We start from the raw sequence: 101,064 nt of genomic DNA on the forward strand, positions 1-101,064 counted from the left end.
AATTTCTGCCATAAATTATAGAAAATTTGTCTGGTTGCAGGTGCCCCAACCCCGTTCATTAAGCCACACCCACTTATTTTAAAGAGCGTCAAAAAACGTGACAAATATTCTGAAATGATGGCGCAAATATGGCGTGCGCCATAATTTGCGACTTGTTAATGTCTGAAAACAGGCGTGAAGCCCTTAAGAAACGGGCAGCTTAAACTTGTCGCTGAATAAGTTTTCAGTGGTTGCCGGGCACTCTGGATCTCCACACTATGTTATACGAAGTGATATATAATGTGCCAAGATGACGCCAGTCCTAGCATTGGAATGAAAGTAAATCATTTTATAATGGGTGCAGTGTACCCCAATTGTGTGCCCAAAAGTCACCAACATTGTACAAATCCTAATAAGGGTGCAACAGTCACGTGACTTAAAAAATTGGCGCAACGACGATCAACAAAAGTCGCCATGTAGTCCAGGCGGCCATTCTCAGTACTACGTCACTTAAAAAAGTCAGGTGCAATAATAAAAACACTTAATTTAAAAACCCAAGAATCTCTAATTTACTATCTAATTATCACAGAACAGCCGGGACTTGTAGTTCCACAGCCTCCTCCATCACACAGCAGCTGCAGCAGGATGACTACATCCCACCACGTGACCTCAAGAGTGATCACCACGCCCACAACGTGGCTGACATGTGACTAGTAAGGTGGGACGAAACTAACCACGCCCCTAGTCTCTCGTTAGCGCCCAAGCCCCGCCTTTGAAAGTTGTCATAGCATCCGCACTGCCTAGCGGAAGTGACGTCAGAAGAAGCGAAGCACTTCCTGTGTAGGCAGTCGGTGAAGAGGCTGGCGGAGGTGGAGCGGTTGGGGGTGATTAGCGCCGCCTACCAACGGGATCTTGCGGCGTAGCTGGGTTTAGGACAGAGGTTCGTCCCGGTTAGGTGAGCTTGACAGTGGGATTTGATGCAAGTGACTGACAGGGATAAATAATGGGGGAGGGGTGGCTGGAGGAGGAGGGGACATAAATGTGTGGTAACTCCTGAGGGGCAGGGTGGGGATGGCTGAGGTCTATGGATGGCGTATGTGGGGGGTACAGGCGGGCAGGGGCTGCAGTGTGACCCCTGGGCAGGCGCCAGATAAGTGGCTGAGTAATAATAACATCGCTGTGAAGTCTATGGCACAAGTTCCCAGGGGGAGGCTGAGGGTTGCTGCATTGGCACAGCAGTGTAACCAGATCTTAGTATGTTATATGGGCACAAGCCGTGTCACGTGATCAACTTACAGGCGACTCCGTCATGTGACTCTTGGGAATTTTGCGCGGTGATGTCCATCTCTGTAAAGTTTCAGATGGCGCAGAAGTTGAAGCCAAGTCGTGACACCTCCCGCACCCCCAATGCGTATGATTCAGTGCGACCGTCACAATGGCTGCATCTCAATCCGGTGGACTCCATCTTTGACGCGTTACGACGCTGCTGCGCAATAGTTGCCCGGGGCATTGCTGCTGGGTGATTTAAAGGGAAACCGTCAGTAGGTTTGGAGCCACTCAACCACCGGTGTGTCGTTACGCAGCTGGCGTTTGGCGTTTATTGTCCTAAACCTGGCGACGTAAAAAAAATTATGTTCTGACAATAGTCACAACTTAGCGAGATTAGGCTGCGATCGTGCGCAGTGAGGTGTACGATCCTCGGCTCCACATTCGCACAGCGCATGCGCCCGATGACGATTCTCGATCTCATCGCGGGAAGTTGTTTTTCACTTTAATAACTGTTCCTGTAACGTCCGTTTTTGACATGCGCATTTTTGGAACAATAAACCACAGCTGCCTAACGGCATGCTGGTGTTTGGATCCAAACCTACTGACTGACCGTTTCCTTTTTAAAGGGGTATTTCAATAATTAATCATTCCGGGAACAGAAACGCTACTCGCCACGTTGGCATATTAATTAGATACACTGTAAATATCTGATCGGGGCTGCGCTAAGTCCAGCGGCCTCTTAGCGTACGTTCACATGGATTTTTTTGCAGGCAGAAAAATCTGCAATTTTTGAGGCAGATTTTGACCTGCCTGCACGTTCTTTGCTGTTTTTTTTTGTGGCGTTTTTTGCGCCGTGGGCAAAAAAAACAGCGAAAAACTTTCTCTGCCTCCCATTGATGGGAGATCAGAGACAGAACCGCGGGAAGAAAGAGCATGTTGCTTTTTTTTCCCACGAGATTTTGAAATCATTGGGAGGCGATTTTGGACATTTTTTGGCGCGGTTTCTGCATCAAAAACAGCGCCAAAAAACTCCCTAAACATCCATTTTTAGTTGAGTAGATCTGTTTGGGTAAATGACCCTTGAAGGTCCCAGTGGGAGTTGAGACTTTTAGGGCCCTTTATTTTAGGCATCTTTGTTCTAGCCTAAAGGAAGGGGGGGGGGGCGGCGGTTGTTTGTTTTGGAAATCTTTTTGTTAGACGGATCCCCTGATGATTAGCTGATCGCAGGTTGTCCTGCTGCTTAGACCCTCAGCGATCAGATGTATTCTGTGGAGAACCTGGCCGCAAGTGTTTACCTTCCCTGCAGCGCCACCACAGGAGAAATGAAGAATTACACAGCGTTCATAGAAATAAATGGCCTGTCCATGTAATTCACAGATGTCCTGGGTCCTCCAGAGAGAGAGATGCGGTTTGTAGCAACTCTCTGCTCAGGCTAATAGATGAGACCCCTCTATTAACTTCCCTCATAGGGTATTAAAAAATTGGTTTTCTAAACCAGACCACCCCTTTTTAAGCATTACTGTTTAATGACATCATCGTTTTACCCCATGTGAAATAAACAGGGGAGGGTGTAGCAGTCTTAGGCCTAGTTTAGGCTATGTTCACACGGGGTATTTTGCAGAGTTTTTTGACGCGGAAACCGCGTCGCAAAACTCGGCAGAAACGGCCCGAGAACGCCTCCCATTGATTTCAATGGGAGGCGTCGGCGTCTTTTTCCCGCGAGCAGTAAAACTGCCTCGCGGGAAAAAGAAGCGACATGCCCTATCTTCGGGCGCTTCCGCCTCTGACCTCACATTGACTTCAATGGGAGGCAGGAGAAAGCGTATATCTCGCTGTTTTATGCCCGCGGCGCTCAATGGCCGCGGGCAAAAAACGTCGCGATAATTGCCGCGAAAATCGGCGTGCAGGGAGAGGAATATCTGCCTCAAAGTTCCAAACGGAATTTTGAGGCAGATATTCCTCCCCCAAAATACTCCGTGTGAACATAGCCTTACACAGTTTTTTGGCATTGTTTTTGACGCGGCAACTGTCCCAAAAAAACGGCTCCTATGGGAGGTGGAGGCATTTTTTTCCACGAGTGGCTTTTTCCGTCATGCTCTTCAGGCGTTTCCGTCTCTGACCTCCCATTGACATCAATGGGAGGCAGAGAAAGCGGTTATTGCTGAGTTTTTTTTTGCCTGTGGCGCTCAATGGCTGCGGCCGAAAAACATGGCAAAGAGCGTGCAGGCAAGTTAAAATCTGCCTCAATATTCCTGAAGGAATTTTTAGGCAGATTTTTTCTGAAATTGGGGTCTCAAAGTCTGGCAGGGTCCCCTCTACTGGTCATGTGATCGATGAGTAACCCTGTGTATATGATTGGCTTAAAGCCTGCTCATGATCTATAGAGGGGGAGGTCTCACTGCCTGGGACTCCTGCAAACCGTATTCGCAGTGGAAACTATTTTGGAGGTCTGATGTCTCCTATACCCCTAACGTTGACGGGAGAAGCTGTACACCTGTGTTGGTGCTCGTACACATTGTGGTGTTTTTTTCTTTGTTTGCTGCAATTATTGCAAAATCCTGGAATCTTCTGAAACAGATGAATTTTTCCTTGGGATCATGTGTGGGCAGAGTTCTCTTCCCTAAGTTGGCGTGGTCTAAGACGTGGTTGATGTTCGACCGCCCCCTCGAACATTAAGGGGATGTTCATGCAGGGCAGATACTCTGCGTAAAAGCACACAGCGTCTCCGCCCTGTGCGCTGCAGGGAATTCCAAACGAAAAGCCGTGCCAAATTGTGGTGCAGTTTTTTCGGCCGGAATGTCTGCTGCGGAAAACTGCGCAGAAAAAAAATAAAATACTTACCTGCAGCCATGGCGACGCGTCCCTCTGACATCATCACGCTCTGCATCCTTGGGATAACGTTTCATCCCTTGTGATTGGCTGCAGCGGTCACGTGGGATGAAACGTCATCCCAGGAGGCCGGTCTGGAGGAAGAAACACAGACTTTTGGGTAAGTATAAGATTTTTTTATCTGAGTTGCGTTTCTTGCGATGGAATCGCTGGGATTCTCCCCCCCCCCCCCCCCCACAAAAAACGCAACATCTGTTATTTGTAACGTGTTTTACCTCGGGATTGAATTCAATGGGGAAATCCTGCAGAAATTAAGCAGCGATTACGCAAATACAATTGACATTTTGCAGATTAAAAAACATCTCAATAATTTGAGTGTTTTTTTTCCGCTCTGCATTTACGCAGCGCGTGGAGGAGGTTTGTTCAAATCTCATCCACTCTGCTGCTACTGTATTATGCTGCAAATTTTGCACAACAAAATCCGTTGCGGGAAAATCCGCAGTATTTACGCTACGTGTGAACTTTCCCTAAAACAAGACCGACGAGACATTAAATATGGACCTGGTACACAGTATAGTCAGTGGGATGAGGAGAAACTCTCCGGCACGCTGGGCGGTACAGTTGTTGCAGCCGTGCGATGCCCGAAATATATTGTGCACAGATCTGGCATGCAGTAGTCTCTCCGTGCCCGATATCCGGTCGGGTGGGAGATCACAAGTGGAGGTTTACTTTAGAGGCGTTGTAGGAGACTTGAAAACACTGCTTATTTGTTCCACAAACAGCGCCACGTTTGTCCGTGGGCCGTGTCTAATATTGCAGCTCAGCCTCATTCATGTGACTGGTGCCACGCTGCAATACCACACACAACCTGTGGACTGGAGTGTCGCTGTTTTTGGAAAAAATCAGCCATATTTGTCTAATCTGCAACCCTCTTGTTTTACCCTATTCAGAGGTTGTTGTTTTTTTTTTTATTCCATTGGTTCTACATTCTGACTTCTTAACCTGATTGAACATAAATTGTTGTTGTAGACATAGATCGGTCCTGATCTGTAATGTTTCATAGAGAATGGACACTTCGGACTCCCCTTGTGCTAGCAGAGGTCTTACCCTGTTGCGGGGGCACTTGCCTGTGTGTTGACCGCCACCCTTACTTATTCACACTGCTTGTGTTCAATCTAGTTTTGATCTAGACGTTGATAGTGGATGGATATTAGGATTCACCTATAATAAGGGTGAACCTCCAGAGCCCAGGGCAGGAAGTGTTGTCATGGGGACACAGGAACTGCAAGTTTGTCCTCCTCGGCCCCTTTCACTAAGTTTTCCCTGCACGTTTGACGTGTGTCCGGAAACCACCTAAACGTAGCCATAGACTCTCATAAGAGCGGTTTTTATGGCCTCTGTCGGACCGTATACGTCGTGTATACTGTGGTTTTTTTTGCTGGATAGAATAGGGTAGTCAAAGGCACCCAGTAAAATATAGGCTTAACGGATGCCATAATATCCTATAAGGGATGTTGGCGCTGTATGGCCTCCATTAAAAGTACCGTATACGTTGGCAGCTTTCTCAGTGTATGTGTCAGAATGGAGACCATAACGCAGTGTGAATGGGGTTAACTTCGAGCATTGATTATGGGGTAAAGAAGTAGACATCACCCCTGCTCTATGGCCGGTGGACGGCCCCTCTAAGTTACATGACTTCTATACCCTCCACCTATCTATGTAAGATGTATAGAAATCCTGCTCGATGCTGTATGAAAGCGTTGTCATGCTCCTCGTCGCAGTGTGCTGTCAGTTCGACGGTGTGGGCAGAGCTGGAATTGATTTATCGTTACATTGTGGGAGAAAAGAGCTGTTTCCATGATGACCGAAATCTTTAAATACCTGGAATAAAAGTTAATTATGGGAATTTTCGTTCGTATAGAGATGCGATTGACATACTACAGCCTATTCACAGGAGCCTTAAAGGGCCGCACGACTATGTGGCAGCTTATAATCGTGCAGCAGCGTTATAAGAGGAGCAGCTGACATCAGTCACACACACGTATCTGGCGGTTCTCCGCACCGGAGATAGGTGGGATAAAGTGGTGATCATGGGGGGGGGCGAGAATTTTTGTGCACTGCCTGACATGACATATAACTGGGAACAATAGCTTGCAATAGACGTTCGGTTTAGTGTCCCTTTAACTTGCTCTAGGTTATTGACAAGCCTGGTTTTTGTCTTGCGTCCTATAAGTGGTGGGCTACGTGATCCCAGGATATTACCGCGCTCGTCTTCTGGCGTGGACCCGGACCTCGGTGGTCATACTGAAAATCTGCTCGACGTCTGATTTATTCTATGTATGAGAAGTGGTTTGAAGTTTAGGTTCGCTGAGATATTTCCACGTGACCTTTAATATTGTCATTTGCTCCCTAGCAACAGACTACAAACTCTCGCTTTGATATTTAAAATTCTGTCGGTCGCTCCTTAGCAACAGACTACAAACTGACCGCGGTCATTGAGGGCTGAAAGAGCTCCATAATTCAAGCTGACGGAGTAACCTGTAGTTACGCTTCAAAGGGGGGGGGTGTGTGTGTGTGTGTGTTTGGTTTATTTTAACCCCTTAATGACCACTAATACGTCTTTTTGTGGCGTTAATTTAGGGACCTTCTACTGCACCTTAAACACACGGAGCTGTAGAATAAGTGTTGCATGGGAACCCCATACAGTGCGGGAGCTCGGCGGTCTGACAGCCTAGCTCCTGTTCTAACGGATGGGATCAGAGGAACCTTCAATCCCGGCAGCTTAACCACTTGATCGTCGCAGTCGAGAGTGACCGTGGTTCGATCAAAGGGGGACTTCCTCCTTTGATCGGGTCACCAGGCTTTCCGTTTATGCGATTGGAGACTATGGAACCCCTTTTGTAATCAGATATGGGGACCTAGAATGGGCTGTCTGTACGCCGCCTGCTGTCAGTGTTGTTGCACTAACAGCTGCCTGTGTCATAGTGACCAAGATCACTGGATTAGCGTAAAAAAAGTATGCTAATATATTATAAGCCTAAAACGAAGATGTCAAATTATAATTTCTTAATAGGCTAAAAGAAATAATAAAAAGTCTGCAAATCAATTACAAAATACTTTATTATAAAATAAATTGTATTGCTCATTCATAGAATAAAAATAAACCTACACTTATAAGGTATCTACACGACCATAATAACCTGTAAAATTAATATAACAGTTAATTTGTTTCCATAAGTCCCAAAGAACTGAATGGTTGTTACGGAAACAGCGGAACTCGCATGCTACACTGTTTTCGTAATTCATGGTCGGAAATCAGTCACAGCAGAGCGGTAGAACGGGGTTTAGGGGGCCCCGTTGTAGAGAGAGGTGCGGGTCCCAGAGGTGGGACCTGCATCTATCTGACATTTATGAGATATCCTATGGATAGGTCATAAATGTGTCTGATGGGAAAACCCCTTTAAGGGACAAATAGGCCTGAATATTAAGGGGTTAAAATACCTTGAGGAATTTTAGACTAATAAAGAAGGTCCTTTTAGGTCCGTTAATCAATTAGCTAAAGCGGAGAGCAGCTACAAAGAGTGTCTATCCCTCTGGAGGACCCATCACACGCAAGCCTTACTAGCACATTGACCTGAATGGACACTAAGGGTATGTGCACACGATAACGACCATTACGGCTGAAATTACTGAGCTGTTTTCAGGAGAAGACGTAATTGCTCGTACTCGCGTTTTGCGAGGCGTCTTTGACGGCCGTAATTTGGAGCTGTTCTTCATTGGATTCAATGAAAAACGGCTCAAATTACGTCCAAAGAAGTGTCCTGCACTTCTTTGACTAGGCTGTAATTTTACGCGTCGTCTTTTGACAGCGACGCGTAAAATAACGGGTCGTCGGCACAGTACGTCGGCAAACCCATTGAAATGAATGGGCAGATGTTTGCCGACGTATTGGAGCCGTATTTTCAGGCGTAAATAGAGGCATAATACGCCTCGTTTACACCTGAAAATAGGTCGTGTGAACCCAGCCTTATTCTTTATTTCCCCTTTGGTGGTGCTGCAAAGAAGTCAAACCCTTGCTGCCGGTTTCCCAGAAGATTATAGCGGAATACTGGGGGTCCTAGCAGTGGGAAACCCTGTGATCAACTTGGGGACACGACAAAAATGAATTGGTCAAAGCGGACAATCCCTTTAAAGAGAATAAATGAAAAAGAAAAAGACACGGCGCCACCTTGTGCAGATCAATTGGTAAAGGTGAGACAGTGCGGCAGGAAAATTGCTCACCTGGAGACAAAGTTTTTAAGGCATGTAAATATAAGCCACAGTGCTGCTGCCAGATCCGAGTCGGTGACCAGAAGGGACCGCTTGGGTATAGATAGTTGCAGGAGAAAAATGTGGATCATTCCAGGGGCGCTGCTGTGTGGTGGGAATAATGGGAGCGATATCCAGAGGTATTGGTAGGTTTCAATTTATTTGAACAGGTAGGCTACGCGTTTCAACGACGGACAGTCGTCTTCATCAGGCCATGTGTGAAGTTACATACAAAATGGCTTATATAGCATTTAGGCATGTGTCAAAAAACCGCCAAATCTGTAAAAGGTCAAGGTGCGATCGTGACGTCACACCCGGTTTTTTTTAAAAAAAACATAGCATAAAGTAACAGATACATTTAAAATTGGCAAACAGTCTAAAAGGTTAAATTTAAAATAGCAATTCGAACAGACGAACGGGCGAGAGTGAGAGACAGCAAAATACATACATAAATACATTGTTGGGTAAACTCAAAATCATATGTCATTAATAAACGAGTATAGAAACTTACAGTAGACGGTTAACATGGTGTGGTAGGATAAATGAGGTATGTGAATAAAATGGTGAGAATTGATTTGGCATGGGGCTACAGTGGGAATAAATGTATTTGTCGGGTTACAGAGCAAGAAGCCGGGACGCGGTTTCGTTGCCAAAGCAACCGAGCAGAGAGAGAAAGGACGGAACCAATGGAAGGGTCTGTGCTTGCTGCAGGTGAAAAATTAGGGCTTTGAAAAGTATATTGTAAGATTAAAGAAATATACATCGCTGGTGTATTAGTTTTAATCGAAATAAGGTGTTAAAAGGATAAATGGAAACTTACAGAGCTCTAAAAAGTGAATGGTTCAATTCCAAGTATTTCTATTCTAGTTGGAAATGTAGTTTAACCTCCAGTATGTAATTCTATTAGAGGAATATTCGGTTATGAACATTTAAAATTCTTTTAAAGACCGTTAAAAGCCGCAATTATATTAACAGGTTCTATTGTCGGGCAGCGGGACAAAGGGAACCCAAAACGGACGGGAACAAATGGAGCAAAACATGCTGAAGGTGAGTAGGTGATTATGAAAAATATTATTAATCTTCATGTTTTGGGAAGGTTAATTGGGCATTATTGTATATTTAATGTTCACAATGATGGAAGACACTGCATTAATGAATTCCTGTGGATAGTAAAGTAATAGGGGGAGAACATAGGTCTGTTAATGAATATTTTCATTTTAGTTTGAGAAAATGTTTGACTACAAGTGTTTAGTTTGCAGTTTAACCGATATTAAAAATGTGGGTTAATCTAACGTAGATTCAGATATATCGTTTAAGCCTCCTGGGTGTAATGTCTGTAATTTAAATATCCAATAGTTTTCCCTCTGTTTTAGTTTATTGAATCTATTGGGAATATCATGTTGTATGTTTTCAATGGGTGTGACTGTGATTTGATTAAATTGGGAATTATGTACATGGGTGAAATGGCGTGAAACACTATGTTTTAAAAAGCCTGTGTTCACATTAAATCTGTGTTTATTTATTCGGGCTCTCAGGCACTGTGTTGTCCTCCCTACATATTGGAGTTTGCATGTACACTCCATCAGATAGATTATATAGGTACTACTGCAGCAAAGGCATCGTGGGTGGCCACATTTGTATGATCCATTAGGTCTAGACCTAAACCAGCTTTTTACCTAGACCTAATGGATCATACAAATGTGGCCACCCACGATGCCTTTGCTGCAATACTATCAGTAATAAAAAAGACACCTACACATCAACAGTTACGAAAGAGTCTTTTACAATTAAGTCATACTTAAGCTGCAGTAGTACCTATATAATCTATCTGATGGAGTGTACATGCAAACTCCAATATGTAGGGAGGACAACACAGTGCCTGAGAGCCCGAATAAATAAACACAGATTTAATGTGAACACAGGCTTTTTAAAACATAGTGTTTCACGCCATTTCACCCATGTACATAATTCCCAATTTAATCAAATCACAGTCACACCCATTGAAAACATACAACATGATATTCCCAATAGATTCAATAAACTAAAACAGAGGGAAAACTATTGGATATTTAAATTACAGACATTACACCCAGGAGGCTTAAACGATATATCTGAATCTACGTTAGATTAACCCACATTTTTAATATCGGTTAAACTGCAAACTAAACACTTGTAGTCAAACATTTTCTCAAACTAAAATGAAAATATTCATTAACAGACCTATGTTCTCCCCCTATTACTTTACTATCCACAGGAATTCATTAATGCAGTGTCTTCCATCATTGTGAACATTAAATATACAATAATGCCCAATTAACCTTCCCAAAACATGAAGATTAATAATATTTTTCATAATCACCTACTCACCTTCAGCATGTTTTGCTCCATTTGTTCCCGTCCGTTTTGGGTTCCCTTTGTCCCGCTGCCCGACAATAGAACCTGTTAATATAATTGCGGCTTTTAACGGTCTTTAAAAGAATTTTAAATGTTCATAACCGAATATTCCTCTAATAGAATTACATACTGGAGGTTAAACTACATTTCCAACTAGAATAGAAATACTTGGAATTGAACCATTCACTTTTTAGAGCTCTGTAAGTTTCCATTTATCCTTTTAACACCTTATTTCGATTAAAACTAATACACCAGCGATGTATATTTCTTTAATCTTACAATATACTTTTCAAAGCCCTAATTTTTCACCTGCAGCAAGCACAGACCCTTCCATTGGTTCCGTCCTTTCTCTCTCTGCTCGGTTGCTTTGGCAACGAAACCGCGTCCCGGCTTCTTGCTCTGTAACCCGACAAATACATTTATTCCCACTGTAGCCCCATGCCAAATCAATTCTCACCATTTTATTCACATACCTCATTTATCCTACCACACCATGTTAACCGTCTACTGTAAGTTTCTATACTCGTTTATTAATGACATATGATTTTGAGTTTACCCAACAATGTATTTATGTATGTATTTTGCTGTCTCTCACTCTCGCCCGTTCGTCTGTTCGAATTGCTATTTTAAATTTAACCTTTTAGACTGTTTGCCAATTTTAAATGTATCTGTTACTTTATGCTATGTTTTTTTAAAAAAAAAAACCGGGTGTGACGTCACGATCGCACCTTGACCTTTTACAGATTTGGCGGTTTTTTGACACATGCCTAAATGCTATATAAGCCATTTTGTATGTAACTTCACACATGGCCTGATGAAGACGACTGTCCGTCGTTGAAACGCGTAGCCTACCTGTTCAAATAAATTGAAACCTACCAATACCTCTGGATATCGCTCCCATTATTCCCACCACACAGCAGCGCCCCTGGAATGATCCACATTTTTCTCCTGCAACTATCTAATCCCTTTAAAGAGGCTTTGTCACCAGATTATAAGTGGCCTGTCTCCTACATGATGTGATTGGCGCTGCAATGTAGAGAACAGTGGTTTTTATTTAAAAAATGATCATTTTTGAGCAAGTTATGAGCTAGTTTAGATTTATGCTAATGAGTTTCTCAATGGACAACTGGGCTCGTTTTTACTTTTTACCAACTGGGCGTTGTACAGAGGAGTGTATGAGGCTGACCAATCAGTGACCAATTAGTGTCCTACACTTCTCATTGTTCCAGCCCAGCTTCTTTCACTGCACAATCACACTGTAACAATCACACTGTGCTGTGGATCATGCTGGGCTGGAACAATGAGAAGTGTAGGTCACTGATTAGTCACTGATTGGTCAGCCTTTTGACAGCGGCGCGTAAAAAAAAATGACCGTGTGCACAGAACATCGTAAGACCCATTCTAATGAATGGGCAGATGTTTGCCAACGCTATCGAGGCGCATTTTTGGACGTAAAACGCCTGAATTACGTCCGTAAATAAGCCGTGTGAACATGCCCTAAAGGTGATATTACACAACCAGACCTGGGCCATGTAGACGAGCGCCGATCAACGAGACAGCTTGTTGATCGGCGCTCGTTTGCTCCTTTTACCAGGAGCTATGTATGGGATTGAGTACTCGTTACTCCAAACGCTCGTCCCCATACGTTTCTATCATGGCGGCCGCGCGTCTCCATGTTTACACTGAGATGTGCTGCCGACAACGATAATCGTTTCCGTATTTAAAACCATATGGTCAGCTGATAAACTAGCTTTTTCTGCTGATCGTTCCCCTGTCTACACGGCAATTATCAGGAATTCTGTGATTGCTCGTTTGCCCGATAATTGGCCGGTATAAAAGGGCCTCAAAGGGGTATCCACCAGATAGGTCATCAGTACATGATCTGTGGGGGTCCGACACCCGGACCCCACACCGTTAAGCCTCCGAGCACTGGACGTACATGCCGGAAGCAGATGGCTCCGGCCACTGAATAGCGACAGAGCTGCAGTACTGTATACAAATGAATAGGAGCAGAGCCGCAGTTCGGCAGCACGGCCGCTATGCAATGTATGGAGCCAACTGCTTGCGGCTCCGTACATAGCATAATGGGCCACAACATCCGGTGCCCGGAGATAGTCAAAGCGGCTTAACGGCGCGGGGTCCGGGTGTTGGACTCGCACCGCTGATATACTGATGACCTATCCGGTGGATGGGTCATCAGTTGTTCAATAGTGGACAACCCCTTTAAGTGTGGCACTTGCCCAGCTTGTTTAGTGGCTGCGCAAATTTGCATTCTGGGAAGTGTCCGGCTTACACTAGGTACTAATTGAAGCTGAACTTTTGTTTTTAGGGGTGTCTGACATCAATATTTTCAAGATCAAGCCGCTGAACTGTGAGTGCAGCTCTGGATGAACATTTCCAGTCGATCGGAACAATAAGGCCTTATTTACACGAGCGTGTGCGTTCTGCGCGCCTAAATAACGCAGCATTTTGCGTGCGTTGCAGTTCCGTGTTTGGTGCGTGTCTGCGTTATTTTTCAAGTTGTTTTGACGTATGCAAAATTTTATTAATGAGGTGGTTTTCTTTTTCTCATCATTTTTTGAGCAACTGTTGCGCGAATCACGCATAGCTCACGGATGTGCGTCCGTGTGATGTCCGTGATTTTCACGCACCCATTGACTTCAATGGGTCCTTAATGCGCAAAAAAACGCTCAAGTATAGGACATGAAGTGAGTTTCACGCAGCGGACAGTCCGCTGCATGAAAAACAAGGATTGACTTACATAGGTCCGTGCGACGCATGTGATTTTCACGCGCACGTCACGGACGTGAAATACACTAGTGTAAATAAGGCCTAAGGGTCCATTCACACGTTTTGGTGCGGTTAGAACCGCGTAGAAAAAAAACGCATCTGAAAACCGCATGTGTTTTTACCGTTATTTAGTGCGTCTTAACTTGTTGCGTTTTTTTTTTTTTACTGCAGCCGCATCGAAAAACGCATCGAATCGCAATAAAAACCCATGCAATTTTTGGATGTTTTTTTTTTCGATGCGTTTCTGACCGCGCCTCAACCGCAATGTGTGAATGGATCCTAATGGCCAAAAGGATCAGTGATGAAAATTGGTCGTTCATCATAATTATTGTTGCTGGTCTAATTGGTCCTTGTTCCCATCTTGGGATTGTAACGATTTTGTGCGCTGGCAATCGTTTGTCGATGGTTTCGGAAAAATTGGGACACGTCGATCCTTTAGAATAGGTGAGTAGTCTCCAGCTTGCAGCTGTCAGGGCATGCTGGGAGTTGTAGTTTAACAGCTGGAGAGCCACGGATTGCAGATCGCTAGTGTAGGTCAGGAGACTGACCGTATGATGTGTAGGTAACTATATAGTGATCGCCTTATGGCTTCATCCTGAGTTACTGACTCTTGTCCTTTCGCTTTTCCAGACTACTCCAACCCCAGATGGGTGCCAGACACCAGCCCTACATCCTGCTGTGAGGGGGTCATGCACAGGATTTTGTGGCTTGAATTTTGACCCCTCCCATCCCGATGGTAAAATGTCTGTAGATATGAACAGTCAAGGATCAGACAGCAATGACGACTACGACCCTAATTGCGAGGACGACGACGACGAAGAGGAAGACGACGACCCCGGAGACATAGAGGATTACTATGTGGGGGTTGCTAATGACGTGGAGCAGCAGGGGGCAGATTCTTTTGACCCTGAGGAATATCTGTTTACCTGCCTCACTTACAGGGAATCTGAGGGTGCCCTCAATGAGCAGATGGCCAGCCTGGCGTCCTTGTTAATGGTGAGCGCTCTACTTTATACATGGCCTTCCTACCCCTAGCATTGGAATATTGTTATGTCATGTCGGGATTTTTGACAGGTTTTATGTAAAAGAAGCTTAATTATTGTATAAGGAACATTTCTCACACTTTGTTTTTGAACTCTGTTTTCAAGATCTCTGCTTGCAGTCAGTGAATGGGAACATTCAGTAATCTAATTGTGTAGACACCTGGATATGTAAACAGTCGCCTATATTTGGCGTCTGCGTGACTTTGGACAACCACTTTCTGTTAAAGGGCATGTGTTGCCAGAAAAACATGTTGTTTTTTTTTTAATTAAGCATTTAGTGTTTAGGTGATTAAACATTGTTAAAATTTATTTTTTTTTTCACGAGTCAGGAAATATTATAAATTAGATTCTAATTTATAATATTTCCCATTGCTGGTCACTAGATGGAGCTATTCCCAAAATTGCAGCATTGCAAAATTGGGTAAAAAGCCCTCGCTCTAGTGAGCTCTCAGCATCCCCCCCTCCTTTATCCTGGCTAGTGCCGGGATAAACGAGGGGTTTGAACGGTGTATCCTCCTACACTGTGTGTCGCCATTTTTTGAGCTAACACACAGTGTAGTAGGTTTACATACAGTAGTAAACGTACACAAACACGAACATACATTGAAATCTCTTACCTGCTCCTGCCGCCGCGGCTCCCTCCGGCCCGTCCGCTCCGTCTGCTGCCGCTGGTCCAAGTGCACAAGTCCGGAAGCCGCGACCGGAAGTAGTAATCTTACTGTCCGGCCGCGACTTCCGGTCCACAGGAAAATGGCGCCGACGGCGCCAATTTCAAATTGGACTGTGTGGGAGTGGCGCATGCGCAGTTCCCACACAGACGGCGTACACAGAAGTGGATGGGACGGGAGCCGTTCGCAGTCCCTATGGGACTGTGGCTGCCGTATTCCATGTCTGTATGTGTCGTTAATCGACACATACAGAAATGGAACAAAAAATGGCAGCCCCCATAGGGAAGAAAAAGTGTAAAAATAAGAAAAAGTAAAACACAAACACACAAATAAATATAAACGTTTTTAATAAAGCACTAACATCTTTAACATATAAAAAAATAATTTGTGATGACACTGTTCCTTTAAACAGATCGCCTGGTGACCAGCACCCCGCATCCCTCCGTTACCTTATTATGCCCTATGGAATTCCTTATGATTCTATACATTATCACGTGGACACACGTATCGACTAAGGGCATTACTATCCATTTTCTAGACCCCCTTTTTTTTTCTTTTTTTATATACACTTTAGGCTCTGTTCACACTTTGAATGACGTTTACATACCCTAAATTTATCCATAGAGCACGATTTACGCAGTGTATTCTTTTGGCATACCCCGGGCTAGGCCGTAACTCTTATTTTGCTGCATGGAATAGAAGCGTAGACCATGATATTTTTCATGCAGGTGCATACAATAAGAAAACCTTTACTGCGCAGTATACGTGTTTTTTTTGTCTTTTTTAACCGCGTAATCACCGTATGCCCAGTGTGTGCCTATACTGTGGCTAACGTCACCGCCTTCTATCGGAGGTATACGTTCGGAATCCTTCTGATTTATGCCTTCTGCAGAAGTGTGGACACACCGTATTCTCTGCCTGGGCTTCGTCTCGTAAATGCCGAGTGTGAACGCTACTCATGAGGAGGCTTTATAGGTGGACATCAATTATCATTGCCACTCTATATGCAAATCTCTTCTGTGGGTCTGGTGTATGTGTTTATTGCGCGTGCCGCTTTATGAGGTTACGTAAATGCCCGTTAACCAGTCCACGAGCCCAGAGAGAGTCCTCTGCTGCCGCGCTGCGTCTCGTGTGTCCAAATATCATTGTGCATCGCTGCTTTCATGTAACAGGGACTGCACCTTCCGTTTTAGGTCACGCCGAGAATTGCTCTGCCGGGTAAGGGTTAACGCATCGTCTGCCTGTAGGGAAGCGGCTGCAGGTCTTGTGATCCGGTCTGTACGCTGACTCATCCGTGTCTGAGCCTAGACCTAGATTGACTCTTATACAACCCGAGAACAAGATCAACACCCTGTATTCATGGCGGCGCTGCCCAGGGGCCTTTCTCCGGATATATATATATATATTCCCTGGTTGCTATATGGCCGTGATAACCTCCGCATCGAGGTTGTGTGTTCTCCGTGTTTGGGGGGCATTTCCACTATGTCCCCCGCACCAAGCAATATACTGATGGCCCTAATATGGGGAATTGGGAGCCCTACAATTTCAGGGACTATTGTGAATAATATATTTGGTGTACAGCACTGCAGAATCCGTCAGTGCAATATAAGTGATGGGTAATGTATATAATAAGAACCGCACAAAATGTATAGTGTAATCTAGAATCCATGGAACGAGCCGGATTATCAGATATTCTGGATTATTGGCAGTCATAGAAATAGGATATAAAATGTATTTGTCAGAGGAGAGAGCTCTGAGGATGGACTGACAAAAATCTGAATTTTTTTTTTTTTTTTTAGAAAATCTTCCGCTATCGCTTTATTTAGGTTCTGCCGTTTTCCATTCTGGTGTTTTTGACGCCAATAATAAATTGGTTTTCCGCGCTATTCTTGTCAAAAACACCGGAACCCTGACAGAAACCTGATAGACCCACTTTATAAATCAATAGGATTCGTTGGGATCGGTTTTAAAACTGATCCATTGTACCGGCATCGCTCCATTAAAAACGGAAATCATGTCGGTAGTGGGAACAGGGTTATAATCCGGAGTCTCATTTCTTCTCTTTGCTCAAGTCTTCTGGTTCTCCTTGAAAAATGTCAGATTATCGTGTATTTCTGTGGAGCAAACAAGTTCTGGATTATCGGAATTTCTGGATTGGATGTTGGAATTTTACGGTTTAGTTTATTCTCTAACTTTTTAATTTTTTTTTTTTTCTGTTTTAGGTATCTCATTCTGTGGCGAAACTCATCTTGGTTCATTTTCATTGGCAGGTCTCAGAAATATTAGAGCGGTGAGTGTTTGTCACATTAAAAGGGGTCTCTTGACAATAAGCTGATCACGAAGTGTCCTTCCTGCTGGGACCCCCAGCGATCAGCTGTAATCTGTGGGAAAACCTGGCAGTATGTGTTCAATTTCCCTGCAGCGCCACCACAGGGGAAATGAAGTATTACACAGTGTCCATTCATTTCAATGTGTAATACAGGACAGGTCCTCCAGAGAGAGACACGCTGTATGTAACCGCTCTCCACTCTGACCAAGAGATGAGGACCCTGAACAGAGGAGCCCCCCCCCCCCTATTAACTTAGAGTTCCCTAATATGGTGTATGGAAATGGTTTTTCTAAAATGGACAACCCCTTTAGGCCCTGTTCACACTGAGTTTTTTTTGCAGGTGGAAATATCTGCCTCAAAATTCCTTCAGGAATTTTGAGGCAGCTTTTAACCTTGCCACGTTTTTCGGCCGCGGCCATTGAGCGTTGCGGGCAAAAAACGCTGGGAAAACCGCTTTCTCTGCCTCCCATTGATGTAAAAGAGACTGAAAGGTCATGACGCTGCTTCTTCCCACGAGCGTTTTTTTTCCCACTCCCAGGGAAAAAAACGCCTCTGCCTCCAATTTAAATCAAAGGGAGGCGTTTTCGGCCGGTTTTTGGTGCTGTTTCAGACACCGTTTCCGCGTGAAGCAGCTTAAAAAAAAACAACCTGTGTGAACAGGGCTTTAAGATTATCCCTGTTTTCTGCCTGCTGATGATTCAATACCCCCCCCCCCTCCTCCCTGTAAATATATCCTATACCTCATAATGACATTTCCCGAGCTCCCGGCACATTGATTTTTACCCGCAACGTTCCATTATACGATCATTTCGCACTGCAGGGTTTTCTCAGATCCCACTATTGGCGCTCGTGTTTAATGACCTAATAATACAGGCAACCTTTAGGAAACAGTCAGTCATCTGCTTCCATTGTTAACCTTGCGATTTGCCTGGAAAATCTACATGAAGACTTGATACATCCCAAAAAACTGATACCACGAGACCTATATGCAGCAAATTTTTGTACGTCTTTTTTTCCAATTTTGGGAGGTGTTCTTAGAGCACTGAGCTGCAACAGATGTAAACACTACATCTCCTGCAATGCAATACAGCAGACTGTACTTACAGACTTTAAACCATTAGCACAGGTAGATGTAAGGTCATTAAACCTGAACAATCACCGTATCCTGAATGCAGCTTTGGATGTGAGTGGAGAAGTCAAGATCAATACAAAATAAGTCAAGGAAGTCAAACTCTGGAAACCATTACAAGCCTAATAACCGGGGCAGGATAATTGGGGTTGTACTTGGAGAGGATTATCCGGTTACGAGAGATGTTGCCCCACCAGAGCAGATATGGAGGCTGGTTCTTGCGCAGGTCCGTGGCTTTGATGTCACGGTTTCTCGGGTGACTGCGTGCTCAGCTCTTCAGTCTGTAACCTGTTTCATGAATACGCTGTCCTGCAGATGAGGGAAAACTTTCAGCTCCTCTCATTGTAATTGATCAGCAGCGTTAGGCCTCATGCACACGACCGTAAAAACTCCCGTTATTACGGGTCGTAATTACGACCCCTAATAACGGGCTCATAGACTTCTATTGGCGACGGGTGCCTTCCCGTTTTCTCACGGGAAGGTGCCCGTGCCGTTGAAAAAGATAGAACATGTCCTATTTCAGGCCGTAATAACGGCACGGACAGTCCATAGAAGTCTATGGAGCTCTCGTAATGACGGGTGGCTACATGTGTGCACCCGTCATTACGGCAGCGTTGCTAAGCGACGTCAGTAAATAGTCACTGTCCAGGGAGCTGAAAGAGTTAACTGATCGGCAGTAACTCTTTCAGCACCCTGGACAGTGACTACCGATCAGAATAAACCTGTAAAAAATAAAAATAAAAGACGTTCATACTTACCGAGAACTTCCTGCTTCCTCCAGTCCGGTCTCCCGCCCGTTGCCTTGGTGACGCGTCTCTCTCGACATCCGGCCCGACGTCCTGGATGACGTTTCAGGCCATGTGACCGCTGCAGCCAATCACAGGTCAATCACAGGCTGCAGCGGTCACATGGACTGCCGCGTCATCCAGGGATGTCGGGCTGGATGTGAAGAGAGGGACGCGTCACCAAGACAACGGCCGGGTAAGTATGAATTTCTTTAACTTTTATTACAGAAAAGGCTGTCCCTTCTCTCTATCCTGCACTGATAGAGAGAAGGGCTGCCGATTAGTGCAGTGCTATTTTGCCGCCAAAAACGTGCTCGTAAATACGGGTGGAATACGGGTGACACCGGACCCATATTTACGAGCACGGGTTCGTAAATACTGGTGCAAAACGGGTGGAATACGTGTGACACCGGACCCGTATTTACGCCAGTATTTACGGGTGGGAAAAAATACGGTCGTGTGCATGAGGCCTTAGTGCTGCAAAGCTCCTGGTCTCCAATGTGGAAAAGTCAGAATTTTAGCTGCCTCTTCCTTCATTTAAGGGTAACTAAATGTTCAACAAACTTCTGACATGTCGTAGTGACGTGTCAGAAGTTTCAATCGGTGGGGGTCTAAGCACTGAGAGCCCCACCCATCGAAGTGGCAGAAGCGCTCGTGTGGCTGCGGCTCAATAAGATTATGGTGATGCCAAATTTATATAGGTTTTTTTTATAACGTGTTTTGTTAAGCCACATTCTGAGAGCCATAACTTTCTTTATTTTTCCATGGATTGATCAGTTTTTTGCGGGACGAGCTGTAGTTTTTATTGGTACCGTTTTTTGGTACATAACTTTTTGATCACTTTTTATTACATTTAAAGTGACAAAAAAACAGCGATTTTTGGTGTTTTTACATTATTTTATTTTTTACGGTATTCGCCGTGCCCATTTAAATAACGCTATATTGTAATAGTTCAGACTTTTACGGATGCAGCGATGACAATTTTTTTTATTTTTTACGTTACTTTAGAGGAAAAATGGCAAAAGGGGTGTTTTTTTTAAAACTACTGCTAGCTTTATTAAAAATTTTTACAGCATGTATTAGTCGTTAGATCCCTGGTGCAATATGCTGCAATACTAATGTATTGCAGTAGATCGTCATTTTCAGACTTCTGTTAAGCCGGGCCAGAGACACGGCCCAACAGAGGCAGACAAAAGGTAGCCCTGGGGGCCTTCATTAGGCCCCCCGGCTGTGATGACAACCACCGGCGCCCCCATGATCGCGGTGTTCGGGCGCCTATGAGCTGTCGGGGGGGCTCCCCCCCTCTCTCTAACGCCTCATACTGCGGTCGCGATTGACCGCAGCATCTGAGAGCTTAAACAGCCAGGAACAGCACGATCCCTGTTCCCGGCCATTAGTCTGGGCTGTCCGCTGTAAAACACAGCTGACACCTGCAGGGTATGGAGGGCGCTCAGCCCGTCCGCACCCTCCATACCTCCCCATGACACTTCACATACGTGTACGTGATAATGCGCAAGCGGTTAAATGGACGACCCCTTTTTAGAAGATATTGCAGACTTGCTGATTTTCTCTAAACCTTCCTCGTGCAGACCCTTCCTCACTATATACCCAATAATCTCCTTGTTTTTCTTCATTCCAGGCATAAACTGAATTCTGTACAGTTGTTAGTAGACGCCAGGGTTCAGCCTCTATCGTCTAAACATGTGAGTTCATTGTATACATTTCTTCATTTATTTTTTATTGTCGTAAATAAAACTGTGTCCAGATACTTCAGCTGCTCACGCAGAGTGGAGGCAGACGTGGTGGGAGCCGGCGGGTCATGTTATCCATGACTGAGGCCATACTGATATCGATCAGGCTGAGAGTCTGCGGCGGTATGTAAACAGTATGGCCGCAGTGACGTCCTGTTCAGTCTTACTGACTTCACTGGTTAATACTCCTATGGGCTCTCCGCACACACAGACCATGCTATGGTCTGCTACCTGGGACTACCTTGACATGATAAAACTGTAACTCCCAGCAAGTGCATTCTGAGAGTTGTAGTTTCATCACAGCTGGTGAGTCCTAGGTTGCAGACCTGACCTAGATCCATTTGTATTTTGAAGAGGACGACTGAGACCGTATGAGTCGCATAGTAAATATTCTATACGGCTCCGCAGTGAATATTCATGGTAATCCCAATATGTATACTTACTACGTGCAAGAATTCCCATCGTCATAAGTCCTCTGTCTCCCACCCAATAAGGGAACATTGAGGTCACATGACGGTCAGCGTAACCCGCGGTTTTACCGCAACCAAAAGTTGCTGCGGTACCGAATACCCTAAAAGTCTCCACGTTCCCACTTGTTGGATATGGAGAGGTGGTGATCTGCCGTCTGAGCTCTGTCTTTCCCCTGTTCTCAGGTTATGGCACATTCCTGCCATCACTGTGCCGTCTGCATGCAGTTTGTCCGTAAGGAGAACCTGCTGTCTCTCGCCTGTCAGCACCAGTTTTGCCGCAGCTGTTGGGAGCAGCACTGCACGGTCCTCGTGAAAGATGGAGTTGGCGTTGGTAAGATCATTACAAAAGACGTCTTACTCTTACTGCTTCTTTATTAGAACGTTGATCGGAGTCCTTTCTTTTTTTTTTTCCTCTCCCTTCCCAGGTATCTCCTGCATGGCCCAGGAATGCCTGCTCCGAATCCCAGAAGATTTCGTCTTTCCTTTACTGCCTAATGAGGAACTGAAGGACAAATACAAACGATACCTTTTCAGGGACTATGTAGAGGTAAGTCTCCGGATGACCACGAAACGTTAGTTCTATATTATTTACTTAAAGGGGTTGTCCACTACTATCACGCAATACTAATTTAAATATTTAAACTAAACTATTTTTTTTAAATAAACGTACCCTTTCAAAAGTTGCAGATGTCTTCTAATGCCGTCTAGTGTCACGTGACTCCGCCACCGTCAGAACTTTTCTCTTCTGCTGATGTCTCGTTCGGTCGTCTTCAATCTTGACTTCCGGTCTTCTTGCTGCTTCTCTTCCCCTTGCGCCTGTGCGTTCCGACCTAATTATAGTTTTCACGCATGCGCAGTAACCTACAATATTTAGCGCATGCGCATTGAAAGCAATTTCATTGTGCATGCGCATTAACCGTAAATTCATTGCGCCTGCGCTTTTAAATACTATTAATTGCGCCTGCGCAAAAATTATAATATTTGAGTTGTTTTGATTCCGCTTGACTTCGGCTATACACCCGGGTTCGAGGTCTGCGATTGGTTCAAAGCCTCCTCAATGCCCGTCCCGTTCTTTCTTTGATTACGCCTCAATGCGAGCACTATTTTCTTTTTGTTCATGTTCTCCCTCAGTGCCCGCGTGTTATTCCTCAGTAGCAATATCACTGTCGATCCCATCTCTGCGGGGCGCGCCGGCACTGAGGGATTCTATGAATGACAATAGAATAGGGCTGGCTGTGAGGTGTAATTGAAGAAAGAACGGGGTGGATATTGAGGCTTTAGACCAATAGGATGCCTCGAACACGGGTGCGTGGCAGAAGTGAAGTGGAATCTAAAAGGCTCAAACAATGTTTTAGTTCTTTTGCGCAGGCGCAATTAATTGTATTTAAAAGCGCAGGCGCAATGAACAGACTTTTAATGCGCATGCGCAATGAAATTGCTTATTTTGCGCATGCGCATTTTTTTTTAAACCAACATCTGGATATAAACAATACAGCGTAAAGCTGATTTTAAATATATAAAATTTTGAAAACGATAGCCAGGGGATAATAGTATAACAAGTCAGAAATATTGCAATGATTTTTTTTATTTAATTTTTGTTGTTTAAAGTAGTGGAAAACCCCTTTTAAGCGGGTCTTCTGTCACATCATTAGCTCAGGCTGCTATGCTGTTTCTCCCCCATGCTTTACACTGCAGTTCTATGCATTCGGATTGGTTGCTGTGTATAAGTAGAGCTCACAGGTAGCCCGTGAATGTTGAGATGGTTTCTCCTAAGGGTAGAATGAATATAAACTGGTAACCTTTCCTATTTGGTCCTTCCGCTTTCCAATAAATTGTGTGCTTTTATTACGCAATAGGGAGGGGAGAGGTAATTTTATTTTCTTTTTTTCCCCTCCCCAGAGCCACTATCAGCTACAGCTCTGCCCCGGTGCTGACTGTCCAATGGTCATACAGGTTCAGGAGCCAAAGGCTCGTCGTGTGCAGTGCAATAGGTGCAGCGAGGTCTTCTGGTAAGTGTTTCTGATCACCTTTCCTGATTTCTTCAATCCTAATTCTAGAATCAATGGACGCCTATAGCAAGAAGAGGGTGTTCAAAAATGAAATATTAGGGTACCAATTGTGTGCAGCTGCATCTTCTTCTTTTTTTTTTTTTTTTTTTTTTTTTAAATCAATTAGTTTTTATTGACACGTGTTTTCATAATCGACAAACAAGTAACACATGAGACAATAACATCCCATCCACTTGCAAAGAGCACAATGCACTATATTACTCTACTGGATCACATCGAGCCTCCCAACACTTCCCTACCTACGTGCCGTCCCCCACCAGATAGTAGTGAGTCTAATCCAACAGCCTGACAGATCATAAGAGAAGCTGACAGCAACCCTGGTGACATCAACCACTTTGTCCATGGACCCTCAAACTTTTTAAGCGCACCACGTTTGAGGTAAACCGCCCTCTCCAACTGTGTAATACCATTCATATGATTAACCAATTCACTATATGCAGGTGCAGATGAGTCCAACCACCTCATAGCTATCCGCTTACGAGCCTAATACAGAACTTTTTAGATCGCCAATTTTTGGAAATTAGTGACTTCAAGATCCTCCACATAACCCAGACAACCCACTAATGGTTCACGTGGCACCCGAAGACCAAATACCCTATCAATTCAAAAATATCTTCCCAGTACCTCTGCAAAACGGGACCCCCCCCCCCCCTACATCATATGAATGAGGTCTACCTGTTCCTCTGGACATCAGTCCGAAGACCTATTTCCTTTAAAGGGAATGTGTCGCTAGAAAAATATATATATTTTTTTTTAGTTAAACAGTATATACATGATTAGACATTGTTCTAATTTTTTCACAAGTCAGGAAATATTATAAATTAGATTCTAATTTATAAAATTTCCATGTGCTGGTCACTAGAAGGAGCAATTCCCAAAATTGCAGCATTTGCATGTGGTAAAGCAACCTCATTGCTTTATGCTGCAATATTGGAGAAGACACACTTGCGCTAGTGAGCAGGAGAAAGGAGGGGGTTGAATGTTCAAACCTCCTATACGGTGTCGCCATTTTTTTGAGCGAATGCAGAGTGTAGGAGGATTAAATACAGTGGTAAATACACAGTATAACACGAACATACACAAACATAACTTACCTCCTCCTGCCGCCGCCTCCGCTCCTAGTCCTTGCTTCTGAACATATGGACGGAAGCCGCGACCGGAAGTCGTCATCTTACTGTCCGGCCGCGGCTTCCAGTCCACATGAAAATGGCGCCGGATGTCGCTCGGCCGAAGACCTTCCTTTTGGACTGTGTGGGAGCGGCGCATGCGCTGTTCCCACACAGACAGCGTACACCATAGTGAATGGAACGGCTCCCGTTCGCATTCTCTATGGGGATGTATGTGCCGTATTCCATCTCTGTATGTGTCGTTAATCGACACATACAGAGATTAAAAAAAAAATGGCAGCCCCCATAGAGAGGTAAAAGAGAGAAAAAAGTTAAAACACAAAAACACAAATAAATAAAATTTATTTTAATAACATACTAAAAGCAAAAACATATTTTTTTTCGTGACACCTTCCCTTTAAGATCACCGGAATAGGATAAACTCTGAAGCTAAAATAACTGAGATCTGCGGTAGCCACATTAGGTGACCTCAACGGGACATCTGCCAGGATGCTTTTCCAAGCATCCTCAGATATATTTCCCACATCACGAGACCGTTTTCCTCTCACCTGATCCAAAGGTGATTTCAACACGTAGGTGCCGCTGCATCTTTACTAATCCAAACTTGGGTCATCCAGAAATAATGCCTTGTGTTTCTGTAAAGTTTACCCTGTTCTATGCCCTGTGAACTGACAAGGACTATAACTTGTGTTTTAGGATAGACCAGACATACAGCACCTTTCTGTTTATGTAAATAATCACTTAAAGGGGTTGTCCACACTCTGACATTAATCATCTGTGCGGGTCCGACACCCTATTCGGTGGTTACGTCATCGGTTGTCAGAAGGTGGAAAACCCCTTTAACATTTAAAGTTCTGCAACTTTCTAATACACAGTTCAATTCCTCACAGTTTTCAAGTTTAGTTTGCCATCAGTGAATGAGTACACTCCAGTTTACATTCAGAGACTGCAAACCCCTACATAGCTAGTCCTGCTCTAAGCGGAGAAGAGGATACAATTGAATCCAGTCTAGACCATGCTCTTGTGATTTAAACAAGCTGGACTGATACATTGTAACAAATTATCAGTGATATTTATGCAGCTGCTGCTGATGTATTTTGCTCTCCAAGCATTGCCTAGACTGGAGATGACTGTAGCCGCGTCCCAGCTGAGAGCAGGTATGTATGGGGTTTTTATAGCCTGTGAATGCAAACGAGTGTTCTCATTCACTGACAGCAAACACATTCTTTAAAATGTTGAGGAATTGAATAACTTTTCATTTATATCTTTATTTAAAGGCTTATTTCAACCTTAGATATTTATAGTATATTCACAGGATATCCCATACATGTCTGATTGATGCGGGACCCAGCTCGGGGGACAGGCACCATCTCAAACACTTGACGCAACAGTCCTAGCACAGAATGGAAAGAGCCGAGCACATGTGCGGCCACCTATCCATTCATTCTCTGCTTGAATGAGGCGGGACAAGGTTCAGTACCTGTCCAGGACCTACACCTGTCAGGCATTTATGTATATTCCGTTGATATGTCAGAAATGTCTAACGAGAGAATACCCCTTTTAAACTTTATTTGCATAAAACCGGAAAACCCCTCGAAAAACTTGCTAGTCAAGTATTTTATTATTACCTTCAGAACCAAATGGGTTAATGTGTCAGGAAAAAGTTAAGAAAACCGACAGTCTGCCAGGGTTATTTTTAAATGGCTGCTGGGTACACGGCGTCTATAAATCCCTTGTCATTTACTGTGACCCTTCTCTCACTGGACTGGCTTGTTAATACGTTGATGCATTTCATAACCTTCTCGCCAGTATTAGGCCGTACACGACGGTAATTGCGGACCGCAATTACAGACCCATTCACTTCTATTGTCCACGGACACCTTCCCGTTTTTTTACGGGAATGTGTCCGGGCCGTAGAAGTGTACCACAAACTAAAGAACATGTCCTCTCTTTTGCGTTTTACGGGCCGTGCTCCCATACTTACTTTGTATGGGAGCAGGGGCCGGGAATATGGGCCACTGTCTGCGGCCGTGCCCACCATCGCGGCCTGTGATTACGAGCACAGCCGTGTGCATGGGGCCTTAATTCGACACGCTATTTCTTCCATCAAAACGACAGAACCCTTGCCCAACGGAGACAAATGGAAACCATTTGCATCGGATCCTTCACCATTGAAATTAATGGTGACGAGAACGAAAACCTATGGTTTCAGTCAGGGTTCTGTCCTGACGGAACGCCAGAACGGAGCCCTGACGCAGATGTGAACGCAGCCTAACCGATATTATTGTATGCAGTTATCATCTTTCTTCCTTTCTTAGTTTGTAACTTCTCTCCATGTTATAATTTTAACAGCTTCCGGTGCCGCCAAATGTACCACGCTCCCACAGACTGCGCCACCATCCGGAAGTGGCTGACGAAATGCGCGGACGACTCAGAAACTGCAAACTACATCAGTGCTCACACTAAAGACGTAAGATGTAGAAAAGAACATTTAGAAGGTTGTCCGGAGCTCGCATCAGATTTTGATCTCTGACACTTAAAGGGTTTTTTAGATGTTTTGTAAATGAAGTTTAATCACCGTAAATTTGCAAGAGCGTCTCTCCGTGCCCGATTTTTGGTTGGACGAGTAAAGGTTTAATACTTCTCACATCTGAGGGTTTGTTACAATTGTATCTAGACTAGACCATTCTTGCAGAGCCAAATAAATCCGCAGCACAGATCTCGCTCCCTTTCTGAGAATTTGCTACAATGTATCAACGCAGGTAAAATGTATCGGTCTGGAATTCAGGCTGTTTTGTTCACAGAGAATTACGTAGAATGGATACAATTGTAGAAAACTCAAAAACTCAGCTCTGAGGAGATTTGGATCTGTATGGATTTTCCATCTCCGTCTCCAAACAAGAATATTCCCATTTACTGAAGCAAGCACAGATATTGACATGGGTGAAAATTTGATACAAAGTATATTAAAAACTTGTGGGACTTTTTATTATACGATTAAAGGGGTTTTCCCGTCTTGGACAATTATGGCATATTCACAGGATATGCCATAAAAGTCTGATAGGTGCGGGTCCCACTTCTGGGACCCGCACCTATCTGTAGAACGGCGTCCCCTAAACCCTGTTCTAGCTTGCTCGGCTCTCGCTGCTTCCTGGCCACTTCCTGGTTAGGTGGTCGGGAGTTACAGAAACATCCAAGCTCCGAGCTACGCTGTTTCCGTAACTCCCGTAGAAGAAAGACCACTCTCTGAATTCATAGGGCACGTGTGGTATGGAGCGATGGTCGAGCGTGCGCACAATTGTGGCAGCCAAGTGCCCTCACTCTGCGGTTTCCATAGACTCGTATGGAGCAGTGAGCATGCGTATCATTCCATACTCCTCTTCATTGTGTTTGTGCTAGTGCGGAGGGTTGGCGGATTGGAGTCCCCTATTCTAAATAATTGGTGGGGGGTCCCAGTGGTCAGACCCCTGTCAGTCCTCAGGTCCTCCTGATCTTCAAAATTCTGCCCAGAGATTGGGAGTATGTTCTACATTGACTGTTTCTTTAACGGACTGTCCCTTCCAGCAGCTGTTTGCTGTGTCAGAGCTCTGATTCAGCTCCTCGGCAGTACAGCGGGGTCACAGTGGTCTCACTTTCAGGTTCAGTGTTGTAACACTTGCATCATATTGTAAAAAAAAAAATCTCATCCCCTTGATAAATGTCTCCAGGAACAAATCCAATGTGACGGTCTTCTAGGGGAGAAGGTAAAACCGGAATCTGACTATTAAATAGCTGTAAACCAAACCTTGGCTTCTCCATTAACTTGCATGTTTAGATCAGCCACTCGAGCATTATATTTATCAGTGGAGTGGCGGCAAGCGTTGCCGCTTCTCTCCGCTTACAGTGCACTTAATACTGTTTTTTGTTGTTTTTTTCCCAGTGTCCCAAGTGCAATATCTGTATTGAAAAAAATGGAGGTTGCAATCACATGGTAAGTAATAAGAGAATTTATGATACTTGTTAATCTGTTCAGTAATTAGCTTTTCCCCTATTTTATTTATTGCTTAATCTTCGTATATGCCAAAATGTCTAAATTGGGGTCCCCCATTGTGTTTTTGAGCCTGCCAGAATGTAAAAGGAAATCAGCTGAGCGATCCTCGACTATAATGGACAGTGCCGCTTCTCCTCATTACGGCCGAGTCCTGCCATGCTCAGAGCCACAACGGGGGGCACAGGGCTCACAAGGTGGGGGTCTCGGCAGTGAGACCTCCACTTATCGGACATTAATCTTCAGAATACCCCTGATTAAGCATTGAAACTTCTGACTTTATAGTGTTTGGATAAACCTCATGTAACTGTTTTATTTCTTACAGCAATGTTCGAAGTGCAAGCATGGTAAGCGGCTTCAGATTATATATGGGATTAGATGAGATTATGTTTGTATCTATAATGAAACAGATAATTAAAGTGAATCTACTATAACCCCAAACTGTGGCTCTGCAGATGTTTTAAAACTACAACTCCCAGCATGCCCAGGCAGCCACAGGATGAAGTATGTTTATGTTCACAAAATAATACAAGAATTGTGTGTTCTCAGACTTCTGCTGGATGTGCCTCGGGGACTGGAAAACACACGGCAGCGAATATTACGAGTGCAGCCGATATAAGGAGAATCCCGATATTGTAAATCAGAGTCAGCAGGCTCAGGCCAGGGAGGCCCTCAAGAAATACCTCTTCTACTTTGAGAGGGTGAGTAGAAATCTGCTTGATGGTTAGTAAAGACTTATTTCAAAAATTGTACCAATCAGATTGGAGCAGTGATGGTCGTGGTGTCTGATTGGTTGCTGCCCCTTGCTGTATTATCTCGTGCATTCAACCCATGAAATGTAATCTTTTCTAAATCTATTAACAACCCGCATATCACAATTTAACCCTCTGTGTTCTTGCCTGGCAGTGGGAAAATCATAATAAGAGTCTTCAGCTGGAAGCTCAGACCTACCAGCAAATTCAGGAGAAGATTCAGGAACGGGTAATGAACAACCTTGGCACCTGGATTGATTGGCAGTACCTACAAAATGCAGCAAAGCTGCTGGCAAAGGTGAGACATTCGGCATAATCCTTGTCTGCAGCGATTACACTTCTGACCCTGGCCAATATATGGATGGCCTCTCGTCTATTTTCGGCTGCTTGTCCCGTTTCTCCTGTCACTCGTCTCCTCTCACTGCCTGTGCCCCGTTCCTTATCTACTTGCTACGCTATCATCCCTGGTACAACTTTTTTTTTTTTTTTTCCGCCCATCCCTTAGCCTTTCATTTCCAGTTTGCTCTCCCTTCGTCCATCAGTCATTTCTGTTTCCCTCCTTTGTTGGTTACGTTTTCTCCTTTTACATTTGAAGTATGCAATTGGTATTACGGACGTCCGCCTTATTAAATCTTTTATCATGTTCGTCAAATCCATTTAAAGTGATACAAAGGTGAAAATTAAAGCCATTGCCTGCAGTCGGGCACCCACCCTAGTTCCTGATCTCTGGATCCACCAATGTCTTCTGGTGCGCTGCCTCTGCCACCTGTCCCTACGCTCAGGTCCCGGGCCTGGACTTTCATCATCCGTCCACGCTCCTGTATAGAGAGTGGCTCACTAAAGTCATTTCCTATAGAGGTTCCCGGGCAAGTCATGACCTGATTGTAGAGACGAGCAGCTGGAGCAGAAGACGATGGTGGATCCCCCCCCCCCCCCCTGCAGACAATCGCTTGCCAAAGGCCTGACAGAAGACGCCGTGACCACCCGGTCAGCAGGGACCATGTAGCAGGGACTATGGGGATGGGTGCCTACACTCTGGGTAATTTTCAGCTTTTGCCTGGTGTATCACTTTATGTACTATGATGGGCTGAGGCAATATTCACCAATAATAGATGAAATCGCCATAGTAAATGAATGTGACCTGTTGGACTCTGTATATTTCATTACAATGTGATTTTGTGTATCTCTATTTCCTCTACCGCCAGTGTCGATACACTCTGCAATATACATATCCCTACGCTTACTACATGGAGTCCGGCCCGCGGAAGAAGCTGGTCAGTCTGATTTATAGTGTTCTGTATTTCTTACTGTATCCAGTTCGGTCATTATAGATCGGTCCTATAGATAATTCTTGCTGCTTTTTATTGTAGTTTGAGTATCAGCAGGCCCAGCTAGAAGCAGAGATCGAGAACCTTTCCTGGAAGGTAGAAAGAGCCGACAGCTATGACAGAGGGGTGAGTACTGGGTTCAGGGGTGCGCTGCCCCCCCCCCCCCTCTTATAATATGCCCTAATACATATGGAAAGGGTTTGTCTATAGCAGACAGTCACCTTTAAAACGTCACGGCTGTCCTCGCATGTGAGAGACCGTAAAATGTTTCTGTGATTATGATCTTTTAAAGTCCAATATCTACCTTTAATCATCGTGTTGTTTTTATGTGTGACATATTCTGTGCGGATTAATTTATTAATACATCATTATAGTAGTTGGAGCGCTGTTTTTTTTTGGGATACAGAGCTCCGAATCCCCTGCATAGTCTGCACTCACTGCCCCTTTACTACATAAATGACACACTGATGTGTTACTGCAGCTGTCTAGTGCTGCAGCTCAGCCCAGGATACTTTAAATGGCTGACCTGCAGTACCAGGCAGAGCTGCACATGCATGGGCATAACTGTGAAGGCGCCTCAGCTCTCCAGAGAGCGTCATTGCCCCCTCCATTCTGCTCTGAGTCCAGAATATGGATAGGTCAGCGATACAAAATACTGGAAACCCCGGTTTATGTTCAGTGTGTTAGTCGTATGCATTAAGCTCCCCCTAGTGGTGGCAGCAGGTAGCTAGAATTTTTGCATTTTACTCTACACTATATTGGTGGTTTCTATCGGTAAAACGGAGCTCTGACCGCTTTAAAGATATATTAGGACATTAATCCACACATATTTTGGACATATTTAGGTGTATAAGAGAGAACATCGACTTTTAAAGTAAGTCTGGACTGTGACTGATAAGAACTTATCTGCTTCTTCTTTCCACAGGACCTGGAGAATCAGATGCATATAGCCGAGCAGCGTAGAAGAACTTTGTTAAAGGACTTTCACGATACATAAAAGGCAGAAGCATTTTTTTTTTTTTTTTGCAGGAAAAGTGAGCGCATGTTGTGGCGTGAGGAGGAATTGATACGGCAATGAAATACAGTAGATCTGAGGAATGTGAAGAAAACGAGAGAATCCACTTTTCTTACCCCCGCTCGTTGATTTTGGAATGTGGTCCGTTAGTAGTTTTTCCTTCCCTTTTTGTTTATAATTTTTTTTTTTTTTTTTTTTTAAGTCCCAGGCGCTGCTGTAGTCGATGCTGTACGCGGCATACTGTTCCATACGTTGCTCCCTTAGGGTTTTTCTTGTCCATTTTCCCTGTTCTTTAACCCTTCCATCCTGCAGAGAATTGCTTGGGCAATGAAAGGATCCATCTTCAGGGTTTTTTGTTACTTATTCTTCTTTCCTTTGTTCCGGATGGCAAGTGTTGGAAAAGTAGTTCAATTTTTTGAATGGCTGTTGATAGAATTAGATTATTATGCAAATTGTCATTTTGAACTGTTGTACAATTATACAGAAAAAAAAATAGAATTACAAAAAAAAAAAACACTTTTTAAAAACATTCACTTGTCTCGTTAGTCCATCTGTATCCTGCTGCTATACCATGGATGGGATGAGTCTGGGGGTTACAATGTTTAGGACCTGAGTGATATACCTGTAATACTCCGGTCTCTTCACCAGTCAATGGGCAAGCCAATGTGAGCTAAACCTGTCCTGTTTGCTACAGTGTGTCAGTCTGAGACTGTCTGGTTACAGAGTATTGTCTAGACTCGATACAATTGTAGCTCTCAGCTGTGAGAAATATTTAGGGCTGTACAGGTTTCGGCCTCTGGATGTTACCTTTCACTGACCGCAAGTAGAGATCTTTAAAAGGTTGAAGATTTGAAACTCCTCAAAGCTTTATTTTCAAGTGGCTGCCAGACACCTCTGGGGTTGGATGGGTACAAATGCATGTGGCCGGCCCTTTGTTTTCCCAGACGGGAGATGTTGAGGGACACTTTGTGTTTGTCATTGGGTCCTGTTGACTCAAGTATATGGTCAGAGTTTAAGAAAACGTTGAAGATTTACAAATGTGTCTGCGTCTACAATGTGGCGAAAAAACTTTGGCGGAAATTGCCTCAATTTGAGTTATTGCACTTTTAAAAGTGTTTTCCGAAAAGGGGGCGATGTTTGACTGGGCAGAGCTAAAATTCATTAAACTGGTGCAAAGTAAACCAGATCAAAAGTGCTATAAGTAGGATAGAGAGCTAAAAGTGCTATAAGTAGGATAGAGAGCTAAAAGTGCTATAAGGAAGAGTGTCCAACAGGTGCAATTTCTGCCTGCTCGAAGTTTACGCTATTAGGAAATGTAAGCCGTTGTGTATACTTGGTCTATGAAGCTTTGCTGCACTGCATCGTGAGAGATGTAGTCAGAGGTTGGAAAAAAAAAAGGGGGAACCTCCTGCACTGCAATGCACCAGAAACATTCTGATGATAGAGGATTCTCTGTCTGCCCAGTATTATGAATGCAGCTCTGGGTGTCAATGGAGTTTAAGGTGGGTTTTCTAGGGAAGATTTCTGCCCATAATGAGCGCTGATCAACAATATAACAAGTAGATCGGCGCTCGTTAAAAGGCCCTTTTATGCGGCCCGATGCTATTCCGTATGGGGACAAACAATAGTTAATTGTTCAATCGCCATTATTTTGTATCGTGTTGGCAGCACATCCCCTATTTACGTGGAGATATGCTGCGGACATCGATGATTTTACAGCCCGCATAAACTATGTTAGACAACGAGCGAGCGTTTGTTCGTCCGTCAGCTGATCACTGCCCTGTTTACGTGGGTCAATAATCGGCCGAACGAGTTCCCAATTATTGGCCTATATTCATGGAATTCTCATGATTTCCAAACCATCAATTGCCAGATTAAAGGAATTTGTGTACACAGTGCATCCCCGACTCTGTATGTGTCTAAGCAACCCCCCTTCCCGAATAGCACGGTCCCCAAAATCCTTGCTTTTGCGACCGACCCAGGAGGTTGTTAACCCCTTTATTGCCGCCCTGCCACTGTGCTGTAACTCCTTGGTGCCTCATTTTTATTAACCACATGCCTTCGGTCCCTGTGCCAGCCTTATTGTAGATAAATGAGATGTCCGCCCTGGTAGATGCTTTGGGATTAGAGCATGGAGAGTGCACACAACATATCACAATCACTGAGAATGCGGCTATAAATACCTCGTGTGGGGGGTGGTCATGCCACCGCCGTGATGAAAACTGTGTGGGATTTGACAAAGACCAGCTCCCCGCACTGTTATCTCGCAGGGAATGCGCTCGGTTCTTGGACAGGCCGGGCTCTCAGCTTTGTTTTGATAAGTCCAAGATTGCAGATATTTTTAGATGCCGCCTATGTACAGTATGCACCAACTCAGGGGCTGGGATGATGTGTCCCAGGAATACAGCAAGACCTCCCCCTTCTCCATATCCTAGTTATGTCTGTTTCTGGAAAAGCTGGGTGACAACCTAGAGGGTTGCCATCATACCTCCTGTATGTAGAATCTGCCTGATTACCCTGCATTGTATGAGTAATGGATGAATCACTGTATACTTGGACAGATTTGCCATTCAGGAGACTGGGAAAGTTGAGTCACTAGTAATACAGTAGCCAATTAACAAACTATGGGAGTTATCACCTGATTTTCTTAAAAGTTGCAATAGGATTCTAGAAAAGCTGGATGATCATCAGCCATACTGAGTAGAAAATTGGCCTAATCATTCCGAGATATAAGTGGGGGATGTGTTACTGTATAGTGCGGCAGAGTGGCCACAAATATGGCGCCTAAAGAGGTTGTTGCCTAGTGAGTGAGGTATTCAAAGACCAAATACAAATTACACAAACCATAGGGAGTATCCGCACATTGGATTTATGCAGCTGTGAATCAACATTTTCACTCCTAGAGACGATAAATACATATGACACATGCAGCTGTCAATCTCAGGGGTAATTAGCTGTATGCAGCTTTCTGTCTTTGATCCGTCAATCACTGGGATGATCAGTATATAGGATACATGCAGCTGTCGATCATGACTGGGATCAGAAGATGTGATACATGCAGCTGTCAATCATCAGGACTGGGATCAGAACACGTGATACATGCAGCTGTCCGTCTTTGATCCGTCAATCACTGGGATGATCAGTATGTAGGATACATGCAGCTGTCAATCTTCAGGACTGGGATCAGAACACGTGATACATGTGGCTGTCATTCATCAGGACTGGGATCAAAACATGTGATGCATGCGGCTGTCAATCATCAGGACTGGGATCAGAACACGTGATACATGCGGCTGTCAATCATCAGGACTGGGATCAGAACATGTGATACATGCTGCTGTCATTCATCAGGACTGGGATCAGAACACGTGATACATGCTGCTGTCATTCATCAGGACTGAGATCAGAACACGTGATACATGCTGCTGTCATTCATCAGGACTGGGATCAGAACACGTGATACATGCGGCTGTCAATCATCAGGACTGGGATCAGAACACGTGATACATGCGGCTGTCAATCATCAGGACTGGGATCAGAACACGTGATACATGCGGCTGTCAATCATCAGGACTGGGATCAGAACATGTGATACATGCGGCTGTCAATCATCAGGACTGGGATCAAAACATGTGATGCATGCGGCTGTCAATCATCAGGACTGGGATCAGAACACGTGATACATGCGGCTGTCAATCATCAGGACTGGGATCAGAACATGTGATACATGCTGCTGTCATTCATCAGGACTGGGATCAGAACATGTGATACATGCGGCTGTCAATCATCAGGACTGGGATCAGAACACGTGATACATGCGGCTGTCAATCATCAGGACTGGGATCAGAACACGTGATACATGCGGCTGTCATTCATCAGGACTGGGATCAGAACACGTGACACATGCGGCTGTCATTCATCAGGACTGGAATCAGAACACGTGATACATGCGGCTGTCAATCATCAGGACTGGGATCAGAAAACGTGATACATGCGGCTGTCATTCATCAGGACTGGGATCAGAACACGTGATACATGCGGTTGTCAGTCACATGGAGGAATCTTCCTCTGGTCTCCTAGTAACCTCCCTTCTGGTCCTCTCGTGACGTCAGCGGCTCCGCCTGCAGGTGTCGCTAGCAGGTAGCACGCGCAGTTACCAGGGTAACGAGCGCGGCCCCGGCTCCTGTCAGTCAGGCCGGGGTTGGGATGGAGGCCACTGGGAACGGAGCACCGGGGATCGGGGGAACCTTTCCGCTACCTGAGGACGAGCCCCCGCCGCTGATCAGGGACAGACTAGCCGGTATACAGAAGGGGAACAGCGTGTGTTCCCGCTCGTATTTCGTGGTGGTGATGGTTTTCGTTCACGTCTACATCCTGAATGTCATCGCGCTGCTGCTCTATGTGTACTACAGCAACGGCAACGGCAACCAGAACGGTGCGGACACTGCGGAGGGACCGACCGCTGCCATCTCCAGCGCTGCTGCCGTTTCCACACCGGCCCCAGACCACAGCGCTTACCTCAGACACGAGGGCGGCAGCGGGCCCTACAGCTACCTGACCCGGCTGGAGGGCATCAAGGTGAGTGACATGTGACCTCAGCTGTCAGGGTTCTGGGTCATGTGACCTCAGCTGTCAGGGTTCTGGGTCATGTGACCTTTGCTGCAGGGGCTTAAGGGTCATGTGATCACTGCAGTCAAATGAGACACATAAATGGGAAGGAGTTGGCCATAGCAACCAATCAGATTCTAGCTTTAATTTTTTAAAAGCTCTATGGAAAATGAAAGCAGCGTCCTAATTGGTTGCTATAGGCAACCCCTGCACTTGTCACTTGCATATATTTGATGAATCTTCCCCTTGGTTTATGTATATGATATGGCGTCAGGTCGACATGGCGATGATCAGGTTGTTTCGTATAGCCACTGGTTGTAGATTAATAAATGTGCGCGCTGCGATTGCAGGTACGGTCATGTTTAGGATCTGTTTACATCTGCGCTAGAGAATTCAGTTTTTTCTGCTCCGTCATAGGAGCAGAAAAACAGAATTCAATTCGAATCCGTCACATAAGGGGCACCAACAGCGCCTGTCGGACCCCATTGACTTTAATAGGCTGTCAGGTTTTCCGCCATGGTGTTCGTTATTTTACCAGAAAAAAATAGAGCAGATTCCTTCCTAATTCCCGGATGAAATAGAGCAGCATGTAGTGGTATTATATCCGGCAAAATGACGAAAACCTGACAGAACCCATTAAAGTCAATAGGTTCCGTCCTTTATTTTCGTTATTTTGTTCCTATAATGGAATAGAATGATAGAGATTCTATCACAGATGCGAACAGAGCCTTAGGACCTGTTCACACTTGCGTTGGAGGCTCCGTTAGGGGCCTCCATCGCAGAGCCTGCCAAGATTACCAGAAAGAATAGAGCAGCATGCTACGGACAATGGGTTCCTCCGGCTGCCGGTGGTGTCTGAAAAGAAGAAAACGGCATATCTAGGGGTCCGCTCCCTTCGGAGTTTCCTTCTCCGGCTCCCATACAACAGACCACACCCCCCATAGTACAGACCACACCCTCATAGTATAGACTACACACCCATAGTACAGACCACACCCCCATAACTGCGTAGAACTACTTTACAAAATTCTGTTTGCCTGCAGCCACCACTAGGGGGAGCTCCTTGCACACATTTATGCAGCGTCAATGGGAGCAGTGTAAATACATATACAGCAAGCTCCTTCCAGTGGCAGACCCCAGCACCCTTTTGCGCTAGACATGCCCGCCAGTCCAGGAGACACCCAGACAATTCGGGAGAGTATATTATTTCCTGCCATTGAGCCCTCTCCATATTTTTTTAAAAACTGGCATCGACAAAAAGTACATTATCGCAGCCAATCAGACCAATTTTATAATGATAATGCTTATTCATTGTATAATAAAAAGTTCTGCAACTCTCTAAAAAAAAACAACACTGTCTCTCAATTCCTCTCCATTGTCAAGTTCTCTGCATGCTGTCAGTGAATTGGAACAAACGTATTTACATCCAAAGGCTGAAAATCCATCCAATTGATACAAGTGCACGTTGCTTCAAATGAGAGAGTTCTGATACATTGTAACAAGTCCTTTATCTGGAATATCAATATGGGCCCCCAGCCCATCTGCTCTATAGTGAGTGTCGGTGCGACCGCAGTACCAGTTACCAATTACCAGGCGTGGGGCTTGCTGGGAGTTGTAGTTTCTCAACAGCTTGAGAGCCACAAGTTGGGGACCCCTTCCCTATAGCTACAATACTGCTCCATCCTAGGAGCCACTTCTCTACATGGAGACATTCATATTTTTAAGACCTGTTACTATCTCGCCCGTAGAACTATGTGCACCCTGGGGCGTTCGTTACGTCACTCACTGTTATCACACCCAGTTGCATCTTTCATGATGCCCGACAAGTCTCTCAGCGTGGATTTGCGAAGACTGGGCGAACATGCAGACGCCGACTCTCATGTCACAGCCCGTGTCTATTTTTGCGGTTATTCTACCGGAGCCGATCCCGCCGCGCTGTCCTCCTACTGTATTGTCATGGGATGATGCAGGAGGCAGATGCGATCATTGCGCCAGCGTGAGGTCCCGAGTAACCACAGGGCTCTGCGTGTATTCTTAGCCTGACCTATTTTTTCTATGCTAAATTGTTATTTATTAAACCTCACATATGTTCTTTGCTTTCCAGAACGTTGTTAAAGGGGTTGTCTTGTCATTTTATATCTCTCCTTGCTGTCAGTGAGTTGAATCATTCTTGCCTACATCTGTAGACTGTAAACCTTGAGGCTGTGTTCACACGCAGAGTCAAAAACGGCCTCTGATTTTCAGCTGTTTTTTGAATCTGAAACCGTTTTTATGAGGCGTTTTTTGGAGCCGTTTTTTAAGCTGTCTTTCCATTGACACCATGAAACACCGCTCGAAGTGACATGCTCCTTTTTACGGGGCATTTTTTTTTTACACGCCGTTTTTGAAAACGGTGGCGTAAAAAAAGCCCCGTCTGAACAAAACTGCGTTTTTTTCCTTTGAATTCAATGGCCATTTGTAGGTGTTTTGCTACCGTTTTTTCAGGCGTATTTCGAGGCGTTTATGACCAAAATACGGCTTCAAACACAGCGCGTGGACATACCCTCAGGGCTCATACACGCATCTTTGTCCTTTTTATACGAGTGCAAAGAATGGACTTCATACAAATGGCTTTCATGTGCGGTCCGTTTTTTGTAACAGACCATTAAAATCGGAAAAACGGATCCGCAAAAAAAACCGATGCGTGCGTCGCCCCAATAAAAAAAACGAACAGCAGACTGAAAAAATGAACTGATGTTTGCATGAGCCCTAAGGGTACGGCCACACGGAGCGGCCCTGACACGGTCACAACGCAGCCAACAACCGCGCTGGCACTATGTAGGATCGGCTGTCAAATACCTCGTTAAGGAGTATTCCGGTTACATGCGCATGCGCACTGCCGCTCCATTCATTCTCTATGGGAGCGCCGGAGATAGCCGAGTGCAGTGTTCGGCTTTTTCCGGCGCTGCCATAGAGAATGAATAGGGGGTAAGTTGTTGTAATTTGCAAAATCGTGCGGCCATAAAGGGTGTATTAATTCATGGCCGCACAATTTTGCAGATAAAGGGACGATTTACCCGCATTAACGTGGCTGTTTGACAGAGGCACCGAACATGGTTCCGGCGCGGTTGTTAGCCGCGTTGCGACCGTGTCAGGGCCGCTCCGTGTGGCCCTACCCTAATAGATCCTATACTCACGTCTGAGGTTTTGCTACAATCAGTGTAGGAAATTCTCTGCCAGTAGCACAAATCTCCTGTCCTGCCGTTTTGATAGTTTGATAGTTGCTACAATGTATCAGTGCAGGTAAATTCTATAAGAATGGAGGATTGTCTAGACTGGATACAACTGTAGCAAACCCTCAGCTATAGAAGCATTAGTCTGTACAGGTTTTCAGCCTCTGCGTGTAAACAAGAAAGTTCCTATTAACTAAAAGCAAGCAGAGATTTTAAAAATGGTAAGGTATTGAAACACAAAGTATATTAGAAAGTTGCAAAACGGCCCTGATCTTATATCTACACCGCTGTACGGAGCCGAGACACGAGCCTTCTCCCAGGACTGCACTCTGAAAGGTCTCCCCCCAATTTGAGTCTGTTTAAAAAGAAAGACAGATACATTTTAAAGGGCCAGTATCCCTAAAGTCGACAGCTTATCATATAAGAGAAGCAGCTAATATCAATCACACTGATGAAACATAACATTCAGCCTCTTCCCAGCCTGAAATGGCTGATAACAGGGAACAATAGAGTGCATGCACATATCAACCATAGAAATGAGACACACTTTCAGTTGTGTCACTTTAAAGGAGTGTCTGATTTGGACAAACCCTTCACAGATTGTAGGTCTCTGAGCAGAATTTGATTTTGGGGAGCACCTACGATCAGGAGAGGAACCACCGATCATTACAGTTGATGTCCAGGATTAGAAGAACATGGCTGTTTTATTCCAGAAACAGCGCCCCACCTTTGCATGGGTTGTGTTTGGTATTGCAGCTCCGCTTTGCTGAAGTGAATGAGGCTGAGCTGAAAAACAGCACACAACCTGTGGAGAGGTGTGGCGCTGTTTCTGGAAGAAAGCAGCCGTGTTGTTCTAAGGCTATGTTCAGACGCTGAGTCAAAAACGTCTGAAAATACGGAGCTGTTTTCAAGGGAAAACAGCTCCTGATTTTCAGATGTTTTTAAGCCACTCGCGATTTTCGCTGCGTTTTTGGAGCTGTTTTCCATAAAGTCAATGAAAAACGGCTCCAAAAACGTCCCAAGAAGTGACCTGCACTTCTTCTTTTTCAAAACGGCCGCGCAAAAAAACGGCCCTTTGGAACAGAACGCAGTTTTTCCCATCGAAATCAATGGGCAGATGTTTGGAGGCGTTCTGCTTCAGATTTTTGGGCCGTTTTTCAGGCATTTACGGCCCGAAAAACGTCCGAAAATAGGCCGTGTGAACATACCCTAATCCTGTACAACCCCTTTAACTCGGCATGTTGTATGTTTATTCTCCACGTTATCTAATAGAGGAGGGTCCCAAGTGTAGCACCCCCTCCCCACATTAACTGGAGAATAATAATAATTTTTGCCACCTTCCGACCAAAAAGAACGCCACGAAACACTCCGATACCTGCCCACGTTAAGGCATCACATGCTGCTTAATCCTGATATGATTCCTTCACCGTGGGAATTTTATACTCCTAGTCCGACCTTGTCGGGATCTTAGGTTTCTGAACGGTTTCTAATTCCCTTGAAGGAATGTGGCTTAACCCTCAGCGACCTCCGTATGTGACACGGCCTCCTCCGGTCAGCACTTTATCTTAGGACCTCATACAGACACTGCTTCATCTATTGTAGCTACGTTCTGGCTCCCCCTCCCCCCTTTATATCCCTATGCAGATTTCATACCATTAGAAATATCCAAATGGCTGATAATCACCCAATGTAAATGCAGAAAATGGTCATAAACGTATAATCATGGATGAAAATTTGTCGTCCATATATAAAATGTATCATTAAAGGGGTCCTCCGCATTGGATTGTGTTAGAGGGGTCCTCTGAGGATAAGCTGATTACAAGAAATTGCGCTGCTGGGACCCCCAGTGATCAGCTGTAATCTTTGCGGGACCCCGTCAACAGGTATTCAATTTCCCTGCAGCGCCACCACAGGAGAAATAAAGCAATACACAATTCTGGAATGACTGTGTAATCCTCCAGAGAGAGAGTATCTGTTCTCCGCTCTGGTTAATAGATGACGATCCCAATGAGGACCCCTTTACTGACGTACAATTCCCTAATAGGGTATTTGTTATGGCTTTAACCCCTTTAACGTTAATCAAATTGTTAAATCCTAATGGCCATCCTCCAACTGCTCCTATTGGACTGAATTGTTTGTAAGGTTGAATTTGAGTCCGTCCAACTTTTTAAAAACTTTTGACACGTCGTAGTGACGTGTCAGAAGTTTTGATCGGTGGGGGGTCCGAGCACTAAAACAAAGTGACAGAAGCGCTCGGGCGAGCGTTGGGCCGCTTCGTTTCTCATCGGCTTTCCACGGAGCGGTGATCGGGCTCAGTAGAAAGTCTAGGAGTCCGTACACTGCTCGCTCAGCTTTCCGAAGAAACGAAGGGGCCCGGCACCCACCCGAGCGCTTCTGTCACTTCGTTTTAGCGATGGGTGGGGGTCTCAGTGCTCGACGCCAACCAATCAAAACGTCTGACATGTCATTATTACACATTCAATCGCGTTTGCTTGTACTGATCGTTCATCTCTTTTAGGTCGGCTACAAACAGAAGCTTGAACTGGTCAACAACAAAATGTATGACATGAAAACGCTCAGCCTAAAGCCCCTTCTGTTTGGTAAGAGCTTCGCCCCCAGCGCCAACGTCTGCGGGTCTTTAATATGGGTGATGTCGCGCTTTAAGCTCTTGTAAGGGAATTTAATCGTCTTAATGCCGCCTCCGGCAGCCTGTCGTTTTAGTACAGCGGGCGGGGGTTGGGAGCCATAGAAATGAGCAGTAAATCAGCAGATCTAACCATGTCTGTATAGGGGTCACAGGGCCGGCGGTGCAGTAATCCTCGGTATCCTGCGGGGCACCGGCTCCTACACACACATTCCGTCCTCTCCCGGGTGTAGGGCCATTTCTTGACGCTCCTGGGCTCCGGTGCAATATATATATTGGGCCACCGCGAGCGTTTTTCTCCATACGAGAGCAGGCGGTGGCCCTAGACATTGCTGTTCTGGTAAATGAAGCATACACGAAACATCAATTATTATTATTTATTGATTCCCATTACAGCAAGTCATCCCACATATATACAGTACTATATACAGTCCTCCAAGAAGCCCTTGAGATATTTCATTGCAGGTATATGACCACACTAGCCCCAGTCAAGACGTCAGTCCTATAAGATCATGCAAAGCTGCCGGGCAAGATGGACAACCCACCAATACCTTGTATCTGGTATCATGATCAGCGAATCCCATGTCCGTCGCATCATTGGTGCATTAAAGGGGTTATGTGGGGACCAAAAACTATTAGCGGTGTACTCTCTGCAGTATGTGAGTCCGCTTGCTAATATACGTTCCGGTCCCCAGTCACGCTGATTCTGCGATTTATAGATTTAAAAAGCGCTGGCGGGGAAGCGGAAGTCTAGTTGCACAGGCTTCTTTGATGTCGATACGACTCGTCGTCATGTGACCGATTCCCGCTGTACTCCAGGAGCAGTAGTGCAGCGATTACATAGGGGAAAAGGGGGATCGGTCACGTGACGAATAGTCGTTTTGTCATCAAAGGAGACTGGACTAGACTTCCGGTCCCCCGGCAGCGCTATAAAAATCTATGAAAATCTCAGAATCAGCGCGACAGGGGACCGGAATGTTTATTAGCGAGTGTATTCATATATATGCAGTGAGTACACCGTTAATCATTTTTCCTCCCCACATAAACCCTTTAAAATTGATACCTCGAGTCCACATGCACGCACCAAAACCGCAGGTCATTCCGCAGGTAAAATCCGCACTTTATCTTAACCTGTCAGATACAATTCTAAGACGGAAACTCAAGATAAACTGACATTATACGGATTATAAAATCCGCTCTGCAGGTCAATTTACGTGCGTAAAAGTTCTGCAACATGTAAATGAGATTACTGGTACTGTATTACGCTGCAGATTTGCCGCAGGAAAATATGCGCGGCAAATCGCCACGTAAAACGCATAGTGTGCAAGTGGCCTTAAAGGTATTTCCGATTTTGATCATAAACCTTTTCAAAAGCTCTGCTTGCTGTCAGTAAAAATGTTCAGCTTACAGAGTATTGTCTAGACTGGATACAATTGTTGCAAACCCTCAGCTGTGAGGAGCTGCTTTTGGATGTGAATAGGAATGTTCCCATTCACTGACAGCAATAAAATAAAATGATACACAAAGTTTAGAAGAGAGTTTTGGGCGCATGCGGCCGCTGATACGTTGGACCATACCCTTAAGATCTCTTTTTTTCCATCTTATTGCATTTCAATATAGTGCAAGACGGCTCCAGGTGCGCTCCCCCAACCCATAGACCCCAATAATTGCTGTGTGGAAATAGTCTTGGGCTGGGACTTGTGTGCAAATTTAGTGGCACAATTCTTCTTATCATCTGATTTCCATACATATGGACATGTGACTTTCATTTTACTCTAAGGGGAAAAAAAGTTGCGTTATTTTTCCAAAACATTGTGTTACAGTCACATGTAAGTCGCCGTCACGTGAATTATTGTATTCCTATGGACTGCGACTATAATACAACAGACTTCAAAAAAGTATTTGTAAACATAAAGGGCACCCCCCACCCCAAAAAAAATCAAAAAAAATCACCAGTAACATGTTATCTCCTTTTTAACATATTTTTTTGTTATATCTGTTCCTAGGAAAGCTGGGTGACAACCATTATGCCGGGTTCAAACGTAGCGCAATTACTGCAGATTTTCCGAAGGGTATTTCATTGCGGAAAATCCACAGCATGAGGCCGGATTTACACGAGCGTGTGCGTTTTGTGCACGCAAAAAACACTGCGTTTTGCACGCGCAAAAGGTACTTAACAGCTCCGTGTGTCATCACCATATGATGCGCGGCTGCGTGATTTTCGCGCAGCCGCCATCATTATGACACTCCGTTTGTATGTTTGTAAACAGAAAAGCACGTGGTGCTTTTCTGTTTTCATTCATACTTTTTACTGCTGTTGCGCGAATCACACGCGGCACACGGAAGTGCTTCCATGTGCCATGCGTGGTTTTCACGCACCCACTGACTTCAATGGGTGCGTGATGCGCGAACAACGCACAAATATCGGACATGTCGTGAGTTTTACACAGCGGACTCACGCTGCGTGAAAATCACTGACAGTCTGCATGGCCCCATAGACTAACATAGGTCCGTGCGAGGCGCGTGAAAATCACGCACGTTGCACGGACGTATATCACGTTCGTCTAAATAAGCCCTAATACAGGAGCAGAAGAGTGGATGGGATTTGAACAAACCTCATCCACACTCTGCGTAAAAAACCTGCCGAAAATCTGTTCATAAATTGACCTGTGGTGCGGTTTTTTAATCCGTAGCGTGTGAATTTATGCTGCGGAATCGCTGCTCTTCTATTACGGGTTTTCCCCGTTGAATTCAATGGGGAGGTAAAACCCCCAACAAATAGCGGATGTTGTGATTTTTGCAGCGGAAGAGCTGCGATCCCGCCGCAAAAATCCCAACTCGGAAAAAAAAAAAGAAAAGATTATACATTCTCAGAACTCTGTGCTCCTCCATCCAGCCCGGACGCCAGGGATGACGTTTCATCCCATGTGACTGCGGCAGCCAATCACAGGCTGCAGCGATCACGTGGGATGAAACGTCATCCCAGGAGACCGGACTGCCGAACAATCAGAGGGACGCGTCGCCATGGCTACGGGTAAGTATGGGCCTTGTTTTTTTTTTGTTGTTTTTTTTACCTGCTATTTTCCGCAGCATACATTCCTGCCGAAAAACTGCACCACAATTTGGTGCGGTTTTATCGGCCGCCATTCCCTGCGGCGTCCAGGGCTGATACGTTGTGTACCGTTTACGCAGCGCATCTTCTCTGTGTGATCATACTCTAACAGTGTCCACCCATCTTTTCCAGACTCCTGAAAGACAGATCTGCCCAGTTTGTGGGGTGATGTATCACTGCATAGCTGGGTCACAACCCTTGTGAGAGCTGTAATGGCGGCCATATTGGTTGTCACCCAGCTTTGGTTACGGCTGAATACAACAGTTTGAGCAGAGGACGACTAAAGGGCTTATATTTAATGATGATTTGCTGATTTTCGGGGGAATTCCTCTGTAATTATGGCGCAGCCCCAGGAAGTTCTACTATCTGCATCTATGGTGCTTCCATTTTTTTACGGCAAAGTGCAGGTTCTTGTTCCTCTTCTGCCAGGCGTAGGCGTTATGCACCACTATTTTGTCTTCTTGCACGTCCCCACTGATGACGTAAGTGCCCGTGCGGGTACCGCGCATAATGTTCTGCACACAGGTCGCGTCTAGGTCTAACCACTGTTGAAGTCTGGGGAAGATGTCGCCCCTGGACAGCGGGCCGTGCTTCAAGATGTCCACTCTGGAATCCATGTCAAAGTCAGAAATGGAGCTGGAAGTCAAATTCCTCTTTGTGATACGAACTTTGGCAGCTGAAAAAAAAATTAAAAGTTAAAGCTGCGTAAATTATCTATTAGGACGTCTTCACACATAATGTTATTTGGAAAAAGGACGCGCTTTTTGCAGCATTTTTCATGGCGGTTTTTTTTTCTACGAGATGCTGCAGCAAGTCAATAGTGAAATATGAAACTCACTACAGACTAGATAAAGGACATTAAAAACGGAAGAAAAAAACGCATCTTAAAAATATATGAATAAAAAAAAGACGCAGAAAACGCTGCAAAAAATCTGCATGTGAAGGAAGGCACAGGATACGTCCACACACAGCGTAAACCTTGTAGAATTACTGTCCGAATTTTTCATGCGGAAACTCTGCAGCGTATTACAGTGGCTGCGAAGTGGATCTCTTGCACACGCTGCGGAAAAAAACTGCAGAAAACACGTGCGGAAATTGACCTGCGGTGCAGATTCTCAATCTGCAGCATTTTCATTTCTTTAGCGAAAAAGCTGCAGAATTTCCGCATGATAAATTTGGAAGGAAGTTGTTTACCCTGTGAGAACGCACCCTTAGGCCTCATGTACACGACCGTAGCCATGCGCACGGCCGTGATTTCCGGGTTGGCCGGCCATGGAGTGACAGCCGCGAGCCGCCCACAAATCGCGGGCTGTGCACATGGCCGTGGCCATTATTTTCAATGAGCCCGGACCGCAGAACACGGCCATAATAAGGCTTGCCCGTTCTTTCTGCGGTCCGGGCTCCGGGGGCCATGCACAGACCGTGGAAACCACGGTTGTGTACATGGCCCCATAGGAATGAATGGGGCTGCAATTCTCCCGTGGATTTTCTGGGGAATTGCGGCCGCAAAAGCACGTTCGTGTGCATGGGGCCTTAAAGAGCAAAAAATGCTCTTTCATAATAAGCTCTCCTTGTCAAATTTTTTAAAATTCTATTTAGCTGTATTATCAGTTCCTGGGAAAGCTGGGTGGCAACTAATATGGCTGCCATTACAAGTCCCACAGAAATGGTCATGAAGCTTTTACTTAAAAGGGGTTAATCTGCCATGTTTTTTAGTGGTATGGGGAGGGGAAATGTATCGTTCATAACTAGGCAGATTACAGTCAGCACTCTGGGTGACAACCATTAATGGCGGCCATACAGTAGTTGTCACTCAGTTATCGCAGAGTCCTGAAAGGCAATTTTGCTTAATTATTCGGTAATACAGGAGAGGAGACCCCATTACACGTCTGTTTCAGCCTCATTTATAAAAACTGTCTAAGAGTAAAACTGGCCTTGTTGCCCATAGCAACCAATCAGAGCTCAGCTTTCATATTTTAAACAGCTGTGGCAAAATGAAAGCTGCACTGTGATTGGTTGCTATGGACAACAAGGCCTGTTTTACTGTTAGACAGTTTTCATAAGTAAGGCCCATAGAAATCTGGATGATAACTCCTGTATGATCTGTAATGGCGGCCATATTGGTTGTTACCCAGCTTTCCCGAGGAACAGTTATAGCTAAGAAACGCTGAATAGCTATTTAAAAAGGGTATTCCCAGAATAGACATTTATCACCTGTCAACAGGATAGTTGATCAGTGACTGATTGCTGGGAACCCCACAATCACTAGAACAGGGGTCCCGAGCCCCCGTTTCTCCTCACTGCGAGATTACAGAATGAAGTGGGGGATGACCATGTGCGGTGCCGCACCCTTCAATGTCTATGGGACTGACAGGCTCCTCATTGCAGGGGGTGCAGTGAAGAGGAATAGGGTGCTCGGGACCCCCGTTCTAGTAATCGTGGGGGTCCCAGCGATCAGACACGATCCTGTGGATAGGTAATAAATGTCTATTCTGGGAATACCCCTTTAACAACTTGAGAGAAGAGGAAAACTTAAAGGGTTTCTCCATTTTAAGATAACCCCTTGAGCTAAGAGGACAGAGCTACTGCAAAGATGAAGAGACGGCCCATTGGTTTTAATAGAACAACATGTATTCCTTCAATAACAGTTGATCATGCGGGGGGGGGTCCCGCTGCTGAGACCCCCTCGCCATCATGATTAAGTTGCCCAAACTGGACGTCTCCTTTAAAAACGTATACTAAGTGGGGACCTTCTGATCTCGGGAGAATGGACAATGTATATACAAGAGACACCACAGATACAGAAAAATAGAACTACTACCCTGCTGGACGGATACATGACATTACATGGGCTCGTAGTCAGGGCCTCGTGTCTTTATATGGTCCCAGAGCCGGTGTCAGTGATTTGCGATTTACTTTTATAAAGGGGCTACAGTCAGTCCTCCCCCTATATACAGGGCTCGCCTCCTTCGCGGTTACTGTATACGCAGCGCAGCTTTTGAGACAGAAAGCATGTCTTTCCTTGGATGAGCGAGAGTCGCGCTGGTGCCGCCAATACCTTTTATGGGTCTGAACCTTAAGCAAACTGTTTAAAAAGTTCACATTAAACATCTGAGAAATGTTTGGAGATCCGTTCACCTGCTCCGCACAGCGTGGAAAAAAAAAAAAGAGATGGACGAAAGATGCAAGAAATGTAAAACTTATAAGTAGAGAGCGGCTGATACCGGTCACACGCAGGGATGTATACGTGTCTGGAGATTCTCCGCACTGGAGATATGTGACATCAAGAAACGATCATAGGGGCAGGGAGTTTTCCTGCGAGTCAACAAATGGAAGAACATGACAGTCAGCCTCTTCCCAGCCTGACGTGGCTGATAACAGGGAACAATAGAGTACATTTAACTGCACAGGTTAAGGCCCCATGCACATGACCGTAGCTGTGTTCACGGCCCGTGATTGCGGCACAGATGACACTCCGCGGGCTGCCCGCAAATCACGGACCGTGCACACATTCATTTCAATTAAGCCCGGACAGCAAACCCGGACCGTATAATGACTTGTCCTATCTGTCTGCGGTCCGGTTTGCCGTGTGCATGAGGCCTTACTGATCCTTTAATGTTAAGGGTATGTTCACACGGCCAAATTACGGATGTAATACGGGTGTTTTACGCCTGGAATTACGTCCGAAATTACGGCTTCAATGCGTTGACAAACATCTGCCCATTGAAAGCAATGGGCTGACGTTTGTCTGTTCACACGAGGCGTATATTTAAGCGTCGCTGTCAAAAGACGGCGCGTAAATAGACGCCCCCGCCAAAGAAGTGTCCTGTTACTTCTTGGGACGTAATTGGAGCCGTTATTCATTGACTCTAATGAATAGCAGCGCCAATTACGTCCGTAATGGACGCGGCGTTCAAGCGCCTGCACATGCCGTTACGGCTGAAATGACGGGGCTGTTTTCTCCTGAAAACAGCCCCGTAATTTCGGCCGTAACGGACGTGCACGTGTGAACATACCCTAAAGGATATCTATCACCGGTAAGGCCTATTGAAATTAGTAAGATGCCATTATAACGATAAACTAGTGGGTTGCACCCAGTAAATGCCATCCAATAGTGTGAATGGTGCCACACACAATGGACACATTAACGACTCAGGACGGCCAGGAGGGACCACATGACCCGCTTTGGGACTACTTTGGAGTGATAAGGTAATAGTGTTTCTTTTTAGGGTATGTGCACACGACAACGCCAAATACGTCTGAAATTACGGAGCTGTTTTAAGGAGAAAACAGGTCCTGAATTTAAGAGGTTTTTACAAGTGCACGCGTTTTTCACGGCGTCTTTTACGGACGTAATTGGAGCTGGTTTTCATTGGAGTCAATGAAAAACGGCTCCAATTAGGTCCCAAGAAGTGACCTGCACTTCTTTGCCGCGGGCGTAAATTTTACCCGCTGTCTTTTGACGGCAACGCGTAAAATGACAGCTCGTTTGCACAGAACATCGTAAGACCCATTGCAAGCAATGGGCAGATGTTTGCCGACGTACTGGAGCCGTCTTTTCAGGCGTAATTCGAGGCTTAAAACGCCTCCATTATGTCTGAAAAGAGGTCGTGTGCACATACCCTTAGTGTTTTCAGCCGTTTTTCGGGCCATAAACGGCCCGAAAAACGGCTGAAAAATTCGAAGCAGAACGCCTCAAAACATCTGCCCATTGATTTAAATGGGAAAAACGTTGTTCTGTTCCGACGGGGCGTTTTTACTCCCGCGAAAAAGAAGTGCATGTCACTTCTTCAGCCGTTTTTGGAGCGGTTTTTCATAGACTCTATAGAAAAACAGCTCTAAAAACACTGCGAAAAACGCGACTTTGATTAAAAAAACGTCTGAAAATCAGGAGCTGTTTTCCCTTGAAAACAGCTCCGTATTTTGAGACTTTTTTTATTTTGTGTGTGCACATACCCAGTCTAACCTATGGAGCCGGGAGTTACAAATAAGGTCAGACCGAGAAATATAGGTTAAATACATAGAATAAATATAGAATAAGCGTCCCAGATAGTGTGACCCAATGTGTCGTGCATGGAATGAGGAATATCTTCGGGAAGACGGCTTTGTCATTATGGTACAGAACACTATGAACGATACAGGGAATCTATGTATTCATTAAAATCATGCTGATTGGCTGAGTGTAACTGATTGACAGGACTGTCTTCACAATGCTCCTCCCTCTTGTCCTTTTGAGTTTGCCGCCTATACGGTATACAGCGTTCTGCCACTTTAAATTGGTATCTTTGCGGCTTCATTGATGTCTATGTTAGGGCTTGTCCACACATAACTGAATTGCTGCAGAAAATGTAAGTCTGTGAGATGGTGACATCTCCTCTGAAAAACACAACAATTCAGTCACTTTCCACAGCAGCGTGTGGATGTGATTTGTTAAATCTCGCCCACTTTGCTGCTACTGTATTCTGCTGCGTATTTTCCGTCCGCAATTCTCGACAGAACATATGCAGCAATTCCGTTACATGCGGACAAGCCCTTACGCTAGCGGCTTAAGGGGGGATTCACACGAGCGTGTATTCGGTCCGTGCGGGCCGCGTGGTTTTCACGCGGCACGCATGGACCAATACAAGTCTATGGGGCAGTACAGACAGTCCGTGCTTTTTGCGCAGCGTTTGTCTGCTGCGCAAAATGCGCGACAGGTTCAATAACTCTGCGTATTTCGCGCATCACGCACCCATTGAAGTCAATGGGTGCGTGAAAATCACGCGCACCACACGGAAGCACTTCCGTGGGACGAGCGTGATTCGCGCAACAGCAGTGAAAAGGATGAATGAAAACCGAAAAGCACCACGTGCTTTTCTGTTTCCGAACATCCAAACGGAGTGTCTTTGCGTACCGAACTTCACCGGGTTCGGCCAAACTCGTTTTGGCCGATCCCGGCAAAAAAATTATCGGTACGCGACGTCAGGAGATAGTCACTGTCCATGGTGCTGAAAGAGTTAAACTGTTTCAGCACCATGGACAGTGACTTGCGATCCCAAAATACATTAACCTGTAAAAAAAACCCGAAGTTCTAACTTACCGATTACTCCTGTCTCCTTCCTGCAGTCCGACCTCCCGGGATGACACTTCAGTTCAAGTGACAGCTCCAGCCAATCACAGGCCAAGCACAGGCTGCAGCCAATCACAGGCTGCAGCGGTCACTTGGACTGCTGCGTCATCCAGGGAGGTGGGGCCCGATGTCAAGAGAGGCGCGTCACCAAGGACGCGTCACCAAGGACGCGTCACCAAGGCAACGGCCGGGAAGTTCTCGGTAAGTAGGAACTTTATCTTTTTTTTTTACAGGTTTTTCGCTGTTGTGTTCGGCATTCACTGTCGAGGGTGCTGAAAGATTTAGCTCTTTCAGCACCTTGGACAGTGACGGGCGTTGACAAGCCTCATCTCTATGATGCCGGCTGCGCGAAAATCACGCAGCCGCGCATCAGACACGCATGACACACGCAGCTGTCAAATGGTTTTTGCGCTCGCAAAACGCTGCGTTGTTTGCGCGCGCAAAAACGCAACGTTCGTGTGAATCTCCCCTAAGGCTCATACACGGGCCAATGTTTGGGCAAACGAGCGTTCATATGAACGATCGTTCCAGATCATTGCCCTGTGTAAGCAGGGCAACGATCAGCCGATGAAGCTCGATCATCAGCTGATTGTGTAGTTTATGCAGCAATAAATATTATCGTTGCGGGCAGCAATTTGTGTAATCAAGGAGATGTGCTGCCGACATGTTGGATATGTATGGGGATGAACGATCACTCGTCTCCATAAATAACCGATCATAGCTCCTTGTAAAAAGAGCAAACAAGCGCCGATCAACGAGCTGTAGAGTTGATCGGTGCTCGTTTTTAAGGCCCATATTGTTGAACAAAGGGGTTGTCCGCTTTGCGCAGCGATCAGCTGTATTCTGCTGGAGGAAAAATTGGCACCAAGGGTTCAATTTCCCCACAGCGCCCCCACAGGGGAAACGAATCATTGCATACTGCTTATTAAAATCAATGGACTGTCCATATAATGCACAGACATGTTGTGTCCTCCAGAGCGAGAGACTCTTTGCAGCCACTCTGGATAATAGATGAGGGTCCCGAATGGGACCCCTACATGAATTGTTTGAAAAATTAGTCAATTTTCTTCTCTTCCATGACAGAATGGATGATAAATAGGTGTGAACACAGTCTGAGACACAAATCTTGGAACGTGAAAGTCCAACAATCTACAGAAGGGCAGCGATGAGGTCTAAGGACACTTTGGATGCAATATTCTTACATATTGAACAGTTGACATCTGTCACACCCTCTGTTGTCATCCATACCCATCTTACTAAAATATTGGCACAGATAAGTGGCATTAGTACCAGCTTAACTTCTCCAATAAGTGGTAATTCATCTTAGGGACAGCTGTGTGTATTGAGGTGTGCATTATGTCACTACTTACTGAAATCATTAGCACAGAGTGTATCCAGTATATCCTTGGCAGAGCTGGCCTCGTCGAGCTCACAGTCCCTGCAGCTGGCACGGGGCACCGCTGTAAGAAACAAGAGAGGCTATAATGTTCCCGAATCCCATATATAGTAGTGTGACCTTTATTTTTTGCATTTGTTATTGCTCAGTTCTGAGAAAAAAAACTCTCGTTTTGCTATATGGAAACCGTCAACAAGCAGGTTAGCTGCTGCTGACAGATCTTATCATGGCTATATTTTTATATAAGATGCTCCACACTAATCTAAGAAAGAAACGTAATGCTCAGTGAATCTGGATAGGAGTGTTTAGTGACAACCATCTAATGCCTAAGAGGTCTCCAAGGTCTGACGGAGAAAAAATAGAATAGGCAGGTCTTTTTGACTGTTTCCCCAGCCTTTATAAGACCGGCTACTATACTGCCCCCCCCCCCCCCCCGGGAACTGCGCCTTAAACTGAACATTTTGAATGGAGCCCTGTCATCTACCCTTAGCAGCTCAGCATCGCCAAGAGTGCCCCTCACAATGCCCCACTTCAAAGTCCAATTCAAGGGTCAGTGTAATGGAAGCTCTAAGGGATGGAAGGAAAAACTACCTGTCCCACTGACTTTTAGGAATTCAGCTAAGTTGCTAGGAGTGTGTTTCACATCAGGCTTGCTGACTGTTTCCACTAATAACCATAAGAATTTTAATTGCAGCTCTGGAGTATAATACAGGCTGGGACTCAATAATGTAGTAACAAAGTCACTCATCCTTTATATATATAATGTGTAAACAGTAAAATTTGTGTTTTTAAGGTGAAATACGCTCTAAATGGTTGGAACTAATCAGGGAAATTCAGATGAACTGAGTAGGGAGTTTGGTGGTGGGAATTTAGTTCTCATGTTTCCCGTGATAGATAGATAGATAGATAGATAGATAGATAGATAGATAGATAGATAGATAGATAGATAGATAGATAGATAGATATGAGATAGATAGATAGATATGAGATAGATGATAGATAGATAGATAGATAGATAGATAGATAGATAGATAGATAGATAGATAGATAGATAGATAGATAGATAGATAGATAGATATTAGATAGATAGATAGACATGAGAGAGATAGATAGATATGAGATAGATAGATAGATATGAGATAGATAGATAGATATGAGATAGATAGATAGATATGAGATAGATAGATAGATAGATAGATAGATAGATAGATAGATAGATAGATAGATAGATAGGAGAGAGAGAGATAGATAGATAGATAGATAGATATGAGAGAGATAGATATGAGAGAGATAGATATGAGAGAGATAGATAGATAGATATTAGATAGATAGATAGATAGATAGATAGATATGAGATAGATATGAGATAGATAGATAGATAGATAGATAGATAGATAGATAGATAGATAGATAGATAGATAGATAGATAGATAGATAGATAGATATGAGATAGATATGAGATAGATATGAGATAGATATGAGATAGATATGAGATAGATAGATAGATAGATAGATAGATAGATAGATAGATAGATAGATAGATAGATATGAGATAGATAGATATGAGATAGATAGATAGATATTAGATAGATAGATAGATATGAGAGATAGATATGAGATAGATAGATAGATGATAGATAGATATGAGATAGATAGATAGATATGAGATAGATAGATAGATAGATATTAGATAGATAGATAGATAGATATTAGATAGATATGAGATAGATAGATAGATAGATAGATATGAGATAGATAGATAGATAGATATGAGATAGATAGATAGATATGAGATAGAGAGATATGAGATAGATAGATATGAGATAGATAGATAGATATGAGATAGATAGACTGTATAAGAGTGGTCACTTACTCCTTCCACTGGTGCTTGTGTCATTGGTAATTTTGGAGATACACATCCCATGATCAATAGGAAACTGTTCACACTTCAGTATCTCTGGCCACGGGTACCCATAGCACGCCATGATGGGGGCGCAACTATTCCTCACCGCCTCACACAGGCTCCGGCACGGCTTTATAATCCTGTCACTAAAGAAATGAAGATTTTATTATTAATTATGAAGATTTTATGGTCTCCATGCACAGATAAATCCAAAAATATCTAAAAAAATATTCGAAATATTTAATTAGAATACATAGAAATTCAGATTGCAAGAACATTTCCACCTAAAATCAAAATATAAATCCCTGAGTCGTTCTCTTCTGCTAAATTATATTTGCGTATTTCTTAGTTATATCCGGTCATGGGAAAGCTGGGTGATGGCCACCATTGCAGTCTTCATAGAAGTTGTCACCCAGCTTGTCTAGAGACCAGAACGGTCAAGTTAGGCAGTAATTTATCTCCTGCTTCATGTCACTGCATAACTAGATGTCATTCTGGACTCTAGAAAAGCTGGGTGAACGTGCAGACAAATATATGGATATTCATATTCAACCATATTAAATAAAAAAAACAATCCCCTATAAGTATAAGTCCTTGAATTGTTAGTTATATCTAATTCTGGAAAAGTTGTGTGGCCCATCATTTTCTGCGTGTTGCAATTACAGATTGTTACTCAGCCTTCCCAGACTCCTGAACGGCAAATTGACCTCAATATGTAGTCTGCTATATCTGGTCACATGCCACTATGTTTCTAGGGCTTTCAGGACATTAGGAAAGATAGTTGTCAATCTGGCAGAGCCCTTTACAAGGTGATAATCAGCGGTTTGCAGCAAAAATGGGAGAAGTGGCTTAAGAAGGGGGCATGGCTAAATATACTCAGACCCCCCTATATTAATATCAGACCCCAGACCAGACCCCCTATATTGGTATTAGACACATACCAGACCCTCTAAATATATTCAGACCCCCCTATATTAATATCAGACCCCAGACCAGACCCCCTATATTGGTATTCGACACATACCAGACCCTCTAAATATATTCAGACCCCCTATATTAATATCAGACCCCAGACCAGACCCCCTATATTAATATCCGACCCCAGACCAGACCCCCTATATTGGTATTAGACACATACCAGACCCTCTAAATATATTCAGACCCCCTATATTAATATCCGACCCCAGACCAGACCCCCTATATTAATATCCGACCCCAGACCAGACCCCCTATATTGGTATTAGACACATACCAGACCCTCTAAATATATTCAGACCCCCTATATTAATATCAAACCCCAGACCAGACCCCCTATATTAATATCCGACCCCAGACCAGACCCCCTATATTGGTATTAGACACATACCAGACCCTCTAAATATATTCAGACCCCATATATTAATATCAAACCCCAGACCAGACCCCCTATATTGGTATTAGACACATACCAGACCCTCTAAATATATTCAGACCCCCTATATTAATATCAGACCCCAGACCAGACCCCCTATATTGGTATTAGACACATACCAGACCCTCTAAATATATTCAGACCCCCTTATCATAATATCAGACCCCAGACCAGACCCCCTATATTAATATCCGACCCCAGACCAGACCCCTAAATTAGTATTAGACCCCCTAAATTAATTTCTGACACCAGACCAGACCTCCTAAATATATACAGACCCCAGACCTGACACCTAACGTAATTCAAACCCCAGATCATACCAAAAAAAAAAATGTCAGCCCCCAGACCAGACTTTATACTTCCCCTCCTTCCTCGCTTCTGGCTCTTGTTTAGTTCTGGGCGACAATTTACTGCGTCCTGACGCCGTCCAGCGCCGTTGTATCAGGAGCCAGTGCAGCGGCGCCCGGAGCTGAACGAGAACCGGGAGCGAGGAGTGTAAGTATACAGACCCCTATATATTCGATCAATCCAAGAGATAATGGCCATTTTATCTTTTTCCTGCACCCTATTTCTAGCCTCCCTCCCCGGAAACGGGGTCAAAAGTATATATTAGGGTAAAAATAGGGTGACTTCTGGTAAAACCGGGAGAGTTGACATGTCTGTAACCTCTTTCGTAGCTGTAGTAGCGGCCATCTTGGTTGTCACCCAACTTTCCCACAGACATATATATAGGTAAGCATTCTCTTCTATACATTTACCATAAGCACGGACCCCGCCAGTTATTAGCTACGATAATCCCTAATAAAGGACTGCTGGGCGCGGGCTGTAGGTGGCCCTAATTCTCTTGTCAACTTCTATGTTTCATTGAAACAAAGAACAGGAGACTCCGCGCTGCCCAAAGACACGAGTGACGCACGTAAGGGTCAGTCAGCTGTAATTCAAAGAGACATCCAACAATACCAAAACCACTAATGGGAAAACATGGCTTCCAATTACCGTGCGAGTGACGCAAGCGAGAGTAGTATGTCCACACATGAGACGAAGAACATAATCCCATCCCCCCCCCCCCCCCCGGAGGTTACAGTCACCGCTATAATGGCCTCCTCATGTCTAAATATCAATACTATTCAGTGGAAAGGAAAATAAAAGCATTTACGTCCATTAAAACTCTATTCTGCTGGTTATGTGTTATATCCGACTCTGGGAAAGCAGGGTGACAACCAATATGGCCACTGTTACCTCTACAGAGCTTTTTTAGACTCCTGAATAGCAAATTTGCCTTTTAAGGAAGCGATAGATAAGATGGGGATGTATCACTGCAGATCCAGGCAGATTTGCTGTTCAGAAGTCTGGGAAAGCTGGGTGACGGTGGGTTTAATCACCAATATATGGGTTGTCACACAGCTTTTCCAGAATCAGAAAGGACAATGATTGTATAGAATTAGAAGACAAGTCAAGGAGACGATAGACGTCGGCTATAGGGGAAATGTATTACATTCTGGTAATGGCTGAACGTGTAATATATGGCCTGAGTGAGAGGTGGTCTCCGTTATACTCTGTTCAATAGAGGGGAGTCCCACGTGGGGGACCCCACCTCTATGATGCCCACCTGCCCTAATACATATGAAAAAAAATGCCCTTTAGGGCGGATTCACACGAACGTAATATACAACCGTGCAACCCGTGTGGTTTTCACGCGGGTCGCACGGATCTATACAAGTCTATGGGGCAGTGCAGACTGTCCATGAGTTTTGCGCAACGTGAGTGCGCTGCGTAAAACTCACGACATGTTCTATATTTAGGCGTCGTTCGCTCATCACGCACCCATTGAAGTCAATGGGTGCGTGAAAATCACGCGCACCACACAGAAGCCCTTCCGTGGGACGCGCGTTATTCGCGCAACAGCAGTAAAAGAAAGAATGTAAACCGAAAAGCACCACGTGCTTTTCGGTTTACAAACATCCAAACGGAGTGTCATAATGATGGCGGCTGCGCGAAAAGCACACATCTGCGCACCATATGAACAGGACACACGGAGCCGTCACGCTGCTGCGCAAAACGCTCATGTGCGTGTGAATCCGCCCCTAGGCTGGATTCACACGAGCGTGTGCCTTTTGCGCACGCAAAAAAACGCGTTTTGCCTGCGCAAAAGGCACTTGACAGCTCCGTGTGTCATCCCCGTATGATGCGCGGCTGCGTGGTTTTCGCGCAGCCGCCATCATTATGACACTCCATTTGGATGTTTGTAAACAGAAAAGCACGTGGTGCTTTTCTGTTTTCATTCATCCTTTTCACTGCTGTTGTGCGAATCACGCGCGTCACCCGGAAGTGCTTCCGTGCGGCATGCGTGATTTTCACGCACCTATTGACTTCAATGGGTGCGTGATGCGCGAAAAACGCTCAAAGAACGGACTTGTCGTGAATTTTACGCAGCGGACCAACGCCGCGTAAAAATCACGCACATGTCTGCACGGCCCCATAGACTAATATAGGTCCGTGCCATGTGCGTGAAAATCACGCGCATTGCACGGACGTATATCCCATTCGCCTGAATAAGCCCTTAGCGTTAGAAAAATGAATATTTTAGGGTACGTTACCCTTCCAGACATATAGGTGCGAAGAGTGAGCACAGGAAGATCCTGGCATCCGGGTGGCATTCACGTGCGAGCAGCGGCAGCCAACTGGAGGATTGCTGGATCACCTCCGCCATTGTCTCGTGCTCCAGCAGGTTAGGAATCCTCATCTCTCTATATCCAATGCCGTAACATAGGGGCATATGCCGCGGGATGGTCATACACCTGGACGAGCTGCTCACAAAGTCCACATACATTGCCTGAGAACCACTGGTCAAAAAACAGAGCAAAAACATCAGCCGCCACTTTGAGTCCTGGCATCCCGGCCGTCCGCCTTGCCAGGCAATCATTGTCTTTATGCCCGTAGAGAATAGATGCATCGCCTGCACAAGCAACCGGGCAAGTGAGTCTCCCTTAGTCTTGGCCTATGGTTTTTTATAGGGCCGGGGGACACTTCTCCGGCTAATCCTTTCTCATTAAGATCCAGCACACTTGGACAAGACAATCCCACAGTTTGTGTTTGCCAATGGGCCTGATTGTTTGGTCTTGTTAGGGGGGCAGCTTAAACCAGCAGGTGTTGTAATAAGGGCGGACAAGGAGGTTGAATGTTTGAACTTTCCTGCCCATGCCATTATCTCGGCCCATTATTGTAGTCTTGATTGGATCTCTGCAGGAAGCCATTTGTCCACCAATCCCCCCCCCCTCTCCGATTCGTGATCATTAACCATCCCGTAAAATACGACATGTTTCCTTTTCGCTATTCTCAAGCCAAAAAACAATCATTTATTGACCGGGGGGGATTAGGAAGGTCTGTTTATTTAGCCCTGGGGATGCTCAAACAACTCATCGAGGGGACACTGGGCTCATTAAAAGTTTTTCTTTTTAAAACAATCCGCCCCGGCTCGCCTCCATTTGCATTAGAGGATCCTATTTACCTGGTGATTAATGACAATGTTATTTGCTGTTGTGTAAAAAAAAAACTAAAAACTTAAAAAAAATTACTTTTTAAAGGGTATTTAAAGTCGCAGTCCTTGAGGAATCCTCTAAAGGCTCTAGTAACATCTGCATCAGAGGCCCGCAGGGTCCGTCAGGTTGGACGGGATGAATAGCGCTGCGTGCTATTCTTCCTGCCAAAAGGATGGAACTTGACAGACCCTATTATAAGTCAATGGGCTCCGTCGGGCGTCGGTGGTATCCATCGTGCGTCAGATCTGGCCTTGCTTATGTCTGTGAAAAGATGGGTGACAACCAATATGGCTGCCATTACAGCTCCACAGCCTAGCTGGAAGCGCTTGGGCTTTGGTGCAGAATTTTTACGTGGACACATAAGTGACCACTTCACCTGTGGGTTGGGTTACATCATGCAGTATAGGGTCTATACCCAATACAAAATATATATATATTGAGCTAACCGTGTCTGGCATGACTACAGCATATCATATTGCTGTTCCTCAAGGCTTTTGGGTTCCTGATTGGGACTGGTACTCCTTTTCCCATAGTAAGGACCCCTGCCCATGACCGTGCCTGAAATCATGATTACGGGCACGGCCGGCCTCTTGCGGCCGTGGACAGCCATCCACATTCTTGGCCCCTACTCCCATACGAAGTATGGGAGCACGGTCCGTAAAAAGCAATAGATGGGACATGTCCTATCTTTTGCGGAGGCTTTCTACGGTCCGGACACCTTCCCGCAAATATACAGGAATGTGTCCGTGGTCAATAGAAATGAATGGGTCCATAATTGTGGACCCCAATTACGGACAAAATCTACGGCCGTGTGCATGAACATTTAGTTCACTGCCTGTATATAAATATCCTGGCCAAGGCAGAGTGGCATGTTGGCATCCCCTTCTGGCACCCGGGCACATGCCTCATCAGCCTTACCCCAATTACGACCCTGTCTTTGCCCTCATTTGAAAAGTGATCACCTATCAAAAATCATCCTAGGCCGAGAAGAATTCAGCGAATCCATATTTCGCCTGATATCTGTCAGATGTCGGATTCTTTGGCCATTAAAAATTCATCCAATTGTTGGCCGAAACCGGCTAAATAGATTGAAAGACCTTGTTTTTAAAAAAAATCTAAATGGATCCAAAATTCGGTGCGGATTATTGTGATAATATATCTTTATAGAGTTCAGAGCTCCATTTTTCTGATACAGAGCTCTGAACCCCTTGCATTGGCATAGAATTAAAGGGGACCTGTCTCCTCTCCTGACATGTCTGTTTTAGTAAATAATTGTATTGTCCATAAAATAACAATTCTAGAACATCTTATCTTAGAACTCTACGTTGTGCCGTTCATCTGTTATTCCTCCTAGAAATTTATGAATAAATTGACAACTGGGTGTTACCAGTTGGGGGTGTGTCCTTACACAGACTGACACTGTCCAATCAGTGCTGACAGAGCGAGACTGTGTAGGGACACGCCTCTTTGACAATGGTAACACCCAGTTGTCAATTTATTCATTTCTAGGAAGAAAAACAGAGGGACGGCACAATTCAGAGTTCTAAGAAAACATGTTCCAGATTTGGTGTTTCATGGGAAATTCATTTATTTACTAAAATAGACATGTCAGGAGGGGTGACAGGTCCTCGTTAAAGGGGTTGTCCAGTCCCTAAAAATTCATGGCCTATCATCAGGATAGGCCATCAATATCTGATCGGTCGGGGTCCGACTCCCAGGACCCCTGCCGATCAGCTGTTTTGAAGGGGCCACAGTGCTCGTATGGGCGCTGCTACCCTTTTATTCCTTATATGCTCGACACAGTTGTTACCGCGACGCTGCGGCCCCTTCAAAACAGCTGATCGGCAGGGGGTCCCAGGAGTCGGACCCTGACCAATCAGATATTGATGGCCTATCCTGAGAATAGGCCATCAATTTTTAAGGACGGGACAACCCTTTTAAATAATACAATTATGTTTGCCTGCAGTCACCACTAGGGGGAGCTCAAGAGCTTTCTGCATACTGTGTTATTCAATGTATTTAATGTCTGATATCATATAACAGACCTTTAAGACATGCGGCATATTGGATTTATCGTTGATTCCGTCCTTGCAGAAATCCCCAACTTTTTGTCAGAAGAAGAGTGCAAATTCCTCATTCATCTGGCTCAGTTAAAAGGACTCCAAGCCAGCCAGATTCTACCTATGGATGGCTACAAGGAAGCCATGGAAAATCTAGAGATAAGCAAGGCTGACATCTTTAATCTGTTGGATCACAATCAAGATGGGCAGCTGCAGATAAAAGAGGTGAGGAAAGGGGCAAGACGACTCCAGGGGCATTCAAGCTTAAGGGTATGTGCACACACACTAATTACGTCCGTAATTGACGGACGTATTTCGGCTGCAAGTCCCGGACCGGACACAGTGCAGGGAGCCGGGCTCCTAGCATCATAGTTATGTACGACGCTAGGAGTCCCTGCCTCTCCGTGGAACTACTGTCCTGTACTGAAAACATGATTACAGTATGGGACAGTTGTCCTGCAGCGAGGCAGGGACTCCTAGCGTCGTACATAACTATGATGCTAGGAGCCCGGCTCCCTGCACTGTGTTCGGTCCGTGACTTCCGGCCGAAATACGTCCGTCAATTACGGACGTAATTAGTGTGTGTGCACATACCCTAAAGGGTAACGAAACGTTTAACAAACTTCTGACATGTCATAGTGACATGTCAGAAGTTTTGATTGGTTGGGGGTCCGAGCACTGAGACCCCCACCAATCGCTAAAACGAAGCGGCAGAAGCACTAAAACGAAGCGGTGTGAGCGCAGAGCGGCTTCGTTTCTGTTCGGCTTTTTTTGGAAAGCCAATGTAATGGTGTACGGGCTCATAGACTTTCCATTGAGCCCGTACATCGCTATATCAGCTTTCCGAAAAAAGCCGAACAGAAACGAAGCCGCTCAGCGCTCACACGAGCGCTTCTGCCGCTTTGTTTTAGCGATTGATGAGGGGTCTAAGTGATCGGACCCCCACCGATGAATGATATGTCAGAAGTTTCTTGAAAGTTAAAGGGTGTTTCCAGTTTTATCTAAATAATGAGTGATCGTATAATGAAAAGCTCTGCAACTTTCTAATATACTTTGTGTTTCAATTCTTTTCAAGATCTCTGCTTGCTACCAGCAAATGGGATTCCCTGTAAGCTAAACTTCCTGGACCCCAGGCTGATACATTTTACCTGCACTGATACAATATAACAAACTATGAGGACAGGAGAGAGACTTGTGCTGCTGTTGTATTTAGCTCACAGAGGCTTGCCTAGGATGGATGCAATGGTTGCAAACCCTCAGCTGTGAGAAGTGGTCTGTGCATGTAAACCGCAATGTTCCCATTCACAGGCAGCATGCAGAGATCTTGAAAATGGAGCATGAAAACGCCTGTATAGTGGGTTTAGACATTGGATTTCTCTTACCAGATCCCGCTGATTTTGACAGGACTCACCGTCCACTCGATGACTTCTATAGTCTTTACATTGAGATAAGTGGTGCCAGAGGGGTCTGGTAGCCACTTGTCCCCACTGTAGTAAATTAAAGGCCCTTTTACACGAGCCAATGATCGGGCAAACGAGCGTTCATATGACACACATACAGGGCAACTATCAGCCGATGAAGAAGCAAACACAATGGAATTACGGACCTCCAGTTCATTCGGACCCTGGTGTACTGTGTCTGTTTCATGCCATCCTGTGTTTGTGGGATGGCATGCACCCCACCCCCATAAGAACTGAGCTGTCACTAATTGTGTAGTGGTAGATAATGATAAGAAGCAGTTCCCTGCAGTTAAAAGCTCTGCACGCCGTGTCCATCCAGAGCAATGGTGCAAGGAAAAGGAATGATCCTTATTTCATGTGCCAAAAAACTCGGTGACTTAAAGTGGGTTTCCAGTTTTAAGTAAATAAAGCCAAATCAATGAATAATGAGAAGTTCTGCGACTTTCTAATACACTTTGTGTTTGAATTGTTCACCATTTTCAAGATTTCTGCTTGCTGTCAGTGAATAGCAACCGGTATTGCTTACATTCAGTGGATGAAAACCAATACAGATACTTCTCAGAGGTCACAGTTGAGGATTTGCTACAATCGCATCCAATCGAGACAATCCAATGTGAGATAAATGCATCAGCGGCAACAAATCTCTGTCCTGTTGCTACAATGTGTCGGTGCAGGTAAAATGTATTAGTCAAGAGTCCAGACTGTTTAGCTTGCCAAGGATTGTCTAGACTGGGTAACATTTTAAGAAACTCACTGGTGTATTAGGTCTCTATGGATTTTTAGCCCTTGGGTGTAAAAAAAAATGTTTCCATTCAATGTCAGCAAGAAGAGATCTTAAAATTGGTAAACAATAAATCAATTATATTAGAAAGTACCAGAACTGTTCATTATATAATAATTGAGCTTTAGGCTAGGGCTACACTTGGACTTTGGCCGCGACACAGGTCGTACGCTCAAAGATCGCCGTGTCAGGGTCACATTTAACAATAGTGAATGTGGGCGCTTTGCGACCCACAGGTTACTGCGAACGAAACAACAGTTTAAAAAACTCTAAACCTTCTGGATTTTATGCAACTGATGTGTCGCGGTCGTGGCAACCTGTGGGTCGCAACGCGGCCACGGTCGCTTTCATTAAATGCGATGCTGGCAGGGCGACCATGCGATCTCTGGCCGTACGACCTGTTTAGCGGCCAAAGTCGCCATGTAGCCTTATTGACATAAACTTGGAAACCCTCCCTTAACCCAATTGCGCTGTTAATACCGGAATAGCACGTCCACTGGATGGCACGGGCACAGGAGCTATGCTCGTGCCGTCAGCAGCAGATGGCAGCTGTAATGTATTCGCATCTAAGACATTCCCGTCGGAGACCTGCACCGATCTCTAGAACGAGATCCCCCGACACCGAAACGGAGTGGTGGCCGGGAATTACAGAAACAGCCGAGCTTGCCGGCCAACTCTCCATTGACCCTCTGCCAGGATGCGGCACCCAGCGGCCGCCTCACTAGGCAGGTGTCAGGGGTTCCCTAGTCTGGGGATAGGTGCCGGTCCCATAGGTGGTACCCACATCTATCAGACATTTATGGCATAACCTGTGGATATGATGGGAATACTCCTTTAATATGCCAGTCCAGTTTATATTCTGTATCCATCTAGGAACGATCTATGTCCGGTTCTGGATATATATTCATATACCGTGATATTCCTTTAATCCGGCATTTGATAATCCATGAGGTTTGATAATCTTGCCTCTTCAAAGTTTGTTAGGTAATTGCTATACCAGCAATTCACTAAAATATATATATATATATATATATATATATATATTATATGTATATATATATATATATATATATAAAATCTGTTACTGGAATTGCTTCCTATATAAGTAGCGGAAACTCGGATATTGGTACAGGACAATTTATATTCCCTGAGAATGCCATCTTGGTCCCATCAGCAGAAGGGCATGACCACACGTGGCGGATTTCCTCCGCAACTGTCCGCATCAATGCCGCACCTAATCCGGGTTGCGGATTACGGCTGCGGATCTGCACAAAATGTGCAGAAAATTGATGCGGACTAGCTGCTGCGGACTGCGGGAAAAGTGCTTCCCTTCTCCCTATCAGTGCAGGATAGAGAGAAGGGACAGCACTTTCCCTAGTGAAAGTAAACGAATTTCATACTTACCGGCCGTTGTCTTGGTGACGCGTCCCTCTTTCGGCATCCGGCCCGACCTCCCTGGATGACGCTCCAGTCCATGTGACCGCTGCAGCCTGTGCTTGGCCTGTGATTGGCTGCAGCCGTCACTTACACTGAAACGTCATCCTGGGAGGCCGGACTGGAGACAGACGCAGGGAGTTCTCGGTAAGTATGAACTTATATGTTTTTTTACAGATACATGTATATTGGGATCGGTAGTCACTGTCCCGGGTGCAGAAACAGTTACTGCCGATCGCTTAACTCTTTCAGCACCCTGGACATTGACTTTTTACTGACGTCTCCTAGCAACGCTCCCGTCATTACGGGAGCCCCATTGACTTCCTCAGTCTGGCTGTAGACCTAGAAATACATAGGTCCAGCCAGAATGAAGAAATGTCAAGTTAAAAAAGCAAGACGCATCCGCAGCACACATAACATGTGCATGACAGCTGCGGACTTCATTGCGGAATTTAGAATCTCCATTGAAGTCAATGGAGAAATTCCGCCATGAGTCCGCCACTGCTCCGCAACAGACAGAGCATGCTGCGGACAACAAATTCCGCTCCGCAGCCTATGCTCCGCAGCAGAATTTTACGCCTCGTCTAAACGAACACTGCTAAATTAAAGTGTAAGTCAATGGACAAACGGCTCCGCTGCGGATTAACGCTGCGGAGTGTCCGCAGCGGAATTTAAGTGAAATTCCGCCACGTGTGAACCCAGCCGAATACAGACGACCGGTGCTGTGTGTGGCAGCCATATATATGTATGTATGAGGGAATTGCTTATATACAATTCCCTAAAATAAAGTTTGAAGAGGCTCCAAGGCGGAGATTCCCTCCATACTAGTCTCTGTATTTTGCAGTAATGCAGATAATTTATGGCGATTTTATTATTTTTCTTAATCGTCTTTGCAGGTATTAACCCATTCTCGCCTTGGGAATGGCAGGTGGATGACGCCTGAGAATATTCGGGAAATGTATACTGCTGTAAAAGCTGACCCAGATGGAAACGGTGAGCCGGCATGAATTGCGCTCTGTGCATTAGAAATCTTAAACACGCCGCTCAGTGTCAGTCTGCTGCGTGCACGGCGTTCTGTAAATGTAGCGCTGTGTTTATATGACTGCACTCTGCCTGTTTTGTCTTAATGGATATCATCTCTAGAGTGCTTGGAATAGGATTAGGATAGAATTTCCACAATGTAGTGGCTACTAAAACGCTTAGCAACGAGAGACATAGTAGCCCCTGTAAAAGGACCAGCCAAGGTGTTCCCATAACAAAGCCAGTCACAGTGCCCTTATAACAATGCCAGTCACACACCTATTACCTCAATGCTGTAGGTCAGTAAGTATTGCTGCCCTCTGATTGTGACTGTGGCATTCCTTAACCCCTTAAGGACACGGACAATTTTGGCCTTGAGGACAGAACAAGTTTTTTATATTTCCCTCTTTTGCATCCGGACGCTCATAACTTTTTTATTTTTTGTACGACGTAGCTGTATGAGACTTTGTTTTTTGCGGGACGAGTTGTTTTTTGGTACAAATACATTATCGTTTAATTTATATACATTTTTATTCTGGCGAAAATGCTGAAAAAAAGCAGTTCCGCAGCAGTTTTAATATATTTTTTTTTACACCATACACCGATCATCATAAATAATGTGATACATTTATTGTACAGGTTGTTACGGTCGTGGCGATACCAAATATGTCTATATTATTTTGGGACTTATATTTTAAAAAGTTTATTTATTGTAAAAAATTAGTATTTCTGTGTATTATTTTTACAAATTTTTTTTTTTTGATTTAACATCCCCAAACATTTTTTTAATCCCATAGAGGGATTTTTCATTTTTATTTTTAACTGTAATGTTCTGGCATATAGCTATATGCCAGTACATTAGCCTATGTACTGATAGTACACAGGCAGTTATTAGGACGTACCTCAGTATGCCCTAACAACAGGAAATCTGGTCAGACAGCCCCGGGGTCCATCAATGGACCCTGGGCTGTCTGGCCATGCAAGTTATGGCCTTGATCGCATCACAGGGATTTTCTGTGACGCGATCAAAGAGCAGTGCCCCCTCCTCTTATTTACTTTGAATGCAGCGATCAGCTTTGATCGCGGCATTCAAGGGGTTAACGGTGGAGAGAAGAGGTTTCTCTTCTCTCCTCCGTTAGAGCAGGGCTGCGGCTGTGTATTGCATCCGTTGTCCCGCTCCTGATCGCCCGGGGACAAGGCTGTCACACAGGACGAGAATGCTCCTCCTAATGTGCGAAGTACTTGCCGCTCAGGACGAGCATTCTAATCCTGTGTCGGCAACTAGTTAAAGGGTTTTGTCCAGTTTAGAAAACACATTTTTATATACAGTATTGGGGAATTCTGAGTTAATAGAGAGGGGGTCCTCTGTTCAGGATCCCTATCTCTTGGTCAGAGTGGAGAGCGGTTACTTAGAGCGTCACAGAACACATTGATATGAATGGACACTGTGTAATACTTAATTTTCCCTGTGGTGGCACTGCAGGGAAATTGAACACTTACTGCCAGGTTTCCCACAGATTCAAAGTGATCGCTCAAAGTCCCTGCATTGGGACACTTTGTGATCAGCATATTGTCAAGGAACCTTCTCACAAGTAGAGATTGTCCAAAGCGGAGAACCTCCTTTAAGATCACGCAGACTTCAGATATATGAAATAACTTCTAACCCTGGAAGGATATGAAGACTGTCTCCCGGGGATGGAGCAGCTCCAGACATCTCCAAATGCTTGTGATGGTGCTAAGGTGTAACTAAACTTTTAAAACACTTTTGACATGCCAAAGTGACATATCAAAAGTTCTGATCGGTGGGGGTCCAAGCACTGGGACCCTTACCGATCCCTAAAACGAAGCAACAGAAGAGCACTGGTAACCGATGTGCCACTTAGTTTATGATTGGCTTTCCTGGGAGCAGTGTATGGGCTCAATAAAAGTCTATGAGTTGGTACACCGCAAGAAAAGCTGATCGGAAACTAAGTGGCTCAGCGATCACCCGACCGCTTCTGCCGATTTATTTTAGCGATCGGTGAGGATCTCCGTGCTCAGAACCCCAGCGTTTAAAACTTCTGACATGTCAAAAGTATTTTTTAAAAGTTTAGTTACCCTTTAATGTAGGAATGCCTAAGGCGGACTGCGGACGTTACACGGGGTGAGGGGCTTCTGGTAACTGCTGCTTGTTTTGACAGGTGTCCTAAGTCTGGAGGAGTTCAAGAAGCTAAACCTCAGGGACTTCCACAAATACCTGGGGAAACGAGAGATCACCATGAACGATTTGGTGAGAAACAGTCAGCACACGTGGCTCTACCAGGGAGAGGGCGCTCACCAGGTGCTGAGATCCATACGTCAGAGGTGGGTATATTGGAGAGTACTGCAAATCTTAACCCTTTCCTCTCTTTTCACCATTATACAACTCTAGTTCCCCACCCATTGGGGGTAGTAGTTGGGGCACTTATTAGCTGTATAGTGGTGAGTAATGGGTTAATAAAGATTACTGGGCTCTATATAGTGGGTGAGGGGAGAAAAGTGGTAAGGATGAAGCTCTGGAGGGCTATATACTGGGACGAGGAAGAGGTTAAAGGGAAGATGTCATCAAGACAGGATCCCTTTAAATTAGGGCATTCGCATGGTGTCCAATCTAAGCTGAACTAGTGTCCAGGACCTCTCACGGGTCTGCCGTATGGATAAGTGGGTTCTCAGAAGCGCATATGGGGCAAAACATTTATCCAGCCCTGGGATTGGCTATTCATAAGCTGGTTGGTGAACGGTTTCGGTTATCATTTCTGTTATTTTGTTTTCACCAGCAGATCCTCCTGGTCTTCAGCTGCAGTCCGTACAAATCTTCTCATAATTCCAGCGCAGATCTTGGTTTCTACATCCCGTAGGGATACGACTGACCTATTGTTAGAATCAAGAGGTCCTGTAAAAATGGAGCAGCCGTCCACAGTAAGGCCTTATTCACATGGACGTATTACAGCTCCTTATAAACTCTGAGTGGTACAGAGCCGTAATATAGCACCCACACCCGTCCACTGGGCCATACTCTATCTCCGTATGCCTGAGGAACATGAAGGTTTTTATGTGAAATACAATATCATGTTCCATTGGTTCTAGGGGAAAAAAAATCTCTGGAATACAATGCCAAACGGAGGTGCCATATGGCGGCACATGGCATTGTACTAAGGAGCCTATGGGAATGTGTGTGTCAATGTGCAGTCTCCGTGCACATGACTCTGCCGCATTCAGGAGTCTTAGGCTGGATTCACACGAGCATGTTCGGTCCGTAATGGACGGAAAGTATTTCGGCCGCAAGTCCCGGACCGAACACACTGCAGGGAGCCGGACTCCTAGCATCATAGTTACGTACGACGCTAGGAGTCCCTGCCTCGCTGCGGGACAACTGTCCCGTACTGTTATCATGTTTTCAGTACAAGACAGTAGTTCCATGGAGCGGTAGGGACTCCTAGCGTCGTACATAACTATGATGCTAGGAGCCCGGCTCCCTGCACTGTGTTCGGTCCGGGACTTGCGGCCGAAATACGTTCCGTCCATTACGGACGTAATGACCTCGTGTGAACCCAGCCTTAGGATACCAAAGAGATCGCAAGGAGGTTTTTCACAGACTGCAGCCGGGGACCAGGAGGATCTGCCGAATTATGAAATCTCACTTATGGCTGACAATGGTTTAAATGGTTTCCATTTTTACAATTGGCCTTAAAGTGGTAGCAGGTTCCCGTTATCTTTTAACAGGTTTTTTTCCCCCATACTTTTCTGCTTCTCTCCCCGTATATAAGGTGTATAAATCCCTGATCTTGTTCGCCTCCCGTAGAGCCTGTATCTATGATTGCCTTTTACATCCTCCAGTAATGAAACTGTGTCATTGAGGCATAACCCCTATTCAGAATGGTGATTGCAGATCTTGTGAAATCTCTTATCTCCGTAATCCGCTCAGAGTTTATTTACCGAGCCTAACGTAGTGTTAATTGAGGGACGCAGAGGAAATGAGAATCCGGCCTGCCGGTAATTATTAGCAAACAGCTCGGAAATCAGCAAACACTGCCGGCCCCTGGCTTTATTCTCATTATGTTTGTCCTAATTAATACGACGCAAGGCGCCCAAAGCGATCTATCGGAACATCTCAAGGCGCGGGTTCACACACGGCATTAAGAATACGGATATTGAGAAACTTATGGATAAAAACGACGGAAAATACGGTAAACTTACAGCATAATAGAAGACGCCTTTGACCCCCGAAAACAGTACAAACCAAAATTTTCAGATTTGGCTATTGACTTCCAACAAATATCTGACCGCAGCGGTTCCTTTCATTAAAAAAATGTGTTATATATGTTGTTGGGATAGCCGGGGATACAGTATGGCTGCCGATACAGAAACAACAGGGATTTCTTGCAACTTGCAGGGCCTAGATAAGTGGAAAAGCTGGGTGATAACTTGCGAGGGGGTTGTAAGGGCGGCCATGTTGGTTGTAACCCAGGATTTATAATTACAAAGGATTTTTTTAAATGACTAGGGATGAACTGCAATACCAGACACAACCCACAGACAAGAGAGGCGCTGTTCTTGGAAAAAAAAAAGCAGGCCATGTTATCTAATCGCGGACTATCCCTTGGAGGGATCATGCAGACGGCCGTATTACAGCTCTGTGCTACTTCCGCAGCCGTAATATGGCACTTCTAGAAGTCTATGGGGCCCCACTGTACCTCAGCATGAATACGGCAGAAAAATGGCGGCATGTTCCATCAGAGGTGTTCTCCCCTAGAAGCATTGCTTAAAAATATTCCAGTTACCATTTACATTTTTATGTCTTCCCATAATACCGTGCACTAGAGCACAGAATAGATCTGTTCATCCTAATCTTCCTGGTTCATGGATGCCAGAACTGCACTGAGGTTAAACTTTAGAGGAGAGGGAAGGGAGCATGTAACTTTGCACAACAAGGCAGATTTCTCTGCCATTCAGCATATATGAAAAGCTGGGTGACGACAACCGCCGCGGGCGCTGTAAAGGGTACGAGCGGTTGTCAATAAAAACGTTTACTTGTGTAGGGGATTGAAATACACGGCTGAATAGTATATAGAAAAGACTGATGAACTTTGGTATATTCACTTTCTAGAGTCATCAAGTTGACCCATCTGCCCCCTGACGTGGTAGAGAACAGCGAGCCTCTACAGGTCGTGAGGTACGACACCGGCGGGCATTACCATGCCCACATGGACAGCGGCCCGGTGTTTCCTGAGACCGCATGCGCCCACACCAAGCTAACAACCAATGAAAGTTCTGCTTTTGAAACTTCCTGTCGGTAAGATACCATCTGCCTCCTGTCTATATACAGGCCACCAAAAACAGCCACACATGATCACCAGCTATAAACCCTCATGTAGAACGTAGAGGTCTCCCTCAGGAGAAAACTATTATCCTAATTTTCTTAGATATTCCCTTTCGAGACTTCCGTAGATCAGACATTGCATTGAATTCAGTATGAAACATAACAGGAGGAGCCATAGAGAGGGAGGAGAGAGCAGGGACTATGCATTTCTATGAAGCCTGGGTGACCCAGAAACTAACTGATGGTTCCACCGCAGCTAAAAATTGTGTCCCTAACTTAGCTACTTCCTGGACCAGGCTACTAGAGGAAGAAGAGTTCAGGAGAATGACTGGCTGACATAGGAAGAAAATAGCACACTATGTTTATGAACTAGTGAAAATGCATTATACCCTGTATCCATGTGAAATATATCAAGGAGCCTACTGGCAGGTCCCCTCTAAAGAGGAAATCATTTTCAATTGCCTGTGCTGCATTATGATAAATGTAGATGTCCCCGTCCTCCCGATCCTCCTCCTGTCGTCTACGGATGCGTTGCAGTTATACAGATGTGGAAATAGTGCCCTCTGGTGGCTATATAGATGTATTACATGCTTTATTTTTTATTCTCTGTACTTTCTTCTCAGGTATGTCACAGTTCTTTTTTATCTAAACAATGTCACCAGGGGTGGAGAGACGACTTTTCCAATCGCAGATAACAGGACCTATGAAGAGATGGTGGGTCACAGATTTTATCCCTTATCACGTAAACAATTACAGGGAACCTTTTTCATCATCATCATCATTGCTATCATATGTATAATAATCTCTGCCCCATGACCGTTTTCATGAATCCCCCCCATTGCGTGTACTCCTTGGGGTACACGTACCACAGGTTAAGAACCTAACCAGGTGTTGTCTTCATGAGACAAACCAAGTATTGATAATGGGGGGGGGGGGGGGACGGACGGACGGAGTTTTCTGGACTTCCTCTCACTCATCTCATTGAAGAATAAAGTCGGCCAATCTCTGCATGAAATGGCTGATAACAGATAGCAATAGAATACATTTAATTGCACGGTACATTTTTTCCCTTTTATTTAAAACCATTCTATACACATTAAATATAAAGTTTATTTATTTTCACTGTATTATTGTTTCTTTTGTTACAGTCATTAATCCAGAACGACATTGATCTGAGAGACACACGGAAACATTGTGACAAGGGGAACTTGAGAATTAAGCCTCGGCAAGGAACAGCTGTCTTCTGGTACAATTACTTGTCCAATGGTAAAGGTACGCGGGGTTAAATTACAGACACCAGGAGAGTCCGGGATGGGATGAGGGTCTTGTTCAGATCAGTTTCCATATGTCTTGAGGTTATTATATTGTGTTTATAACTTTTGAGATACATTTGTCATCCTTAACTGATTTATTTGATCGGAAACCTATTATTTATGGTAATTTTTTTCTGGATTTGAGCAGATATGTAAGACAAAGGTCCAACATTATGTGCCGTTCTTAATATATCTTTATAGTGGTCTGAGCTCCATTTTTTTTGATACAGAGCTCCAAATCCCCTTTATAGACAGTTAAATGATGAATGTCTGGTTACCTGCAGCCACCACTAGAGGGAGCTTACCGCATACTGATCATACATTGAGCCCAATAATAACACAGTATGCAGTAAGCTCCCCCTAGTGGTGGCTGCAGGCAGAGAGAATTGTATTATTTAACTCTGTCTATGCAAGAGATTTGGAGCTCTGTACCAAAAAAATGGAGCTCAGACCGCTGTAAAGATATATTAAGAAATTAAAGGGGTTATGTGGAGACCAAAAATTATTAGCAGTGTAGTACAGCGAGTACATGGAGAACAGCGGGATCGGTCACCTGACGAAGAGTCGTATCACCATCAAAGAAGGCGGCGCAACTAGCCCCCGGCAGCGCTATAAAAATCTCATAATCCGTGCGATGGGGGACCGGAATGTATATGAGCGACTGTACTCATATACTGCAGGGACTACATTGCTAATGATTTTCGGTCCCCACATAAACCATTTAAACATTTAGGTCATAGCCACAGGACAAGAAAGCAGCACTCCGCTTTTTCCGCATCTTCCATAGACTTTAATTGAGCGTTTCACCTCAATGGAGCATGTGGCGGCCAGTTATTGGCGAACGGGGGGTCCCAGAGGATCTAGAGGAATACTACAGCAAAACATCTACACTGTGTTATGTCTACTGCAGGGCCCGGTGGGGGCATGAATCTTTTTGGTGTTCCTTGATTCCCTGTGTCATGCTCCACCCCCTCAGGTCTTGCACAGAGTATCAGTGTTGCGCGGAGTTCTCCTTTAATAATAATACCTTTCATCTCTTATAGGTTGGGTAGGGGATTTGGATGAGTTTGCTCTCCACGGAGGCTGCCTCGTGACCGAGGGGACCAAATGGATTGCAAACAACTGGATTAACGTCGATCCCAACAAGGCGCGTCAGCTGTGGTTCCAGCAGGAGATGGCCCGATATGCCAAAGATGACCAGGAAAGCCAGAAGGAGTGGACAGTGGATAAGTCATACAAGGACATGCATGTGGATTTATAACAGGCGAATCGCGTGGCTAGAGGTAGACGTGGGGACGCAGCGCAGCCATCGCTTACCTCGTCATTTACATGCCCGGTCTTTCTTGTTCCACATTCTGAAGGTTTGATAGGGCTGTCAACCAGGCTCAGTGCCGTAATAAGGCATCGGTAAGAAGAGTCTGCGGGGCTGGTATACAGGGGGTATAGTACAGATGGGCTCGGTGTTGTCCGACAGGGCCGCGACGGTTACGTCATACTGATCTAGAGTCACTGGCTTTACGTTATATGATTTTTGAGTCTCCCAAAGGCGGCTGGATCCACACGTCCAGATTAAATTTTTGGGTGCGCATAGATTGAATAGATCAGTATTGGTTGTCTATAGACCCTCAACCACCACTGTTCATAAATTTCCGCTCGTATCACCATGGAGAACTTCCACCAGGGGAATATGAAAGATCGTTATGTGTGTTTGATGAATGTGAAAAAAATAGTCCTCTATTATGTTAGTGGCTGGCTGCCATGTAGAAGCAAGTCTCAAGCCGGTCCCCATGGCAACACTTCCAGTCCTGTCCTCCAAAAGGTCAGTATTAGACATATTATAGATTCAAATCACGATCCACATCAGTGTCTGTATCATAGCATCAGTAGGGTGCAGACATTGGTGTAAATTGGGATTTTCATCCACACAGTATCCCCTATGACAACACTGACTGTCAGAAACTGAGGACCAGGGGCATCGATATTGTGACTAAAACAGACACACGCTTCTACAAGAGAGGCTGAATATTCTGTATTTAATATCTTGAAACCAAATGAAGCTCTAAAATACCTTCATAGAACACACTAAAGAGGCTTTTATGTTCTCGTTTTAGGCGAATCTCCCTCTTTTTAATATCAGATCACTTTAAATCCAACATTCTGTTCTGATCAATGTTATATTATATCTTTATAATTGCCTAGAGCGCAGTTTGTTTTTTTTAAGCTCCAAATCCCCTGCATAGGCATAGAACTAAATTATAAAATTCTGCTACCACTAGGGGGAGCTCAGAATCTTACTGCATACTGGGTATAAAACTGTATGCAGTAAGCTCCTAAGCTCCCCCTAGTGGTGACAGCAGAGAGATACAATTTACAGTTTTAACACTATGGCTTCGCAGGAGATTTGGAGCTCTGTATTAAAAAGAACTGCGCCTGGGCAATTCTAAAGATAAATTCTAAAATTGATCAGAAAAGAATCTTGTACCTATTCAAAAATCGACTAAATTATAATTTTTTTTAACCAATACATTTTAAGTGTCAATCAGACTTTTCTTCGAGACAGATGCACCAAAAAGTAACATCAGATGAGCGCTGATTTTATTTTTATTTTTTTATCAATCGTATCTAGAAATGTAGAAATGCTTTATCATGAGACGGGGGTCACTCTTTTACATCATTGCACCAAAAGAACAATCGTCTATTTATAAACGAACTTCAGGGGGTTTCTGTTATTTAAGGATGAATGTCGTTGTGGAGTTTCATCGGTCACCTCATCTGCTGTTTATCGGAACATTGGCGAAAACGCTGAAACGTCAATAACCCTCTCCGAGAATTTTAATTATTATAAATGTTTCCACGGATGAGAAAAGTGAGTGGATGTCCTAAAGCATGGGAAGTCCTTCAGGTCAAATGTAATCATTATTTCTTGCTGTCATCAGAATGTTATTAATCACGGAAACCTTTTAACACTATGTCGTTTTTATGTTTAACAGTCCCGTTTCTCTAATACAGATCCCCAAATCCCCAGCATAGTCAAATTCTGTCTACCTGCAGTCACCACTAGGGGGAGCTTACTGCATACAGGGTTATTATTGAGTTCAATCTATAACCAGTAAGCTCCTAGACTCCCCCTAGTGGTTGCTGCAGGCAGGCAGAATTTTATAACTTAGCTGTATGTATATGCAGGGGGTTTGGAGAGCTGTATGAAAAAAACAACGATCCGTTAAGTCACAGGTCTGACGGCAGGGCGGAGCCAAACCGTTGTCCGTTTCCAAGGGCAACTAGTAAACTTTTGGAAGCAGTTATGTATAAAAATGGAGAAAAAAAACTTAAAGTAATTGACATCAAAACAGTAGAGCAAAGTTTTGTATAGTTTTTTGTTTTTTTTTGTAGATTTAAACTGCTTTAGCCACCAGGGCCTAACGTAATGTAATAAGTCATGTTATAAATATTATACCAGTCCATAAAAAACTGCCCCCACTCTGAGCAACAATCAGGTGTACGTTATATTATTTAGAGCAGTGGTTTCCAAACTGTGGTCATCCAGTTGTTGAGAAACGGTAGCATCAGGGCATGATAGGAGTTGTAGTCTCCCAACACCTGGAGAGCCACCAGTTGGAGTCTAATCATAGTATAATATGGATGCCCTGCAGGTTAATGTTCTCTTAGGCCTTTTTCACACAGTGCAGATTTTACATGCATTTTGTAAGCCTAAAACCAGAATTGGATCCAGGAGAGGAGACTTATAAGTCCTTCCTTTAGATATTTCTTCTGTGTAGGTTCCGTTCCTGGATTTGGCTTAAAAAATACCTGCAAAATCTGCAGCAGATCTGCACTGTGTGAACAAGGCCTTGTAGTTTATTTCCGTTGTAAACCTTTGTTTTACTCAGTGCTTGTAGTAAATGACCTGTAACCTGGTTTTCCTCTAATTATACAGTCTCCTTTACAATTTGGTGCCCACGTGAATCTATCCTGCAGGAAGCACATATCACACAATGCCTCGTGCCACAGCGATCGTTGAGATCAGGGACCGATCCTTAAAGGAAAACTCCCCTTTTGCACAACATATTGTAAAATTCCACAGTTTATTATTTTATGTAGACTTAATCATCTTTGCAAATACTTTACTTATCATGTGCTGATTTCTAATCATAGGATGTTTTATTCTCCGTACAGACAGAAAGCTAAATTCCAAATTCTGCTGAAAAGCAGTGCATTGTGGGAACTCAGGTGACTGTTACACAGTTAGAGCTAAGCTGTTCGGTGCAAATAAACCCCATAGAAATTCTAAGAAGGAACTAGCAGAATTTGTATTTCACTTTGGGTGTGAATGGAGAACAAAATCCGTTCAAATTGCCCATGTAATGTGCTTCAGCTCATAGATTAGACTTATGTTATATATACACACACACGTGGGAATAGTGATTGATGTGCTGTGTGTAGGTGATTTGATTTCTTTGCTTGCACATCACAAAAACAAAGATAAAAAATAGCAACTGTGACATCATCTGTGCACCCTATGACATCACAAAGCAGGAATGACCATATCAGCTTATGTATCATCAATCGTATCAGTATTATTAACTGGTGTTTTTTTTTTGTGTTACTTTTAGGGTATGTGCACACACACTAATTACGTCCGTAATTGACGGACGTATTTCGGCCGCAAGTCCCGGACCGAACACAGTGCAGGGAGCCGGGCTCCTAGCATCATACTTATGTACGATGCTAGGAGTCCCTGCCTCGCTGCAGGACAACTGTCCCGTACTGTAATCATGTTTTTAGTACGGGACAGTTGTCCTGCAGCGAGGCAGGGACTCCTAGCATCGTACATAACTATGATGCTAGGAGCCCGGCTCCCTGCACTGTGTTCGGTCCACTACTTGCGGCCGAAATACGTCCGTCAATTACGGACGTAATTAGTGTGTGTGCACATACCCTTAGACATTAATATTGTTATTTTGCCTGTTTTATCTATTTATTTACTTTTTGTTTTTTACAGGTTTTGAAAGTACAGTGAGAGGGTGCCCTTTAAATAGTGACATGTATATAATGACCGTGAAGGGTTAACCTAGTATCACCCCTGAACCCTCCAGAGTCCTATATATTGTATTATATTGCTTCTGCATGCCCAGCCGAATGGACAACACCCAGCCTATTCAGGTTGTAGACAGGAACAGCGCCCCCTCTTAATAATGGTTCTGAGGCTGTATAATGGTTGCGCTTGGCACATACTGGGTTAACCCATCATGGACACCTTACAGATGTCCCTATATATATTGCACCATCTCGTGGCAGATGCACATCACCCTGTGGGCCTTGACCTTCAGTTATTATTTAATTTATTTTCACATCTTTTGCATCTTACCAACTCTTTCCCCTTTTTTATCATTTTTTTTTTAAATTATCTTTAGTACAAATATCTAATTTAGAAATATACAGCATGCTCATCCCACTACACTACAATATTTCGAAATTGCAGCATTGGTCCTCCCTTCCCCCATACTAGCGAGAATTGCTTAAAAAAATGACAACTGCTTTATTTTGGCTAAGAGGGGCAAAGCAGTTGTCACTTCCCTTCCACCACAGGGCATAGCTCTAGGGGGTGCAAAGGGAGTAGTCAGAATGCAGCTCTGAAGTATAATACTGAATGTAACTCCGGATCAGTGCAGGATAAGTAATGTGATGTATGTACATAGTGACTCCACCAGCAGAATAGTGAGTGCAGCTCTGGAGTATAATACAGGATATAACTCAGGATCAGTAAAGGATAAGTAATGTAATGTATGTACACAGTGACTCCACCAGCAGAATAGTGAGTGCAGCTCTGGAGTATAATACAGGATGTAACTCAGGATCAGTGCAGGATAAGTAATGTAATGTATGTACACAGTGACTCCTCAAGCAGAATAGTGAGTGCAGCTCTGGAGTATAATACAGGATGTATCTCAGGATCAGTACAGGATAAGTAATGTAATGTATGTACACAGTGACTCCACCAGCAGAATAGTGAGTGCAGCTCTGGAGTATAATACAAGCTGTATCTCAGGATCAGTACAGGATAAGTAATGTAATGTATGTGCACAGTGACTCCACCAGCAGAATAGTGAGTGCAGCTCTGGAGTATAATACAGGATGTAACTCAGGATCAGTACAGGATAAGCAATGTAATGTATGTAGACAGTGACTCCACCAGCAGAATAGTGAGTGCAGCTCTGGAGTATAATACAGGATGTATCTCAGGATCAGTAAAGGATAAGTAATGTAATGTATGTACACAGTGACTCCACCAGCAGAATAGTGAGTGCAGCTCTGGAGTATAATACAGGATATAACTCAGGATCAGTAAAGGATAAGTAATGTAATGTATGTACACAGTGACTCCACCAGCAGAATAGTGAGTGCAGCTCTGGAGTATAATACAGGATGTAACTCAGGATCAGTACAGGATAAGTAATGTAATGTATGTACACAGTGACTCCTCCAGCAGAATAGTGAGTGCAGCTCTGGAGTATAATACAGGATGTATCTCAGGATCAGTAATGTATTATATGTACACAGTGAATCAGCTATGTATATATTATATATATTCATTCTGTATGTAAACTGGTGTCAAATGCTGAACTAAGCAAACATTCTTAAAAATCTTGAGGGTTCTCTGGGGCACATTTTTGCAGTCCCTGTAGTTGAAGTCCTTAAGTTCAGAGCTTCTCTTCCCTGTTGGATCTGCTGCTAGTTATGTGGGATGGGAGTGACTGGAAACCTGTGCATTTGTGACCCCGGGATTAGGGCCATTTATTTCCTGATCATTGCTGGTCCAGCACAAAAAGAAGTGTTATTCAGGTGTATTCTACAGTTTACATGGTTGTTGTCGTAATGTTATGTCTGTGTTAATGCCTGGAACGCATGGGGTTGATTGCACTTCACTGTTTACACACCTCGGATCAGGACGGTTATCATATGATGGGATCAATCCCAAACGTTGTTTATTTGCATGTTTCACTTTATGTCGATTCTTGAGTTCATGATGTTGTTTGTTCCACCTTTTAATTTATTGAAAAATAAAGATTATTTATACCTGTGTGTCCTGCGTAGTTCATTGTAGACCATGAGCAAAAAAACATTGCACCAAATGATAGATCTCCTGAAGGACTGGTAAGAAAAGTAGTTATATTCTTGTATATAGGGGCAGTATTATAGTAGTTATATTCTTGTATATAGGGGCAGTATTATAGTAGTTATATTCTGGTATATAGGGAGCAGTATTATAGTAGTTATATTCTTATATATAGGGAGCAGTATTATAGTAGTTATAGTCTTGTATATAGGGGGGCAGTATTATAGTAGTTATATTCTTGTATATAGGAGCAGTATTATAGTAGTTATATTCTTGTATATAGGAGCAGTATTATAGTAGTTATATTCTTGTATATAGGGGCAGTATTATAGTAGTTATATTCTTGTATATAGGGGCAGTATTATAGTAGTTATATTCTTGTATATAGGGGGCAGTATTATAGTAGTTATATTCCTGTATATAGGAGCAGTATTATAGTAGTTATATTCTTGTATATAGGGGGCAGTATTATAGTAGTTATATTCTTGTATATAGGGGGCAGTATTATAGTAGTTATATTCTTGTATATAGGGGCAGTATTATAGTCGTTATATTCTTGTATATAGTGGCAGTATTATAGTAGTTATATTCTTGTATATAGGGGCAGTATATAGTAGTTATATTCTTGTATATAGGGGCAGTATTATAGTAGTTATATTCTTGTATATAGGAGTAGTATTATAGTAGTTATATTCTTGTATATAGGGGCAGTATTATAGTAGTTATATTCTTGTATATAGGGGCAGTATTATAGTAGTTATATTCTTGTACATAGGGGGCAGTATTATAGTAATTATATTCTTGTATATAGGAGCAGTATTATAGTAGTTATATTCTTGTATATAGGCGCAGTATTATAGTAGTTATATTCTTGTATATAGGGGACAGTATTATAGTAGTTATATTCTTGTATATAGGACCAGTATTATAGTAGTTATATTCTTGTATATAGGATCAGTATTATAGTAGTTATATTCTTGTATATAGGGGGCAGTATTACAGTAGTTATATTCTTGTATACAGGGAGCAGTATTATAGTAATATTCTTGTATATAGGGCCAGTATTATAGTAGTTATATTACTGTATATAGGAGCAGTATTATAGTAGTTATATTCATGTATATAGGGGGCAGTATTATAGTAGTTATATTCTTGTATATAGAGGGCAGTATTATAGTAGTTATATTCATGTATATAGGGGGCAGTATTATAGTAGTTATATTCTTGTATATAGGAGGCAGTATTATAGTAGTTATATTCTTGTATATAGGAGGCAGTATTATAGTAGTTATATTCTTGTATGTAGGAGCAGTATTATAGTAGTTATATTCTTGTATATAGGGGGCAGTATTATAGTAGTTATATTCTTGTATATAGGAGGCAGTATTATAGTAGTTATATTCTTGTATATAGGGGCAGTATTATAGTAGTTATATTCTTGTATATAGTGGCAGTATTATAGTAGTTATATTCTTGTATATAGTGGCAGTATTATAGTAGTTATATTCTTGTATATAGGGGCAGTATTATAGTCGTTATATTCTTGTATATAGTGGCAGTATTATAGTAGTTATATTCTTGTATATAGGGGCAGTATATAGTAGTTATATTCTTGTATATAGGGGCAGTATTATAGTAGTTATATTCTTGTATATAGAGGGCAGTATTATAGTAGTTATATTCTTGTATATAGGAGCAGTATTATAGTAGTTATATTCTTGTATATAGGAGCAGTATTGTAGTTATATTCTTGTATATAGGGAGCAGTATTATAGTAGTTATATTCTTGTATATAAGGGCAGTATTATAGTAGTTATATTCTTGTATATAGGGCGCAGTATTATAGTAGTTATATTCTTGTATATAGGGGGCAGTATTACAGTAGTTATATTCTTGTATATAGGGAGCAGTATTATAGTAGTTATATTCTTGTATATAGGATCAGTATTATAGTAGTTATATTCTTGTATATAGGGGGCAGTATTATAGTAGTTATATTCTTGTATATAGGAGCAGTATTACAGTAGTTATATTCTTGTATACAGGGAGCAGTATTATAGTAATATTCTTGTATATAGGGCCAGTATTATAGTAGTTATATTACTGTATATAGGAGGTAGTATTATAGTAGTTATATTCTTGTATATAGGGGCAGTATTATAGTAGTTATATTCTTGTATATAGGGGGCAGTATTATAGTAGTTATATTCTTGTATATAGGAGCAGTATTATAGTAGTTATATTCTTGTATATAGGGGGCAGTATTATAGTAGTTATATTCTTGTATAGAAGGGCAGTATTATAGTAGTTATATTCTTGTATATAGGGCGCAGTATTATAGTAGTTATATTCTTGTATATAGGGGCAGTATTACAGTAGTTATATTCTTGTATATAGGGAGCAGTATTATAGTAGTTATATTCTTGTATATAGGATCAGTATTATAGTAGTTATATTCTTGTATATAGGGGGCAGTATTATAGTAGTTATATTCTTGTATATAGGGGGCAGTATTATAGTAGTTATATTCTTGTATATAAGGGGAGTATTATAGTAGTTATATTCTTGTATATAGGGGGCAGTATTATAGTAGTTATATTCTTGTATATAGGAGCAGTATTATAGTAGTTATATTCTTGTATATAGGGGGCAGTATTATAATAGTTATATTCTTGTATATAGGGGGCAGTATTACAGTAGTTATATTCTTGTATATAGGAGCAGTATTATAATAGTTATATTCTTGTATATAGGGGGCATTATAGTAGTTATATTCTTGTATATAGGAGCAGTATTATAATAGTTATATTCTTGTATATAGGGGGTAGTATTATAGTAATATTCTTGTATATAGGGGCAGTATTATAGTAGTTATATTCTTGCATATAGGGGGCAGTATTATAGTAGTTATATTCTTGTATATAGGGGGCAGTATTATAGTAGTTATATTCTTGTATATAGGGGCAGTATTATAGTAGTTATATTCTTGCATATAGGGGGCAGTATTATAGTAGTTATATTCTTGTATATAGGGGGCAGTATTATAGTAGTTATATTCTTGTATATAGGGGGCAGTATTATAGTAGTTATATTCTTGTATATAGGAGGCAGTATTATAGTAGTTATATTCTTGTATATAGGAGGCAGTATTATAGTAGTTATATTCTTGTATGTAGGAGCAGTATTATAGTAGTTATATTCTTGTATATAGGGGGCAGTATTATAGTAGTTATATTCTTGTATATAGGAGGCAGTATTATAGTAGTTATATTCTTGTATATAGGGGCAGTATTATAGTAGTTATATTCTTGTATATAGTGGCAGTATTATAGTAGTTATATTCTTGTATATAGTGGCAGTATTATAGTAGTAATATTCTTGTATATAGGGTCAGTATTATAGTCGTTATATTCTTGTATATAGTGGCAGTATTATAGTAGTTATATTCTTGTATATAGGGGCAGTATATAGTAGTTATATTCTTGTATATAGGGGCAGTATTATAGTAGTTATATTCTTGTATATAGAGGGCAGTATTATAGTAGTTATATTCTTGTATATAGGAGCAGTATTATAGTAGTTATATTCTTGTATATAGGAGCAGTATTGTAGTTATATTCTTGTATATAGGGAGCAGTATTATAGTAGTTATATTCTTGTATATAAGGGCAGTATTATAGTAGTTATATTCTTGTATATAGGGCGCAGTATTATAGTAGTTATATTCTTGTATATAGGGGGCAGTATTACAGTAGTTATATTCTTGTATATAGGGAGCAGTATTATAGTAGTTATATTCTTGTATATAGGATCAGTATTATAGTAGTTATATTCTTGTATATAGGGGGCAGTATTATAGTAGTTATATTCTTGTATATAGGAGCAGTATTACAGTAGTTATATTCTTGTATACAGGGAGCAGTATTATAGTAATATTCTTGTATATAGGGCCAGTATTATAGTAGTTATATTACTGTATATAGGAGGTAGTATTATAGTAGTTATATTCTTGTATATAGGGGCAGTATTATAGTAGTTATATTCTTGTATATAGGGGGCAGTATTATAGTAGTTATATTCTTGTATATAGGAGCAGTATTATAGTAGTTATATTCTTGTATATAGGGGGCAGTATTATAGTAGTTATATTCTTGTATATAAGGGCAGTATTATAGTAGTTATATTCTTGTATATAGGGCGCAGTATTATAGTAGTTATATTCTTGTATATAGGGGCAGTATTACAGTAGTTATATTCTTGTATATAGGGAGCAGTATTATAGTAGTTATATTCTTGTATATAGGATCAGTATTATAGTAGTTATATTCTTGTATATAGGGCGCAGTATTATAGTAGTTATATTCTTGTATATAGGGGGCAGTATTACAGTAGTTATATTCTTGTATATAGGGAGCAGTATTATAGTAGTTATATTCTTGTATATAGGATCAGTATTATAGTAGTTATATTCTTGTATACAGGGAGCAGTATTATAGTAATATTCTTGTATATAGGGCCAGTATTATAGTAGTTATATTACTGTATATAGGAGGTAGTATTATAGTAGTTATATTCTTGTATATAGGGGCAGTATTATAGTAGTTATATTCTTGTATATAGGGGGCAGTATTATAGTAGTTATATTCTTGTATATAGGAGCAGTATTATAGTAGTTATATTCTTGTATATAGGGGGCAGTATTATAGTAGTTATATTCTTGTATATAAGGGCAGTATTATAGTAGTTATATTCTTGTATATAGGAGCAGTATTACAGTAGTTATATTCTTGTATACAGGGAGCAGTATTATAGTAATATTCTTGTATATAGGGCCAGTATTATAGTAGTTATATTACTGTATATAGGAGGTAGTATTATAGTAGTTATATTCTTGTATATAGGGGCAGTATTATAGTAGTTATATTCTTGTATATAGGGGGCAGTATTATAGTAGTTATATTCTTGTATATAGGAGCAGTATTATAGTAGTTATATTCTTGTATATAGGGGGCAGTATTATAGTAGTTATATTCTTGTATATAAGGGCAGTATTATAGTAGTTATATTCTTGTATATAGGGGGCAGTATTATAGTAGTTATATTCTTGTATATAGGAGCAGTATTACAGTAGTTATATTCTTGTATACAGGGAGCAGTATTATAGTAATATTCTTGTATATAGGGCCAGTATTATAGTAGTTATATTACTGTATATAGGAGGTAGTATTATAGTAGTTATATTCTTGTATATAGGGGCAGTATTATAGTAGTTATATTCTTGTATATAGGATCAGTATTATAGTAGTTATATTCTTGTATATAGGGGGCAGTATTATAGTAGTTATATTCTTGTATATAGGGGGCAGTATTATAGTAGTTATATTCTTGTATATAAGGGGAGTATTATAGTAGTTATATTCTTGTATATAGGGGGCAGTATTATAGTAGTTATATTCTTGTATATAGGAGCAGTATTATAGTAGTTATATTCTTGTATATAGGGGCAGTATTATAATAGTTATATTCTTGTATATAGGGGGCATTATAGTAGTTATATTCTTGTATATAGGAGCAGTATTATAATAGTTATATTCTTGTATATAGGAGCAGTATTATAGTAGTTATATTCTTGTATATAGGAGCAGTATTATAATAGTTATATTCTTGTATATAGGGGGTAGTATTATAGTAATATTCTTGTATATAGGGGCAGTATTATAGTAGTTATATTCTTGCATATAGGGGGCAGTATTATAGTAGTTATATTCTTGTATATAGGGGGCAGTATTATAGTAGTTATATTCTTGTATATAGGGGCAGTATTATAGTAGTTATATTCTTGCATATAGGGGGCAGTATTATAGTAGTTATATTCTTGTATATAGGGGGCAGTATTATAGTAGTTATATTCTTGTATATAGGGGGCAGTATTATAGTAGTTATATTCTTGCATATAGGGGGCAGTATTATAGTAGTTATATTCTTGTATATAGGGGGCAGTATTATAGTAGTTATATTCTTGTATATAGGGGGCAGTATTATAGTAGTTATATTCTTGTATATAGGGAGCAGTATTATAGTAGTTATATTCTTGTATATAGAGGACAGTATTATAGTAGTTATATTCTTGTATATAGGGAGCAGTATTAGGGCGGGTTCACACATGGCGGAATTTCACTTAAATTCCGCTGCGGACACTCCGCAGCGTTAATCCGCAGCGGAGCCGTTTCTCCATTGACTTTCACTTTAATTTAGCAGTGTTCGTTTACACGATGCGTACAATTCCGCTGCGGAGCATAGGCTGCGGAGCGGAATTTGGTGTCCGCAGCATGCTCTGTCTGTTGCGGAGCAGTGGCGGACTGGTTGCGGACTCATGGCGGAATTTCTCCATTGACTTCAATGGAGAGTCAAAATTCCGCAATGAAGTCCGCAGATCTTATGTGTGCTGCGGAGCGTATTGTTTTTACTACCATGACATTTCTTCATTCTGGCTGGACCTATGTATTTCTAGGTCTACAGCCAGACTGAGGAAGTCAATGGGGCTCCCGTAATGACGGGAGCGTTGCTAGGAGACGTCTGTAAATAGTCACTGTCCAGGGTGCTGAAAGAGTTAAGCGATCGGCAGTAACTGTTTCTGCACCCGGGACAGTGACTACCGATCTCAATATACATGTATCTGTAAAAAAAAAATATAAGTTCATACTTACCGAGAACTCCCTGCTTCTGTCTCCAGTCCAGCCTCCCAGGATGACGTTTCAGTGTAAGTGACGGCTGCAGCCAATCACAGGCCAAGCACAGGCTGCAGCGGTCACATGGACTGGTGCGTCATCCAGGGAGGTCGGGCCGGATGCCGAAAGAGGGACGCGTCACCAAGACAACGGGCGGTAAGTATGAATTTCTTTGACTTTCACTAGGGAAAGTGCTGTCCCTTCTCTCTATCCTGCACTGAATAGGGAGAAGAGAAGCACTTTTCCTGCAGTCCGCAGCGGCCAGTCCGCATCAATTTTCTGCACATTTTGTGCAGATCCGCTGCAGAATCTGCAACGCAGATTCTGTGCGGCATTGATGCGGACAGTTGCGGAGGAATTCCGCCATGTGTGGTCATGCCCTTATAGTAGTTATATTCTTGTATATAGGGGCAGTATTATAGTAGTTATATCCTTGTATATAGGGGGCAGTATTATAGTAGTTATATTCTTGTATATAGGGGCAGTATTCTAGTAGTTATATTCTTGTATACAGGAGCAGTATTATAGTAGTTATATTCTTGTATATAGGGGCAGTATTATAGTAGTTATATTCTTGTATATAGGGGCAGTATTATAGTAGTTATATTCTTGTATATAGGAGCAGTATTATAGTAGTTATATTCTTGTATATAGGGGCAGTATTATAGTAGTTATATTCTTGTATATAGGGACAGTATTATAGTAGTTATATTCTTGTATATAGGGGACAGTATTATAGTAGTTATATTCTTGTATATAGGGGGCAGTATTATAGTAGTTATATTCTTGTATATAGGGGGCAGTATTATAGTAATTATATTCTTGTATATAGGGGGCAGTATTATAGTAGTTATATTCTTGTATATAGGGGGCAGTATTATAGTAGTTATATTCTTGTATATAGGGGGCAGTAGTATAGTAGTTATATTCTTGTATATATGAGCAGTATTATAGTAATTATATTCTTGTATATAGGGGGCAGTATTATAGTAGTTATATTCTTGTATATAGGGGCAGTATTATAGTAGTTATATTCTTGTATATAGGGGGCAGTATTATAGTAGTTATATTCTTGTATATAGGGGCAGTATTATAGTAGTTATATTCTTGTATATAGGGGGCAGTATTATAGTAATATTCTTGTATATAGGGGCAGTATTATAGTAGTTATATTACTGTATATAGGAGGTAGTATTATAGTAGTTATATTCTTGTATACAGGGAGCAGTATTATAGTAATTATATTCTCGCATATAGGGGCAGAATATAAAATTATTGGAGTGAATTTGTTTTTTTTGTTTTAAACAAACCTTACATCACACATTCATTTCAGCTGTGACTGGACTTTTTCTACTATGAAGAACACGCAGCCTATGTCCTAATGCAATTCTCTAGTAAACCACATGCACTCGTGACCTCCAAGCGACAGAGGGCGCTCAAATCGAATAACATACTAGAACTGTACTATTTCCTTGTAGTTCTTTACGCATGCGCACGGATGTCTTACTGTCACTTTGAAGATGGCGGCCTCCGTGTACAGAGCCGGTGGCGCTGCGGGCAAAGCCTTCTTTACCGCCCGCTCGGTGGGTACAGTTTACTGCCGGGTCGCGGCGGGTGTCAGGGCGGTTGTTCGGTAGTCCTTATCCTCTGATATAGGTGGTAGGGGTGGAGTATAGAGAGCTTGTTGTGCTCGGTGGTGAAGGTCACCCAGTCCCAGCACACGGCACGGCCGCCGAGCCCCGGTCTATGAGGAATCCCGGCGCATCAATGCTCAATAACATCTAGTCCCGTGTGTAATCTTATTATTACAGTCTAGTCCATTATATAGGAATTATAATTCTCACCTAATCTGTATGACCGATATTTAACCCCTTCCTGCCGTAGCCGCTTTTCTGGTTTTTGTTTTCGCTTTTTTTCTCCCTGCCTTCCAAAAGCCGTAACCGTTTTATTTTTGCGTCTTTATCGCCGTACGAGGGCTTGATGTTTGCGGGATGAGTCGTGGTTTTTCACGGCACCGTTTATTGTACCCTGTAATGTAGCGGGAAACTGGGAAAATAGTCCTTGTGAGGTGGAATGGGAAAAAAAAGCGTTTACGCCGTTGTTTTATGGGTTTTTTTTGTACGGCGTTCACTTTATGATAAAAACGTTATGTGAACTTTATTTGGCGGGTCTGTACGATTACAGCGATACCAAATTTGTCATGTTTAAAAAAATATATATTTTACTACTTCTGCAAAAAATAGAAACTACTTGTTAAAAAAAAAAAAAAAAAATTGTCGCCGTATTATACGACCTATTACTTTATTTTCCCATCAATGGAGCGGTGCGAGGGCTTGTTTTTTGCGTTGTGAAATGTCGATTTTCCTGGTACCTTTTTGATCACTTTTTATGGGAAGCGGAGTGATGAATAACGCGCTGCTCTAACGGCCAGGAACAGCGATCGCGCAGTTCCCGGCCATATAACTAGTTAAAGAAGTTTTCTCATGAGGGGCGTTTATTACATATCCACAGGACGTGTCTTAAATGTCAGATACCCCTCTGGGTACCCGCACTTATGTCTAGAATGAGGCCCCCTAATCCCCGTTCTAGCTTTTTGTGCTCACGCTGCCTCGCGGCCACTTACTGATTACATGGTCGGGAGTTACGGAAACAGCATAAGGCTTCGTTCACATCCGCGTCTGGGCTCCGTTAATTCATCACTGGATCCCATGAATGGAATCGAAACAGAAACCAGAGGTTTCCGTTTACATCACCATTGATTTCAATGGTGACTGATCCGGTGCAAATGATTTCCGTTTGTCACCGTTGTTTAAGGGTTCCGTCGTTTTGACGGAATGAATAACGCAGTCGACTACGGAACTGATTCTGTCAAAGCGACGGAACCTTTAAACAACGGTGACAAATGGAAACCATTTGCACCGGATCTGTCGGTTTCCGTTTGTTTCAGTTTGGATTCCGTTCATGAGTTCCCCTGACGGAAAGCTCAGACGGAACCCATGAACGGAGTCCCGACGCAGATGTGAACGAAGCCTTACTCGCTGAGCTGCGCTGTTTCCATAACTCTCGACCATGTTATCAGTAAGTGGCCGGGAGGCAGCGTGAGCACAAAAAGCTAGAATGGGGTTTAGGGGGACCCGATCTAGATTTTGGTGCAGGTCCAGAGGTGGGACCCGCATCTATCTGACAACATATCCTGTGGATATGTCATAAATGTCCCTCATGGGAAAACCCCATGCTGCGGTCAATAGCAGCCACGGCATTTAAACCGTTAGGAGGGGGACGGCCCCTTCCGACAGCCCAACGCCCCCGCAACGCGATCGGGGGTGCTGATGATTGTCATGGCAGCCCGGGGGCCCTCAGGTCTGTCTTCCTCTGCTAAACCGTGCCTCTGGCCTGTAAAAATGACAATATACTTCAATACATTTGTATTGCAGTGAATTGTACCAGCGATCGAACGATCGCTGGTTCAAGTCCCCTAGTGGAACTAAAAAAAAAAAATAAAGTCAGATACATTTTCAGGAAAAAACACCTTTTCCCATGTAAAAAATTGGTATTGCTGCGTTCGTAAATGTCTGAAGTATTACAATATATCGTTAATTAACTCGCATGGTGAACGGCGTTAAAAAAAACAAAAAAAAACGCCAGAATCTCTCTTTTTTGGTCACTTTATTACTAAAACAAATGAAATAAAAAGTGCCCAAAAAATGGTGCCAATAAAAACTACAGCTCGTCCCGTAAAAAATAAGCCCTCACACGCTCAAACAACGAAAAATATAAACGTTCTGGCTCTCAGAATGTGGTAAAACAGATTCTTTTTTTTTATTTATCAAATAGTTTTTTCTTTGTAATATATGAAATAAGTTTTTCCCTATTTTCTGAGGTCTAAAACCGGTGTGCGACTTCTAGTCTGAAAAATACGGTATATTCACCGTGTTTCGCCATTTTCTGTCCTCTACTATTAAGCCCTGCTCCTGTGTCAGGCGTGATCGGGTCCTCCACAAGAAATGGCGGCCGGACGCTACGTGTATTTGGTTCACGATTGCAGCAATTTCTATTTCAGACTTGACCCGAGTAACTCGTTTTACACTTTCTTTTCCTTCTGCAGCCTGCACTGTTGTGTCTGAAGAGGCATCGGAGCGCGTTGTCCTACGCGCAAACATTAAGTAACATTCCCGATACCCAGATCAGCAGTCTGGACAATGGACTGCGCGTTGCATCCGAAGAATCAGGACAACCCACCTGTACTGTAAGTCCGGCCAGTGGTCAGCGGAACGTGAATGTAAAGGTGGCCATACCGTACGCCTTAAAGAGGCTCTGTCACCAGATTTTGCAGCCCCTATCTCCTATTGCAGCAGATCGGCGCTGCAATGTAGATTACAGTAACGTTTTTATTTTAAAAAAACGAGCATTTTTGGCCAAGTTATGACCATTTTCGTATTTATGCAAATGAGGCTTGCAAAAGTACAACTGGGCGTGTTGAAAAGTAAAAGTACAACTGGGTGTGTATTATGTGCGTACATCGGGGCGTGTTTACTACTTTTACTAGCTGGGCGTTGTGTATAGAAGTGTCATCCACTTCTCTTCACAACGCCCAGCTTCTGGCAGTGCAGATCTGTGACGTCACTCACAGGTCCTGCATCGTGTCGGCACCAGAGGCTACAGTTGATTCTGCAGCAGCATCAGCATTTGCAGGTAAGTAGCTACATCGACTTACCTGCAAACGCCGATGCTGCTGCAGAATCATCTGTAGCCTCTGGTGCCGACACGATGCAGGACCTGTGAGTGACTTCACAGTGCTGCACTGCCAGAAGCTGGGCGTTGTGAAGAGAAGTGGATGATACTTCTATACACAACGCCCAGCTAGTAAAAGTAGTAAACACACCCCGATGTACGCACATAATACACGCCCAGTTGTACTTTTACTTTTCAACACGCCCAGTTGTACTTTTGCAAGCCTCATTTGCATAAATACGAAAATGGTCATAACTTGGCCAAAAATGCTCGTTTTTTAAAAATAAAAACGTTACTGTAATCTACATTGCAGCGCCTATCTGCTGCAATAGCAGATAGGGGCTGCAAAATCTGGTGACAGAGCCTCTTTAAGGCCAAATTCAGACGACCATGGTATACGTCCGTCTGTCATACAGACGCGTGTATTTCAATGGGGCCGTTCACACTGCCGTTGTGAAGGGTCCGTTGGACAATAGAACACGTCCTGTTGTGTTCCGTTTTCATGGATCCCTCCGTAGACTCAATCTATGGGGATCCGTGAAAACGGGACCCGCACGGGGACAACTCGGATGTGAAAAACTGATGTTTTTCACATCCGAGTTTCCCCACATTCGTCTGATTTCGGCTTTAGGCTTCTTAACACCAGCGTATAACTGACGGCACACTGTCCCATGCAATTCAATGGGGCTATTCACACATCTATGGTTTGTCACGGTGCATGTATCCGTTGCGTGAAAATGACCGTGTTGTCCTATTCTGGTCCGTTTTTGCGGATCAGACTCGCCCATTGAAGTCTATGGGCGCGTGAAAAACACGGACCGCACACGGATGACATCCTGTGCTTCACGCAACAGTTGCTAAAGAAATGCACAGGCAAGAAAAGTAAAACCAAGAAGTTCTTGCAGAGGAGAAACACGGAAGAGAAAAACCGATGACACGCAGAAACCACATTGACGCCATACGGACGGTCGTACGCATGAAAAAAAAGCCAGTTTTTGCGGAAGCCAATCAGACATACTTGTTCGTCCAACATCTGTCTCACCCAACCCCAAACCCCCCCCCCCCCCATACATATTCTTGCATGGCCTGGCCCAGTGTGCATGTACTTAATGGGGAGAAGGGAGTAATAAGCTGCTGCCGGACGTCTCCCGTCAGAGCAAAGGTCCCGGCATGATGAAATCCAACATATCGAATCCTTCTCTCCCCACAATATGCTGTCAGGGGAGAGTTGTGACACCCCAAACACATTAGATGGTCAGCCAGTCCTGCCTAAACTGGCGGGTAAACTTGTATGGCCACCTATAGGCTGTCCATGTAATGCTATACGTCTATCCGATGCATAATGCTGTTAGGAGGGTGTTTATTTAAAAAAAAAAATAATTGCCATAAAGATGTTCTGCAACTTTCCCATATATTTGCGTTTTGTTTGTCACCATTTTCAAAATTTCTGCTTGCTGTCAGTGAATGGGCATGTTCTCATTTACATCCAGAGGCTGAATACTTTTTTTTTTTTTTTTTGAGTTTTTTTCGTAACAAAACCAGAACATGAATCGTGGCAAAAACTGCAACAAAAAAACGTCTCATGTAAATACATTCTTCCAAGATAAAGCTCTGATACGCTATAGGGAGCCTCGCACTTTTCAGCCTTTGGATGAAAGCAAGTAGGTTTCCATTCACTGATGGTAAATGTTGTACTAGTAACCAGTTATAGTAGGTTGTTGTATTTTAGCATAGCAGGATCTGATCTGCAGGACGTAGTCATTAGACTTCTCTACATACCTTTTTGATTTCTGTCTTTAGGTTGGCGTGTGGATTGGAAGTGGCAGCCGCTATGAAAATGAAAAGAACAACGGAGCCGGATATTTCCTGGAACATCTGGCCTTCAAGGTGAGATATTGATATAAGGCTTACTTGATGCTAAAGAAGCTTTCGTCTCCGCTAGTCCAGTAGTGATAGCACAAACCGGTCTGTGGCACAAAAGGGGACAATGCCGGTCCCTGTAAGAGTGAGGAGATCTAGTGGGATCACCTCAGCTGTATGGACTGTTCCTGGCAGCCGCCTGATTTGCTTTCTGGAATGAGTGCTACACCTGTCCATGGGTTGTGTCTGGTATTGCAGCTGAGATCTATTGAATAGAATGTGCTGCAATACCGTACGCAACCTGTGGACAGGTGTGGCGCTGTTTTTGAAAGGTAGCAGCCGGGTGTGTATATCAGATGAACCGGGTGTGCGGTTTTGAAAAAGATGGAGACAATGGATTTAAATAATATAAGCTTAGTGGAAAGATATTTTGATTGCTTAATCTAGGGAACAAAGAAGCGCCCCCAAGCTGCCCTGGAACAAGAGGTAGAGAGCATGGGAGCGCACCTCAGTACATACACAACACGCGAGCAGACGGCTATCTACATCAAGGCATTGTCCAAGGATCTACCTAAAGGTAAGATGGCCGCAGTGTGAACATGACGTGTGTGGTGACGACTCAAGTCTGCAAGAGGAGGAGCTGCTCTTAGGGTTGGCTTATAGAGGGGTCTCCCAAGCGTGGCACCCCTATATGTCTTCTATATGCCCTTATAGGCTTATCCTAGGGTTGTCTTCATGCGACAACCTGTGTCTAGTCCGGTTTTTCCTTTTAGGTTCTCTGCCCATTCAGGACAGTTTTATATACTTTTCTACGGCCGTCTCTAACTTCCTGCAGCTTTAGTATCATATTGAGAAAGGGAAACCCTTTCCTGCTCCCTCACATTATTGCCCATAAATATATGGACTATTAACCCAATCGTGTGAATGCGCCCTAAGGTTGGGGCTACACAATGACTTGTAGCTCCAGCCTTATTTATAAACGATGCTCTTATGTTCCTCGGCCGCTGCGCTGTTTCTTGGTCTACCAGGACTGGAAATCTTGTGTCTGATCTTCTACTTTGTTCTCAGCTATTGAGATTCTGGCTGATGTGGTTCAGAATAAGAGCCTGGAGGACTCTCAGATCGAGAAGACACGTGAGGTGGTGCTGAGGGAGATGCAGGAGATCGAATCTAACCTTCAAGAAGTGACGTTTGATTACCTCCATGCCACGGCCTTTCAAGGAACTCCCCTAGGCCAGACCGTTTTGGGGCCATCTGAAAATGTCAAGTGAGTGGTTCATTATTATACATGTATGTGGTGGGAGGGATTGTAAATACAGCGGAGTAAGTGGGGGAAAACGGACTGTGCAGTGTACATTATATCCGTCTTTGGCCCCATTATTTAACTGGTTCCCGACCGCTGTCTGTATTTTTACGGGAAAAAGGAGAAAGGAGAGACCCTCCTATTGTTATTTTTTGGAATATCAGTTCTTGCCCAGGTGTATACCACCAATGTAAAACACGAAAAATTGGGTAAGGGAAAAGGGGGGCAAGACTGTTATTATATTTATGTTGAGGTCGCCTTCAATTATTATTGTTGATACCGACAATTGAGTAGGGAAAGGAAATCCAATGCAATGTCCCCTTTAATTGCTATGGAAACTTTCCATAGCAATTAAAGGGGACATTGCATTGGATTTCCTTTCCCTACTCAATTGTCGGTATCAACAATAATAATTGAAGGCGACCTCAACATAAATATAATAAGTCTTGCCCCCCTTTTCCCTCTTTTCCCTTACCCAATTTTTTGTGTATTTTTACGGTCGGGGTCCTTTAAAACCCGAGCCATAGACTTTTTACGGCTCAGGGTTTAACTTGCTGCCCGAGTGATCGGGCAGCTGAATGTCGGGTCTCTGGCTGTCAGTGACTGCCGGGGACCCTGAGGAGAAGGTAGAAGCTTTCACTGCTTCTGTCTTCTCCGATGTCTTTTTACACAACGCTCAATGAACGCTGTGTATATGAATAGAGACAGCAGCGGCGCTGTCTCTATTCCTCCCGGTGACCATGATCGCCGGGTGCCGTTACTGACAGACTGCTGCTGGGTCTTACAAGACCCAGCACAGCCCTATTAGTGACAATCATGACTATGAGAGGGCTGATTTCCCTTCTGTGCAGCTCCAGTTTACAGTGGAAAAGCATGGTGTAAAAGAAAGAAAAAAAATATATAAAGTTCTCCAAAGGTCTGTTTTGACCTTTGAGGGACAGACCATAGTAATAAAAAAATAAAAGTAACGTAAAGTGCAAAATTTTTTATAATAAATACACATTAAATACCCACTGCGAAAAAAGATCCCCTCCCGCCAATCATTGTCGTAACGCTAGCCCTGACCCAATTACCCTAATATAGACGTAACATATTAAAATTTACAGTAGAGAACGACGATCACAAATAAAAGGTCTATTTTAGGGTAAAACTATGTTATTACCCAAAAAAAATTGCTGAAACGTAAAAAAGCTTATTGTTTTTACTATTTTCAAACTTTAAGAATAAAAATTCTAAAATGGCAAAAAGGATGTGTATAAAAACGATAATAAAAAAAACCTGCGTGGTCTACGGAAAAAAAACATCGCAAAAATCACGTCGCTAGCCCAACAAATAAAAAAGTTATAGCCATTTAACTAACGCGTGCTAAAAAGGGCTAAACGGTGTCTGGTCCTGAAGACTCAAAATAGCCCGATCCTGAACTGGTTAATATTTGATCATGTTGACCATAGTAGGGTATTCATCTAGGACATGTACTCTTATCACATAGGCATGAATATATAGATTCCTAAAGATATTTTTTTTCTTCCAGGAGGTTTACACGGGCCGACCTTCTTGAGTACATTAACCTACACTACAAGGCACCTCGTATGGTCCTTGCAGCAGCCGGAGGTAACGTTACATCCATCCCTGAGCCATAATAGAAAGCCAGCCTGTTGTTATGGTGGTGAAATGCTCCTCCCTCTCCAACCCCCCCTCATATTAGAGATAGAAATGATTATTTATTGGATCTGTATATCCCAGACACTATATACAGTTCTCATGTCACCAGGTATCAACCACAAGGAGCTGTGTGACCTTGCCCAAAGACACTTTGGTGGACTTTCTTCAGAATATGAGAACGATGTTATCCCTGTGGTTGCCCCTTGCAGGTTTACTGGAAGTGCGGTGAGTATGTGCCCCACAATGAACATCTTACGTATGTGATGTGTCGGGTATGAGCAGTTGCAACCAGTTTTTATAGTTCCAATGCATCTAAAATAAACAAAACTCAAAGCAACTTTGGAGATTGTTTTGAACTTTCCTACCATGTTGTGAATACAGCTCCAATGTGTCTCCATGGTTACAGACTACAAACAAACCCTGTGTGTAGTCTGATCCTGTAGTCATGTGTTACCTCTTTCCTTCTGAATCCTGGTACTTGGGGTACATGACTCCGTAAAGCTTGACTGTCAATGATTTGTTATCAATAGCCTTAATGCTATGTTACTGGTTGCTCTAGTTTCATTGCCATTGCTAATAACTCCTGTATGATCTCCAATTGTCGCAATATATCCCCAATTATTCATTCCTTTTTTTTTACATTTGTGTTTGTTTTGTTTTTTTTTCATCATTTTTTCTTTCCTCCATTTGTATGCTTATAGCTCTCTGCCCGCAATGACGACCTGCCCTTGGCTCACCTCGCCATTGCCGTTGAAGGGCCAGGATGGAACAGCGCCGATAACATTGCTTTGGCTTTAGCTAATACCATCGTTAGCAACTATGATGCTACATATGGCGGCGGGAAGGTAAGAATGATTAGGGGATTACGGGACTGAGGGGGTTCAGTGAAAGCGAGTCCTGTGTCTCTGACACACAGGATACACCTGTTATCCATCACATCTAAGTTTATAACTGAGATGTGAAAGTTTACAGGTGGATCACGCAGGACCCGTTGATGCTGAACCCGTCAGGTCCGCGGGACTGACGGATTCAGGTCTTAGCGCATGATACAGCTGCTCTGTATACAGGATACAGAGCAGCTGTAACACAAAAAGTAAAAAGATTTTTTAATACATTTGAAAGTTGCACCAAACACACACACAAACTGTACCCTTTTATATTTTTAGAACCTTACCAGCAATGTTGCGAGGGCCGCAGCCGAGTACAATCTGTGCCAGAGTTTCCAGTCCTTCAATATCCGTTACTCTGACACAGGCCTGTTCGGAGTTCACATTGTGACTGATAAACACAGCATTGAAGACATACTCCACGTGGCTCAGGGAGAGTGGTAAGCAAAGACCGCAGCGGAAAAGCGTAATTCTTATTTCTGTTTTAAGGGACAATTGTTTGTTAGAAGAGTCCTAGCGATCAGGTTTAATCTGTGGTGGCTGTTCAATTCTCCTGCAGCGCCACCACAGGCGAAATGCAGTGTTACACGGTACACAATATACTTATCGGTCACTCGCCGCATTATAGTAAAATCCTAAGTGTTTTTATTGTTCATTCCACAGGATGCGTCTTTGTACTAGTGCAACAGACGCTGAGCTGGTCCAAGCTAAGAAGACCTTGAAAACCGCTCTGGTGGCCCAGTTGGATGGTAGGTGGGGTTTTTTCTGTGGAAAGCGCTAGGATAGCAAAGCTCACATTGGAAATTTGCTTCTATTTTGTGGTTTTATTATAAGGAACGACCCCCGTGTGTGAAGATATTGGGCGTCAGGTATTGGCTTATGGACAGCGCATCACCCTGGAAGAATGGAATTCCAGAATTGATGTGAGTATCATCCTCGTGATAAACATCTGCCTTAATGCTTAATTTCGGGGTTGTTTCAGAGCAGGCTGCGCAGACTACAGAATTTTGCAGAAATTAGTATCCTATTGTTTGTGCAGATGGCTATGTGGTTGTCTAAGTCATCGTTCACATCTGCATCGGGACTCCGTTCATGGGTCCTGTCCGAGCTTTCCGTCAGGGGAACGCATGAATGGAAACCACAGGTTTCCGTTTGCATCACCATTGACTTCATTGGTGACGAATCTGGTGCAAATGGTTTCCGTTTGTCAACGTTATTTAAGAATTTCGTTGTTTTGACGGAATGAATAGCGCAGTCGACTACGGTATTCATTACGTCAAAACGACGAAACCTTTGCAACAACTGTGGCAAACAGAAACCATTTGCATCGGATCCGTTACCATTAAAATCAATGGTGATGCAAACGGAAACCTATGGTTTCCGTTTATTTCAGTTTGGATTCCGTTCGTGGGTTCCCCTGACAGAAAGCTCGGACGGAACCCTTGAACGGAGTCCCGACGCAGATGTGAACGAAGCCTTAGACCAATATTGGAGATTAAAGTGCATAGATTAACACAAGCAGCTTCAAGGTTAAAGGGGTTGTCCCAAGATTAACATTTATCAACTGATCACATCATAGGTGATAAATGTCTGAACAATGGGGGGCCCCACCGCTTGGCTGTGTTTGTCAGTCCTATAGGCATTGAATAGAGCCGAAGGCTGCATGCTCGTCCTCTACTTCATTCAAGCTCTTTCCCACTGCGATTGTGCAGTGAGTAGGAATGGGGGTTCAGAACCCCACGTTCGTTTGATGGGTGTGGGTCCCAGCGATCAGACATTTATCACCTATCCTGTGGGTAGGTAATAAAGCGCTTGTCCCAAGATTAACATTTAGTAATAGTCTTGAATTTAAAAAAATAATCCACCTATTTTGTGTATAAGACTGTGTCTCCATGGTAACAGACTACAAACCAACCCTGTGTAGTCTGATCCTGCAGTCCTGTATATATCAAAATCCATCTTCTCTTCTTACAGGCTATCGATGCCAAGACACTGAGGGCCGTTTGCTCCAAATACCTGTATGATCGGTGTCCTGCTGTTGCTTCAGTTGGTACGTTTTTTTTTTTCCTTTTGTGCAAACTTTAGGGCAGAGAATCCTCTGGGCTCAGTTCATGTGTGATTTCTCTTTGTAGCTGAGCCGCAGGTGTAGTCTTATTGATTGCATCTCCGCTGGAGATAAATACATTTACATTGTCATCCCTTCATCTTTTCTCAGGTCCCGTTGAGCAGGTTCCTGACTACAACCGTATCCGCAATGCCATGTACTGGCTGCGTTTCTAAACTCCATAAAACCCAACATTGCTCTGGAAAAGAAAGAAGATATTTTATTATTTTGTGTAAAACCTGCAGAACGTCTCACCAGGTAGAACATTTGCAGAACTTGTGTAAAAGACGTCCACAATTGTCTATTCTCAGAATTGCTGAAAAGAACATGGAATAAAATTAATTTAAATGGTGTGATGGGTCCTCATGAAGTTTTGCATGTTTCACTGGATCTCTACAGCTGGTAACAAATCATCTTGGCTTTTACAAAACTGGAAGCAGAAACTCAGAGAAGTAATTTAGACGACTTCTAGGCCTGATTGTCGCATGTTATTTTAACGTTTTTTATTTCGGCGGTCTTCCTGGAAATTTTTCGTCACTTGGGACAATCCCTTTGATGGGACATTATATAGCGGCATCGGCACCCTCCTCCTATTAGCCAAAGTGTGTCTTGCAATATCGCCTCGTTGTAGGGGGGTTCCAGCAGTGGGAATGCCAACGATCAGCTCATCCTTAGGTAGCCTCAAAGGTCACACAACACCCTTCTTGCATTGCACACGGTTGCGACTATAAGGCGGGATTTCCACGTAGCATAAATGCTGCGGAATTTCTGCAACAGAATTCTGTGCGGTTATTCCGCAGCATTTACAGTAGCAGCGAAGTGTGACTTTTGCCGGGCAAGCGTTGCAATTTCACGTGTTCTTTAGACCTTTACTTGTTATTATGGGAATGTTCCTCCTCTGCTGCAATCACAGGATTTATTCTTCGAGTTGAGATCCGCTCTGCAGCAGCGCCCTCTGGTGGCCGTACTCTTAATCTCATCCTGATTATTCCAGAGCAGCTATTCTACCAGGGTTACCCTCCCTTAATACCAGAAATGATGCCGCCCCCGGCTGTATTTCTGGTTGCTATAGAAATCTCTGACATGTTAGAAGAGCAGTTATACAATTATACAGACATTTTAGGAGTAATGTAACTTCTATCTTTTACAAAGCTCAGGATTCATTTTACTACCTCCATAAATCAGCTGTAGGGTATGAAAACAGGTATGCGGCAGTTATGGCTACCAATAGGATTACAGCGAAGGGGTGATGGAGTCTGGGATAAAATGCACA

The 101,064-nt window shown here is 43.5% G+C and overlaps 4 protein-coding genes and 1 long non-coding RNA gene across 6 annotated transcripts; 3 read left to right on the forward strand and 2 right to left on the reverse strand.

Annotated features, from left to right (window-relative positions):
- Nucleotides 1-785: 785 nt before the first annotated feature.
- On the forward strand, nucleotides 786-32,591 carry ARIH2 (ariadne RBR E3 ubiquitin protein ligase 2). 2 transcript variants are annotated; one of them, XM_075831765.1, is made up of 15 exons: nucleotides 786-934; nucleotides 14,200-14,565; nucleotides 17,503-17,570; nucleotides 21,163-21,226; nucleotides 21,928-22,075; nucleotides 22,170-22,291; nucleotides 23,644-23,753; nucleotides 27,293-27,410; nucleotides 28,860-28,910; nucleotides 29,293-29,314; nucleotides 29,517-29,668; nucleotides 29,874-30,017; nucleotides 30,925-30,993; nucleotides 31,090-31,173; nucleotides 31,973-32,591. In XM_075831765.1, exons 2-15 carry the CDS (start codon nucleotides 14,311-14,313, stop codon nucleotides 32,042-32,044), a joined length of 1,479 nt encoding a protein of 492 aa, XP_075687880.1. In that variant the 5' UTR covers nucleotides 786-934; nucleotides 14,200-14,310; the 3' UTR covers nucleotides 32,045-32,591. The 2 variants fall into 2 exon arrangements, with proteins under 2 accessions (XP_075687880.1, XP_075687881.1); XM_075831766.1 differs by having other exon boundaries at nucleotides 786-919.
- LOC142656832 (uncharacterized) lies at nucleotides 32,216-36,722 on the reverse strand. Its single transcript, XR_012849764.1, has 2 exons — nucleotides 36,581-36,722; nucleotides 32,216-32,485 (listed from the first exon to the last, which is right to left on the reverse strand). It is a non-coding gene; the product is annotated as an uncharacterized LOC142656832 (long non-coding RNA).
- P4HTM (prolyl 4-hydroxylase, transmembrane) lies at nucleotides 36,163-78,035 on the forward strand. The gene is made up of 9 exons (XM_075831764.1): nucleotides 36,163-36,640; nucleotides 42,401-42,482; nucleotides 62,091-62,281; nucleotides 66,628-66,724; nucleotides 68,932-69,094; nucleotides 71,877-72,062; nucleotides 72,713-72,803; nucleotides 73,238-73,361; nucleotides 74,446-78,035. The coding sequence occupies exons 1-9, from the start codon at nucleotides 36,269-36,271 to the stop codon at nucleotides 74,661-74,663; spliced, it is 1,524 nt and encodes a 507-aa protein (XP_075687879.1). The 5' UTR covers nucleotides 36,163-36,268; the 3' UTR covers nucleotides 74,664-78,035.
- Nucleotides 45,929-59,302, reverse strand: LOC142657393 (secreted frizzled-related protein 5-like). Its single transcript, XM_075832412.1, has 4 exons — nucleotides 59,055-59,302; nucleotides 55,017-55,186; nucleotides 53,118-53,207; nucleotides 45,929-46,314 (listed from the first exon to the last, which is right to left on the reverse strand). Exons 1-4 carry the CDS (start codon nucleotides 59,285-59,287, stop codon nucleotides 46,001-46,003), a joined length of 807 nt encoding a protein of 268 aa, XP_075688527.1. The 5' UTR covers nucleotides 59,288-59,302; the 3' UTR covers nucleotides 45,929-46,000.
- A 10,703-nt stretch (nucleotides 78,036-88,738) lies between the features above and the next one.
- UQCRC1 (ubiquinol-cytochrome c reductase core protein 1) lies at nucleotides 88,739-100,144 on the forward strand. Its single transcript, XM_075831767.1, has 13 exons — nucleotides 88,739-88,827; nucleotides 91,350-91,490; nucleotides 93,776-93,862; nucleotides 94,283-94,412; nucleotides 94,904-95,102; nucleotides 96,670-96,749; nucleotides 96,910-97,025; nucleotides 97,502-97,645; nucleotides 97,967-98,127; nucleotides 98,351-98,436; nucleotides 98,522-98,610; nucleotides 99,662-99,737; nucleotides 99,903-100,144. Exons 1-13 carry the CDS (start codon nucleotides 88,765-88,767, stop codon nucleotides 99,965-99,967), a joined length of 1,437 nt encoding a protein of 478 aa, XP_075687882.1. The 5' UTR covers nucleotides 88,739-88,764; the 3' UTR covers nucleotides 99,968-100,144.
- The last annotated feature ends 920 nt before the right edge of the window (nucleotides 100,145-101,064 follow it).

The sequence above is a fragment of the Rhinoderma darwinii genome, chromosome 7 (genome assembly GCF_050947455.1).
Source record: "Rhinoderma darwinii isolate aRhiDar2 chromosome 7, aRhiDar2.hap1, whole genome shotgun sequence".
In the NCBI taxonomy this organism is placed as follows: Eukaryota; Metazoa; Chordata; class Amphibia; order Anura; family Rhinodermatidae; genus Rhinoderma; species Rhinoderma darwinii.

Excerpts from the sequence above, each read along its gene's own strand:
- ARIH2 (XM_075831765.1), top strand. The coding sequence starts at position 14,311 with ATGTCTGTAGATATGAACAGTCAAGGATCAGACAGCAATGACGACTAC. Across the intron at positions 22,076-22,169 it reads GAAAGATGGAGTTGGCGTTG|GTATCTCCTGCATGGCCCAG; the intron begins GTAAGATCATTA and ends CTCCCTTCCCAG. Across the intron at positions 29,669-29,873 it reads ACCTCTTCTACTTTGAGAGG|TGGGAAAATCATAATAAGAG; the intron begins GTGAGTAGAAAT and ends CTTGCCTGGCAG.
- P4HTM (XM_075831764.1), top strand. The coding sequence starts at position 36,269 with ATGGAGGCCACTGGGAACGGAGCACCGGGGATCGGGGGAACCTTTCCG. Across the intron at positions 36,641-42,400 it reads CCCGGCTGGAGGGCATCAAG|GTCGGCTACAAACAGAAGCT; the intron begins GTGAGTGACATG and ends CATCTCTTTTAG. Across the intron at positions 62,282-66,627 it reads GGCAGCTGCAGATAAAAGAG|GTATTAACCCATTCTCGCCT; the intron begins GTGAGGAAAGGG and ends TCGTCTTTGCAG.
- LOC142657393 (XM_075832412.1), bottom strand. The coding sequence starts at position 59,287 with ATGTATGTGGACTTTGTGAGCAGCTCGTCCAGGTGTATGACCATCCCG. Across the intron at positions 53,208-55,016 it reads CACAAGCACCAGTGGAAGGA|CGGTGCCCCGTGCCAGCTGC; the intron begins GTAAGTGACCAC and ends TGTTTCTTACAG. Across the intron at positions 46,315-53,117 it reads ACTCTGTGCTAATGATTTCA|CTGCCAAAGTTCGTATCACA; the intron begins GTAAGTAGTGAC and ends TTTTTTTTTCAG.
- UQCRC1 (XM_075831767.1), top strand. The coding sequence starts at position 88,765 with ATGGCGGCCTCCGTGTACAGAGCCGGTGGCGCTGCGGGCAAAGCCTTC. Across the intron at positions 88,828-91,349 it reads CCTTCTTTACCGCCCGCTCG|CCTGCACTGTTGTGTCTGAA; the intron begins GTGGGTACAGTT and ends TTCCTTCTGCAG. Across the intron at positions 98,611-99,661 it reads AATGGAATTCCAGAATTGAT|GCTATCGATGCCAAGACACT; the intron begins GTGAGTATCATC and ends CTCTTCTTACAG.